The 144,179-nt window shown below is 43.8% G+C and overlaps 2 protein-coding genes across 4 annotated transcripts; one reads left to right on the top strand and one right to left on the bottom strand.

Annotated features, from left to right (window-relative positions):
- Positions 1–29,578: 29,578 nt before the first annotated feature.
- LOC147100064 (regulator of G protein signaling 7-binding protein-like) lies at positions 29,579–58,603 on the top strand. Its single transcript, XM_085968982.1, has 6 exons — positions 29,579–29,944; positions 30,459–30,621; positions 37,849–37,979; positions 45,729–45,888; positions 47,172–47,242; positions 58,022–58,603. Exons 1-6 carry the CDS (start codon positions 29,908–29,910, stop codon positions 58,105–58,107), a joined length of 648 nt encoding a protein of 215 aa, XP_085825108.1. The 5' UTR covers positions 29,579–29,907; the 3' UTR covers positions 58,108–58,603.
- A 6,540-nt stretch (positions 58,604–65,143) lies between these two features.
- secisbp2l (SECIS binding protein 2-like) lies at positions 65,144–143,886 on the bottom strand. Of its 3 annotated transcripts, XM_085968687.1 has the most exons (19): positions 143,639–143,885; positions 120,331–120,424; positions 106,974–107,146; positions 103,550–103,868; positions 101,808–101,925; positions 99,949–100,178; positions 98,707–98,731; positions 95,455–95,570; positions 91,823–91,981; positions 91,280–91,402; positions 90,844–91,011; positions 89,780–89,921; positions 88,224–88,393; positions 87,357–87,495; positions 84,655–84,817; positions 77,896–78,116; positions 77,651–77,805; positions 70,216–70,432; positions 65,144–69,351 (listed from the first exon to the last, which is right to left on the bottom strand). In XM_085968687.1, exons 3-19 carry the CDS (start codon positions 107,075–107,077, stop codon positions 68,717–68,719), a joined length of 3,204 nt encoding a protein of 1,067 aa, XP_085824813.1. In that variant the 5' UTR covers positions 107,078–107,146; positions 120,331–120,424; positions 143,639–143,885; the 3' UTR covers positions 65,144–68,716. The 3 variants fall into 3 exon arrangements, with proteins under 3 accessions (XP_085824813.1, XP_085824811.1, XP_085824812.1); XM_085968685.1 differs by lacking the exon at positions 120,331–120,424 and having other exon boundaries at positions 143,639–143,886; XM_085968686.1 differs by lacking the exon at positions 120,331–120,424 and having other exon boundaries at positions 89,780–89,918; positions 143,639–143,886.
- Positions 143,887–144,179: the final 293 nt, after the last annotated feature.

Raw genomic sequence — 144,179 nt, 5'->3', positions numbered from 1 at the left:
TTTTACATCTTGGCACTTGCAGTCTTTGCCAAGCATGGTTGCTAAACGAGGGCCGCAGTAATCTGGAGGACGTACAACAAGGTCGCGGCCCGTCGTGGGTTAGCAACCGGCACCTCACAGCGCTCAGCCCGGATCATAATTCGATGAGCCCGTGGCAGCTCCGATTAGCTTCCGAAGCCTACCCAGTCCCAGTTGATTGCGGACGGTCCAGCCACATGGTTATGGGGATTGTACTGCGGATGCCGGTAATGGGCGGGTCACTGCAACCAGTGCCGGTATACCGGGTTGATAACATTGGCGTCTTGAGGGACGGGGTGCATGTGTGGTATCATGGGGCCCACCGTTTGTTATAAAGTGGGAGCACGCCATGACCGGCGCTGACCTCAAGGGGTGCCAGAGCAGGGCCGCACACGTGATATTGTGTCCCCAGCACCTGAACACGTTCGATCGACCAGTGTGTGGGTTTGAATCGGAAAGTGCAGAGCCCATTAATTGCACCATGGAGGCGATGGCCCAGGGCCACTTTCCACCTCAGGTAGCATACGCAGGCGACAGGATGTACTGCGTCACGACAAGCGTGGACCGGTATCGGGTACACAACGACACTTGGTGCCCGGTCACCGATTCGACTTCCTGCTTCAAGCCCCACACAGAAGTTCAGGTGGCGCAAGAGCGCCTCCTTCCCATTTCAGAGCCATCCACAGTACACCTCGTGGTAAACAACACGGTACAGAATCTGCAGCAGTACATTACACGGTTCGGGTACAAGATACAGCCTCTGCCTGAACACCTCACAAAATTAATAAAAGCCGTTCAGCTGTCACAAAAACATTTTTACACGCTCGAACAGCGAAACCGGGACACAGGGGAGGAAATTAAAGGGATGATTTCCCCGCCCTGGTGGGATATTGGGCTAAATGTCGAGATCCCTCCGTGGATCCAGATATGTTCGCACGTTCTTGTAATTATACAGAGTTTGGTGGTACAGGTAGACTATCCCTTATCCGAAAACCTTGGGACCAGCTGTGTTTCGGTTTTCGGAAATTTTCGGATTTCAGAAGGTATTATTTCAGACTGGGAAACTCTGAGCATTAAATTAATTTGGTAATTAGTATTTGTATTTAATATAAATTTTAAAAGTTCAGGCTACCTCTTGCAACTGTTCCGTGTCTCATTCCCCTTCCTGCTTCCCTGTGCTGCCGCTCACAGTCTGTTTACAGCTCCCCCTGCTCCGTGTCTGAATTCCTTGACTTAGCGGGGGTCTGGGGCTCGACTGCCACCGCCAGTTGTGGGAAAGCCGGATATCGGCTGACTCCTACACTAAGCTGGCCCGCAAATCAGGTCAGAAAAGCATCGGCCGCGTCAGGTCATGTTTGGTGCCACTCGGGTTATGTCGTGCGCACGACTTACGCTCCACAAAAAACTTTCGGTTTTCAGAGGTTTTCGGTTTTCAGAAGTGCGGATAAAGGATAGTCTACCTGTATTGTACTTGTTACGGCTCTCCTGTAAAAAGCGAAGCAAGGCACTCCAAATCGTTGGCAGGCCCTGATTAAAGGGTAACCAGGAGTTTTGTTTTCTGTAAAAAGTTGTATAAGTATGTATTTGTGATTAAAGAACAGAAGCTGGGGATTTTAAAGGTAATGAACTGCTTGGTTGGGGCTCACGATGCTTCTACACAGTGGAAGAAGACAAGGATGTGTGGCGGAACCACTAGAGAATTACGGACAATTGTATATAATTCCTTTTACAGCAATGTAGTACAGCTGGGGGCTGCACCTTTAATGTATCTGTTAACTGTACTAGGGCTTCTTTCCTGTACTCCGCGTGATGACGTCATGCCGTCCGTCACGTGATCTCTCAACGGCGGGAAGAACGTGATGATGTCATGACGTCAGAGCTCAGAACCTTCTAGCAGTAGAGCTCGGAAACTTCTAGCAGTTGAGCTCGGAACCTTCTAGCAGTTGAACTCGGAACCTGCTAGCAGTTGAGCTCGGAACCTTCCAGCAGTTTCCAGAGAGGCTTTCAAGCAGACCAGACCTATTTGCATTGTATCCTACAGTTTCCTGTACAGCTTCGTTTGTTCATTAAATTTTATTGTTTTTGATTTTCTGAGTAGATCTCAATTCTTCGGCTAGGAACCCCAGTTCCTACATTGGTGACCCCGATTTCTTCGAACAACTTTCGTTGAAGTTACATCATGGACACGAACGCCGTCACCCTCAAACTGCCGCAATTTTGGGAGCAACAACCGGACGCGTGGTTTTTCCAGGCGGAACCCAATTTGCAATCCAGGGAGTAGCAGCGGATTCAACCCGTTATTACGTGGTCTCCGCCCTCGACAGCGCCACAGCCTCGCGGGTCGTCAGCCTCCTCGAGAGTCCACCGAACGATGGCAAGTACGAAGCTTTAAAAGCACGTTTACTGCAGATTTTCGGTCTGTCCAAGTCGGAGCGCGCTCGCAGACTTATCTCCATGCCCGGCCTCGGGGACTCAAAACCCTCAGAGCTCATGAGTCAAATGCTCACGCTTTTGGGCTTGGAATCGCAATGTTTTCTGTTCCGTGAGCTGTTTCTCTGTCAACTACCAGAGCCAGTACAGACGGCCTTGGCCAATTCCGTGATCACGGATTGTGCTGAACTCGCCGGGGAAGCGGATAAAATATTCACTGTCTCACAACAATCTTGTGCAGCCACGAGGCGCCCATCCCCCACAAGAGCGAATCCGACTCCTCCTCCTGCAGGCTGGTGTGCATACCACGCTCGTTTCGGCGCGAAGGCCAGAAATTGCCGTCCGCCCTGCAGTTTCTCACCAAAAAAAAAACCTACCTCAAACCAGCAGTTTCTGAGAAGATCAATAAGGCCTAAGGGACGCACCGGAGTTGCGATGGCCGTCAGGTCCGCAGGGAAACTCCTATACATTACAGACTCTCTGTCAGGGCGACGTTTTCTCTGTGATACTGGCTCCCAGTGCAGTATCCTACCAGCGTAGAAGCTAGATCTTCAATCCGGCAGTCAAGGTCCCCCCCTCGAGGCAGCCAATGGTGCGGCCATTCGCACGTTCGGAAAGCGTAGGGTCCAGTTGAGTTTTGGCGGCCAACGTTTTGTTTGGGAGTTCATCACAGCGAAAGACTCACAGGCCATCCTGGGGGCAGATTTCTTCTGCGCAAACAGGTTTCTCGTCGACGTCCGACACTGCCGGCTAATCAGTGCCTCCACTTTTCACTCGGTCCCCTGCCACCGAAGCACCACGATGTCTTGGTCAGTTGCCTGTGCAGTCCCATCTCCAAATGAGTTCTCTCGTCTTCTCAGTGAGTTCCCTGAGCTCACCAGGCCCACATTTTCTTCTTCAGTCGCGAGGCACGGTGTGGCGCACCACATTACCACGACAGGATCCCCCGTTTATGCGAGAGCTCGAAGGCTGGAACCCGGTAAACTCGCAGCCGCCAAGGCAGAGTTCCATATAATGGAACGCCTGGGTATTATTCGACGTTCGAATAGTCCTTGGTCCTCGCCATTACACATTGTTCCTAAGCCGGGCGGCGGATGGCGACCATGCGGCGACTACAGACGCCTGAATGAGGCTACCACACCGGATCGGTACCCAATTCCTCACATTCAGGATTTTTCGGCCCATCTGGCAGGGAATTCCATCTTTTCCAAAGTAGACCTCGTCCGAGGCTATCATCAAGTGCCCGTGCATCCTCAGGACGTCCCCAAAACTGCCATCATCACACCTTTCGGGCTCTTTGAGTTCCTTCGTATGCCGTTTGGGCTGAAGAATGCAGCACAAGCCTTCCAACGTCTCATGGATTCCGTGTTGCGCGATCTGCCGTTCATCTTCGTCTACCTAGACGACATCCTTATTGCCAGTAACAGCACGAAAGAACACATTACGCACTTGTGTACCCTTTTTTCTCGTCTCAGCCAACATGGCCTTATTATCAACCCGGCCAAGTGCCAGTTTGGGTTGCACAGCATTGATTTCCTGGGACACAGAATCACCTCAGAAGGCGCCGTCCCGCTGGCCACGAAGGTGGAAGCAGTCACCTCGTTCCCTCTTCCTCAGACCGTCAGGGCCCTCCAGGAATTTCTGGGAATGGTCAATTTTTATCATTGGTTCGTCCCCAAGGCGGCATTGTTGATGCAACCTTTGTACGAGGCCCTCAGAGGTAAATTGGGCAAAGACCCGATCGATTGGACACCCCAGATGGACCAGACTTTCCTCGACACTAAGAACGCTTTGGCTGCTGCGACCATGTTGGCACACCCCCTTCCGGGCGCAACCATTGCCCTTACCACCGACGCATCTGATTATGCCATCGGGGCAGTACAGGAGCAGTGGGTCGACGGCACATGGCAACCACTGGCTTTCTTCAGCCGCCAATTGCGGAAGAACGAACGCAAGTATAGTACTTTTGATAGGAAGTTGTTAGCATTGTTTCTGGCCATCCGCCATTTTCGCTTCCTACTGGAAGGACGCCCATTCATGGCTTTTGTAGACCACAAGCCACTTACTTTTGCGATGGCCAAGACAGCAGAACCATGGTCGGCACGGCAACAACGTCATCTTACATATATATCTGAATTTACAACCGATATACAACATGTCTCGGGCAAAGACAACGTGGTGGCGGATTGTCTCTCCCGCGCCCAGCTCCACGCAGTACACCTGGGAGTCGACTATGTTGGTTTGGCAAAAGAACAGAAGGCAGACCCTGATGTGCAGGCATACCGGACCGCACCTTCCAGCTTACAAGTGGCTGATGTCAGTTTCCAGGCCGCAGGGACCACACTCCTGTATGACATCTCGATGGGCGTCCCACGTCCAATTGTTCCAGTCGAATGGCGCAGGAGAATCTTCGACACTATCCACGGGTTGTCACACCCTGGCATGAGAGAGTCACAACGACTCATGGCAAAGAAATTCGTCTGGAAGGGCATGCATCTCGATGTCCGTGACTGGACCAATACCTGCGTGAGTTGCCAGAAGTCCAAGATACAACGCCATGTTAAGGCCCCAGTCGCCACTTTTCCAGTTCCGGAGCGTCGATTCGACCATGTGCACGTGGATCTGGTTGGTCCTCTCCCTTCCTCTCACGGGTACACTCACCTCTTCACCGTGGTAGACCGCACCACCAGGTGGCCAGAGGCAATTCCTTTGGTTGCCACCACAGCGGCAGACGTCTCCAGAACCTTCATCTCGTCGTGGGTAGCTCGGTTTGGGGTACTGGCTGACATCTCCTCTGACCGGGGGCCTCAATTTACCTCTGTGCTTTGGAACGCCATAGCTCAAGGTTTGGGCACCAAGCTTCATCGTACCACCGCCTACCATCCGCAGGCGAACGGTCTGTGTGAAAGATTCCACAGGTCCCTTAAAGCCGCACTGCGTGCTAGTCTCCGTGTGCCTAGTTGGGTGGACAGGCTCCCTTGGGTGCTGCTAGGTCTTCGCACGGCGCCTAAGGACAACCTGCATTCTTCTTCAGCAGAGCTGGTTTACGGCCAACCACTCAGAGTGCCTGGCGATTTTCTTCCTCCTCACACGGAACCCTGGTCCCCAGCTCAGCAGCTCGTCAGCCACCAGGAAGCGGCTAGGAATTTCATCCCAGTGCCTACATCGCATCATGACCTGCAGCGCTCCCATGTCCCGGTGGATCTTAAGAGCGCAGAATACGTGTTCATTCGGCAGGATGCTCGCAAAAACCCGCTCAAACCGCCTTACACAGGTCCGTTCCGTGTCATCTCGTCAGGTGGCAAGTCCTTCACAGTCGACGTCGTCGGTAAGCCTGACCACATCTCCATCGACCGGTTGAAACCGGCGCATCTGGATCTGAGCGAACCAGTCGTCACCGCTCAGCCGCCTCGTCGTGGTCGTCCACCGTCGACTGCCGGTCCAGTACAGCCACAGTCATCCGCCGAGTTGCCAGTGCCCGCCTCACCGGGTCGACCACAGCCGGCCTCTTCTTCTCCTCCGCCTGCGGCGTCATCCCAACCACAGCCAACGGCCAGTTCGTCTTCTAGCGCTCCGTTCCCGCTGCCGGGGTATCGCAGTCGGTTGGACAGACTCGTCAGACCTCCTTCTCGCCTTACCTTCTCTGTTAAAAGCAATTCTGGGGGGGGCGCATGTGGCAGAACCACCAGAGGATTACGGACAATTGTATATAATTCCTTTTACAGCATTGTAGTACAGCTGGGGGCTGCACCTTTAATGTATCTGTTAACTGTACTAGGGCTTCTTTCCTGTACTCCGCGTGATGACGTCATGCCGTCCGTCACGTGATCTCTCAACGGCGGGAAGAATGTGATGACGTGATGATGTCAGAGCTCGGAACCTTCTAGCAGTAGAGCTCGGAACCTTCTAGCAGTTGAGCTCGGAACCTGCTAGCAGTTGAGCTCGGAACCTGCTAGCAGTTGAGCTCGGAACCGTCTAGCAGTTTCCAGAAAGGCTTTCAAGCAGACCAGACCTATTTGCATTGTATCCTACAGTTTCCTGTACAGCTTCGTTTGTTCATTAAATTTTATTGTTTTTGATTTTCTGAGTCGATCTCAATTCTTCGGCTAGGAACCCCAGTTCCTACAGATGCCTGATATTCCAGTGGGGACACTGAAATATCAAAGGGGGCCTGTAAGCATCAGCACAGGCCCCAAGGTTTTTTTTGTATCAGACATTTTGTATGATTGTTACTGCTGATTGACCAGCAGCCTGTTTGGAGAAGATGGGAGGGCCCAGGTGTTTGTGATGGACAGGAGATTCCAGCCAGGCCGACAAGCTGATTACGGGAGAATGTCCGAGCAGACAGAGTTCTCTGGGAAACAATGGGCCCGGGGAGGTGACTCATACGGTAACGGGCAGAAGGTGGAGGGCCATTGTAAGTTAATGGGAAACCACTTAACCCAGGATCGAGTGAGAAGTGCGGCCATTAACACCAGCACCGAGATGGGATAGCCCCGAAAGGCGGGAAACCAGACAAAGAAGGGTGATTAAAAAGACATCACTGCAATACACAGACCTTAATGAACATTTAGGGTATAAGAGAAGGCAGCTTTGGCCATTCTCGCTCGCTCTCGCTTGCTCTCGCCTTCGCGTGCCCTCATCCCTGAACCAAGAACCGAGCACTCTGTCCGAGACGGAGAGAAGAAACCACCATGAGCGACAAGAGCCTCGCCTTGCTCTTCGACTGTAGGAATGAACCTCGAAACTGGGACTTGGATACTGTATCGGCGATATGGAACCAGGAGACACGCTCTACACGGGGAAGCAGCGAGCAAGAAAACGGACAATCGGGGTGAGCATTGTCCAAGCCCACACATTCTTAAGACCACCAGTACTGTGTGAGGGGGGTGTTGTGTCTCCCAACCAATCCAGAGTGGCTTAGTGGGGAGGTTCTGTGTGTATTATATAGTGTATGTTCCGGGGTTTGTGGGACAAGTCCATGTTATACTCTGTATAGCAACACAGTGTGATTTTAGGCTTCTTAATACGAGACAGGGGCCTGTTCGACGGGCCAAGTTGTATTGTTGTACTGTTTGTTTTACGCCACCAGGCATTTTACGTACTGGAGGCGGGTGTGTGTGTTAACCTTATTAAACACCGTACGGTTGAGTCCGAAAAGCTTGTCTGTGTCCCAATCCTGTTCACCGTAATTCCTGTCGTCTAGAACTAAGTAGGAGGGGTGATTCGAATCACCAAGGCAAACCACCTACACAGTGAATCTTCACCACTGCCCCTCCCTCCACCTCCCCAAATTACTAGCAGTATCCTTGCATATTGTATAATTTTATAATTAAAACATTGCTGATATATGTAGAGATAGTTGGTAAATTTAGTAAAGAAGCTTTTCTTAGGCTGTGACTAAATTTATTTCATTGTACTTAAATTAATTTGCACCTGCCAATAAACCTTATTTCAAAGTACCAGTGGTGCACATTGCTCAACATGTTTGTGACCTCAGTAACAATTGGTTTCTTTCTTGCTGAGGTACACTGTGAACAATTGAATACTGGTGGTGACAAGAACACTGCTGCTGCTGTAAGTGCAGCTGCTCTCCCAAGGCCTGCTGGTTCCACATCACTTTGGACGCCCTCTGTACAAAGTATGCCCAGAGAAATCATTTAAAGGGGCGCAGCCTTCATGAAAAAAATTGCAAGCCTATCTTTTTAAATTTGTTCACAAACACACAACACAATAATGTAAACTGCACCAAAGCACATCATCGTGTCACTTGTATATGATGCCATCCCGAGTTGACCTTCTCCCCCTTCAAATTTAAAAATTCTGCCAAATATCTTTACTTGAAAAGAACACCCCTTTAAGACTTTAGGATACAAAACACTCTCCACTTGCCTGGATGAGTGCAGCTCCAACAGCACTCAAGAAGCTCGACACCATCCAGGACAAATCAGCCCACTTGATTGGCACCCCATCCACCACCTTAAACATTCACTCCCTGCACCACCGGCGTACCGTGGCTGCAGTGTGTACCATCTACAAGATGCACTGCAGTAACTCGCCAAGGCTTCTTCGGCAGCACCTTCCAAACCCGCGACCTCTTCCACCTAGAAGGACAAGGGCAGCAGGCGCATGGGAACACCACCACCTCCAAGTTCCCCTCCAAGTCACATACCATCCTGACTTAGAAGTATATCGCCGATCCTTCATCGTCGCTGGGTCAAAATCCTGGAACACCCTAACAGCACTGTGGGAGTACCTTCACCGCACGGACTGCAGCGGTTCAAGAAGGCGGCTCACCACCACCTTCTCAAGGGCAATTGGGGATGGGCAATAAATGCTGGCCTTGCCAGCGACGCCCACATCCCAAATACGAATTTAAAAAAACACTGCATTTTAAGGTAGGGTTAGCCCATCATAGTCTAACAGAAAATGAAAATCACAATTTAAATTTAAATTGGACTATAGAACAGTGTTCCTCTAGATTCCTTTATGCCTGTATAGAATGAGAATGTATATTTTTTAAAAATGGGTCTCAAAATGTCGCAGAACCATTACAATACTTTGGGGATTTTGTCTGGGGATTAGCACACACTGATATGTCAAACTAGCCCAAGCTCATTAAAGCTGCTGCTGTTTTCTGCACAGCAGTATAGCGTAGAAAGTGTCAGTGTGAAGCATTGTGCTGGGGCTAATTATGCAATACTGACCAAACATTTCAGGGGTTTCGGAGTTTGTGTGATTCCCATCTGCTGTATGCCAGTCATGAAAATGCTTTTGAGCTGGTGGTGTTCTCCGCACACAGAATGGACGTTTGGGCTCAGGCAGGTTCCAGCACATTGGAAGTCAGAAAGTAACCAGTCAGCTTTCATGGTCACGAGGTTCACAACTATGGGGATTACTTTCAGCACTCCCTGTCACTTGAATTAATAGAGGAGGACCAGCTGGAGTAGGGAAGGGCCACCACAGATGTCAGCTGGCATGGATGCGCACTGTCCGCACCCACCACTGTGCCACCCATCGCATCTACAGGTACAGTTCCCTGCCAATAACTGAGGAGCACTGCTCTTGCAGGCTCAGGTTTGGTGGGGAGGCAGTTACAGAAGACCTCCAGCCAACCTCAAATGTAAGAATGGCACGGCCAGTGGCCATCAAACGGCCATGGCCCTCAAATTTTATGTATTTGGCTCCTCTCAGGCGAGGAGACATCAAGAGTATTAACCAAACTGAGGTCCATAAATGAAACATAGAAACATAGAAGATAGGAGCAGGAGTAGGCCATTCGGCCCCTCGAGACTGCTGCACCATTTAATGAGATCATGGCTGATCATCCAAACTCAGTACCCTGTCCCTGCCTTCTCCCCATATCCCTTGAACCCTTTAGCCTTAACAGATGACTGATGATTTATTCAGGAGGGAAAATACCTTTGTCTCCTTTTCCATCGACCAGCAACAGCAGCGTGACAAGGCTGCCCAATTTCCCCACGTTGCTGGATTTCTAAAAGTACACGGGTGATGAATAGCACCATGTGGCCGTCTGGATCTTTAGCCACGATGAAATGGCCTATGATGAGAAACGGGTTCTGCCCCATCAATATGCAGCTAATCAGTGATCAACAACACCATAGCATGCAGGTCAATGCCCTGCCCAGGCAGCACCTGCTTCAGGGGCTAATAACCCCCTTGCAGCAGCCATGAACAGAAGTAGCACACAGATACCACAAAGCCCATGCAATCACTTGAATCTTTATTGAGCTTGCTATTGGCAGCTTTAAGTAGCACTTCAGTTGTCTGGGCAGATTTTTTTTTTTATTTGGCCATTTTTTTATTCATTCTCGAGATGCGGGCATTACTGGCACGGCTGGGGTTTATTTCCCATCCCTAGTGGCCCTGAGAAAGTGGTGGTGGGCTGTCTTCTTGAACTTCTATAGTGGTTTAATACAGTGGAGTGCTTACTCAGCCACATCAGAGGGAAGTTAAGAGTCAACCACGCTGGTGTAGAGTCACATATAGGCCAGACTGGGTAAGAACAGCTGGCTTCCTTCCCTAAAGGATATTAGTGAACCAGTTGGGTTTATTTACGACAATCCGACAGCTTCATGGTCACTTTTACTGATACCAGGTTTTTATTTACAGACTTTAAAAAAAACAAACTCAAATTCTTAAACTGCTGCGATAGGATTTGAATATAGATTCTTTATACAGGCCATCGAGTTACTAGTCCAGTAACATAACCACTACGTTACCATATCTCACAGTAGAGCCCTCTAGGGTATCCAACAATATCATCATCTTCTTCATGCTTCATGACTTTGCCTCTCAAAGAGGTCTAACCATGGGAGAGGAAGAAGACAATCTAGAATCAAAACCAAAGCAGGTTGCATTCAACACCTCCCAGTCCTGTAACCTCTACCACTAATGTGAATAAGAACAGCAATATTGTGGGAACACCATCTCCTCCAAGTTTCCCTTCAAATCACACACCATTTTGACTTGTACATATGTTCCTTTGTAGCAGTCGGTGCAGACTCCATGGATTTTTAGATTATGAACATATACCCTTATTAAAAACTGGACAGGCTCTTTGCGGGGGGGGGGAAGCTGTGGAAAAACACTCAAGCTGAAGGTGGCTGACATAACCAGGTTGCGTTCGTATGGTAACGGACTGTCCTCAGGAACAATGGCCCAAGAGGCCCACTCCCAAGTCATGAATAACGAGGCTGACGACTCATTGTTTCTGGAGAAGATGAGCTTGTTAAGTTAAATCGGCTGGGAGAGCGAAACGAGATCTAAACCATCCAAACCTGGGAGGAGGCCTGGAAACCATTTCCCTGAGGCCATGTGTCCATTAAAACCACAGACAGCAGTCTGTGTATTGGAGGGGTATATCAGAGAGCCGTTTTGGATAGCTCTCTCTCTCTCTCTCTCCTGCCCTCCCCACAACGGAATGTCAAGCGGGGCTGAGCTTTGCTCTTCCAACCAAGACGGACTTCGACTCAGACTGGGACTCGCATGCCGCAAGGCCGGTATGGAACCAGGTAGCTGAGACGTACGTGAGGAAGCTGCCAGCAAGATCAAGGGCAATCTAGGTGAGCATTGCCAAGCCTGCACACCCACAAGATCACTTAGCTGTGTGAGGGGGTGCCTGTATGTTCCTACCAAACCAGAGGGGGTTTAGCGTTGGAAGGGTCCTGTGATAGTTTAGTTCACGGGACAGTGTTTTTAGGCCATGGTAAGTCAGCACGGCAGGGGCTTGTTGGACAAGTTAGGGTTGTACTGTTTTAAACTGTACTGTTGTGTTCACACCGCTCGTACTGTATGCGAGTGGAGTGGTTTTAACAACCTTAATAAACACTGTATGGGTGAGCCCGAAAATGCTGTCCGTGTTCCAATCTGTCCTCAGTAATCCCTATCATCCAGAACTTGTAGTAAGGGGGTTTGCAGGCTTGCTACGGGCAGGGCGAAACCACTTACAATAATTGGCGATTGTGGCAGGGCCTATAGGAAATTGGCCACCGCAGAAACCGGTTACAGAATTGGCGACCGCAGCAGGACATATAAGAAATTGGCCACCGCAGAAACCGGTTACACCTTCATCATTGCTTGGTCAAAATCCTGTAATCCTCTATCTAACACTATCATGGTTGCACCATCACCACAAAGACGGCAGTGGTTGAAGGATCATCACTACCCTCTCCGGGTAACTAAGCATGGGCAATAAATGCAGCCTTGCCAGTGTCACCCACATCTCGAAAACAAATAATAACACACACTGACCATGGGACGTTCTCTAGAAACACCAGTGCAACCATTAAGACTGGTGTGCCAAGTGCTCGTCTAAGACCATTTAGCTAAGTCTTGAACTGCCCTTTAAGGAGCTCATCTGTCCATATGTAACCAATAAAGTGGCTCAAATGACCTTCTACAGCTCTGCCCTCTGCAGTTCCTCAACCAACATCCGTGCCCATTGAATGCTATGCTACAACACTGGAGAAGAAACTTAGCCCATTACCTTTGGCTTTATTGGTTGCCTTCCCCTGATATAGGAAGAAAAAGTTCCAAAGTGCAATGGCTTTACGATCAATTAAACTCTTAGAAAAATGTTTACTTGTATTGAATCAATTAGGAACAACATAGAAACATAGAAGATAGGAGCAGGAGTAGGCCATTCGGCCCCTCGAGCCTGCTCCACCATTCAATGAGATCATGGCTGATCATCCAAATTCAGTACCCTGTCCCTGCCTTCTCCCCATATCCCTTGATCCCTTTAGCCTTAAGAAATATATCCAACTCCTTCTTGAATATATTTAACGAATTGGCCTGTACTGCCTTCTGTGGCAGAGAATTCCACAGGTTCACCACTCTGGGTGAAGAAATTCCTCCTCATCTCTGTCCTAAATGGCTTACCCCTTATCCTTAGACTGTGACCCCTGGTTCTGGACTCCCTGACCATCGGGAACATCCTTCCTGCATCTAGTCTGTCTAGTCTTGTTAGAATTTTATAAGTTTCGATGAGATCCCCTCTCATTCTTCTAAACTTCAGCGAGTACAAGCCCAATCGACCCAATCTCTCCTCATATGTCATTCCTGCCATCCCAGGTATCAGCCTGGTGAATCTTCGCTGCACTCCTTCCATGGCAAGAATGTCCTTCCTCAGATAAGGCGACCAAAACTGCACACAATACTCAAGATGTGGCCTCACCAAGGCCCTGTACAACTGCAGCAAGACATCTTTGTTCCTGTACTCAAACCCTCTCGCTACGAAGGCCAACATACCATTTGCCTTCTTAACCGCCTGCTGCACCTGCATGCTTACTTTCAGCGACTGGTGCACAAGGACGCCCAGGTCTCGTTGCACTTCCCCTTCTCCCAATCTATTGCCATTTAGATAATAATCTGCCTTCCTGTTTTTGACACCAAAGTGGATAACCTCGCATTTATCCACGTTATATTGCATCTGCCATGCTTCTGCCCAATCACCCAACCTGTCCAAATCATCCTTTAGTTTCTCGGCATCCTCCTCACAGCACACACGCCCACCCAGCTTTGTCTCATCTGCAAACTTGGAGATATTACATCTAGTTCCCTCGTCCAGATCATTAATATATATTGTGAATAGCTGGGGTCCAAGGACCGATCCCTGCAGTATCCCACTAGTCACTGCCTGCCACTCGGAAAAAGAGCCGTTTATTCCAACTCTTTGCTTTCTGTCTGCCAACCAGTTCTCTATCCAAGTCAATACCTTGCCCCCAATCCCATGTGCCTTAATTTTACATGCTAATCTCTTATGCGGGACCTTATCGAAAGCCTCTTGAAACTCCAAATACACCACATCCACTGGTTCTCCCTTATCTATTTTACCAGTAACATCCTCAAAAAATTCCAGTAGATTAGTCAAGCACAATTTACCTGGACTCTCTGGACACTGTGACCAGTTTATAATGATACTTTGGGGGCAAAATTCGGTTATGCCCCGTTTGGGGCCGGTAACCGAATTAGCGCCAGGCATTTAGCACCCATGGTGGACGTACCGCCCCGGCCGCCAAATTGGGCTTACCGTCCCGGTGAGGAAGCGGAGTACTATCTCCGGCGCTCCACTTCCTCTTTGGGGGGGGGGGGGTGTCTGGGGGGCAAAGCGCTGTAGCGCCGGAGCACTACGCAGCCGCTCCACGTAGCACTGATGCGTTTCAGCGCCCCTCCCCTTCCGTTAAAGGGGGGGTTGCTGCGCACTATGCAGGTCGCTTGATAACCTCCACTAGCCAGGGTGGCGTGGTGCCACAGCCATAGCCCAGCACCGAGGCTCAGTGCCGGACGGCGCGATGGCGGCCACGGACCTCGCTAAGGGCTGACCTGGAGGTCAGCCAAAATTAAAAATGTCACCGCGGGGCACAGCCGGAATGCCCCTTTAATTACAGCCCTGCCAGGCTTGTGCGGCCCGGTTCGCGACCCGCGAGGCTGTCGCTGACATTGCCCGCGGCAGCTTTACGGGGCAAAGCCGAATTTCTGCTGCGGGACGCTAAGGGGCCTCGGCGGGGTGCTAAGGCATCGCCCTTATTTCTTGGCAGGTGCTATTAGCGCCCCCACCTGGGCGATAAGCCCTTTGCGCCCCGCTAGCGCCCCCGGAGGTGCTAAAGGCGGGCGCAAAGGAGGCGAATTTCACCCCCTTTGTGTCATATATGGATGATATCAGTGAGTTTTACTGCGGTGCTTCCCCTTAATGATAGTGTGCTCTGTCCACGGTCAAACTCCAAACCTGTGCCATTTTTCAGAGAATGGCTGGCTTCAGAGTTTCAGTGGGAGTGTGTTAGATCTGGTGGCCCTGTACCTCCTTGTGCTGGGTCCTGATGCAGCCTTGTCTGCTGCTGCTGTGGCTGGCTGGCTCTTGGCATTTTCACTTCTACTGGCACTGGAGCAGGGATGCTGGATGGGCCTGCTGTGGCTCTCTGTAATCTCATCTTTTCTTCTTCCAGACATGGCCGAATTGAATCGCTGACTCAAGCTTCTCTCAGTCCAATCCCCTCACCTGTTGGAGCTGTGCAAGGCAACCTCCTGCAGATTGATGGCCAAGGTCTCCATAGCAACAGTCTGAGCATTCATGAGACATAGCACCTGTGCCACTGAAGACTCGACCTCAGAGGCTTGGCGTTGCCATGTGCTCCATGGTAGATCGGAGTGCAGACAGCTATTCATCCACAACTGCAGCTAGTGGACTCTTCCATACTCCTAGGCAGGCTTTGCAGAGTATTGCGCATGGGACGCAAGTAACACCCGTCCTTGATCCTGCTCCGACCGCCATCTCCTTTTACCCCGTGAGGTCACAAACGCTATGCCTTGCGGCTGAGTTCGATCTCATCTGTCACCGCCATTTGCTGCTCCTCACCCATGCATTGTGACTCACCTGGTGCTAGCTCCTCAAGCTGACTACATACATCCTGCAGGGTGTGTGTGACTGTGCCAAAGTAGGTGAGAGTGACGCAGGGTGCTTTGAGGTTTTGGCTTGTTCAGGACCACAGGCTATGCTGGCATTCTCTTCTCCCAGGTGTACAAATAGTGAAGCGGAACATATGTCAAAATGCAGCCTCCAAGAAATATCTTCAAACAGTACTTTCATTACATGTGATATTATTGTGGTTGAGTGTCTCACTAGGTGAATAGCGGGACAAGACTAGCCCTGAACCTGGGGGAGGGCTCTGGCTTCACCCTCCCTTCTCCCTCAATGCTCTCATGCCCTCTCATGGAAACCTTATTTCTGTGTTGATTTAGAACTGATTCACCCAATCAATTCAAGTGAGCTTGAATGACAGGTGGTCTGAGAAAGTAAAAACTACACAGGAAATAACAGAAAGTGCATGAATCAGGAAAGACTTTATCATATTGTGAAAAAAATCCGGTTTAACAAAGTCAAACATTGTTAGTTCTCATTGTTACTTGTGCAATCTTTAATTTACACAATGGAAGGCGACTGAGAAACTTTCACAGCACCGGGATGCCTGGATTAAACATAGAGGGGGAGAAATTGGGTTGAGGCGCCAAAGTGGCACCAAGTTCGCCTGGGTGCTGATTTTTGCGCAGCGTTCGGAGCATTAACGAATGTCAGAAATTCAGTTTCAGCGCCCCTAGAGGGAGACGGGGCGAGGCTCGAGGCGCTCCGCGTCCCTCTTGGGACGCTGAAACTGAATATCGCAGCGCAACATGCCGCAGCGCCACACACTGCGGCACGGCACACTGCGGTACTGCAGGCCTTCCTCCCATTGTTAAGGGGGAGGGGCCCGCAACAGCGCGATCCCCAATCGCGAGTGCCGGCAAAAGAGCCCGGCACTGAGGAGAAGTGCCGGGCTCTCGGGAAACAGCAATGCCGCGGGGGGGGGGGGGGTCAGGAGGCCGGGGACGGAGGTGCTGGCAGGCGGCCACCGAAACAGGCGGCCGCCCCGCACCTCCACCTTAACTTGCGCCACTGCCGGCACAGCAAGGCCCCGTGAACCGGGCGCGGGTAGCGAACGGCGCTACAGCGGCGTTCGCTACCAAATATCACGATCAGGGCGCTAATGGGGCGCTGCGCACACCGATGACATCATCGGTGGCGGCGCAGCGCAACAGCCTAACGCCACCATTAGCGCCCCCGCTGAATATCGCGGGAGGCACGGCCAGTGGCGCTACAGCCACTGACTGCCCTCTTTAGGCGCTAATAGGTGGCGCTACATACCCAATTTCTTCCCCAGAAAGTAGCGGCCCAATAAAGGGGATGTTTAATCTTGTGTCAAATATTAATGCATTCAGGTTCAAAGTGAAGTTTGATGATGGTTCAGAAAAACATTACTAATGTGAAAAAAACAGAATTATTTTGATAATAGAAGTTATTTCCAGAAGCTGTTTTTGATCTTGCCCGTTGATTACTCTCACTGAATAGTGTTATTACTTGTTACAGGTTAGGAGTTACATCAACACTCTCTGAATGGCTCACAGTGAGAGGTGTGAAGCAAGGATGTGATTCATTTCCTCCTCACACCGTCTAAATTAATTCATCTGCAGATTACCCTCGACAACAACCATCTTGTGTTTATGTTGGCATCTCATTGCAAATTCTCATCACCTGGCATGGAAGCAGTGCCACTTATATCCCACGGTATACAGGGAAAATAATGAGGAGAACATAACATTACAAAAATCAGATTTGCTTTTATGATGGCCCCACATTGTAATATATATCAGAGCAGCAAAGACAATAATGCGTTTTTTTTTCCAAAACAAAGGGGGCTTCTTGGATAAGCATCGCAGTAATGTTTGCACAAAGCTTAAAGTGTCAGATTTTTTACCAAGCTGTACAAAATAGGGTCTCAGCTGGACCTCTAATGGTTACCCAAACTGCTGCTGTTCATACCACTGCTCCCTACTTCGCAATTAAAGAAACAGCAGACTGTTGCACAGCATTCCAAGTGAGGGGGCAGGAAGCTTTTCCTTTGCAAATTATAATGTTAATGCTAGATAATGCATCAGTTAGAAAAAGGTTAAAGAGCAGAACATACCGAGGGGAGAAGTGAGCATTTGAAATGAGAAGGGTAACTGATAAAATTGATGTTAATAATTAGGGATTCAAAGAAAAGCACATGACCGTGAGAGCTCAAAGACATTATGCAGTAAATATCTTAGGGGCTATTCCACTAAAGAAGGTTCCGGAAAATTTAATTAAACTCACTCAGTGCACATAGTTCAGCAGCAAGTTATGCTGAACCTTTATAAAGTGCTGGTTAGGCCACAACTGGAGTATTGCGTCCAGTTCTGGTCACCACACTTTAGGAAGGATGTGAAGGCCCTTGAGAGGGTGCAGAGGAGATTTACCAGAATGGTTCCAGGGATGGGGAATCTTAGCTACAAGGACAGGTTGGAGAAGCTGGATTTGTTTTCATTAGAGCAAAGGAGGTTGAGGGGTGATTTGACAGAGGCGTAAAAGATTATGACGGGTTTGGGTAGGCTAGACGGGGAAAGGCTGTTCCCACTAGTTGATGGTACAAGGACTAGGGGACACAGATTTAAGGTTTTGGGCAAGAGATACAGGGGGGGTGTGAGGAAAAACTTTTTTATGCAGCGAGTGGTGATGACCTGGAATTTGCTGCTGACGGAAGTGGTGGAAGCGGAGACACTCAATGTTTTCAAGGGGAGACTGGATAGGCACTTGAGGGAAATAAACTTGCAGGGCTACGGGGATAGAGCGGGGGAATGGGACTGATTGGATTGCTCTACAGAGAGCTGGCACGGACTCGATGGGCCGAATGGCCTCCTTCTGTGCCGTTATGACTCTATGACAATTGCCTAATTTAAATCATATAAGTTGGATCTTTGCAGATTCTGGCAAGATCTGGAACTTAGATTAACTCTGAATCAGATATATTTTAAGACTGGAGAGATAGAGATCCATGAGATACACGCCAATCATTTGAGGAGCGAAAGGCTTCTACCCATTTCTTCGACTGTTTTTATTAGGGATGCTATTCTAAAATGGCTGAATGATTGGACATCAGTATCATAGCTCTGACAATATATGGATTGTTGAAAAATGCATACAAGAATTCAACCTTGCTTCTAGGATTTCGGAGTTTCAATCATAACAGATACAATGTCCTCTTTTTTTCCTCAACTAAGGTTTCCTTTCGACAGTAGTTAACAAGACCCTTGACTGTATCTGCCCCATTTCTTAGGCCTCTGCTTTCACTCCCTTGCTCTCCTTTCACGACGTGTGACAGTGTCCCTTCGTGTTTACCTTCCTCACCAGTATCCATATTTACCAGAGCATCTTCCAACACTTATGCTGCCTAGAATATGATCCCACCGCCAAGTATGTCTTCTCTTTTCCGCCCCCTCCCTTCTCTACTTCCTGAAGGGAGTATTCCCTCTGGGATACCCTTGTTCATTTCCCCACCTTCCTAACTTCCAGCTGCCCTTCCCTTGGCACTTTCACATGCAATCACAGCAAATACAATACCTCTTCCTGTCACCCATAGCTCAGTTGGTAGCATTCTCACCTCTGAGTCAAAAGGTTGTGAGACTTGAGCACAATAATCTAGGCTGACACTCCAGTGCAGCACTGAGGGAGTCCTGCACTGTCGGAGATGTCGCCTTTCAGATGAGATGTTAAACTGCTCTCTCAGGTAGACATAAAAGATCCCATGGTACTATTTCGAAGAAGAGTAGGGGAGTTATCCCTGGTGTCCGGGGGCCAATATTTATCCCTCAATCAACATCACTAAAACAGATTATCTGGTCATTGTCATATTCCTCTTTGTGGGAGCTTGCTGTGCGTTTCCTACATTACAACAGTAACTACACTTCAAAAGTACTTCATTGGCTGTAAAGTGCTTTGGGACTTCCTGAGGTCGTGAAAGGCGCTATATAAATGCAAGTCTTTCTTTCTTTTTTCTTTCATCACTGTCCAGACCTCCAAGCACTCCTTCCCTGTGAGACAGCAATTTATGTGCACCTCCTCCAAAGGAAGAAAAAAAGAACTTTCATTTGTGTAGCACCTTTCACAACCTCAGGACATCGCAAAATGTTTTACAGCCAATTAAGTACTTTTAAAGTGTAGTCACTGGTTATTGCAGGAAAACGCAGCAGCCAATTTACGCACAGCAAGGTCCCACAAACAGCAATTAGATAAATGGTCAGATAATCTGTTTCAGTGATGTTGATTGAGGTGAACTGCCCTGCTCTTCTTTGGATGGGGTCATGGGATCTTTTACGTCCACCTGATATCTCATGCAAAAAATGGCACCTTCAACAATGCATTGCGCTCTCAGTACTACAAGAATGTGTCAGCCTAGATTATGTACTCAGGTCTCTGGAGTGGGGCTTGAATCTATGAACTTCTGACTCAGATATGAGAGCGCTACTCACTGAGCCAAGGTTTACCTAATCAGGTACAGGAAACTTTCTGGTATCTGGCACGGACGGGACCGACGTGGTGCCGGTTCATCAACAATTCCGGATAACCGAACGCTATAGTAAAAGATACGGAGCTCAGAGCTCCGTATAAAGCAACAAACCCTGTTGCTTAGCTTCAAAACAATCGGCACAAGTTGTAAGCGTCTCTGTAGCTTAGCAACAGCTTCAGCTACACCCTTGCACAACAACAAATGGAGTAAAAAAAAGTAATAAAAGTTATCTGAACCGACTCCTGAATTTTGCCGGTGGATAGAGCGGTTATTTAGGGGCCGGTTAATCGAAAGTTTCCTGTATATTGTATTTGCTGTTCACGGTGTGGATTATTTTACCTCAGGGAGATCAAAAGCAGTTTAAGTGATTGTTTGTCAAATACCTCCTGTGTATTTCCAGAAAATTCTTTTTTATTTCAGATTTCTAGGTTATTTTTCTTTTTACAATGATGGAAATGTTGGTCAGAGCATTAAAGCTACTTTGGGGAGAATTAAAAATGTTTTTTGCAGATTCCAATGAAGGTTTATCACAGAAATAAATACATTATACCAGTGGATTGAAACATAAATTGAGTTTGTTATTGGGTGGTGGAGGGTAGAATGCAATTGACTTAGGCCATTTACACATTCTGAATCATTAGGTGGTGTGCTGCACAAATCTATAAGTCACACTCAAACCAGCCCTTATAATTCACCAACAGACTAGCATCAATATGATTCATGTACTACAAAAAAACAACTAGTAGATCTCCCATGGTGTTGCTCATGGTGAAGATACAGTGGTAGAGGATACAATGGAGCTACAGCATCAGCTAGTGGCCCCTCTGTGCAAGTGCAGCATCATTGGGAGTTGTTTACAAAGGAAATTTCCACTGGAACTGATTAATAAACATTTTCAAGATTAAATGTTGATATAAAAGGCATAACCAAAAATTGTCACAATAGGAAAATGAAGGTTGTGGACAGATAATGTGCACATAGGCTGATTTTCAATGGCTCGGATTTTGTGGTCATCAGTGAAGGAACGGCGCTTGCCGTTCACCTCGCTGACAGCTGCCCACAAATTTGTTGCAGACTTTAGAGCGCAGAGTTGCTATAATCCACTGTCTGTTTCAGCATGGCACCCTCTATAGGGAATATTTGGCATATGTGAGCAGCTCTTCAACCAATCAGATTGAAGAATCCTCACTGAGGCATGCAGAGTCCAAACCAGGAAGTATGAAGCAGGAAATAGAAATTAACTTGAAATTGTTTACAGAAATTGAAATAAAGATTGGGGAATACAGATGGGATTAAGGGAGCGAGATAAAAGAGATAGATAGGAAAAGTTAAAAAAATCTCAAGCACTAATTTTCTTCTGAGGGAATGAGATTCCACACTTGCAAAATTACATTTTCAGGGCCAGAGAGGTTGTTCAGCAGTAATTAGCACGCTGTTAAAAACTCACTTACTCCTGAATGCACCAGCCCAAACTTTTTCAGCTGTTTTTTAGTGTGGAACTAGTGGGAAAGTATCCAATTTCACGCTGTTGTAGTCATTTCAGTGCCGAGTCCATCAACGAGAGCTGCAACAGCGCACTCTGTGGAGGAGCGGGGTATCTCTGACAGCAACATCCGGATTTGCGTGTTTAACTGGGCATGTGTGGACACCAGAATTTGCTGTACAATTTACTCCTGTTACAACGGTGAGCGTTGTTAGCCTGACCGTTATTCTTATCGCAAAATCCGACCCATTATAATTCAGATCTGTCAGAATGTGTCATATAAAATCAGTGTGCGTACCATATATCATGTGCTGACTCTGATCAGTTTTGCCCATGCTGATGCATACCAATGTGTATAACAAATCTTCTCTGCATCATTATATGAGTGCATCATTCTGATTGGGCACATTACCATGGATGCAACATTGGCATGAAGGAAATATTTTTTCTCTTGCAATTGGCACAGGTCAAGATTTTCTGTGCATGGGTATGTGACAGTGGGATACAACAACAACATGCATTTATATAGCACCTTTAACATGCTAAAATATCCCAAGATGTTTCACAGGAGTGTTACCAAACAAAATTGGTCATCGAGCCACATAAAGAGGTATTTGGACAGATGATCAAAAGCTTGGTTGAGGAGGTAGGTTTTAAGGAGCATCTTAAAGGAGGAGTGCGAGGTAGAGAGGTGGAGAGGTTTAGAGCGGGAATTCCAGAGCTTAGGGCCTAGGCAGCCGAAGGCACGGCCACCAAGGGTGTAGTGATTAAAATCGAAAATACGCAAGAGGCCAGAACTGGAGGAGAGCTGAGATCTCGAAGGCTTGTAGGGCCAGAGGAGGCTACAGAGATAGGGAGGGGTGAGGCAATGGAGGCATTTGAAAAACAAGGACTTTAATTTTAAAATTGAGGCATTGCTGGACCGAGAGCCAATGTAGGTCAGTGAGCGCAAGGGTGATGTATGAACGGGACTTGGTGCAAGTTAGGACACGGGCAGTGGAGTTTTGGATGAACTCGAGTTTATGTAGGGTGGAAGATGGGACACTGGCCAGGAGAGCATTGGAATAGTCAAGTTTAGAAGTAACAACAACATGGATGAGGGTTTCAACAGCAGATCAGTTGAGGCACGGTCAGGCAATGTTACAAAGGTGAAAGTAGGTGTTCTTGGTGATGGAGCGGATATGTGGTCGGAAGCTCATCTCGGAGGCAAATAAGACATCAAGGTTGCGAACGGTCTGGGTCATCCTCAGGGAGAGGGATGGAGTTGGTGGCTAGGGAATGGAGTTTGTGGTGGGGACCGAAGACAGTGGCTTTAGTCTTCCCAATATTTAGTTGGAGGAAATTTCTGCTCATCCAGTACTGGATGTCGGACAAGCAATGTGATGAATCAGAGACAGTGAAGGGGTCGAGAGAGGTGGTGGTGAGGTAGAGTTGGGTGTTGTCAGCGTACATGTGGAATCTGACGTTGTGTTTTCGGATGTTGTCACCGAGGGGCAGCATATAGATGAGAAATAGGAGGGGGCCAAGGATAGATCCTTGGGGGGACTCCAGAGGTAACGGTGCGGGAGCGGGAAGAGAAGCCATTGTAGGAGATTCCCTGGCTACAACTCAATAGATAAGAATGGAACCAGGCGAGGGAAGTCCCACCAAGTTGGACGATGGAGGAAAGTTGTTGGAGGAGGATGGTGTGGTCAACCGTGTCAAAGGCTGCAGATAGATCGAGAAAGATGAGGAGGGATAGTTTATGACGGTCACAGTCACATAGGATGTCATTTGTGACTTTGATAAGGGCCTTTTTGGTACTGTGGCAGGGGCGGAAGCCAGTCTAGAGGGATTCAAACATAGAATTGCGGGAAAGAGGGCCACAGATTTGGGAGGCAACAACACATTCAAGGACTTTGGAAAGGAAAGGCAGATTGAAGATGGGGCAGTAATTTGCAAGGGCAGAGGGGTCAAGGGTGATTTTTTTGAGGAGAGGGACGAAGATGGCAGATTTGAAAGGGAGGGGGACAGTACCTGAGGAGAGAGTATCGCCAGGAAGGGAAGTTGAGTGGTCAACAGTTTGGTGGAAATAGGGTTGAGGGAGCAGGAGGTGGGTCTCATGGACAAGATGTTCTCGGAGAGGGCAGGATGGGAGATAAAAGAGAAACTGGAGAAAGATGTGAGTTCAGGGCTAGGGCAGGGCGGAACCTTAGAGGAAGTTTGACCCAGTGGGCAAGGGGAAGGGAGGAAGCAGCAGAGGCAACTGAATGGATGGACTCAATCTTTGTGACAAAGAAGTCCATGAGCTTCTTGCTCTTGTTGGAGTTGAGGGTGGAGGAGGCCGGGGAGAGGGGTTTAAGAAGACAGTTTGTCATGGAGAAGAGAAGCCAGGGGTTATCTTTGTATTCCGGGGTGAACGCTTTGGGCAGAGGAGAGCAGGACCCGATAGTGCTTTATGTGGTCCAGCCAGATTAGGCGATGAATAGTTAAATCAGTTGTGTCCCTTGGAGTTAAGGGAGAGGAGATGAGGGCCATACCAGGGGGAAATGAGCAGGTTGAGAGCGAGTGATGGGGACAAGGGCACCAAAGGCGGAGGTGAGGGTGTGATTGAGCAGATCAGTAGCTGCCCAGGATAAAAGAGTGCCACATGTGACTGAACATTCCAGCAACTGTTGCTGTTTCACCCAAGTGTATGAAACAGAATGGAAAAACTGACATGGGGGGCAAAGGATGACACTAGAGATGTAAACGAGAAAATTATATTGTCCTGTACTTCAAAAAACAGATAAATAAACATCCACTTCTACCATAAATTAATCACTGACTTACAACCCAAGGTAGTAATTATAAATGAACAGGAAGATAGCAAGATGTGCTTCTGTGCAATGTCTGTTACATCGCAGTTTACTTTGCACACCAGGAGCTCATGTCAGGAGGTGACTCATTAGTGAATACCTGAAGATTGCAGCTCCATTAATAAGTCAGCCTGAAATGCAAGAGCTGACTGCTGCAGACATCAGAGAGGCAAAAAATTAATATATACAGTTTGAATGCCGATGAAGAATATGAACACGGGACTTTATTCATGTTAATTCCAAACTTTACGAACCAATATTAGCAAATTTATTAGGGAAGATTTTATCAACAGTGCTTCAAACTACTTATACTGTACCGGGGGTGGGGAGGGGCGGTGTGTTCACAATAACAACATATTTCACACTTACTAGAATGTCAACATTCAGAGAACATACTGGGTGTCAGTTTTTGAGGTCGTTTGCCAAGGATAAGTCCTTGCTTGCAGCGAGACGCTTTTCAGTGTGCTAAGATATGACTATTTATTATGGTTTATAAACTGTTTATTATGCGCTTCTTGACTTGGTAGATGGAAATAATTTTAACTAACTTCTAATTCAGTTTCTTGACTTCCTGCCACTGCTCAGTTGAGGTATTGCATATCAGATTTTGAGGCGATCTCACCTGGATTGTATTGGCATAGAAACATATTGCACAGAAGGCGGCCATTCGGCCCATCGTGCCTGTGCCAGCTCTATCCAATTACCCCCACTCTCCTGGTCTTTCCCCATAGATCTGAAAATTTATTTTCAAGTATATATCCAATTCCCTTTTGAAAGTCACCATTTAACCTGCTTCCACCATCTTTTCAGACATCACAACAACTTGCTACATAAAAATATTTCTCCTCAGTCCCCCCCCCCCCCACCCCCAACCCCACTACACCTCGGATTTTTTGCCAATTACCTTAAATCTGTGTCCTCTGGTTACCGAGGACATTTTAAAAAATTCATTCATAGGATGTGGGCATCGCTGGCAATGCCAGCATTTATTGCCCATCCCTAATTGCCCTTGAGAGGGTGGTGCCATACTGCCATTTCAGAGGGCAGTTAAGAGTCAACCACGTTGCTGTGGGTCTGGAGTCACATATAGGCCAGACCGGGTAAGGTGGCAGATTTCCTTCCCTGAAGGACATTAGTGAACCAGATGGGTTTTTACGACCATCCAGCAGTTTCATGGTCACCATTACTGATACTAGTTTTTATTTTATTCCAGATTTAGTTACTTAACTGAATTAAAATTCCCCACCTGCCATGGTGGGATTTAGAACTCATGGGGGGGATTTTCCTAGACCTGGGGAGGCGGGACTGCCAGGAAAATGGCAGAATCTGGGAGCAGGTACCCATCCCGCTCCCAAGCCATCTTCCCGGGAGGCGGGTCCCCGACTTGCACAGGGACCCGTCTCCTCGAGGCGGGAAGGGGATTAGTGCCAATTAACTGCCTGTTAACAGGTAGTTAACAGGCAGTTTTTTGGCTTTTCCCTATTTTGAGCCTTAAAGTGTGGGCTTCCCGATGGCTTTGAACCTCACCAAGGTCAGCGAGGCGAGCAGTGGGTCTGCAGGGGTTGGAGGGGCCGAAATGTCCGCTGTGGAGGTGAGTGATGGGTGCAAGTGTGGAGAGGTAAGTGTGTGAGGTGAGTCTAAAGTGTTCTAAGAAGTTTACTTACCTTTGCTTCTTCCTGCAGGTTTCAACCCTTTAGGCTGCGGAGCTGCCTCATCTCAACGGCAGAGAATGCAGAATGCCTGCTGTATTCTTAAATGCAGCAGCCTTCTGCTTTCTGCTCAGGAGAGATTTCTAAGTGAGCCTGTGTCCAACGTCTCACCTTAGAAGACAGATTGTCAGCGTTTGACAGCTTCAGAGAGCTGTCAAACACTGACAATTCATCTGTCAAAAAATCTCGACAGATGAAACATCATTCGCTGATGTCCTCTGTCACCGGCTTTCCATTAATTGGCCGGCTAAGCCCACAGGGCGGGCTTAACAAGGCCAATCAATGGAAAATAGCATGGGTTGGCCAGACATCGCTGGAGGCGGGACTAAAACCCAGCATGCAGCAGTTCCGCCTCCAACACGTCTCCATTAATAAAATCCAGCCCCATGTCTCCGGATCATTAGTCCAGGCCTACTGGATTACTAGCCCAGTAACATTACCACTATGCTACCATACCCCATGTACATGTTCTGATACTAAAATGTGAAAAGTACCAAGTTACATAGAATAGATTTTTGGGGAACAGTGATTTAGACACTGGCCTTTAACTTCTTGGACCTAGGTTCAAATCCAGCCCAGGTTGATGAAATGGTAATCTTCGCTGTCTGCTGGCTGTAAGGTGCTATATGAAATGTGTTTGGACAGTCTTCGTACAGTGCACAATGGGCATGGGCTGACAACACAAATCTCCAGTTCAACAGTAAATGGCAAAGTCACTCAGATAGACCTGTTGTTGTCAGAAATGGAAAAAAAAGAGAGCACTGGTGCAGTAGAGGGTGCTCTTCTGAGGTAGGGGATATAACCATCTAAAGAGACTTACTGCCCAACAGTCCAAAGATGCAATTCAAGGACATAGGAACAAAACCTATAAACTGGATCGTGGGGAGTGGGGGGAGGGGGTGGGTGGTGATGTAAACAAGTAACTTCCCAGAACACCCACAACAAAGCAACAACCTGAATTTACACAACAGCTTCAATGCTAAGAAACATCCCGAGTTGTTTCACAAATAAGTTTAAGAAAAACAGACTCCGAGCCAGGAAGGGAGTGATTAAGAGGCGTGAATGAAAGGCTGGTTGAAGAGATGGGTTTTGAGGGTATTGTTAAAGGTGGAGAGAGAAGGAGAGGCAGAGAGATTTAAGGAGAAAGCTCCAAAGAATAGGCTTGAGATGGTTCAACATAGAAGAAACATAGAAAAATAGGAGCAGGAGTCGGCCATTCGGCCCTTTGAGCCTGCTCCGCCATTCAATATGATCATGGCTGATCCTCTATCTCAATACCATATTCCCCCTCTCTCCCCATACCCCTTGATGCCTTTTGTGTCTAGAAATCTATCTATCTTCTTCTTAAATATATTCATTGACTTGGCCTCCACAGCCTTCTGTGGTAGAGAATGCCACAGGTTCACCACTCTCTGAGTGAAGAAATTTCTCCTCATCTCAGTCCTAAATGTTCTACCCCTTATCCTGAGACTGTGACCCCTCGTTCTAGACCCTCCAGCCAGGGGAAACATCCTCCCTGCATCCAGACTGTCTAGCCCTGTCAGGATTTTATACGTTTCAATGAGATCCCCTCTCATTCTTCTAAACTCCAGTGAATACAGGCCTAGTCAACCCAATCTCTCCTCATACGAAAATCCTGCCATCCCAGGAATCAGTCTGGTGAACCTTTGCTGCACTCCCTCTATGGCACACAGACTTACCTAGTTTAAAATACTATACAGAATCTATTACAGCCATGAATGTACATTATGTGGGTCAATATCCAAAGACAAATCATTGTAATGTCAGTAATGTCTATCTGTACTATATATTTAATATAGATAGATATCCATAACTATCAATCCATAAATATCAATATCATATGATCCAGGAATGTCATCAGCTGTGTTGTTCTGGGAGTGAGGAGGGAAATCATCCAATGTGATACATACAACTCAAATTCGGAGAACCAGTACATTCTGTGCTCTTGAAGATGTGTCAATATAATTAACTACGACAAATAAGTCTGATAGCTCTCAACAATGCAATAATAGATTGGCCTCATGTTATTACATTCAGTTATATCAACCATTGGGCAAGTTCGGAGTCGAATGAGCCTACAGAGATGAGTTCACAATTTACAAACTCACCTGCAATTTTTGTTTCTATAATGTTCCTCACTTATAGAAAGTCATGGTGCAGGGTGCAGGAGAAACATGTTGAAGGAGGAGAAAAGGAAAACCAAAACACTGGATAAGAGAAGGACTTTGAGAAGGTATTAAAAAGCAGGGAGCAAGGCAGCAAGGTGGAGGGATTTAGTGAGGAAAATTGAAGAGGACAGGGGCGTTGTGGCTGAACAGCAATATTGGATTGGAGGAAGCAGGAAACAAGGAGTAAAGCAAAGGATGAGCGGGATCGTGGGGCTGGAGGAGATTGCTGAAGTAGGGTAGGGCAAGGACATGGAGGGGTTTGAGAACAAGGACAAGAATCTTGGAGTCAATTATCTGAGGCATATAGAGCCAGTGGCGCTTGGAAAGGACAGGGTGATGGAAGGGGGGGGGAAACTTGGCTGGGTGAAAATTAGAGGGGTGTATTCTGAATGAGTTGTCGTTTATTATATAATCTCTCAACATAGAACCTTTATCCTAGACTATCAAAGAAGTCCCAGATTGACTGTGTAGATTGTCACCCCCACCAGCATTATATTATACTTTCAACAAGGGCAGACGTCGATGATGAAGTCCAACACCGCCCTCAGTGTGCCAGTGCAGCCTTCAGTCGCCTGAGGAAGAGAGTGTTTGAAGACCAGGACCTCAAACCCGGCACTAAGCTCATGGTCTACAGAGCAGTAGTGATACCCGCCCTCCTGTATGCTTCAGAGACATGGACCATGTACAGCAGGCACCTCAAAGCTCTGGAGAGGTACCACCAACGCTGCCTCCGCAAAATACTACAAATCCATTGGCAGGATAGGCGCACCAACGTCAGTGTTCTCGCTCAGGCCAACATCCCCAGCATCGAAGCTTTGACCACGCTCGATCAGCTCTGATGGACATGTCACATTGTCTGCACTCCCGATACAAGACTCCCAAAACAAGCCATCTACTCGGAGCTCCAGCACGGCAAGAGAGCCCCAGGTGGGCAGAGGAAACGCTTCAAGGACACCCTCAAAGCCTCCTTGAAAAAGTGCAACATCCCCACCGACACCTGGGAATCCCTGGCCCAAGGCCGCACAAAGTGGAGGAGAAGCGTCCGGGAAGGCGCCGAACACCTCGAGTCTCTTCGCTGGGAGCAAGCGGAAGCCAAGTGCAGGCAGCGCAAGGAGCGCACGTCAGCTCAAGCACCCCACCCACCCGCCCCTTCAACCACCATCTGCCCCACCTGTGACAGAGACTGTAGGACCCGCATTGGACTCATCAGTCACCTGAGAACTCATTTTTAATGTGGAAGCAAGTCATCCTCGGTTCCGAGGGACTGCCTAAGAAGAAGAAGGATATTATAAAAGAAATTATTACACTTAAATTGTCCAACAGGATCAAAGAGCTTTCCAGATGCTTTCTGTACAGCATTGGGTGGGTAGCAGGAATGGGGGGGATATTTGGGGGAATGGATTTTTTTTCACTACAGGATAATGTCCCGTTAGCGAGGCACGGGCGGTGACAAACGCTGGCTGTTTGCTGTACTGGGATTCGCGGTGAAGATTGCTCCCATTCCAAGTAATTCACTCGGACTGGGCGCATGTTTCACAGGATCCGGCGCAACGTGAGCACCGCACTGTGGGCGAGGTGAAGAAGATGCGCTCCTCCGGCGCGCCTCATTAGACCCGGGCAGACGCCGGGCAATTGACACGACATCGGATTTCCCCATCGTCTCAACATTGAGTCAGGGTGCGTGGCGACCCGCGGGGACCGGCTGGCGTGGGGCTGCAATGTCCTGAATGGGACGCGGAAGGAGAAACGAGAAGGGACGGGTCTGATTTCTGGCTCTGAGCACTGGAATGAGAGAGCGGTGGCGGGCAGAAGCGGGGTGACATGACCAAAGGACAGCTCGAAGAATGTAACCTGGTAGGTTGGTCTTATTACTGGTCTTACTAAATCTGCTCATCGAACTCTATAAGATTCATTACTGCTCATTCATAATGTGGAGATGCCGGTGTTGGACTGGGGTGGACAAATGTAGGAAGTCACACAACACCAGGTTATAGTCCAACAGCTTTATTTGAAATCACAAGCTTTGGTGTTGTGTGACTTCCTACATTTGCTCATTCATATACCGACCAATTCAATTCAATTCAATTCAAATCACTTTATTGGCATGATGACAAGGTACATCTTATGTTGCCAAAGCATCGAAAAACATTCATGGTTGAACACAATCTAGCTGGAATAGTTCAACCCTCTCCCCATAAAAAAATTGGGAAGCGTTAAGTGTTTAAACATTCAATTGATTTCCTAAAATTAACCATTCGCTAACTCAGGAGTTTGGGATTGGACACCGACCAGGAATGTCCTTTTTTTGGATTGATCCGTGCAGATCCTCTTTCGGTTAACTCTTGATTCCTCTCCCCCTCCCCTGCAGGTAGTGCAGGAGTTCAATATCCAGGTGGCTCTCTTCAGAGAATTGGTCATCTCCATCGGCAACGGCCCCTGTGACTCCCCGGCCGTCCGCAAGGAGATCAGAAGCGTCAGGTCCAGCTGCAAAGCTCTCGCCAAAAGATCTGGGCAGGGCTGCTCGCCTCTGTACAGGTAAGCACAGTGCGAGCCCATCGTGTCGAGTGACTGAAGTCTGATAGCAAAATACTGCAGATGCTGGAAATCCGAAATAACAGCAGAAAATGCTGGAAAAACTCAGCAGGCCAGGCAACATCCGTGGAGAGAGAAATAGAGTCAACTCTATTTCTCTCCACGGATGATGCCTGGCCTGCTGAGTTTTTCCAGCATTTTCGACTGAAGTCTTACCCCCGAGATCTTCAGCAGTGCCGGGGGTGCCATGCCGTCTCCATTCCCCTTGTATGGCCAACACTCCACATCCCGAATCGTTTCCTTGTTGCACTTTACAAGACATTGCGATCCTGCTTCATAGGTTAGCTTTGATCATTCTGAGAGTGGAAGGTCCAATATAACACGTAGGATAAGTGTGGTGCTGCAGGAAGGTCACTAGATTCTGAGTCAATCCATAGAGAAGCGTGCACCCGAGCTCCAGGAGATGGGCACACAGGCTCATATCATTTTAGTTAAGGGTTTAGGTTCGAATGGGTTACGTTCTTGTTGTCTGAAGTTTTGCTCGGTGTGAAAATCATTTTTTTTGTGCCAAATTGGTCAAACGGTCAGACTTCTGCCTTCCAGGCACAAGCCATGATTTGCGAGTGAATTGCGTCACTCAGTGTCCTCAAAGCTCTTTTCGCCCAGCCAAGAAAAACATAGAAACATAGAAGATAGGAGCTGGAGTACGCCATTCAGCCCCTCGAGCCTGCTCCGCCATTCAATGAGATCATGGCTGATCATCCAAACTCAATACCCTGTCCTTGCCTTCTCCCCATATCCCTTGATCCCTGTAGCCTTAAGAAATATATCTAACTCCTTCTTGAATATATTTAATGAATTGAACTCCACTGCCTTCTGTGGTAGAGAATTCCATAGGTTCACCACTCTCTGGGTGAAGAAATTCCTCCTCATCTCTGTCTTAAATGGCTTATCTTTAGACTGTGACCCCTGGTTCTGGACTCCCCCACCATCAGGAACATCCTTCCTGCATCTAGTCTGTCTAGTCCTGTTAGAATTTTATAAGTTTCAACTTATAAAAGTTCAAAGTGTCACACACACCAGGTCGAAGGCTTCCCTATGCCTGGTGTTGTACTGTCACATACAGGAACCACACATTGGATTATATTAACTGAATGAGCTGGAGGCGATTTTGACTCTTTTGAATGCAGAAGTGATTGCTGTGTAATTTGTCTAAATATTGTATTTACTGCCAAAAGTACCCACGCCCTCATTCACTTGCACAGTGTTAGTGATTTTAGCATAAATTCTTCAGTAATAATTGTTGATGTGAAATGCCTGGCAGCCTCCAGTTATTGCAGGCGGCATTCTTGTGTACATCTCACTACAAATCAAATCAGAAGCGATATCCAAAGGCCATGGTGTACTGATGTTATTTCTAATGTTCTACCAAAGTCTTTGAGCAGACACAAGTGCTTTATAATCAACTGAGCCATGATGCCTCCAAAAGAGATTAGGAAAGTGTGACTGATATGTATTTTTGGTACATGAAAAGAATGAACTTGAATTTACATAGCGCCTGTCACGTCCTCGAGACGTCGCAACGTGCTTCACAGCCAATGAATTACTTTTGAAGTGTATTCACTGTTGTTTGTCAAGGTCCCACAAACCGCAAATGAGATGAATGACCAGTTAGTCTGTTTTGTTGGCATTGGGAAATTGAAACGTGGAAATGGCGCAGATTCTCAGTTTTTTGACATAGAGATGAATCCACTTGAGGTGAATGTCTAGACTTCTACAAAGAGCTCTGTTTAAGCAGATTAATAGAGGTATAATTCTTGACAGCAGCTCAATAAAATGCTTGAAGGAAAAACAGAGGAGCAGCAGAATCAATAGGACAAACCTGCACGGTAAAAAAAAAAAATCATGATTCCAACAATCTTAAGATTCAGTTATACCTGTACAACTAAACCTTCTATTTGTTAGCATTGTCAAATCCAACCAACACAAGACCATGCATTGGAACAGAATCACTAACACTGGATTCTCTGCCACAGCATCTGGCCTTGACGTGCCTCACCAAATTTAGACCAGTATAAGCATGCTGGAAAATGGGCCAACATTTGCGATCGGAGGCTTCCCGCCACCTGCAAAATTTCTACTAATTTACCTGGTGGCCCGGGAGATACGGAGGCTTGCGCTCCTGGGCCTCTCCGGGTACGCGCGGGCAAAGGCCCAAGTGTCCCAGGGGGCGCAGGCGGCCCTGAGATCACGTGGGCCGGCTCAACCAATAAAAAAAAGGAAATCCCCATTCATACTTATTGGAGTTCCGTACGTAAAGAACTCCAATAAGTATGAATGAGGAATCACTTAAAAAATGCACCAACACATGAAATAATTTTGTTTTTTAAATTACATATTTAAAATTAATTAATATGCCATTTAATTACATATTTTAAACAAAAATTTAATTTTTTGGAAAAAAATAAATGTTTTTACAGGGCTATAAATAAACTTACCTTATTGAAGAGTATTTTTTAAATTTATAAATGAGTGCTAAAATTTTATTTTTCTATTTTTTTAAATTCTTATGCTGGTTAAAGCAGGCCTTATGCCTGTTTTTACCAGGCGTAAGAATTTGACAGGCATTCAGTGGGCGGAAGTTGGGCAAATAGCGCAACTCTCCACCCGCGAAGGCCCTTTTCCCGGGGATGCAGAGGATCTGCCAAGAAGATTCTTGACAGATCGCAAGATCCGGGTTTTAGCGCACGCGCTTCGCATGCCTAAACCCGGAACTTGCGCGGCCCCCTACGGGCGCGTACACACCTCGTACGCACCCGTGGGGGTCACAAAATACGGCCCAATAGCTCCACAAAAGCGAAATACTGCGGATGCTGGAAATCTGAAATAAAAAACAGAAAATGCTGGAAATACTCAGCAGGTCAGGCAGCATCTGTGGAGAGAGAAACAGAGTTAACCTTTCAGGTCGATGACCTTTCAAACTGAAGTTCTGTTTAAAAAAGCATTTGCTACAATTTTTCCTATCCTGCTACTAACATCTCTGCAGTCATGACCGGCAAACGACTGTCCCCTATCACTGAAACAATGCTAATCTCTATAAACTACAGACCTCAGCTGAAACATCCATCTGTAAACATTAGGTTATCCCATAATTTCACAGTCACTCAGTACTATAAACAAGACCTGAAACAGAGGGGTTACTTTTCTCCACCCTACCTATATGTTGCTTCCAAAGCTTATTCCAAAGGGGAACAGTACTTTGTGTGGGGGTGGGGGCAGGAGAAGCAGTGGATTAGTGCTTTCATTAGTAATAACTAGCCGCGCCTCTAGCCAAGCTGTTCCACAACAACACTGGCATCTACCCGACAATGTGGAAAATAGTTCAGGTATGTCCACAAAAAGCAGGACAATTCCAATCCAGCCAATTACCACCCCATCAATCTACTCTCAATCATCAGCAAAGTGATGGAAGGTGTCATCAACTGTGCTATCAAGTGGCACTTACTCACCAATAACCCGCTCACCAGTGCTCAGTTTGGGTTCCGCCAGGACCACTCAGCTCCAGACCTCATTACGGCCTTGGTCCAAACATGGACAAAACAACTGAACTCCAGCGGTGAGGTGAGAGTGATTGCCCTTGACATCAAGGCAGCAATTGACCGAGTGTGGCATCAAGGAGCCTTAGTATAATTGAAGTCAATGGAAATCAAGGAGAAAACTCTCCACTGGCTGAAGTCATAGCTAGCACAAAGGAAGATGGTTGTGGTTGTTGGAGGTCAATCATCTCAGGATATTGCTGCAGGAGTTCCTCAGGGAAGTGTCCTAGGTCCAACCATCTTCAGCTGCTTCATCAATGACCTTATTTCCACTATAAGGTCAGAAGTGGGGATGTTCGCTCATGATTGCACAGTGTTCAGTTCCATTCACAACTCCTCAAATAATGAAGCAGTCCACGCCCGCATGCAGCAAGACCTGGACAATATTCAGGCTTGGGTTGCTAAGTGGCAAGTAACATTCGCGCCACTCAAGTGTCAGGCAATGACTATCTCCAACAAGTGAGAGTCTAACCACCACCCCTTGACATTCAACGGCATTACCATCATCGAATCCTCCACTATCAACATCCTGGGGGTCACCATTGACCAGAAACTTAACTGGACCAGCCACATAAATACTGTGGCTACAAGAGCAGGTCAGAGGCAGGGTATTCTGTGGTGCGTGTCTCACCTCCTGATCCCCCAAAGCCTTACCACTACAGGAGTATGATGGAATACTCTCCACTTGCTTGGATGAGTGCAGCTCCAACAACACTCAAGAAGCACGACACCATCCAAGACAACGAAGCCCACTTGATTGGCACCCCATCCACCACCTTAAACATTCACTCCCTCCACTACCGGCGTACCGTGGCTGCAGTGTATACCATCTACAAGATGCACTGCAGCAACTCACCAAGGCTTCTTCGACAGCACCTCCCAAACCCGCGACCTCTACCACCTAGAAGGACAAGCGCAGCAGGCGCATGGGAACACCACCACCTCCAAGTTCCCCTCCAAGTTACACACCATCCTGATTTGGAAATATATCGCTGTTCCTTCATAGTTGCTGGGTCAAAATCCCGGAACTCCCTCCCCAAAGCACTGTGGGAGTACCTTCACCACACGGACTGCAGCGGTTCAAGAAGGTGGCTCACCACCACCTTCTCGAGGGCAATTAGGGATGGGTAATAAATGCTGGCCTTGTCAGCGACGCCCACATCCCAGGAACAAATATTTTTTTTAAATTCCTCTGTAATGGTTTGGGTTAAAAAATCAAGTGTCCTTTCTCCACTTCCAAGTCCTGTGTGGTAATGTACCCAAATGCATAGTCATAATGAGGTGGATGGGTGTCCCTTCAATCTTTGGAGCATGAGTTATTTATCCCCTTTCTCTTCTGATCTAAATCCTGGAATTATCCCTGACGTCCTCCCCAACTGGTTGCACCTCTTATATTTAGCTTTAACCATCTTTCAGCATATGCCTTCTATGTACCATCAAAGCCAAACACAGCCTTAAAAAAAAAGCACGCACCTCTTGTCCACTGATAGTGGAAACACTGCAATCAACACGCCATTGATTCTGAAGAGAGATCTTCAGTACATAAAGTAAAAAGTAGTACAAAAAGTGGACCAATAAATATGAGTGATTCTAAATTTGGTAATGATCTTTTTAAAAATTCAGGACAGCTTATCTCAATAAGATACCATCAAAGAGCAATAAATATTTTGAGTATATAAAATATAATACAAATACAGCCAATATTAATTATATAACACTTTTTATTTACTGCTAGCAAGGTTTGTATAAATTATTTTGATACAAATTATGACTTAAAAAATAAGCCTCATATTGATTCACAGACAGGCACTGGAACTTAAAGAAGATCTTCTTTTTGCTAGAAAGACCCATTAGACCTGCAAAAACTGGGAATTGCCCATACTGTACAATGGCAATTGGTTAGCCAGTTAGATTGACTGATTAGCCAATTTTAGAAAGAAGGTGTGCAACAACAAAGGGAAATTATAAATAGAACTGTTGCAAGGATGCACGGTGGTGTTAATTTGCTAATTAGCTAATATGTTAGAATAGGGAAAGGTAGGAAACAAGGCAAAGCAATGAATGTCACCGAGACATGAAGGTAAGCTCTTGTCCCAAGGGTGTTACTATGGAAGCGAGCAAATCGTACACAATTAAAACCGCATTTTCCAAATAAACATAAAATAGTTTGAAAAATAATAATGGATTATAAACAAGACCTGAAAGATCTCCTTTTTAAAACAGCACCGTATATTTATATAAAGCTGACCTGGAGGAATGTCTCTGAGCACTTTGCTAGGTGGCGAAATGGACACTGAGCAGGAAGTAAAGGAAGAGGTGGTGGGGTGCAGAGACGGAATGCATGGTCAATGAGATAGGTATTGTGGAGCCAGTCAATTCCACAAAATATACATTTAAACTACAGTAGTGCCCTTATGGATGGAAGCCCATATTAGTTTTGACACTGCCAAAGTCTTGTTTTATAATCGCAAGATACGACTTTTCTCACAATCTTGGCCTAATTTTACCCAGGAATAAAGGAAGTGGTGGCTGAGGACCTAATTGATTCCACTTGTCACTGCTGTGTCTCAATTTTATATTTCTGTTGCCATCGCCAATGAACTTTCACAAAGCTGCACGTTACACCACAGGTCTGGTGGCACAATGAAGAAACTATCCTAACCTAGTTTCAATGTAATTTTTTTAAATATTGAGGATATGTAAAGACTCTTATCCTAACCCATGTTCACAATGGCCTTGTGTTTTTTTCCATGTAGAAACTGTCAGAGGCAATAGCTTGCCACCCATTTTCTCCAGTACGAAAATCATTAAAAATGGGATTGTCTTATAGATGACCCAGCAGCTGCACTACTATATTGAAGTGATCTACATAAAATACACAGGGACAATTTTCGACTGCTGGCCATCCTGATTCTTGCCTGAAAATCAGACAATGGCCAAGGAAAATTGACACCTTAGGCCCGTCTGATGGGCAGCAAGCAATCCCACCCAAAACAGGCGGGAGGCTGTTTACATACGCAAATCGGAGTCCTGCGCTGGTAGTAGGGCCCAGATTGTATTTTCATGTACAAATGGACGGCGTATTCACGCTCCTCCCGTCCCCACAAAAATCTTCCAGGCTTCGGCTGGCCTATTCTTGCGTCGCCACCACCCCCCAACGGGCCTGACCTGCTGGCCTATTCTGTGTAGAAGTCAGACAATTTTCACCCTTCCAAAAATCAGCATGCTGCAGTGAAACGCCCGTTTGATGCTCGCAGCTCATCGGCTTGATTCCACCGAGACCCAAACCTAAAAAGGGCTGCGGACCTCCTGGCCTTGGCTTTGGATAAGTGCCACGGCCACCACGCTCCATTTGCGTCCCTTTTGGCTGCAGGTTGAAAATTCCCCCCCCCCCCCCCCTCCCCTTTTATGCTGCGGATCAAAAGGAAGCAGTTGGTATCTGTGCTGATATATGTCCACGCCCTGTATATGTAGAAAATCAAGTTTCTGCATTTCTATTTTAGCAATTATCACTAAAATATTTATGTACAATACATATTGTTTGAAAAACATTTTCGGGGGGGAGGGAAACATACAAAAAAAAGCATTTTTGATTTAATGGTTCCTGATTATTTTTGTGCTGAAATTTCTATAGCCTTGAAGATGAAGATTTGCAGCCTGGTATCTGCAGACTTCATATACTGTTTTATGGCTGTTTGAAGATGTTTATAACTGAAATGCTTAAATCAGCATACTTAATGGAATCTTTTCAACTTCGAAAATCAGGTACTTCTGAATTTATTGACATTACCACAAATAGAAAATCTGATGTCATGCTTTTTTTTAAAAACAATTTGGGAATTGATTGTGAAGAACTGAATATGTACAGAAAAATATTTAACTGCCATTTGGAAACATAGACTTTTATATGCTAGAAAAACATGATTGTCTTAGCAAAGGTACACTACTAGCTAAATCATTGCACCTTGGGATAAGGAGAGCAACTGACTATCTGTATTTATTCTGTTATTCGTATCAGCATGCAGACCAAGAGTATCAGACCACAACTTATAACAATAACACAAAAAACAACTTGTACTTATATAGCGCCTTTAACATAGTAAAATGTCCCAAGGCGCTTCACAGGAGTATTAGAAGACAAAAATTTGACACCGAGCCACATAAGGATAAATTAGGGCAGGTGACCAAAAGCTTGATCAAAGAGGTAGATTTTAAGGAACGTCTTAAAGGAGGAAAGAGAGGTAGAGAGGCGGAGAGGTTTAGGGAGGGAATTCCAGAGCTTAGGGCCTAGGCAGCATAAGGCACGGCCACCAATGGTTGAGCGATTATAATCAGGGATGCACAAGAGGGCAGAATTAGAGGAGCGCAGAAATCTCAGAAGGTTGTGGGACTGGAGGAGATTACAGAGATAGGGAGGGGCGAAGCCATGGAGGGATTTGAAAACAAGGGTGAATTTTAAAATCGAGACATTGCTTAACTGGGAGCCAATGTAGGTCAGCGAGCACAGGGGTGATGGGTGAACGGGACTTGGTGCAAGTTAGGACACGGGTAGCCGTGTCCATTAAAAGAAGGAAAATATTACAGAAATTTTGGACTCTCTATGAAATATTCTGACAGTGGAACCCTCCTCAGATCCAAAGAAAGAATTAATTTCAACTGGGATTGGATCCAATCAGATTGCAGTAGACTTGATAAAATAGTTGATGCAGAATCTGCCATTAGATGTTGCCATTTCAGTTTGTAAAGTGTACATAGCATCACAGTGTATAGAATAGAGCATCTTCATGAGATGCCAGACATCTAGTAGCAGATAGGGTTACTGCACCAATATTATCAATTCACTTTATCAAAGAATGTATTTGCATTCATGAAAAGTATTCTGATTTGATTTAACAAGTTATTGCAACATGGGAAGAAATTTAATTTTTAATTACTACCAATTAAAATACTGAACCAAAATATTAAGCAATATTTGATCTTAGAAAAATAATCATAACTACGATACTTTATTTGACAGTAAGTGGAAATAATTTTACACCTAGAACTTTGTAATCTTGAGCAAAATTTGGTTCATGAGTTGAATTTATTTATTTTGGGTACATGAAGTGGCATAACAGGAAACAGGAAGGCGGTGGGGCGGTGGGGTGGTGGTGTGGGGATTGATGGCTGTAAAGATATTTAATGAATTTGACGCTGGTGGTTGGTGGGAGCACAGAACAACTGAGAGAAGTTCCACTAATGGACAAGCTAGAGATTTTTCAGTTTACTGCTTCACTTGTGATATTAAACATTAGTGACACGTCTACGTGCAGTGGTCAATTCCAATAATTACATGGTACAGGAAAGAATTGCAGAGGCAGAGAAAGTACAGTGTAACTCCTCACAACCTCTATATCATGCCAACTTTGTAGATTTATACAGCATGATGAGCTGCAGCTGTAGAAGCTATTGTGTTTCTGGTGTAAAGACTCTTGTTAGTGTTGCTTTGGTCACAGCCTTACAGATAACTGACAATGCAGCCACATCTCACTGATATTCCATAGGCTGAGTTTTGACATGGGGTTGCAAGGCCATCTCTGTAAAATCCATGGTCCACATGGGCTTTGGACTATATCGTGTCCAAATGAAAAAGCTGGGTTTTCTCTGCAACATGCAACATGTGATTACAGCATTCGTCACTGGATGGATATAAACTTTCCAGAACACTAATGTTGCCAGTGTTGACAAGTTAAATTGAATCTATCCTTCTACTAGCTTTCTCAAACATTTCCACTATTTGTTAGTTTCGGTGTTATTCGGACATGATTACAAAGCCAAGTAACTGAATCTTTGTGACTGAAGACACCCAAATGTACTTATTGGCAAATAGTTCACACTCAAGCATCTTGCCCAACTATTGACTTGATCTTGTTCTTACTAACTATTGAACGTAGCACATCATTTGTCTATCTACCCTCCAATTTTGTTGATATTTACTTGCAATGATTTAATCACAGCTCACCTTTAATTTGGAGAATTAACCAACCTGCGGAGGATGGCGTCAGCAGCAAATATTATTTCCAATGCCATTCACAAGGTCATTGACGAAGAAAAGAAATAGAATGAGGAAATAACAACAGAAAACGCTGGAAAAACCCAGCAGGCCAGGGCAGCATCTGTGGAGAGAGAAACGGAGTTAAACTCTTGTTTCTCTCTCCACGGATGTTGCCTGACCTGCTGAGTTTTTCCAGCATTTTCTGTTGTTATTTCGGATTTCCAGCGTCTGCAGTATTTTGCTATCGAAATAAAATGAAGACCGTGATGGATTTCTATATAAGCGCTGTGATAAGATCCTGGATATCCATTTATGTGATTGCTTATATCTGGTGACCACAATCTTTTCCCACAGGGAGATATGCTTCCCCATCTAACAACGAATTCAATTATTTGTACAGCATCTTTCATTCAGATGGCTAAAGCCAATTCCAGTGCACAGCTGGTTAGTTGCAGCACTGAAAGTGATTTTTATGGTCTCAACCACAAGCATTTTTACTTAACTGCTACTTGGGATACAAGTTCCAGGTAATAACCTCCTAATTAAGTACTTTAGAATTAGTTCTGCCAAAGAGCCAAACCTTATGCTTGATATTCCTTTCCAGATATCAATCATAGGCTGCTTCGATGCAGAAAAGTTGGTGTACATATTTTCCAACTGGTGTCTTGTTGAGTTCCTGCAGGTGATTTGGGAATCTAGCTAATGATAGATGTTCGATAGCAAAATACTGCGGATGCTGGAAATCCGAAATAACAACAGAAAATGCTGGAAAAACTCAGCAGGCCAGGCAGCATCCGTGGAGAGAGAAACAGAGTCAATGTTTCAGGTCGCAACCCTTCATCAGGACTGATGAAGGGTTTCAACCTGAAACGTTGACTCTATTTCTCTCTCCACGGATGTTGCCTGGCCTGCTGAGTTTTTCCAGCATTTTCTGTTGTTATTTACTGTTAGATGTTATTGGGCATTGTCTCCAGGTGGAGATGAAATCACCTGGGTGAGACCAGTAGAGAAGTCACCAAAGGAGAGTGTGCCAAGGTTTTCTTTTCATTTCGTTGTTCAGTTTAAACATTTGTACACCGCCATGCAGTTTCTTTGTTAGTTGGAGGTATTTGATAGATTACATGATGCTAGCAATCAGCCCAGGGATGTTATTGGCAAGCGGCCCATGATCATATCATCTGTCCAATTGCAGAGTTTATTTTATGGCATACGGCACTTCGAGGAGACAAATTCATTTACAAAATGGTTTGAAGCAGGAAAGTAATATGTTGCGAGTGAAGCTCATTACAATGAAATGAAAAAATAAACCAAATTCCTTCAATATGTATTGAATAAGAATATTCGCTTGCAAAGGAGAAAGCACTGCAATACATTTCTTACTGTAATTATTAGAATTGGACTTATTGCCTGGGGTTAAAATTAGCCTTTTGAACATGCTCCAGTCTTTTTTATACCTGTTTTAATACCATTTCTCTATCTGAATAGGAAGAGCACCTAATTACCCAGATATGTACAGGCAGCCCACTTTTGTGCAAAGCTGATTCAGACTTCAGCTCTTTAAACTTCCCAGGTTGGGAGAACTGGAATAGGCTGCGCTGACTGGCAGATTTAGACCAATGAAGGAGCAGCCTTTTTGCACCAATCAAGACACCATCCAGGTCAAAGCAGCCCGCTTGATTGACACCCCATCCACCACTTTAAACATTCAGGGGGAAAAGATTTGGTTGCTTTGCAAAGCAACTAGCGCCCGGGCGCAGCGCCGCCATCGCCTCCCTCGAAATTCAGCGGGAGGTTAGCGGTGGCAGTAACCGTTAGTGCCCCGTGGCGCTGTGCCACCAGCGATGATGTCATCACCATGTGCAGCGCCCCAGCCGCGATCTTCAGTAGCACCCCCTGACTTACCACCGGATACTATGTCCGACGGGGTCAGGGGAGCCTACCTGCTGCGCTATTTAAAGGCAAGGTGCCGGGCGGCCATTTTTGTTGCTGGCCGCCTGCCAGTACCTGCCTCTGTTCCTGTTCCCGACCTTCTGACCTGCCTCCCCAAACCCCCCGCGGAATGCCGGCTGCACTCCATGAGCCCGACACTTCTCTTGAGTGCCGGGCTCTTTTGCCGGCACTCCGATCCCCGGTGGTCCAACTGGGCCCCGGGTCACGCTGCGCAAGGCCCCTCCCCTTTAAGAAGGGGAGGAAGGCCTGCAATACCACGGCACGTAGCGCCATGATATTCCCTTGCAGCGTCCCAAGAGGGAGGCGGGGCGCTTCCAGTAGTGCCCCACCTCCCTCTTGGGGCGCTACCACTCAATTTTGGCCCCGGCGAAGTTAGAGCCCCAAAAGGGGTGGGACTCAATTTCTCCCCCTCACTCCCTCCACCACCGGCAAACCGTGGCTGCAGTGCGTACCATCTACAAGATGCACTGCAGCAACTCGCCAAGGCTTCTTCTGCAGCACCTCCCAAACCCGCGACCTCTTCCACCTAGAAGGACAAGGGCAGCAGGCGCATGGGAACACCACCACCTCCAAGTTCCCCTCCAAGTCACACACCATCCTGACTTAGAAGTATATTGCCGATCCTTCATCGTCGCTGGGTCACAATCCTGGAACTCCCTCCCTAACAGCACTGTGGGAGTACCTTCTTCTTCTCTTCTTAGGCAGTCCCTCGGAACCGAGGATGACTTGCTTCCACATTAAAAACGAGTTCGCAGGTGACTGATTAGTCCAATGCGGGACCTGCAGTCTCTGTCACAGGTGGGGCAGACGGTGGTTGAAGGGGCGGGTGGGTGGGGTGCTTGGGTTGACGTGCGCTCCTTGTGCTGCCTGTGCTTGGCTTCCGCTTGCTCCCGGCGAGCACCTTCACCACACGGACTGCAGTGGTTCAAGAAGGCAGCTCACCACCACCTTCTCAAGGGCAATTAGGGATGGGCAATAAATGCTGGCCTTGCCAGCAACACCCAGATCCCATGAACGAATAAAAAAAAAAGCAATCAAGGCCTGGGAAGTTTAGAGAGCTGGGGCTTCCAAGGATTTTTGGTGTATGTGGGCCTTGGATATTTTGTGTCTGAGGACTTGCATTTTTTTTTATTATGTAGGGAGGTTTTTTTGTGTGTGGGGCTATTTAGATTTTCTGTGTATGGAGAATGCTGGTTCTCGTATTATCGTATGTGGCCCACTCATAGCTATGGACACGTTTTGAACTCTCAGCTGCAAAAAGCTGGGCATCCTTGATGTATAGCACTGCTCCACAGGAAGTTCCACCTGACTCCACCTGACATTCACCACAAGTGTATAAAACGAGTAGAAGTCTGCAGTCTGCAATAATGGTCCAAATTTATAAATGAACAGTACCCAACTGTGTAAATTATTTGACAGTTATTGAGAAGCTGATAGTGGATGTATTGACATTGAGGGAAAAAATTCAACCCAAAAATGCAGGCTTGGAGCAAACATCTCACAGGAAGGCAACAGCCCAAATTTAGACATGCCTATTGAATGGCATAAATGGGAATTAAAGGGGATGGAATGATTCAGGTTTCATAAGAACATAAGAAATAGGAGCAGGAGTAGGCCATTCGGCCCTTTGAGCCTGCTCTGGCATTCAATAAGATCATGGCTGATCTTCTACCTCATCTCAACTTTCCCGCCCGATCCCCATATCCCCTGTTGCCCTTAGTATCCAAAAATCTATCGAGCTCTGTCTTGAATATACTCACCGACTGAGCCTCCACAGCCCTCTGGGGTAGAGAATTCCAAAGATTCACCACCCTCTGAGTGAAGAAATTTCTCCTCATCTCAGTCCTAAATGGCCGACTCCTTGTTCTGACCCCTGGTTCTAGACTCCCTAAGCAAAGGGAAACATCCTCCCTGCATCTACCCTGTCAAGCCCTGTAAGAATTTTATATGTTTCAGTGAGATCACCTCTCATTCTTCTAAACTCTAAGGAATATAGGCCGAGTCTACCCAATCTTTGATTTCATAACCAAAAAGTCAAGAAAGAATAGAGAGTGAGGAATAATTGTTAGAAAGAGACAGCTAGACAGCAGCTTCGTGATATATTTAGAACAGAAGTCTGCCTGTATGTTGAAAAAAAATGATAGAGTTTTGGTTTTACGAAACTCATATTTCCTAATTACTGCTGATTGGAGCAGCTGTTCGTCCCCACTGGGCCCTGAATTACTGAACCACAACAGAATCGAGGGAATAAAGTAGGACATGATGTGAAAATGGCCAGAACTGAAAGGAATTATTGTAAGTTGGTGAAGCACATTATTTTGGAAAACGAGAACCGACCGGGAATAAGATATTGAGATAAAGAGAAAACCTAGCATGGGAAAGGCATGACTGAAAGAACTCCTTAAATGGGACATGAAACAGTCAGAGGTTGTGGCCATAGCCACAATGTGTCAGGTTTAAGTTAATTCAATTTAAAATCCTGTGTATACACAAACATCATATTTACTGAAAAATGAATAGGTTACTTTTTGACCTTATGTGAGTCTGACCAAGTACCTATTAAATCTTAAAGGTTGTGGGCAGAGTCCAAGGTTGCAGGGTGAGCTCAGTGATATACAGGTAGGAGGGGATCATTATCCCTTGTCAAGAAATTACACTTTAACCACTGCCGCAATCATCCTCACCCAGGATTGGAAAAGGTGGAATGATTGAACAGATCAATCAATGATCTTGGAAATAATGGTAGAGCCATGATAAGTACAGCTCACACATTCAGACTGATGAATGCTTACACCCACAACACACACTCACATATATATACATTCAACTTTATTGTCATTGTACAATGCACAAGTACATGAACAACGAAATGTGATCTTGCAAGCTCCCATGAGTCCTGTACAAATAACATTAACATTAAACGTAAATAGCACCATCCTGGGAGAAGCAAAGCTGCTGCGTCTGTGCACGCTGCCATTCCATTTCCACCATTCCTCCTGTCCAACAATCTTCAGCCCAACACCCGGGCCTGCTCACCAACCGCCCCTCCTGGGGCTCCTTCCATGACCTTCTGCACCTGGTCTTCCCTGATGGTCACCCCTCCAGGTACTAACCAGGCCTGGCTCTAGCTTAGCTTCCAAGCCTTTGCCAGTGACCTTGTCCCTAGTCCCAGGAACAGGGCTTATATATACATACATGCACACACACACACACACTCACATATATATACATATATATACACACACTCACATATATATATATACATATACACCCACACACACACTCACATATATACATACATATATATATACATATACACGCACACACCAATTACTGCTAGGAAAATACAGTTAGATATAGTGACTAAATAAACGTTTAAGTGATATCAATGGAGAAGAAAACCAAAATGAGTAAGTGAAGAAATTAATTGGAAAATGGTTCAAAAACATCTCAATTAAGAACAAGAATACAAAATAATACTTGATTTTTTTTTTAAACCTGTAATTCTTAAAAGTATTTTTCCACTTCAGAACAAACTATTTGTCCTGTTCCTGGAATCTCATATGAAGGAGAAGAAGAACATTCACAGGCCCCATTCCTAGAAGATGTCACCTGCTCATCATCTTCACAAGAGCTGGACTTGTTGGGATGCCACTTCGATGCAGCAATGGAAACAGAATCTACAGAAAGGTAAACTCTTTGGGCTTTAGTTTTACAAAGATGTGACAATAATTTATATATCTAGCAATATTCATTATTTTTCATACAGGAACAGATGAGTACAGCAAAATGAGAATTTAAAATCATACATCAGAAAATGCTGAAAATCTGGAAATAGCACCAGGTTAACTTTTAGGGTCAACCCATCATCAAAACTTTCTTGGTTAGGACTAGAGTCCCTTTCTGGGCTAAACAAAACTAAGAGAGGGTGAGACAATAACAGATGGAGATCGTGAGGACAGATATGATAACTGTTTTCACAAAAAGTAAGCAAATGAGTTCAATAGCCAGTGAATAATTTTTTTTTAATGCAGGAACGAGATTTCTAAAATGCAGGTCAGGGCACTATATAGAATTCGACTCAGTCAGGCCTGTGAAAAGCCATTCAAAAGGCAATAGGTGAGTCAAATGGCTCCCAATTGAAGGGAATGGGAGAGTCTCGCAGGGAACAGCTTTGGGAACAGCTAGGGGCCGAAGTTGTTAAAGTCAATATTGAGATCAGAGGACTGCAGAAAGGCAGGAGGAAGATGAGGCACCTTTCTTTGTGTTTTTGTAGAGCTTGTTGGGAGTAGTTAAGACAGAAAGGTCAAACTGAGGTGGCCAGGGGGACTGAATTGATGAATTGCAGGGTGGTTAAGAGCAATGTTCCCTCTAATTTTTTTTGGGTGCACAGTCCCTTTAACTGCCTGCGCGGCTCATTCAAATTTTCACACTGCGTGGTTTCTTCAATGCAAATGCCAGCGAGCAGCCTGCGCGGGACCTCCAGACCACTGTGAGGCCATGCAGCTTAGCGGGAACATTGGTCAAAAGCATGCTTAGATATGTGGCCCTGTATTCAGCCATTCTGTGTAAGGTTTCCCCAGTGTAGAATGAGCATGTAACAAATAGCTTTTGAGGAGTTAATAGTGTGTGCGTTAAAAGCTGATACCTGTCTTCACAGACACTGTACTTTATATCAGCAAAATTTAATCATGACATTTAGGAATATCACGATTTATTCTATGAATGGATCCAGAGGATCAAACTACCCGAGTGAAAAACAGGGATTCTAATTCACATGTCCAAATCATTTAACTGTTTCGGAATTAATTTAATAGTTTATTATGGGTTTATTAGTAATCAGACACCCATTCAAACACAGTACCTTGCCTGTAGTTGTGTAACGAGCCCATATCTTGTGAGCGCTGTATTATAAAAAATCACTTTAAATAACAAACATTTACGCACTTCCTTGTACTTGTTGCTTATTTCAGTGACATTCAGGAAATGAGGTACCTTCTGAGAAATCTCAGGGAATCAATCCCACAATATCTGAAAATACAGGGTATGTATTTGACATACAAGTGACTTTTATAAGTGTAAACATGAAAAAGAAACTGTACTGCATGTTTGAAAAGTTCCTTTGGAACAATACGCTCAATTTATATTTGCGCAGCATCTAAAAGGTGTTCAGATCTACACAGAGGCAAAGGATAATGCTTATATAACCTTGAAATGCTTACATTCCCATTAAAGCACAACTCTTAATAATAGTGATCAGACTATAACAGCAGCTTTAGGAAGACAGGATACATGAATTAGGTGGCACAGTGGATTATAACACCTTTGGCCCTGGGTTTGAATCTAATGATAATAAAGATGCATCTCATTATAGTGGTCTAAAATGAAATTTGAGATTTGGGAATCTCAACCTGGTTCATAGGGGTTGCAAGTTCACAACACAAAACAAAAGATAATTTGTCACTGTTTGGCCATAAGGATGACTGGTGGGAGACACAGGAAAGCTACAATGGTGCAATAGGATCTAGATTTTCACACTGGGCTCCTCGGCACTCAGAGGGCCCATGAAAGAATTCTGGAGAGTCCTGAGGTCATTAGATTGCTGAACTTTTCTGCATTTGTTAACTTACTAACATTTTTGTTGTGATATGCTAATAAAGCTTGATTTCCACAATGAAAGAGCAGGGTATCTGACGCTCTGTTTTGGAAGTTAGGACACTGTGGCTCTGGGAGTGGATCTAAGGCCGGAATTTTACCGGTGCTCAGATTGCATGTTTGGAGGCAGGTCCGCTGTCAAAAATCACAAAGATTGACAGCGGGCCAGTATCCTGCTGTAAACCCGCCTCCTTGTCAGTTTCCCAAGTGTCGGGTCTGTCATCCCTGAACAGGCCCGACACCAAGCGGCGGGTCAACCAGTTAAAAGCTTGTTAAAAGGTAGTTCAGCACCATTTTCCCGTGTACTTAGCATTTTACCAGGTTTTTAACGAGGTTCCCAGAGAGCGGGTTTCACGTCAGGTAAGTATGTCGGCTTCTCAATGACTCTCCATTGCTGTGAATGGGTGACAGCTGCAAAAGTGGTATAAAACCTACCATTTCACACCTGTTCATTTCCCAATCAGAGAAGCTGGAGCATTAATGATTTGGAACCCACTTTTGAACTGTATGCAGTTTGGAAGTGTTTGGAGTAAACCCTCTATCCACTGTCACCTCTTTGGGGCAACCTCTCTCACCATTGACAGATCGCTTCTGTCATCTCAACTTCAGCTGCCATCTATTCCAGCAGCATTGGTGCCCTTGAAACAATCTCACCTGGGTCCTCAGAATCCCACCACGATCAGCCCCAACATCAACATTACCAGGCACAACAACAACAACACCAACCTTCGCAATCACCTGATGCTGCACAAGGAAACAGGGCATCAGCACCCGACCACATTGCTGCCCGGGACGCCAGCGATGGCCTCACCATGGCCACATTTACTTTACTTGATGCTGCACACCCTGGTTGCCACATAGCATCCCTACAATGCCCAAGCCATTCCTTTCACACTCATCACCATTGCGGGGGGTACCATTATGTCTCACCATTTACTGTAACTCATAAAGCCACTTCCAAAGGTGCACACAAATCTGTCCAAGAAAGCAAAGTGTTGAAAATAAAGATTTCAATGTTTGACACCACATTAACAGAAACATCACATGAACACTGGCTAAAACACACAAGTGCCTACCCTTGTGTGTTGTTAGTTGATATGATTGGACTAGGATGAGGGTGAGTGTGAGGGGTGGCTAGTGAGATGGGGAAGTGATAATGTAGATAGAGAGGGATGGGTGGAGGTGCAAGGTAAGTTGGTGTGAGTAAGGATGTGCAGGAATAGGGTAGGGAAGGCAGTGTGATGGGGATGTGATGAGTGGCACAGCAGGATGAGGTTGAATGTGGATTTGCAGTAACATTTTGTGATCTACTGAGATCATTGAAAGGTTTGCGCCACTGCAGCCTGGTCCTCCTTGTGACATCCCTGTTTGTGTCCTCCTGTACAATGTGCAACCAGGCTGCTTTGGTGTCCTGGGGAGGTCTCTTCCACCCATTGGAAGGGAAGAGAACCTCCCTGCGAGCTGTGACTCCCTCCATAAGCATATGGAGGGAGTCAGGGGAGAGCCTGGGTGCAGCCGTGCACCTTTGTGCAGTGCTTGTCGGTGTTTGCAGCACCTCAATGCTGTAGAACACTGACAGCACAACTGTCAAGGTCAATTTGGACATGGCCATTTTAAGGAAACCAGCTGATGACCCGTCATCAAATGACGTCATCAGACCCGCTTCCTTTGAATTGGCCGGGAACCTCGCAGGGCGGGCTTAACAAGCCCTATTGACGTAAAATTCTTCTCGCAGAGCGGGATGGAATCGGGAGCGGAGTAGGGCGGGCTTAACAAGCCCTATTGACGTAAAATTCTTCTCGCAGAGCGGGATGGAATCGGGAGCGGAGTCGCCGCACTTTGCCCGCCTCGGTAGGCAAAATCGTGGCCTAAGAGTGGGAGAAACAGAAATGGAGGAGGAACAATAAACGTGAATGAGGAGAGAGAGAGAGAAAAGAGAAATGTAGGAGAATATATCCCCAGGAGCGCATCAACATTTTACCTGAATGCAAATCAGGAATTCTGATTCACAGATACTCAGAAGTATGTCAATATTTGCAGGGGTTCTTCTGCACAGTAAAGCTTAAGGCCTGAAAATTTGATTGCTTTGCACCTCCTGTTAGCGGGCGCTAACGGGGGGCGCAAAGCAACTAGCGCCTGGATGCGGCGCCGCCAACGCCTCCCGCGAAATTCTGCGGGAGGTTAGCGGGGGTGGTAACCGTTAGCACCCCGCGGCGCTGCGCTGCCGGCGATGACATCATCGCCATGCGCAGCGCGCCCGCCCGCGATCTTTGGTAGCGCCCCCTGACTTACCGCCGGACGCTATGTCCAACGGGGTCAGGGGGGCCTACCTGCGGCCGAGGCGGCGCTAATTACAGGGAAGGTGCCGGGCGGCCATTTTTGTTGCTGCCCCCTCTGCCGTCCCCGTCCTCCTCTGAAGCCCCCCGTGGAGTGCCGGCTGTGTTCCGTGAGCCCGGCACTTCTCTTGAGTGCCGGGCTCTTTTGCCGGCACCCTGATCCCTGGTGGCCCAGCTGGGCCCCGGGTCACGATGCGCAAGGCCCCTCCCCTTTAAGAAGGGGAGGAACACGCTGCGGCACGTAGCGCTGCGATATTCACTCGCAGCGCCCCAAGAGGGAGGCGGGGCGCTTCCAGTAGCACCCCGCTTCCCTCTTGGGGCGCTACTGATGAATCTCGGCCACGGGGGCGCTAATTTTTTCAGGGCGCCCCAAAAGGGGCACGACTCAATTTTTCCCCCTAAAACTTTACAATAAATTTAAACAAAATTTTCTGATTCAATGACTTACTACTTTGGTTTTCCTTCCTCTCCTTTTTTCCCTTCCTTTCCTTCTCCTCGTTTCTCTCTCTCTCCTCCTCTACTTGTGTCTCTCACTTGTGTCGCTTTCCCCCACTTTTTCACCTCGCTTATATTTCTCCTCCACTTTTGCCTGTCTCTCTGTTTTCACTTTCCCATCTGACTCTGGGTGCAAAAGTTGTAGAAGTGTTCCATTTCTCAGCAGCAATACATCTCGCCTTGATGAGCACAAAACTATCTCCCCACTTAAATTAAATGCAAGTTCAATTAAAATGCAAATTTTACACTGTTTCCATTGATGTGAAATGATCTGCACAGTTATATCTGCTTAAAATGACTAATGTTAAGAGATTTGAATGATAAGTGGGATAGAAAGCAACATACCAGTTCTATTAAATGGCTATCACTTACGTGTATACTTTGCAGAACAGTTGTATTTTTGAATCCAAACAGACGACATATGTCAGAACTCAACAATACAATATTTGAGCACCTAAAGACTCAAACTACAGAATTTCTGAGTGATAAAGCGAGGAGGGAAAGTATGCTGGACAAAGTAACAACTGTATAAAAATCATCATTCTGACGTTTAGAACTTAATTTTCTTTTGATTTTTTTGTTTTGTTTCTCGAAGTGTTTTTAAATAATCACCATATTTCACAGGTAAACTTTTAACATAAACAGTGAAGTGCTAATTACCATCATTAGTTAGGTAGAATATATTATTTTTCTATATTGAGTACATGGAGCGGAATTATGATATCTACAAATGGTATGTTGGCCTTCATTGCAAGAGGATTTGAGTACAGGAGCAAGGATGTTTTACTACAGTTGTACAGGGCCTTGGTGAGACCACACCTGGAGTAGTGTGTGCAGTTTTGGTCTCCTTACCTAAGAAAGGATATACTTGCCATAGAGGGAGTGCAGCGAAGGTTCACCAGACTGATTCCTGGGATGGCAGGACTGTCGTATGAGGAGAGATTGGGTCGACTAGACCTGTAATCACTGGAGTTTAGAAGAATGAGAGGGGATCTCATTGAAATGTATAAAATTCTGACAAGGCTAGACAGACTGGATGCAGGGAGGATGTTTTCCCTGGCTGGGGGGGTCTAGAACGAGGGGTCACAGTCTCAGGATAAGGGGTAGAACATTTAGGACTGAGATGAGGAGAAATCTCTTCACTCAGAGGGTGGTGAACCTGTGGAATTCTCTACCACAGAAGGCTGTGGAGGCCAAGTCAATGAATATATTTAAGAAGGAGATAGATAGATTTCTAGACACAAAAGGCATCAAGAGATATGGGGAGAGAGCGGGAATACAGTACTGTATTGAGATAGAGGATCAGCCATGATCATATTGAATGGCGGAGCAGGCTCAAAGGGCCGAATGGCCGACTCCTGCTCCTATTTTTCTATGTTTCTTCTATGTTGAACCATCTCAAGCCTATTCTTTGGAGCTCTCTCCTTAAATCTCTCTGCCTCTCCTTCTCTCTCCACCTTTAATGATACCCTCAAAACCCATCTCTTCAACCAGCCTTTCATTCACGCCTCTTAATCACTCCCTTCCTGGCTCGGAGTCTGTTTTTCTTAAACTTATTTGTGAAACAACTCGGGATGTTTCTTAGCATTGAAGCTGTTGTGTAAATTCAGGTTGTTGCTTTGTTGTGGGTGTTCTGGGAAGTTACTTGTTTACATCACCACCCACCCCCTCCCCACGATCCAGTTTATAGGTTTTGTTCCTATGTCCTTGAATTGCATCTTTGGACTGTTGGGCAGTAAGTCTCTTTAGATGGTTATATCCCCTACCTCAGAAGAGCACCCTCTACTGCACCAGTGCTCTCATTTTTTTCCATTTCCGACAACAACAGGTCTATCTGAGTGACTTTGCCATTTACTGTTGAACTGGAGATTTGTGTTGTCAGCCCATGCTCATTACGCACTGTACGAAGACTGTCCAAACTCATTTCATATAGCATACGGTATTGTGATAGAGGATCAGCTATGATCATATTGAATGGCGGAGCAGGCTCAAAGGGCCGAATTGCCGACTCCTGCTCCTATTTTTCTATGTTTCTACTTCCTACACTGTCCTCTACAATCTATTCCTGTTAAATATATAAGATCAAGTGTACAGTACAGGCGTAGTTACGTGTAACCATTAGCTCATTACATCACACAATACTTGTAATTTAAAGGTGATTTCTCTCTTTTTTTGTATCACTATTCCTTTTAAAAAAAGGCTGCAGGGTTTTGTAGGTAGATATTTTTCAATGATATAAATTCAAGAACTACAGCAGGGTAGCAGAGGAGACTTACCAGAATAATACTAGGGATGAAGGAATTGAGTTATATGGAGAGACTGGAGAAGGTGGGATTGTTCTCCTTAGAGCAGAGAAGATTAATAGAGTCATAGAGATAGAGATTAAGGGGAGATTTGATAGAGCAAGTTATGATGACCTGGAATGCACTCCCTGAACAGGTGGTGGAAGCAAATTCAGTAGTAACTTTCAAAAGGGAATTGGATATGTACTTGAAAAGGAGAAATTTGCACAGCTATGGGCAAAGAACAGGGGAATGGGACTAATTGGGGAGCTCTTTCAAAGAGCCGGCACAGACTCAATAGGCCGAATGGCCTCTTTCTGTGCTGCATGATTCTATGAACACAAAACCTACACCAAAAAGCTGCAATGCTGAAAATTTGCAAGCTGGCATTTGGCTGTGCTGTCCAATCACGAGATTACACTGATAATCAAAGACATGGTTGTCTTACTTTTTAAATTAAAAAAAAAATTCATTGATGGGATGTGGGCGTCGCTGGCAAGGCCAGCATTTATTGCCGATCCCTAGTTGCCCTTGAGAAGGTGGTGGTGAGCCGCCTTCCTGAACCGCTGCAGTCCGTGTGGTGAAGGTACTCCCACAGTGCTGTTAGGGAGGGAGTTCCAGGATTGTGACCCAGCGATGATGAAGGATCGGCCGATATACTTCCAAGTCAGGATGGTGTGTGACTTGGAGGGGAACTTGGAGGTGGTGGTGTTCCCATGCACCTGCTGCCCTTGTCCTTCTAGATGGAAGATTTCGCGGGTTTGGGAGGTGCTGCCGAAGAAGCCTTGGCAAGTTGCTGCAATGCATCTTGTAGATGGTACACACTGCAGCCACGGTACGCCAGTGGTGGAGGGAGTGAATGTTTAAGGTGGTGGATGGGGTGCCAATCAAGCAGGCTTCTTTGTCCTGGATGGTGTCGAGCCTCTTGAGTGTTGTTAGAGCTACACTCATCCAGGCAAGTGGAGAGTATTCCATCACACTCCTTAATTGTGCCTTGTGGAAAGGCTTTGGGGAGTCAGGTGGTGAGACACTCGCCGCAGAATACCCAGCCTCTGACCTGCTCATGTTGCCACAGTATTTATGTGGCTGGTCCAGTTAAGTTTCTGGTCAATGGTGACCCCCAGGATGTTGATAGTGGGGGATTTGGCGATGGTAATGTTGTTGAATGTCAAGGGGCAGTGGTTTGACTCTCGCTTGTTGGAGATAGTCATTGTCTGGCACTTGTGTGGCACGAATGTTGCTCAGAAAGCTGCAGTACAACCAAACCATGCGGCCAGGTGGAGAGTACTAAAGTGAATGTTTAAGATGGTTGATTGCAGCATTGGCGCGTCTAACAGATATTTAAGCAAGTATGGGGCAGGGAAAGGGGGGAGGGGAGGAAAGAACAAAGGAATAGTCTGTGATAGGATGGAAGGCAGGAGAGATTGAAAGACATAAGGGATGATGGTGCAAGGCAAAAAGAGATGGTAATGGGACAAGTTAAGAAACTAAAGATGACTCTAGATGAGGTGTAAATGACACTAGCAGAATCACCATTAGCTGCCATGTGAGAGAGAAAATAAAACACGGGGGCTGAGGTTATGGTCTGAAATTGTTGAACTCGATGTTGAGTCCAGAAGGTTGTACAGTGCCTAATCGAAAGATGAGGTGCTGTTCCTCGAGCTTACGTTGAGCTTCATTGGAACAGTGCAAGAGGCCGAGGACGGAGAGGTCAGAGTGGGAGTGGAGCGGAGAATTAAAGTGACAGGCGACCGGACGCTCAGGGTCATCCTTACGGACTGAACGGAGGTGTTCCGCAAAGCGGTCACCCAATCTGCGTTTGGTCTCCCCAATGTAGAGGAGACTGCATTGAGAGCAGCTAATACAGTATACTGAATTGCAAGAAGTACAAGTAAATCGCTGTTTCACCTTGAAGGAGTGTTTGGGGCCCTGGACAGTGGGAAGGAAGGAGTTGAAAGGGCAGGTGTTGCATCTCCTGCGCTTGCACGGGAAGGTACCATGGGAAGGGGAAGGCGTGTTGGAGGTGATAAAGGAGTGGACCAGGGTGTCGCAGAGGGAACGGTCCCTTTGGAATGCTAAAAGGGAAGGGGAAGATATGTTTGGTGGTGGGATCATGCTGGAGATGGCGGAGGATGATCCGTTGAATGTGGAGGTTGGTTAGGTGAAAGGTGAGGACAAGGGCAACCATATCATGGTTCTGGGAGGGAGGGGAAGGGGTGAGAGTAGAAGTACGGGAAATGGAACGGACACAGTCGAGGGCCATGTCAACCACGGTAGAGGGGAATCCTTGGTTGAGGAAAAAGGAAGACATATCGGAGGCATTAATATGGAAGGTGGCATTGCTAGAATAGATGCGGCGGAGACGGACAAACTGGGAGAATGGAATAGAGTCCTTACAGGGAGCGGGGTGGGAGGAAGTGTAGTCCAGGTAGCTGTGGGTGTCTGTGGGCTTATAGTGGATGTTTGTCGATAGCCTATCCCCAGAAATGAGACAGAGAAGTCAAGGAAGGGAAGGATCAGAGATGGACCATGTGAAGGTGAGGGAAGGGTGAAAATTGGAAGCAAAGTGTATGAAATTTTCTAGTTCTGGGCAAGAGCAGAAAATGGCACCAATACAGTCATCAATGTACCGGAAAAAGAGGTGAGGGAGGAGACCTGAGTGGGGCTGGAACAAAGAATGTTCCGCATATCCCACAAAAAGGCAGGCATAGCTAGGGCCCGTGCGGATCCCCATAGCAACACCTTTAATTTGGAGGAAGTGAGTGGAGTCAAAGGAGAAGTTGTTCAATGTGAGAACAAGTTCAGCCAGGCGGAGGAGGGTGGTGGTGGATGGGGACTGGTTGGGCCTCTGTTCAAGGTAGAAGCGGAGCGCCCTCAGGCCATCCTGGAGGGGGATGGAGGTGTAGAGGGATTGTACGTCCATGGTGAAAAGGAGGAGGTTGGGGCCAGGAAACTGGAAACTGTTAAAGTGGCGGAGGGCATCGGAAGAGTCGCGAAAGTAGGTGGGAAAAGACTGGACAAGGGGGAGAAAAAATAGAGTTGAGATAGGAAGAGATAAGTTCCGTGGGACAAGAACAGGCTGAAACAATGGCAGCCCTGTTTGTGGATCTTGGGAAGGAGGTAGAAGCGGGCTGTGTGGGGTTGGGGGACTATGAGGTTGACAGCCATGGAAGGAAGATCTCCCGCGGTGATGAGGTCAGTGACAGTCTTGGAAACAATGGCTTGATGCTTAGTAGTGGGGTTATGGTCCAGGGGGAGGTAGGAGGAGGTGTCAAAGAGTTGGCGTTCAGCCTCCGCATGGTAGAATACAGCACCTCTAGGTGGCAGTGTTGTATAGGCTGAGCTTTGTAGTTCCATAAATACCTGTTTCTTAATTTTTTTTATTTGTTTATGGGATGTGGGCGTCGCTGGCAAGGCCAGCATTTATTGCCCATCCCTAATTGCCCTTGAGAAGGTCGTGGTGAGCCACCTTCTTGAACTGCTACAGTCCGTGTGGTGAAGGTACTCCCACAGTACTGTTAGGTAGGGAGTTCCAGGATTCTGACCCAGCGATGATGAAGGATCGACGATATACTTCTAAGTTAGGATGGTGTGTGACTTGGAGGAGAACTTGGAGGTGGTGGTGTTCCCATGCGCCTGCTGCCCTTGTCCTTCTAGGTGGAAGAGGCCGCGGGTTTGGGAAGCGCTGCCGAAGAAGCCTTGGCGAGTTGCTGCAGTGCATCTTGTAGATGGTACACACTGCAGCCACGGTACGCCGGTGGTGGAGGGAAGTGAATGTTTAAGGTAGTGGATGGGGTACCAATCAAGCAGGCTGCTTTGTCCTGGATGGTGTCGAGCTTCTTGAGTGTTGTTGGAGCAGCACTCATCCAGGCAAGTGGAGAGTATTCCATCACACTCCTTACGTGTGCCTTGTAGATGGTGGAAAGGCTTTGGGGAGTCAGGAGGTGAGACACTCGCCATAGACTACCTAGCTTCTGACCTGCTCTTGTTGGCACAGTATTTACATGGTTGGTCTTAAGTTTCTGGTCAATAGTGACCCCCAGGATGTTGATGGTGAGGGATTTGGTGATGGTAATGCCATTGAATGTCAAGGGGTGGTGGTTGGACTCTTGCTTGTTGGAATATGCCTTAAGCTATCAATCTGAAAAGTGCTTGGAATGCCAATTTCTCTGAGATTTATACATTATGCATGTTAGCCCTAAGCTAATTACTGTCCTCAAATGGGTGGGTACATTTCTGATGACTATCTTGACAGATTCCTTTGTACCTGTTAAGTGAGACAGTCCATTTGAGGGCTGCAGATTCTTAATTCCAGCCATATGAATATTCCCAATGGGGTGTGGTTGGTGGGGAGGGGAGGGGGAAAAACACAGCACAATACCTATTTTATCCTGTGTGAACATGTAAGCAATACTGCTAAATATTACTCATTAGTGTCACGATTTGCCCCAAATAATGGAACAAAGGTAACAAAATAACTTACTCTTTTTAATAATATGGAGCAATACTGCAGTCACCACAGGAAATAAAATGGCATGGAAAGAATTTAAATTAATAAACAACAGGTTCTTGGCAATTAGGCACTGCATCAGTTCACTTTCTGTACATCCCTTTGCCTTTAGCAGCCTACATCAGGCAGGTGATATGGTCCCATGACGCTGCAATGCTGCCTGGTACAATACAACCATGAGGAAATGTACAAAAGTGGCCTAAAATCAATTCTGGAGATCCTATCACCTAATGGCACAATGCATTGAAGCATCAAATGGATTTCTCCATAGCAGTAATTGTGTCCAATACTGAAATGAAGTATTCCAGATTCCTTATATTATCCAAGTGTAGATGATGAACTAATATCTCGGAAGGGTTTCATGTAGGCTGACATGTTTTTGAAACACACACGTGCACAGTTCCACTCAGCTATACACCTGGCTGGATTATCTGAAAGCCTCTTAAATCACTCACTGAAAACACTTGCTACTGGTGCTTAATCATTTTTAAACTCTTAGTAAAACCAAGATTTATTCCTGATTGTGTATTTTTTTTTCCACACAGATGAAACCTGCTTGTTGACCCCATCTCCCACACGTCCAAAAATTCAGAAGAGGAGAAAGTGTGGGCTATGTTGTATAAAGAAATGAAACCATTTGTTGTGCCCATCAATTCTTACTAACAAAGTCAAAGTAGAAGAGAATTGGAATCATCCAGCCGATGTTTAAATTTGTTGAATATATTTCATTATGTAACTTTAAATGAACCAAGTGCAATATCTAAGAAACTGCTTTAGCAACTTTGATAGGTAGAGTAGTGTAGAAAGGTTACCAACAGTATAGAAATGGATTATATTGTAACACCACTCATGCATTTATTTCTGATTGTTAAAATGCTATAATATTGCTATTTAGTGATGTGCTAGCTCCTTCTGTGGCTTGCTGTTTTTACAAAAGACTCTCTCCCCTGTGTTGAGATATGAAATGTAAAAGCGTTCATTTTCTTACTGAGTGAGGACTAAACCTGAATAACAAAGCTGCAATACAACAGAGCCATATGGTTGGTGGGGTGTGGTTAAATAAAGTTTATTCTGGGCGAAGAAGCTACAAAAACAAGTATGAAAAAATAAATTGCACGTGTCAATAATTCCTTCAAGTGAGTTTTTTTGGGGGTGAATGGACAGTGTACATTTTAACAACATCTAAAAAGATTGCAACATCATCTAAAAGATTGTAAGTTTTAAGAAAGCATGTGAAGAACAGAGCAAGTACTTTACTCCTCGACTAGTTATAGAGCACTCATTCAGAAATGTTATATGCACTGAAGCCAGGGCTCACATGACTTTCTCCCAATCTCGTATTGCTTAAAAGCCCCAGACCCGTTTCCAACTCTCTTCGATGGAGACAATTTGTAAATCAGTGTAATGAGCGCACAGCAAAGCAAAATAAAAAGTTAAAATTAAACCATGTCCAAAGACTCCAAATCACACAGAAATAAGAGGTAAAGAGGGTGAGATAAATTTCAAGAGTGAGAAAATAGCAAAGATAACATTCTCATTTATTCACCACATACCTTTGACTACATTACCACAGTGACAAAGATGGGCGTGGACAATCCTGGTTTAATATTAAGAGGTGCCTTAATCATTGGTGCACAACACTATTTAAAACACGACACCAACAAGGCCAAACTGAAAAGAATACCTCTACTGCAAAAATGCAATTTTTTGATTTCACACACAAGCTATCCTCAAGTCTAGTCTAAGTGGCAAATCACATTTGGGCCAAAGAGTGGAAAACTTTGGGCTGAGGGCCTGTTTCCATTAGAAGGTAGATTGAGTGTCCAAACTCACTGAAAGAAAGTCTCTTTATATAAAATCAGACTGAGCTGGATTCAAAGCCGTGTCCCAAAAATGAAAGAACAAGCTAACCCACGGTTTGAACTTTCCCTTCAACACCTTGTAACAAAAATATAAATACCCATTTAGAAATACATTAATGATGTGGCTACATTAGGTCAAATTCATCCCCCACCAACAACATCCTGGGGGGTCACCATTGACCAGAAACTTAACTGGATCAGTCACATAAATATTGTGGCTACAAGAGCAAGTCAGAGGTTGGGTATTCGGCAATGAGCGACTCACCTTCTGACTGCCCAAAGCCTTTCCACCACCTACAAGGCACAAGCAAAAAGTGTGATGGAATACTCTCCACTTGCCTGGATGAGTGCAGCTCCAACAACACAAGAACGACAGCATCCAAGACAAAGCAGCCCGCTTGATTGGCACTCCCTCCACCACCGGCGTATCGTGGCTGCAGTTTGTACCATCTACAGGATGCACTGCAGCACCTCCCAAACCCGCAACCTCCATCACCTAGAAGGACAAGGACAGCAGATGCATGGGAACACTAACCACCTCCAAGTTCCCCTCCAAGTCACACACCGTCCTGACTTGGAAATATATCGCCGATCCTTCGTCGTCACGGTCAATATCCTGGAAATCCCTCCCGAACAGCACTGTGGGAGCACCTTCACCACATGGACTTCATGAAGCGGTTCAAGGCAGCGACTCACCACCACCTTCTTGAGGGCAATTAGAGATGGGCAATAAATGCTGGCCTTGGTAGCGATGCCCATAGCCCATGAATAAATTTTCTAAAAAAAATCTCATGCTATTGGGTGTATCCGATAAAATGCACCTATGCAGCAAAATCGGTTTAAAATTTTGTGGACTACGATGGCGGAAAGAATTTTGGTATAATTTCAACATGGCCTAATTTAAGTGTTGAAATAGCCACTACTGAGCACCACAAGCCCTTATGACTCAATATAGCTAAAGGCCAGGAGTGTGAAAATACCTCTACTGCACAAAGCATTAATACAGGTCAATAAAATTATAGATTGAAACATTTATCAAAACAAGATTAAGATTCCACAATAGTGTTAGGAATCAGACAAAATGTGTTTTCTTCCTGATGCCAACAGTGGAAGGTTGCATAAACATTGCTGGGGCTTTGTTTGAGGTTCAGATAACAACTTGTGTAAATAAAGCAAGACTTGGAATACCAACTTATGGTTGTAAAGCAATCATAGAAACATAGAAGATAGGAGCAGGAGGAGGCCATTCGGCCCCTCGAGCCCACTCCGCCATTCAATGAGATCATGGCTGATCATCCAAATTCAGTACCCTGTCCCTGCCTTCTCCCCATATCCCTTGATCCCTTTAGCCTGAAGAAATACATCTAACTCCTTCTTGAATATATTTAATGAATTGGCCTCAACTGCCTTCTGTGGTAGAGAATTCCACAGGTTCACCGCTCTCTGGGTGAAGAAATTCCTCATCTCAGTCCTAAATGGCTTACCCCTTTAGACTGTGGCCCCTGGTTCTGGACTCCCCCGCCATCAGGAACATCCTTCCTGCATCTAGTCTGTCTAATCCTGTTAGAATTTTATAAGTTTCAATGAGATCCCCTCATTCTTCTAAACTCCAGCGAGTATAAGCCCAACCAACCAAATCTCGCCTCATACGTCATTCCTGCCATCCCAGGTATCAGTCTGGTGAATCTTCGCTGCGCTCCATGGCAAGAACATCCTTCCTCAGATAAGGCGACCAAAACTGCACACAATACTCAAGGTGTGGTCTCACCAAGGCCCTGTACAACTGCAGCAAGACATCCTTGTTCCTGTACCAGACATCTTAGAACAAGTCTCTTCCCCTTGGTGTTATATCTTTTTAACATGAAAGTTTTTTTTAGTATATCCACCCACGGAAGAAAGATATCTTTCACTTAACAGATATTAGGCAATCCTTCTGAGTAACAATGAGTCACACAACCCAACTCACGATTAGATACTGAAGCTCTGCACGTACAACTGGTGAAACCAAGATACAAGGGGCAATATATCTCATTTTATGGGACGCACCATCTGATTTATGTATAATCTTGTCATTGTAAATCTTCTCAGCAGAGATTAATATGTGAGAGACATCAGAAAGTTGAACAGAGTTGCTTACAGATTTGAGAAAACTGGAAATAAATGCTAAAACTCAACATTTCACCATTTTTGCAGGTAGTGTACTTGGAAGCGACAAAAACTAGAGGTACGATAGCAAAATACTGCAGATGTTGGAAATCCGAAATAACAACAGAAAATGCTGGAAAAACTCAGCAAGTCAGGCAACATCCGTGGAGAGAAATTTGAGTTGACGTTTCGGGTTTGACCCTTCTTCAAAACTAGAGGTAAGCTGTTGAACTACAGAGCCGCTGAAACAGAACTACAACGGCCTGCTGATTTATGATGCTCAGGTTCATAGAAACATAGAGATAGGAACAGGAGTAGGCCATTCGGCCCTTCGAGCCTGCTCCGCCATTCAATGAGATCATGGCTGATCTTCGTCTGAGACTCAATTTGGCCATGTCAACTGTAGTTTTTTGGATTAAGGCGTTGAGGAAATTGTTTGTCATTTAGTTAATTTACATTGTTCCTTGCCTTAACAGTTGTATTTATATTAACAGCTCCTTTCTTCAATGCAATTTAGAAAATTTGTCAGTCTTTCTTTTATGGCATCTAGATAATTGCTTAGATTCTTTGATGCCTATTTGCAGAGTTGTGCTTGTTTCGTACTGTGTTTCATCAAATTGCTGAATTAAATATCCACAGCGCATCATTTTTATTTAGTAAGCATAAAAAGGAGGCATCTAGACTATTTGTATTTTGTGCATCAGTAACTCACTTCTGAATCATAATCTAACCTGAGTATGCAAAATAGATGAGAGATGTAGTGGAAAAACGGAGAATTTACATTTCCGTTTAGGCTATTGCTCCCGCATTACTTAAGTATAGGCAGTCCAAGAATGTTAATTCTTCTTGAGCATGCAATAGAATTCCATGGGTGTGTAGTGGCTTATGGAAATAGTCACATAGAAGCCATTAACTTCATAATAGTGGTACATTATTTTATTAAAATGGTTATATTTGTCATTTTCCCTTATATTGTCAAATTGGCTCTCCACACTTGGTCAGTTGTTTTTTTTTTGGAGGGGGTGGGGGAGGGAGCGGCAGAGAAGATAGAGAGTGGGGTGAGAATGAAGGTAAGGTAGGATAGGGAAATATAGTAATTCAACAGCTAGCCCACCTAACGAGGTGAATACTTAAAAGACTTGGGCGAGGTCTCCATCCTAAATGCACAAATCAAGAGTAATTTGCATGCAATCGATAGGATTATGTTTTTATGTAAAATGTTGCACACGTCAACTTCATGTAAGGATTAACAGAAAACGCTGGAAAAGCTCAGCAGGCCAGGGCAGCATCCGTGGAGAGAGAAACAGAGTTAACGTTTCAGGTCAATGACCTTTTGTCAGAACTGGAAAAAAACTTTTTCCCCCCCCCCCCCCCAGTTCTGACGAAAGGTCTTCGACCTGAAACATTAACTCTGGTTTCTCTCACCACGGATGCTGCCCTGGCCTGCTGTGTTCTTCCAGTGTTTTCTGTTGTTATTTCGGTTTCCAGCATCTGCAGTATTTTGCCATCATGTAAGGATTAGTTTGGGTTTACCGTTGATGTTCCCTGCTGTCATATAACCCGATACTCACCATCAAGACTCACACATGAATGGCTACTTATGCAAAATAATTGAGGGGGATTAGTGCTGAGGAACCATACCCCAGCAAGGAATCGGGAGAGAAAATTGACAAAAAGCCAAGAATGTCTGTTTATATTGGTAAGAAGTCACAACACCAGGTTATAGTCCAACAGCTTTATTTGAAATCACAAGCTCTCGGAGCGCTGCTCCTTCTTCACCTGAAGGAGCAGCGCTCCGAAAGCTTGTGATTTCAAATAAAGCTGTTGGACTATAACCTGGTGTTGTGTGACTTCTTACATTTGTCCACCCCAGTCCAACTCCGGCATCTCCACACCATGTTTATATTGGAGCACATCAGGATGTAAAACAAAAAATGAAAACCACCACATGCATCAGGGACAACTATCTCATCTTGCAACCATTCCCTTTATATTGTTGAATGCTATCAACAATAGTTTCTGCAAAGTCCTTTGGCTTCTTGGTTGAAGCCAAAGTTATCATAGAACAGGGAGACTGAGACAAAATGAAAAAAAAGTTAAAATTATCTGCATGAAAAAAACTTTAATTTTTGTTTTTTAACTAGTTTGCAGGAACTGTTCTTTCACATATGTTCTAATTAAATTTGGTAAATGTGATCACAGTTGTGGTTCTGGATCTAAACATACATGTGCGTAACAAAGGGTTCTGATAAAATACCCATGTTATCATTTTTACTAGTGATTATAATAGTGGCTGATTCAGTTAATTATCAAAAATAAAGTAGTAAGTCAAGATACAATACTGGTGCATTATTTCCAACATAAAAAGGGATGGCAATGTATAACAATGTACTAGATAATAGTTTAGAACAGAAGAAATAGGAGTAGGCCATTCGAGCATACTCCGCCATTCAGCAAGATCATGCGGAGCTTCTACCTCAACTCCACCTTCCTGCCCGCTCCCCAGATCACTTGATTCCCTTAATATCCAAAAAACTATCCTTCTTGGTCTATAATATACTCACATGACTGATCATCCACAGCTCTCTAGGGTAGAGAAGTCCAAAGATTCACAACCCTTTGAGTGAAGAAATGTCTCATCTCAGTCCTAAATGGCCGACCCCTTATTCTGAGACTGACCTCTAGTTCTAGACTCCCCAGCCAGGGGAAACATTCTCCCAGCATCTACTGGGTCAAGCCCTGTAAGAAATTTATGTTTCCATTCTTCTAAATTCTAGGGAATATAGGCGGTCTCCTCAATCTCTCCTCATAGGACAATTCTCCATCCCAAGAATCAGTTTGGTGAACCTTTGTTGCACTCCCTCTAAGGCAAGTGTATCCTTCCTTAGGTAAGGAGACTAAGACTGTACACAGTGCTTCAGGTGTGGTCTCACCAAGGCCCTATATAACTGCAGTAAGACTTCTTTACTCTTATACTCCAAGAATGGTATAACTGTACTTACTTACCATGATTCTTCAGTATTACAGTACAATGCTTCAGCATTACTCCAAATTTGTTTACCTACTAAGTTATATAAAAGATTTATTGTCCTATGAGGACTGATCGAGTAGACTTGGCCTATATTCTCTAGAGTTTAGAAGAGTGAGGTGTGATCTCATTGAAACATACAAAATTCTTACAGGACTTGACCGGGTAGATGCAGGGAGGATGTTTCCCCTGGCTGGGGAGTCTAGAGCTAGGGGTCACAGTCTCAGAATAAGGGGTCGGCCATTTAGGACTGAGATGAGGAGAAATGTCTTCATTCAGAGCTTGGTGAATCTTTGAAATTCTCTAGCCCAGACGGCTGTGGAGGCTCAGTCGTCGAGTATATTCAAGACAGAGCTCGATAGATTTTTGAATATTAAGGGAATCAAGGGATATGGGGATAGTTCAGGAAAGTGGAGATGCGGTAGAAGATCAGCCATGATCTCATTGAATGGCGGAGCAGGCTCGAAGGGCCAAATGGCCAACTCCTGCTCCTATTTCTTATGTCCTTATTTGTACAGCCAAGTAAAAGTTGTGGAACCAAAGTAGTTCAGAGTTAATCTTAGACATCTGAACCCCTCTTTCAATGCTGAGAGCACAAATAAAACTAATAATGAATTACACAATGCAAGAAAAACTTTTTATATAATCTGCACAATTTATTAGTTACAGAAGGGAAAGTTTACTGATATTTACATAGTGCAAAGTATACCTTTTTAATTACTGAATTATATACATTACAATGCGATGAAATATGCTCGTCATTTCAAGCACAAAACACATCACCCTTCATAACTAATTTTCAAATCCTCACTTTGCATCTGCTTTTCTGTTATGAATCAGATTTTAAAAGAACTTATGAGACAACAAAATACAAAGATATTAATTGTATTTCTGATTCTAATACACAGCAAGAGGCACATTACTGAATGGTAACCACCTCAGTTTTCTCTGTCCCTTAGAAGGAAGCAGAATCGCATGACTTAGTTTACAGGATTGATTAGACAAGTATGGTTAACATTTCCATACAGTACAATTTATTTTCAGGTCACTTCTCTCAGTTGCACAAGTTTGCAATTCCTTTTGCACCAAGCATTAGAAGCCTAATAAATTCTATACTCACTGGGATGCAAACCCTCCTGGGAATGTGACCAAACAGAAATGTTTGTCTCACAATCCTTTGCTATTCAAAACAAGAGCATCAATGTAGCTGGAAAAAAACCTGGTTCCTATTATTGTAACTGGGATATGAGGAGGATCCACCAGGTTATCCACACACTGTTAGTACTGTATAAATTGCAGGTAACAGCTGCCTGAAATTTAAATTAGATGTTATTTTTTTTTTAAAGTTAGCTTTATAACCACCACCACCACCTTGATGGAATATACTTTCTCCCTTTTGAACAATGTAGGATTAAAACTTGTTCAGGGCATCTGCTTAGATTAGAAAGGAGTCAAATTACTGAAGAACTAAGGTAAGAATCATTTTGAAAGTTTATTTTGCATAATATTAGTTCTTTATCAGTAAGAATTAAATACTGGTGATTGTTCAAAAGCCTCCACCATTTTGTATACCAATAGTTCTATTTTCAGTATAAATTTACAAATGCAATAACTATTTCAAACAAAAAAATGATAAAGGAAGTCTCCTCTACAAAGGTTAAAATTATTTTCTTAAAAGTCTTAATAGCACCAGATGTTGCTATAGATCAAGTTCTACACCACCTACAGGTGCTACCATGAAATATCAACTTCCAAGCACAACAAATAATACATTACTGTGGAATCAGCAAACCATCTACAAAAACGTCGCCATACTTTCACCCATCATTTTCATGAAGCAACAAAGTTTTCATAGTGAAAATGGTTTCTTCTTTGCATAAGTGAGTGGCTGAAAGATCCACCAATCAAGGGTTCCGTGCCATTTTGAATGAGATGCATCATTCAATCCAATTTGGTTTCCATCATAAGCCATTGGAAAAGTGAGCTCAGACAGACGTGCAACTTATTAGTGTTGCCCATTTTTAACAGAACACTTGTAGGGACCATTTTTTACATTAGACAAAAAAACCCACATTTGAAAGGTCAATAAAGAAAACCTACACTTAATATACATTTAAACCCTGAAACATAAAACTCTAATAGTAATAAATGTAAGCATAATTTTTTTTTTTTTTTTTTTTTTTTACACTCAGTACTGCAACTAGCAGAATTTTTACTTAGTAAATATTCAGGCAGAGCTGAAGATCAGATCTTAAATTTTTAATGACATTAAAACTATGTTGCCCCCTTCCTTTCATGTGTATTTTATGATGGTATAATGCATCCTGTGGATTTATCGAAACTGCTGCAATCAATTCAATGTAAAAGAAATTTGCACAATGATCATGATGCAATTAAAAAGTCACAGGTATGATTTGCCCAATCAAGTGTATATGAATTCTGCTCAATAAATTTCAGCTTAAATGGATCTAGGCTACTCATTTATAACTTTGAATGCAAGGTCAATTTCCAAATGACACAGACGTATCTTATTACCTCAATTACTAGTTTCACAAAGATGTTCCATGGAGTATATTACTTATTTACTGCTGTCATAGCTACCTTAAGTGACAGCACCACAGGTACAGTATATAACTATACAAGTCAAGAGTTCCAAAATTGAAGTTTTGTAGAAAAAACACCTAACTTGCATCTTTGGGAATTGCAAGCCTCATCAGATTAAAAAGGACCCATTAGTTGATTAACTATATAATCACTATGGTCACACTATGTTTCTGTAAACCTGTGTAGCACAATGCTGTTGAGGAAAATAGTAAAATAAAATTGCTTGTTCATCTCAGTTAAAATTAATATTTTCTAGTACTGTCCCATGCATGCACAAGGACATACTTATATATTTAATAAATATATAAATGTTTCACATTGTTTCAGGTTAAAACCCCAAATTATTTTTTTCAGGTGGATGGAAGGAAGAAAATAGGAATATAGAACTTAAGAGTAACATCAGTTTACCCATTTGATCAACTTTCTAAATACAAGTCAGATCTACACATGCGTAACCCTGACATAAGCGAATTCCAGGTAATGTCCATCAGGTCCCAGTAATGCTCTTTTTACAGCCAGTAATGGTAGATAGTTTTATTATATACAAGTCTGGTTACATGCATCTTAATCAGTTTCAATCTATTGCACATAACTGGATACCACTGGATTTTGAAGCTGACAAGTAGATCTCTTAAAAACACCATCATTGCTTTTTAAATTTCATAGACAGAACTTTTTAAATCAGTCAAATTAAATTCTGCTATAAAACTACAGCCACTTAGAGACTGAATTTCTTGTAAACAAAACTGCTGGCTTTTTTTCCAAATCAACAATTTTTACATTTTCTCCAAAGATTCAGAAAGGACTTTCATAAACCATCTAGAAAAACATTTATTTTATGATTCACAAATACACCAAAAAATTTGGGTCAATGGAGGACAGATTTTGAGATGAGACAAAACTTGCGAACATGTGATTTTATGAGTTCCCTCTACAACTACTGACTTGGATCATAAATCAGTGAAAGAGTGAGATGACAAGGTTAGAAACAGCAGGTTCTTAAATTAATTGTTCCTAGACGTGTTTAAGTGTTCCTGAGGTCGTTGATGTATTGTTTTGTTTACAGTAACCCTCTAGGTAGGCTCGAATGATTGCTCACAAAAAAGCTTTGTACAGTTAGCTGTTTAATATTATATGCTATGAAATTTGATTAAAAACAGCCAGACGGTTTCTGAATCACTTCTCTTTACAAGCAAAATTTGAATATTGATCAAATTAAATGTTAATATAAATGGTAAGTTAATAGGAGAAATGTATTTTCAAAGACCAAAATAAATTCAAACTGTGCAAGAGGAGAAAAAAATCCAACAAAGGATACCAAATTCATTAAAGACAAAACTTCCAATTATTTTGTGGCTTGTACCTATGGCTTTCAAGTCTGCACATCAATGGTTTTGCTACAGACTTGGAAAAATATATACTAAACCAGATATTTAACCCATTTCAACAAAAGAGTAACCTTAAATGGGGGTCACACAATGCTTTTAACAGTTGCTTGTGTTTCAATGAAAAACTGACAAAACGATTTTTGCAATCCCACGAGTCTACCTAAAAATAAATTGTGCTCGGTGAAAGAGCTGCTGGTCTGGGGTCTAGAATTATTAGTAGATTTGGCTCTCTGATACTGCAGGTTGAGACACTTCACTCTCATTAGTCGCATCTATCTGCTCCACTGTATCCAGCTCTTCAATGTCACTTTGCCCATCGCGATCTTCCTCTGTACTATCAATATTTTTGCTAAGCTGTAACGTTTCCAGTGTTTTTTGTGCTTCTGATACCCAATCATCAATTCTGCTGCTAAATGTTACCACTATGGCAACAGGCTCAGGGACATAATCTTCCTCTTCCTCCTCTTCATCATCATCATCATCATCATCTTCCTCCTCCTCAAGCATGTCTGGTACAAGAGTGCTGGTGGTGCTGATCATGGAGGAATTGAGAACATCCCTGCAGCTACCGTCAAGTGATCCTGTCTCAGTGCTCTGCTGCGAGGCCCATTCTAACATATCGTCAGTTTTTCCTTCTTCCTTGTCGGAACCAGAGGATTTTGCTGCATGGGTTGTCTGGCCCACAGAAGAGCTAGTGGTTATTCCCAAGGTAGGTTTGTTGGCACTGCCTGTGACTGCTGGTAAACTAGTAGTCTTCTCCAGAACAGTGGTCACACTTGGTGTGGGTTTCTCACTCTCAGAACATTCAGGTGCATCAGAGGCCTCTACCATATTTCGCCAGTTTGTTTCTAAATAAAAAGGCATTTTAAGATTATGAATTGATATTTGAGTTACATAAAAGAGTGTAAAATTGCAAGACAGCCTCTAAATTCTTGGCCACAGTAGCATTCTTGAACTCGTTTCAGTTCAATTCTCAAAGAATGTGGATCTTTACATGATATATCACAGAAATGACTATCAAGACAATTAATGAGGCATTTTCACTATACAGAATTTTCTTTTAAATATTATGCACCACACAATACAAGGAAGCCCAATTCTCAGGACAAAAATCTTAGTGAATCCAAATTGCCAATCCTTGTGGCCAATAAAGATCCCACGGCACTAACAGAGATAAACCAGAAGCCTGGTAAATATTCCCAGATGATACCCACTACTTTAATGTTTTCCCTATAGCCCAATGTAAAGAAGTGCAATCAAACAAATACATGGATATGCTGGTGAATGAATCTGTACAAATTTTACCATTATCCAAATTCAACCATACATTACAATCACTATTTTACACGTCACATTTGGGAAAACAAGCTACAATATAGATTTGTTCTGAGAAAATTCAAACATAACTTATTTTATATTTAAAAAATTACAAATTCAAGTCTCAAACATGTACTACAACAATAAGACTTTAAAAAAACAAGACAAATCACACTTGCTAATGAAGGCATTTAGCATTTTTCAGCATAGTTATTTAATGCCTTTGCAAATTTGGGATCTTAACATTTAATCAGTTGTGTCTGCATATTACATAAATCAATTATTGTTAAATATGATCAGACGTGCATTACACAATTAAAAATTTTTTATTTTTTATTTTTTTTTAAAGTATTTATACTTTGGTGGCAAAAGTGATCTGAAAATTGATTGCTTACCATATTCCTTTTCATTCACTTCAGAAATGGGTTCGGATATCACACTGCAGAATGAAATTGCACTTGCTGCAGAAGGGTTGCGAGAATGGCCCATGTGCGGTATCTTTCTGGTGTGCTTCAAGGCTTCCTCAGCTTGTTCTTGCTCCAAAGCGGTCACCATATCACGGTAAGCCTTACGAGCCTCCTCAGTTAATGCAACCAGCTTATTAAACAAGCTCTAAATATGGAAATTCAACAAGTCTTTATTTGAAGTTACATTACCTATCTGGAAAAGTCTTGAACATAAGAACATAAAAATTAGGAGCAGGAGTCGGCCATATGGCCCCTCGAGCCTGCTCCGCCATTCAATAAGATCATGGCTGATCTTTGACCTCAACTCCACTTTCCTGCCTTATCCCCATATCCCTCAATTCCTCTGGAGTCCAAAAATCTATCCATCTCAGCCTTGAATATACTCAATGACTGAGCAGTCACAGTACTTTGGGGCAGAGAATTCCAAAGATTCACAACCCTCTGAGTGAAGAAATTCCTCCTCATCTCAGTCTTAAAGGCCAGCCCCTTATTCTGAGACTGTGTCCCCTAGTTCTAGACTCTCCAGCCAGGGGAAACAATCTCTCAGCATCTACCCTGTCAATCCCCCTCAGAATCTTATATGTTTCAGTAAGATCCCCTCTCATTCTTCTAAACTCCAGAGAGCATATTCTTCAAAAAGGAGCCTGCACATACTGCAGTAAGCCAGGTTGATAAAGGGAAAATCATGAAGGACATAGTTCATTTAAGATACTTTGACAGCCAATGATCCTTCCTTTCCATAACACATAAAGCCAACTTCCCTGGACTGATAAGGGAGAGGGTGATGGAGGCGTTTAGTAAGGGAATTGCAGAGTGTGGGGCCTGGGTGTCTGAAGATATAACATTCCATAGTCTGACAAGGGAGGGATGCACAAGAGGCCAATCAGGAGGAATGGAAGGCTTTGGGGATGTGTAGGGGGGAGGGAGGGGAAAGAGGGGTTAAGGGCTAGAGGAGGTTTCAGAGATAGGGAAGGACAAAGGCATGAAGGGAATTAAACACTATGATGAGAATTTTAAATTGGAGGTGTTGGAAGACCAGGAGTCAATGTAGGGCAGCAAAGACAGTAGTGATGGATGAGCGGGTCTTGGTGCGGGATAGATTACAGACTGCAGATTTATGGATGAGGTGACGTATAGATAGCGTGGGGAATGGAAGGCTGGCTAGGAGAGCATTGGAATAGTCGAGTCCAGAGGTGACAAAGGTATGGATGAAGAGTTTCAGAAAAACATGGGCTAAGGCAGGAGTGGAGGCAGGTGATGTTAGGGTAATGGCTTTGGTCTTTCCAATCTTTAAGTGGAGGAAATTGTGGCTCATCCAAAACTGTTTGCTGGCCAAGCAGCCCGACATCAGAGGTAGGATTTTCGGGCAGGTCGAGTTGTAGTGGGTGATAATTTCTGCAATTCATAACATTACCAGAAGGTTAGCCATTTTCCAATGTTCCAAATTTAAGAATAAAAGGTCAGAAACATCATCCTGAGAATTACTGGTCTATCAGCTTGAAGTTAAATGAAAAACATTAGTATATTAAAAAAGTATTTCAGCACACAAAAATAAAGGCTGTCATTCCGAGCTAATAAGAGGTTTATAAAATAAAGGTCATTCAAACAAATGTGAATTATTTTGAAGATTTAAGGATTTGGTTGGATGAGAGTGATAAGATAGATATGAAAAAAATATCCAATAAGGTGTCTCTCAACTTTCTTGAAGCTAAAGTCAAAGCTCTTGGGATAAAGGAAGTAATAAACTGAACAACAAATTGGCTAAATAATAGGAAACTAAAGAATAGCAAGAAATGTTGGGAGCTCAAATTGGACAACTGTGACCTGTGGAATATGTTAGGAGTCAGTTCTACGACCTCTGCTGTTCACAATGATTTATATGCTACATTATTAACCCTTCCAACACTCCAATGAAAATCTGTTCCTGTGGCACTCACTCAATACTGCAGGTAAGTTAGATTATCAGCCTTTTCATGCCTCTAAATGTTGCCCTGAAAGAGATGTCAAAGCTCAACTAGGTGACTCCAATGACATGGGCAGGTCAAACTTTAACATTGAGTCTCCTGACTAATTATGAAGTCAACCTCTGGAACTGGCTTTTAGCCAAATTGGGCACCAATTATTTTATTTTTTTACGTTGACATTTAGTTTGCACAAAAAATCAAGAAATTATTTTGTTGATATTTAAATTAAAACTATTGAGCTAAATCCCTTCCAATCACCGTTACAATTCAATAATAGCCAAACGTAGTGGAATTCAGTTTTAATGCTTGTAGTGTTCATTAGGCTGTAGATCAAATCTTACTTTCCAAAATATTTTCCCATTTCTGCTGGGGGTTTTCCCCCCCACTTGTTTATAATGATCCATAGCCCTTTGGTTGCAGGATCAAATCAGGTGACCTTCTTTGATGTTTCACAGACAGAAAAACAATTTACAGCTAGTTGAGCACAATTCGGCTGAGGTTAAAGAATTCAACAACTTGTGGGAATGCCAATTAGAACTGTACTGACTTGCCTTGCCGGTAAGATTATCTCGTCTGATTTGTGTGGAGTGAAGTGTTTTTTCTCTCATTTCTGATCATACTTTGCACAGTATTACTTACTGATTCAAATGTCTGGCACAGCTCGCTCTGCACTTTACCCAAAGGATTAAATTTTGAGGGCATTGAGATAATGTCAAAAACTTGATAATCCCACAGTCCATACTGTTTAGTCTGATATATAATTTAAAGAAAGGCATAATCTTGAATAACTGGCTGATCAATCCAAACCCAGACATGACGGTAAAGAGACAGATGTTAAGTACACAATGCTTGCTGGACACAGCTCATTCATACTTTAGAAAAGTGTTTTTTATTTCATGCCTAATGGGTTTGTCTTGTATTTAGTTTTTGTAGCATTCTACTGCTGTTCCCCAGTAAATAAAATCTGTTCCATTTGACTGTCCTGTGATGAAATATTCCATTCATCACTGCCTGTGACTGTGGTTGGTTTCAGGTTCCCCCTTACCATTGTATTGCCTGTGACTGTGGTTGGTTTCAGGTTTCTCCTCACCATTGTATTGTGTATTGGAATGTATGGAATGTGTTGTGTGTAGGGCTCCGCCCATACCTGGCCTCTATGTAAGCCAGCTCAGTCTGGCCTCACAGCCAGTACTGCAGACCTCCAGGGAAGATACCTCTCTCCACTGCGTGTTATCTTCTAAGTTAATAAAAGCCTTGTTTTGTTTCGCTAACATTGAGTCTCGGGATTATTGAGGCACATCAATTTTATTAACTTATTTTTCAACACAATGGATCAACTCCTGAAACCCGAACGTTTGGATTTGGATCAGCATGCTCCGGACGCATCAGCACGCTTCGGACACTGGTTTATGTGTATGGAATTCTTCCTGGACAATTCCGCAGCCGTCAAAGACGCTACAGACGCTGCGAGTATGAAACTCGGAATTCTGCGGAATTGGGTAAGCCACCGGGTTTACCCCCTCATCCAAGACGCCGACACGTACCTGGCCGCCTGCGACATCTTAAAGGCGCATTACCAGCAGCCTACGAATGAGGTGTATGCTAGGCATCTGCTCGCCACTCGCGCACAGCGACCTGGGGAATCGGTGGAGGAGTTCCAAGGCACCCTGAAAATGCTTGGCAAAGACTGCAAGTGCCGAGATGTAAAAGCTGCAGTGTACACCGACGAGCTTGTTCGCGATGCCTTTATCACAGGCCTCAGCTCCACTTACATCCGGCAAAGACTGCTGGAAAAAACGGGATTGGACCTGAAACAGGCTGCGGACACCGCGCGATCCCTGGATGTGGCCCAGAGAAACTCGGACGCCTACTCTTCAGCCCGCGCCGTCCACGCCGCCACGCGTGCACCAAGGGCGCCGCACTTTGGGAAGGTGTGCAGAGGGAACCCCGCTGGAAAACCAAAACCCGCCACCGCCGCTTGTGCGCCGTGGGAGCGGCCATCTTGGACGCCATCTTGCCCGACCTCGTGGGGTCCGCCATCTTGTGAACAGACAGCGCGGACGCCATCTTGTCTCAATCAGGGCCCTACAGTGGCATCGGTCACAGTGGACCAGACCAGGCCCCACCCGCTATCCAAATCAATGGTGGACATCGAGGTAAACGGGTGCGGGGTTAAATGTTTAATTGACAGTGGAAGCACGGAGAGTTTTATCCACCCGGAACTGGCACGACAACTCTCCCTAAAGGTGGTCCCTACTCGGGGTACCATCTCTATGGCTGATAAAACCCAGACATCGACCATTCTGGGTTACTGCACAGTACAATTGTCCGTTAACGGGACTGTATACGATAATTTTAAAGTATTAATCATGAAGAATCTATGCGCGAGCGTGATCTTGGGCCTGGATTTCCAGTGCAACCACCAAAGCATCACGCTCAAGTACGGTGGGTCCCAGCTGCCCCTCACAGTGTGCGGCCTGGCTACCCTGAAGGTAAAGCCGCCTTCGCTATTCGCGAACCTTACCCCTAACTGCCGGCCAATAGCGACCAAAAGCAGGAGGTACAGCTGGGAGGACAGGCGGTTTATCGCGACCGAGGTAGACAGGCTCCTGAAAGAGCGCATTATTGAATGCAGCAATAGCCCGTGGCGCGCCCAAGTGGTGGTGGTAAGGGGTAGCGAGAAGAAACGGATGGTGATCGACTATAGCCAAACGATCAACAGGTACACCCAACTAGACGCCTACCCGCTACCCCGCATATCAGAAATGGTGAACCAAATCGCCCAATACCGGGTGTTCTCCACCATCGACCTCAAGTCAGCGTACCACCAGCTCCCTATCAGACCAGAGGACCGCCCGTACACCACCTTCGAGGCGAACGGACGCCTCTACCAATTCCTCAGAGTCCCCTTTGGGGTGACGAATGGGGTCTCGGTCTTCCAGAGGGAGATGGATCGCATGGTCGATGACCACCACTTGCAGGCAACCTTCCCCTACCTCGACAACGTCACCATCTGCGGTCACAACCAGCAGGATCACGACTCGAACCTCGAGAGGTTCCTGGAAACCGCACAAAAACTCAACCTCACCTACAACGAGGACAAGTGCGTTTTCAACACCACGCGCCTCTGCATACTAGGCAGCGTGGTGGAGAATGGGGAAATCGGACCAGACCTCGACCGATTGCGCCCCCTACGGGAGCTGCCCCTGCCCAACACTCCCAAAGCCCTGAAAAGGTGCCTGGGGTTATTTTCTTATTATTCCCAATGGGTCCCCAACTACTCCGACAAAGCCCGCCCCCTCTTGAAAGCATCCTCTTTTCCGCTCTCTGCTGAGGCCCACGCCGCCTTCAAAAGCATTAAGCAGGATATTGAGCGGGCCACGCTACAGGCAGTGGACGAGAACACTCCATTTCAAGTGGAAAGTGATGCGTTTGACTTTGCCTTGGCGGCCACCCTCAACCAGGCGGGGCGGCCCGTAGCTTTCTTCTCGAGGACCCTCCAAGGGCCCGAGATCAGACACTCCTCCGTGGAAAAGGAGGCCCAAGCCATCGTGGAGGCAGTGCGCCACTACCTAGCTGGCAAACGCTTCACCCTACTTACCGACCAGCGGTCGGTAGCGTTTATGTTCAATAATAAACAGAGGGGGAAGATCAAAAATGATAAGATTCTTAGGTGGCGGATCGAGCTCTCCACCTTCGAGTATGACATCATTTACCGGCCAGGGGCCCTTAACGAATCCCCAGATGCCCTCTCACGAGGGATGTGTGCCAGCGCCACCGGGGATCGGCTACAGACCCTCCACAACGACCTCTGCCACCCAGGGGTCACGCGGCTGTTCCACTTCGTAAAGTCCCGCAACTTACCCTACTCGATTGAGGAAGTTCGGTCTCTGACCAGGAACTGCCGCACTTACGCTGAGTGCAAGCCTCGGTTCTACCACCCTGATAGAGCCCATTTAATCAAAGCTACACGGCCCTTTGAGCGGCTCAGCTTAGATTTCAAGGGCCCCCTCCCGTCCGTCGACCGCAATGTTTACTTCCTGAACATTGTGGACGAATACTCCCGGTTCCCATTCGCCTTCCCCTGCCCAGACATGACCAGCGCCACGGTCATTAAATGCCTCAACAGCCTGTTCTGCCTGTTCGGTATGCCGAGCTACATCCACACGGATAGGGGGGCGTCCTTCATGAGTGAAGAGCTACGCCAGTACATGCTGTCCAGGGGTATCGCCACGAGCCGTACCACCAGCTACAACCCCCGGGGTAACGGTCAAGTGGAGCGAGAGAACGGGACAGTATGGAAAGCAGTCACTCTAGCTCTAAGGACCAAGGGCCTCCCTATCTCCCGCTGGCAGGAAGTCCTCTCAGATGTGCTCCATTCGATACGGTCGCTATTGTGTACTGCCACTAATGCCACGCCTCATGAACGAATGTTTAGCTTCCCCCGGAAATCCACCTCAGGCGTATCCATGCCGTCATGGCTCTCCACCCCGGGTCCGGTATTCGTGCGAAGGCATGTGAGGGGCCATAAGACGGACCCTCTCGTGGAGCCAGTGCACCTACTCCACGCCAACCCCCAATACGCGTATGTCCGGCACGCCGACGGAAGGGAGGACACCGTGTCAATAAAAGACGTCGCCCCAGCCGGTAACGACAACAACCACGGCAATAGCAGCAACAACGACCACAGCAACTCTTACCCACCCACTACTCTTTCATCACCCCCGGAAGAACATCGACCAACGGCACCCCCACCAACTACCCCTTCACCAACCCTGGCGGCACCCCCGGCAGAGACCCAGGAGGCCACCGGGGACACCCAGCCGACACCCGCGACACCACAACAGCCACGTCGGTCGCAGAGGACTACCAAACCCCCGAACAGACTAAATCTATAGAAGGGGTGAATGTGATGAAATATTCCATTCATCACTGCCTGTGACTGTGGTTGGTTTCAGGTTCCCCCTTACCATTGTATTGCCTGTGACTGTGGTTGGTTTCAGGTTTCTCCTCACCATTGTATTGTGTATTGGAATGTATGGAATGTGTTGTGTGTAGGGCTCCGCCCATACCTGGCCTCTATGTAAGCCAGCTCAGTCTGGCCTCACAGCCAGTACTGCAGACCTCCAGGGAAGATACCTCTCTCCACTGCGTGTTATCTTCTAAGTTAATAAAAGCCTTGTTTTGTTTCGCTAACATCGAGTCTCGGGATTATTGAGGCACATCATGCCCAATTAGCAAAAGTGTACTGCTACATGGATCCACATGTGGTAATCAACTGGATGTAATTACTAAGCAAAGGGCTGCCTCAGTCAATCATTAGAACTGAATTCCACTGTATAGCTTTTTTGCACCAACATTAAAATGGCAGCAGCATAGTTGAAAATCCCAAAACATACCTCAGCACCACTGTAGTTGAAGATCCCCACAACACTTACAGGAACAAGTTTATTCACACAACGACCAAGAGCTTTACGCCCAAGAGCAAAAACAAAAGGAATTTCTTGCTCCCGAGCCATGGCAATCACATTGTACAAAGCTTCATCTAGTCCACCTGAGGGAAAGAGTGAAATAAGGATGAATCAGATAAAAAATATTTCAGCATTGCATGCCTACAATACCTTAAGAAAATACTGCCCTGTACCTTTTGACTGAATTTTCTCACAGTTTGGAGAGATGATCACACATTTAATCTTTTTTAATTTCATATGCTTGGTCACTTCACGCAAACCCATGACAAGTCTTCTCTTCATTTTGGCTTTGATTGGATCTTTCTGGTAAATTCGTTCTTGAAAGCGAACCAGTTCTTGCAACAACAGTGTCACACATTCATCAATATCTTTACTGAGCACTTGGTTACAGTATCTGGTCAGGGGAAAAAATTAAAGACATGAAAACAAAAAAAAACTGTTTAGAAACTACGGTGGTAATAACAAAATTACCTCGCAAAAAACAATTGAGAGATTGTTCTAATGACTTAAATTTGTTCATTCTGCAATGTTAACGTTAGAGATATTTCAATTTGTGGGACATTCACAAACAATTGAACTTCTAGGAGTCTGTATCAGCACATATTCTTTGGAATTAGTTGTCAATTTAATTGTGTGAGAGAAATCTTTTGATGTTTTAACAGCCATTAATAGCCCTTCCTTGCCATTAACTATTTATGCTCTCATTATAAATTACTAATCAAAGGACTGGGTTTTTTGATGAAAAAAACCACAAAACATCTTCATTCCATCCTATTATACTCGTCTCCTGGCTGAAACGTTTCCATGGCAAGTAAAATGTTCCTTCTATCTAATCATTCCTATGAAACAAACACTGCACAAAGTATTTGAAAAGAAAACTGCCTGAGCCCAATTATTCTTAAGTTATCTTTCCCATTAACCAAATGCTCATCAACTAAATGAGGCTGAATATTAATTGGCAGTTTGTAGCCAAATGTCCCAGTTTAACTTCATCAAGCAGTAAAATATCTGAAGATTTTCTGATCGCAGAATGAGCAGGCGACCATGGTTATAGTTCATTCACATGCTCCCAAATGCTCTGTCTATATATATATTTTTTACATATATTTGTGGACCTCTGTTCAGCCTGGGGGTGGCAGCAAACTTTCCAAAATCAGCTCTTTTCTACATTCGAAATTTAAAGATGGCTCATTTGAAAGTTTGAAAATTTGGCAGCATGCTGCTTTAAGCTATACTGCAGCTTAAGTGCAGAACTGGATATCAATTCATGGTGATCTCATGATTGATGCTAAACTGCCTATTTCTAAGAAAGTGGAAGCATTATATTTTATGCTTCACATAGAATGTTTACAGCACGAAAGGCGGCCATTCGGCCAGTCGAGCCCGTGCCGACTCTGTTAGTCCCACCCTTTCCCCGTAGCCCTGCAATTTTTTTTCCTTCAGGTACTTATCCAACTCCCTTTTGAAAGACAAGATTGAGTCTGCCTCCACCACCCTTTCAGGCAGTGCATTCCAGATCTTAACTGCTCACTGCGTAAAAAGTTTTTTCTTACGTCGCCTTTGGTTCTTTTACCAATCATCTTAAATCTGTCTCCTCTGGTTCTCGACCCTTCTGCCAATGGGAACAGTTTCTCTCTATCTACTCTGTCCAGACGCCTCATGATTTTGAACACTTCTATCAAATCTCCTCTCAATCTTCACTGCTCCAAGGAGAACAACCCCAGCCTCTCCAGTCTATCAAAGTAACTGAAGTCTCATTCCTGGAATCATTCTCGTAAATCTTTTCTGCACCCTCTCTAAGGCCTTCACATCCTTCCTAAAGTGTGGTGCCCAGAATTGGACACAGTACTGCAGTTGGGGCCAAACCAGTGTTTTATACAGGTTCATCGTAATTTCCACACTTTTCTCCTCTATACAGGAAACTTTCGATTTACCGGCACCTAAATAACCGGAAATCTCAGTTAACTGGCAAAATTCAGGAGTAGGTTCAGGTAAGTTTTATTACTTGCCTTCCTCTATCTGTTGCTGTGCAAGGGTGTGGCTGCAGCTGTTGCTAAGCTACAGAGACGCTTGGAACCTGTGGTCATTGTTCTGAACCTGTTGCTAAGCAACAGGGTTTGTTGCTTTATACGGAGCTCTCGGCTCCGTATCTTTTACTATAGCTTTCGGTTATCCGGAATTTTTTATAAACCGGCACCACGTTGGTCCCAGATAAAAAAAAGTTTCCTGTACCTCTATTTATGAAGTCCAGGATCTCATAAGCCTTTTTAAGTGCTTTCTCAAATGATTTGTGCACACATACCTCCAGGTCTCTGTTCGTCCATCCCCTTTAGGATTGTACCATTTAGTTTATATGTCTTCTCCTCATTCTTTCTAACAAAATGTATCACTTCACACTTTTCATCTGCCACATGTCCACCCATTTCACCAGCTATGTCTTCCTGAAGTCTATCACTCTCCTCCTCACTGTTGACTATACTTCCAAGTTTTGTCTCATCAGCAAATTCTGAAATTGTGCCCTGTACACCCACGTCCAAGTCATTAATATATATAAAGAAAAGCAGTGGTCCTAGAACCGACCCCTGGGGAACACCACTGTATACCTTCCTCCAGTCCGAAAAACAACTGTTCACCACTACCCTCTGTTTCCTGTCACTTAGCCAATTTCGTATCCATGCTGCCACTGTCTTTTATTCCATAGGTTTCAACTTTGCTGGCAAGCCTATTATGTGGCACTTTGTCGAACGCCTTTTGGAAATCCATGTACACTACATCAACTGCATTACCCTCATCAACCCTCTCTGTTACCTCATCAACAAACTCGATCAAGTTGGTTAAACACGATTTGCCTTTAACAAATCAGTGCTGGCTTTCTTTAATTAATCCACACCTATCCAAGTAACTGTTAATTTTGTCACTGATTACCATTTCTAAAAGCTTCCCCACTACTGAGGTTAAACTGATTGGCCTGTAGTTGCCCCTTTACACACTTTTTTGAACAATGGTGTAACATTTGCAATTCTCCAGTCCTCTGGTACCACCACTGTATCTATGGAGGATTGGAATATTATGGCCAGTACCTCTGCAATTTCCACCCTCAATTCCCTCAGCATCCTAGGATGCATCCCATCCGCTCCTGGTGATTTATCTACTTTTCAAGCACAGCCATCCTTTCTAATACCTCTATCAATTTTTATCCTATCTGTAGGGTGCAAATGATTGCACCATACCAATGTCAAATGTCCAGTATAACTAGGATAAGAGTACTTGCAGCACTTACCCAATGATGAGAAACTGTCACTGATGGTAAAGAAAAAAAGTCACAAAACCGGACTTAATCATTTTGATTTTTTCCAATAGATTAAGCCCCCATAGATTGAAGTACTGTATCTTGTTAGAGCACCAGTAAGACGTACAGACACCACAATCTCAAAACCATAATCTAAGATGGCATCAACTATCTGCAATGACTATGGATCAACAGAAAAAAACACATATTGAACCACATTGTGCAGGATTGCACTGTACACGTACACAGCATAGCAACAGCTGCCAAGAATGTAGCCAGTCAGGTACCGAGACTGCAACCACAATCTGGACAGTACATTTGTTTATTCAGACTGTCACCCCCCAAGCCAGCTGACCATCACTTCTGGGGATAGTGGAAAGCATGTTTTGTGTTTTTTCTTTCAATTTTTTTCTGCTCCATTCCCAAACCCATTGATTTCTTGCTGATGGATGTTTCCAAGAATTCGGGGCACCCTCTGCTACCTTGCCCTAGCACTATAAAACATGGTTCACTCTTGGTACAATGCTGTCCCCTTTCAGCATGTTGAATGCCAGTACTAATCTAGAAAACCATTGTTTTCGCTCCCCACCACAAACTCCATTCCCTAGCCACTGACTCCATCCCTCTCCCCAACATCTGTGAGGCTGAACCACACTGTTCACAACCTTGGTGTCATATTTGACCCTGAAATGAGCTTCCGACCACATATCCGCAACATAAGACCGCCTACTTCCACCTCCGTAACATCGCCCTTCTCCGCCCTTGCCTCAGCTCATCTGCTGCTGAAACCCTCATCCATGCCTTTGTTACCTCTAGACATGACTAATCCAACGCACTCCTGGCTGGCCTCCCATATTCCACCCTACGTAAGCTTGAGGTCATCCAAAACTCAGCTGCCCATGTCCTAACTCACACCAAGTCCTGTTCGCCCATCACCCCTGTGCGCACTGACCTACATTGGCTCCAAGTTAAGCAGCGCCTCAATTTCAAAATTCTCATCCTTGTTTTCAAATCCCTCCATGGCCTCGCCCCTCCCTATCTCTGTAATCTCTTTCAGCCCCACAACCGCCCCCCACTCCGAGATATCTGCACTCCTCTAATTCTGCCCTCTTGAGCATCCCTGATTAAATTGCTCAACCTTTGGTGGCCGTGCCTTCTGTTGCCTAGGTCCTAAGCTCTGGAATTCCCTCCCTGAACCTCTCTGCCTCGCTACCTCTCTTTCCTCCTTTAAGACGCTCCTTAAAACCTACCTCTTTGACCAAGCTTTTGGTCACCTGCCCTAGTTTATCCTTATGTGGATCGGTGTCAATTCTTTTGTCTTAAAATACTCCTGTGAAGTGCCTTGGGACATTTTACTATGTTAAAGGTGCTATATAAATACAAGTATTTGTGGTTGTTATTCAATTTGTAAGAATTTTTTTTCATATAATTTTTTTTTTTTATAGTTTTAAAAATTCTGTAGCTCGGAGAAAATGTTTTTCAATCCAATACCAGTGCTTGGCACTATGCTCCTCCCTTCAGTTAGATATGTGAAAACAAAATGGCTTAAAATATGCCCATTTTATGACTGAACCCATTGTTTGGTGAAAAATCACTTGGATTTGATTACAATCTATTTTGAAGTTTTCCCCCCCCCCCCCCCCCCTCCATTATTCAAAACTTTACAGTCACATTTATTTGTACACTAGTGTGCAACCAACGGTATCAAAAATACTCCATGTAGAAGTTTATATTCCTTCTCAAAACTGGTGGCAAGTTGGCAAGCTGTACATCAACAAAAAAAGTGGATAAACAATGTTTTAAATCAAAATCCTTCCTTCCCTCCTCGAATGGCTAGTCAGGAAATTAAAACCAATATTAACATACATTCAAAAATGTAGCAAAGGGTCTCAGCCCTCACTTTACAGTTACTTAAGCAATAGCACGTAGCTTAAAAGTCTAATGATTTTAGTTTTTAACAGCAACAGGCAGATTTATACAGAATCTTTAGGCTACTGAAACAAAAATCTTTTGTAAATACACACACACACATCTTAGTGCTATGATTTTGCATATCATCAATATATAAAATTTTTAAATGCCATTCTTTGCAGTTGCTAAATGAAATGTATCCTATCAAAGAAGTTAGGCATTCAAGATATGAAAGGGGGTGGAAAGTTAAAAAACTCTTTAACCTAGTGCTTAAATGTAGAACAATTCAGTCCTACAAATCGCAATAATTTGCTAGAAGAAAACTTAAAGTACATAATGGAATGTACCAAGATTATTTTCATAAATGTTGTGTTTGTAGCACCATTTTAACTCTTTCCTATTAGGTCAATTTGGTCAGCTAATTTGTATTGAAAATGTAGGAGTTTAATGTCAATCTTCAAATTACATTTAATTCTCCATCTTCATACAATTACATTTCAGAGTTTTAAATAAAAGACTAGGGCCTAGAAATTCAGTGGGCTGCGCCACCAGTTAGCGCCCAAAGAGGGCACTTAGTGGGTTTAGCGCCACTGGCCATGCCTCCCGCGAAATTTAGTGGGGCGCTAATGGCGGCGTTAGCCGGTAGCACTGCACCACCACCGATGAAGTCATCGGTGTGCGCAGCGCTCTGCTACCGCCCCGATCGCCAAATTTGGTAGCGCCCCCCGCTGTAACGCCGGTCGCAATTTGCGACCGGTTCAGGGGGGCCTACCTGCGGTGGTAGAGGCGCTGAGGTGCGGCCATTTTTTTTGCTGGCTGCCTGCCAGCACCTCTTCACGCAGCCGTCCCCGGCCTCCTGAGCACCCCCCCCCCCGGGCAGTGCCGGCTGCCTCCCAAGAGCCCGGCACTTCTCCTCAGTGCCGGGCTCTTTTGCCGGCACTCGCGATCTCAGATCGCGCTGCAGCAGGCCCCTCCCCTTTAAGAAGGGGAGGAAGGCCTGCAGTACCACAGCGCGCTGTGCCGCAGCGTGTGGTGCTGCGATTTTCAGTTGCAGCGCCCCAAGACGGATGCGGGGCGCCTCAAGTAGCGCCGCGCTTCCGTTTGGGGCGCTCAAACTGAATTTCCGGCGGGCGGGCGCTCGCGACTCCTTCTGGGGCGGTACTTCCGGCGCCCTGGCGAGACGCCACCGAATTTCTAGGCCTAGTTTTCAGTCAGATAGTATTAGTATATGCTATTGAATTGTTCCATAATCCCTCAGTATCAAACAGAATTAGCTATATACATCTATATAATAGAGGCAGTCTGGAAGCAGACATTTTAGACAGAACTCATCCCACCTTACATAGCATTACAAATTGTGAACACTGTTCTCAGCCCAGTGCTTCTATTCAACGTGGCTGGATTAAGATGGCTGGGAGCAGTACCATTCACAACATCTGCTGCCAGACTGCTTCTAGCCAGCAGTTCTAATGCAAAAAGCAACTGGGAAACATCAGCAATACAGATATCGCCCTATAGAACATTTAGGATTGCAAGGCAATTTAAAAGAACAAGCCTCCCCCTTACCTGACACTTTTTAAGATGAAACTGAATCAAAACAGCAAGATTTTCAATAAAGCTTTATATCCCAACTGAAGATTTTTACTTTCCCCTCATTACTAAAAAAGCAAAGTTGTCACAAAATGTCAACTGAGAAAGAGACAGCTTTTATAAATTCTCCTAAAAAGCTTACTCTCTGAAGCGCCTGCTATGAATTTTTGTGATGGTCGAAGAAGCCATTGGGCTGCCGACTCCTGAGCTGACTGGGGACCCTTGTGAAACTGGCGTCATACTGTATGGAGAATTCTGGCTTGCAGGAGACAGAGATGTGTCACTGGGAACGCTCAATCCAATGTCTGAAAATAAGAAAACAGTTACTTTGCTCCATATTTTTCATTGCGGCTATTTCATTCATCGTGAACATCTGTTCATTTCAGCAATAACATCTGCTGTTATGTTAAAATTACCTACTGAACGCATGGTCGTCTTCAATCTTTTGAGATGTTCAACCTCCATATACACCCGCCTGAGGCTTGCAAGGAGGTGCAACAAAATAAACGAGAAACATTCCCTTGAAAGCACTTAGCAGCTATTTTGGTTGTCATCTTCCCCACTTCATTATACTCAGTTTCATTCTGGATTACACCCTCAGTTAGTTGACCACAGAAGTCAGCAGATGACTCACGTGATAAAATAAGCAATACAACATAAAACTTAATAATAGCTCAAGCAGCAGGAGGGGAAGTGAAGGGCGATTTGGGCTAAAGTTCAGCGTATTAACCTCTTTTCAAAGAATGAGGACGACCATCTCTACAGCAAAAAACCCAGCATTCTCTCTCTTTGGTTCAATCTCTAAATACAATACCAAAGCAGTTTAGAAACTGGCAATAGAGCTTTGAATACTTAAAACATTCAGACTTAACTTGGAGCAGTGCATTTCCAAAGCAACAGTCTTCCTCAGATGTCAGATTAAGACATCATGCTTGATGGAAGCATACCTTACAGATACACATTAGCCATGAAGTAACCACAATAGAAGCCAAAAAGCTGTAACCTTTTCAAACTGTTATTTCCTGGGAGGATAGAATTTGTTAATCTGGATTTAGTGACAGATTTGCCTAAAGTGCATCTTTTATTCCTCCTCAGACTGGTCTTCGACAGCCAAGCTTTCAAATAGAGACACCAAACTTAAATGTGGCATATTTGACCACTCACCAATAATGTATGCAAAAGAAAGTTGATTGATGCTAAAGGTCCAAGTAACAGGGTGCTTTGGTTAGTACTTGGGTACTAGAATAAACTAGGATTTCCTGATCCAATCTTGGAAATAATCATGGATACAAAGAAAATACACAGAGGAATCATTTGCTTCAGGAGATAGGCACGACTGTGAGGTTTTGAGGACACCAATGTCAGATCTGCTTGGTGTTGAGATATAAAGTCCATCCTTGTTTAGGACCCTCGAGAATTATGCAGTCTAACTAGACCTTTATTGATTTCTTGCAGATTTGCTCTTTGATGAATAGGAGTAAATACACTACTTGCAACTTAAGCTTATTAATGTGTGGTCAGTTATGCCCTCACCCTATAAAGAAAAGTACTGGCCATTAAGGGAGTACTGAGACTGTAACCACAATCTGGACAGTACATTTGTTTATTCAGACTACCACCCCCAAAGCCAGCTGACCATCATTTCTTGGGATACCAGAAAGCATGTTTCTTGTTATTTTTTCCCCAATTTCTTTCTGCTCCATTCCTAAACTCATTGATTTCTTGGTGAGGGACGTTTCCAAGGATTCTGGGCACCCTCTGCTACCTTGCCCTAGTGGTCATTCAACAAGTGTGAGCATCAACAGTGTCAGCTATTTAACAGTGATGGGCATCACAGCTGAACCTGATCCTTAGCCTATGTCCACAGACAAACACTTTCAGTTGGATAGTAATTAAACAAGAACACTGGCCAGTCCTTTTCCCTCTAACTTGGAAGCTGAAGCCCACTGAAGTTCCCCTATTGTTGCCCCATTTGATACTAGTTAACTCACCATAGACCAGGGACTGAACCTGGGACCTTCCTGGATTTTTTGGGGAAAAATTAGAAACTACAGCTAGAACCCAGAACAGAGTCTTATATATATAGATTTGCATCACAGTGGGGAAAGGCCACCTTACGGAAATGGTTGCATATTCTGGCAATCAACTGTTTGTGAAGGTAGGACAAATAATAATGTGAATTATGTTCATTTTAATAATGGAGTGAAGAAATGGCACACATTGCTGTCACTATGAAAATCAGAAAATAGTATGTCTTTAAAGCCTAGACAGATAATTAAGATTTTTTTTAAAACTTACATTTTGTGCTCATTTAAAATACTGAAATCCAACACTAACTCTTAAAAATTTTAAAGGGAAAGACTAAAATTTAAATGGTGTGGTAGCAGCTAAAACAAAATATGCCTCACATCCAGATCAGTTGAAGGCCATCACAGATATGCAGCATTTAGCCAAGTCCAGCATGACTTGTAAATAAGTTTCTCAGTTGTCAGCTGGGCTGCTGGACAGAACACTTTACTATGCGAGGCGTTTTACTTTGAGGGCTTTTTCAAGAGAAAAAAAGTGACATTACTCAACTACCTAATTTGCTATTGGCTAGTCATGAAGCCTCAGTGAAAGCAGCCATTAAACAGCTCACAATTCAGTGTGTTCCACCCATATATTTTCAAAAGATTAGTCAGTCTCTATCATATACAAAAACAAAATTGTGAAAGGCATTCAAACAGCAGTCAAAATGTCAATAGTACATAGAAACATGCCAATGTCATTCGTAAGCTAGAAATATAAAAAAAGTGTCCAAATGCTGGTGTAAATAAAATATTAATTACCCCCCCGCGGACTTGCCTTCCTGAGAAACCACTTCCTGGGTTACAGTCTGCTCCTCCGGAAAACTCAGTTGTACATCACCTTGCTCCTCTGATCCCACAATTGTTGACTCTATTGAAAATCTATTTTTCTTTTCTTCTCTTTCCTTCAGGATAATCTGTATGCAAGGGGAGGGAGAAAAAAGCTTTAATCTACCGATTGAACAGTAACTGGGGTACAGTATCATAATTTCCCCATCTCAGAATATCAATAGGACAGGCTAAAACAAAATTTACTTCTCGTGCAACGATCTCAACACTTAATTCACCTTTCAAATCCCTCCCACATCAGTTGTAGTCTTCTCTGCTGATTTCTTGCCTCAACACTTTCCATTTAGTTAGAGGGACAAAGGATGGCCAATGCTTTGCTAGAAGCTACAGCTCACAGCTGAAGAATGGAGTTTGTCTCATTTTTTTCCTTCTCCCCACCTCCCCCATGAAGATGGATCACTTAGTTACTATAAGCCATCCCAACAAAATAGACTAATTGGAAATATCCATGTTCAAATGTCACTAAAGTATACAGTTGGTCTGTGTATAATTGATTCAACTAATTTCCACTCCAATACAACTGTTCTTCGTCAACACAAGTATTTGTCTTTCATTTTTTACAGCTGAATTCCATTAACAGCAAACATTCTTAGGTGGAACTGAAACTGTTGACAGAAGTTTATAAACTCATTTTTCATCCTCAAGTTCATGATATACCATGAGAAGATTGAAAATCTGTTGTAGTTATCCTCTATTCTACTAAAAACACTGGGCATTTTCTTAGACCAGATATACACACACATCTTTAGAGTGATAATTTTCTCAACGTGCAGCAGCTACTCAACCAAGTTTTCACCTTTTTAAGTGCAGTTGGACGTTTTGCTTTTGGAATCTCCCTTTCCTTTCCTCTCTTCATCCTTGGGGCACCAGAATCCAATGGATTATGAAACCCAATAAACTGCTGACTTTTATGTAAAGTTTTCATGCTCCCACAGTCTTTGACAGAAAAAAGAGTAGTTGTACCAACTGGAAAAGGAACAAGAAAATCTCGATTAGTAAAATATTTAAATCACAAGGGCCAGCCGAACATACTGCAAAAGTGGCTTCAGAGATTTAATCAAAAGAACAATTTCTGCAAAAAGACCACAAGAAATTAAATACGAGATGGCATACAGAAAATATGAACTTCAAACTGTGGAACTTGGGATACTTAGTGATGCGATCGGTTAGCATATGTACCTTTTAAAAAAAATAAGAAACCTGGGCTTGAATCCAGTCCAGATAGACAGAATGAAAGACTCATCTTTCTGCTAGTTGCAATGGTCCTATATATCATTTCAGGAGTCAACCCAGTTCCATAGCACAAAGAAAGCACACAATTCAGCGCAAAATGATATTAGAAGAGATTGGCACTGGTTTGACGACAACAACAACTTGTATTTATATAGCGCCTTTAACGTAGTAAAACGTCCCAAGGCGCTTCACAGGAGCATTTTAAGACAAAAAAAAAACCTCATTTGACAGTAATGCAGGTGCTTTACTGTGGCGGGGGCCAAAGAACATTACTGGGGGTTTATTCTGCAGACCAGACCTGGGTGTGTCACGTCAACAGTGCTTGCCAAAAGTGGGGAAATGTTCCATTCCCTAACTGGCATCTCACATTGAGTCATACAAAAATATTAAAAATTACAGAACAACTTGCCCCATTTATCTTTTAGCACAGATAAAATGACATAGTATTACATAGAATTAAAAATGTCAGGCTTTTCTTTACAACTTTTCAAAATAACCATTGCACAGCGCAAAAAAATGTATCAACAGTACTGTAACAAGTAATTTAAAAATATACACAGTGATTCAGATTAGTCAAGAAAAATGAAGCCCCATACTGGCTGGTTCAGTAATACAGGTACACCATTCTGTCAGTCAATCAACAGAAATAGTTTACGTACAAGAGAAGTATCCAATAAGAGGAAAATCAGGACTGTAAAGCAGACACATGAGGCAATGTGTTCCTTACAGGGAGGAATAGATACATTATACACACTCATTCTCACACACCTCCGAACAGGTGGCATTAAGAAGTACAAAAGCATGCGAGGAAAGGTGCCCTGCATTTTTTTGTATGGCAGGTATTTGGGGGGTGGGGGAGGAGAAGGAAGGGAAGGGAAAACAAACGAAAAAGTGAAGTGTGGTAGAGAAAACAAAACTGAAGAAATCGGCGAGGAGAAAAATAATTTCAAATTTCAAATGAAAGGACCAGCCCACTATTTCCCTGTGCATCCACTTTGATGAATCCATTAACATGGTTTGTAAATACTTTCCAACTTTAATTACAGAAACATTACAGGGATAAAATTGTCTGAGAAAACAAACTTAAACTCCCAAGTACAACAGCGGAATTTACCATACCAGAATATGATAGCGGTTTTGTGTTAGTCAGTTGCCTTGCTTTCATGGCTTGTTGCTGTTTCTCTAGTGCAGCCAACATGTCACCAAGATCCAGTTGCACAGGGGCTTTACTCTTCCTCCCTGCTGCCTTATTCAGAGCCTCCTTGGGAAAATACAAAACATAACGAGACCAAGCACAAAGCCATTGTACAATACACTCTAAACAACTGTTTCTTAATACATTGCTCTACATTTTACAGCAGATAAAAGGGCTTGTATTATTATAATACTGCACAACCTGAACTTAGTCCCATCACAATACATTAATAGTTTATAACCACAAAGCTGTATTATGTGGAGCAGCAAGTTATAGAGCACATATACCAGAAACGCTGTTTACGGAGGTCACGGACCATCATCAAAGATCCTACCCACCCCAGCCACAGTCTGTTCACCCTCCTGCCATCTGGGAGACGCTACAGATGCATTCGCACCCGAACGACCAGATTTAGGAACAGCTTCTTTCCCAGGGCTGTCATCCTACTGAACTCCACAAATAAACTCTAAAGCCTGCACATCTGCCAATGCACTTTATTATGGTTATGGTTATGTTTATGTTAATGTATTACAAGCCAAATGAATGTTGAATGTTTAAATGTCTTAATCTAAATGTACACTCTCAGGAGCCGCAAGCCTACATTTCGGTGTACTGCACTTGTGCACTAACAATGACAATAAAGTTGATTATTATTATTTAGGGCTAAAGTTTATTCCTTTCCATTGTAGGAAGAAGGAACACAGGTGAGCATCTGAGGTACTACCACAAAAAGTTAAAGCCATTAAATTCTTAACAAAATTTAAGTATAGCCAATCAAACTTGCATCACTTGCCCTTGCCCTGCTGAATAACAAACCAAGCATTACATTATTTTAGAAGCTTACAGATACCAAAATTCACCCAAACTAAGTAAATTAGAAACTACATACCCATGCTAATAATGTTAACTCATCATATGGTTTGCCTGTTGCATCATTTCTAATATCCAAAACAGGGAGAAAAAGAGGAATTTCTAAAAATAAACTGACCTGGAGTTTTTTCTGCTCCATGCTAATCTCTGAATACTCCTGGGCAGTAGCAAGAGCTGCAGCCAATGCTTTTTTCCTTTGACTTTTAGCACGTTTTGGAATAGCTGTGGTTATTGGAATAGGTGTCTGCACTATATTGATTGGAGAAGTTTCTGACAGATCGCCCAGCTAAATAAACGCATAAAGAAAAACTACTGGTGAAAATAATTAACACTAGAAGATTCTTTATCCTTATTCATCTACCTTATAGAATAAAAAGCAATTTCTTTAAATAACAAACATTTGAAGGTAAAACCAGATTATATTTTGAGTTATCGTCTACAAAATGACACACATTTCTGTCCCAAATTTTATTTTTAGTGAAAACACACAAATTTTTTAACGTTAACATTTTGCTGAACGTACATGTATAAATGAGGTCCAATACAACACTCACCCCCAGTTGTTTTTTAGTGAGTTGACAAATGGAAGAATTTTTATTCTGAGCATTATCATGGCCTACAGCTTTGCTCTTAGAAACCCCAGCTCCAATAATCAATTCTGGAAACTCACTGTCATCCTGTATATAACAAAGAGATTTATACACTGTTGAAATGCCAGAACATAAGACACTTCCAAATTTTTCTATATATTTACAGGTTACCGAAGGCTGTCTTCGAACAACATCAGTAATCAACTGTCAGACACCTGGTATTTATACAAAGTTAGTGAACTGGACATTGTTTTGACAATGGTAGGTTCATTTGATGTGGTACTACACAATATAAAACCTTCACAGCAAATCAAATGACAATATTTGTGTACAACAGAGCAGACCCAGGATTCTGAAGATGTGAATTTAATACAACAGTATACCTCTGGTTTCAACTGTGCATGAAAACAGTCTTCTTCAAAAGATAATAGAAGTAGCAACAACCTAAGATGCAACTGACATGATCATTAAACATTTTATAATGTGATTATATGAAACACTGAATACCTCAAAATATAAGGAATCAGGCTTTTGATCAGCTCCAGTCATCCGTCCACTGACATACTGTACTGTTTCAGAAGACTGTCCAGAAGTCCAATCACGATTCTTCTGCTGGCTTGGCATTCTCTCTGAAGGCGAACTCTGCATCCTCCCTCTGAAGCTATCCTGCACATCGAAAAGATTGTGCAATAAAAACTGATCAGTTTGTAAATGACCCAGATTTTCCTGGAAACTTGCGGCATAGTAATAGTGCATTTATGGTGTAAGCCATTATTCAAACACAGATTTTCCAGGAAATTATGGCGTAAATAACTTGTGCCATGCCAAAATTTTCTGGGCCATTTGTGCTGCTCTGCTGTTACCACCACCAAAACAGCATTTACAGGAAACTTTGAGATATCCGGCACCGATGGGACCGAGCTGTTGCCGTCCCATCAAAACTGCCGGACAAACCAGCGTTAATGTTAAAACATACGGAAGCTTTTGAGCTCCGTATCTAGCAACAAATCCTAACAGCTTCTAAACAGTCGGCCGTAGCTTGCAAGTGTCTCTGTAGCTAAGCAACAGCTTTAGCTAGACCTTGCAGAGCCTGACTGGTGGAAAAAAAAGCAACGAAAAGAAAAAAAACTTACTGAACCGACTCCTGAATTTTGCCGGTGGCTCGAGCATTCCGGACAGTTAACCTCCGGATAAACCAAAGTTTCCTGTAAGTTAATTTTCAAAGCTCCGTCCTCCATTAAAATCCAATGATGGTCGAGCCTTTCCTGAATGGACACCTGTTTTCTCGCTGCTGCCACTTAGCCTTGAAAATAATGACGCTGGTGACCTGGCAGTGACCTGCTTGCTCCAAGATCAGTATGTAAAATGGAGAACCATCCATTTACACTCATAAGAGACCTATTTGTAGAATTATCTCCAGCACCTTGCCAAATGTTAGAATTATAGTTTGATTGACTGCATGATTATTTACTGTACATAAAGCCCGTTGAAGTCCTTGAATTTGATCTCACAATAAATTAAAACTTAAATCTCAACAAAGTTCCCAGAAATAAAGAGTCGAAATTTGATTGAACTGGACACTATCCCGAACCATGCATCCGTAAGGAAACAACGCTGGCAGAGGAACATTCTAATAGGTTTTCAATATTTTATTTGAAGAAAATAACTTGTGCATTGCTTTGAGGTGACAATGAATTGTAGCAGATAAAACTGTAGAGACATTAGTCACGTTAGCCTAGTAAATAGCTATGATCATAACTTGTCTAGTTAATGGTCATTTATCACAGATTACAGGATCTGAAAGATCTTCATAGGACAGTCAACTCCTAACTAAAATTTATGAAGCACAATCATGCAGTATAATGCAACTGACAGCAACTTTTGCTAGTTTCATCACCTTTTATTTTCCAGTTAAAGCTTCATCAAATTCACATATGGTGATTTAAAATTCTATCAACAACACGGATTGACATGGAGATCAAAAGGGCGAAGTGGGGACACTTTGATTTGGTCACAGTTTTACATAAAACTAAAAAGACTTAGTACAGTCACTGACTGAATTGCAGTAATTTTGGTCATTGGCTGCCGCTGCTTCTGATTCACCACCATGTTCACCGCAGTGCATTCCATTTAGAAATTCAGAAAAACATGGAGGAAGCTATCGACAGTGGGATTGGCAAACTAGACCATGAATTTTACTGTGTACGCCACTGATCGTGCAGTTGCCGGAAAATCTGGGCCATTGATTAAGGCGCACCAAGGCAGCACGACACAGTGACAGAACACAGCATACCAGGATTTTATGCCCCAAAATAACAGGACACGGTTTGCATAAGTAATTTCCTACAGGTTCAACTCTTGATTTTGACTGGGGCCACACACAAGGCAATACATATGTTCCTCCGCAGCGAAGAAAAACTGGAGTTGGGGGGGGGGGTTGAGGAGAAGAGGAAAGAGAGGGGGGCAGGGGATGAGAAAGGAAGTTGCACCAGCCTTTTGTGCAACAGTGGCAATGATACGTTCGCAAGAGAGCAGCATGTCTGCTTGCCAGTCTTCTCAGTCAGAAAATGGTACACCTTACAAAGAGAGTCTAAAAGGTGAGCATGGAGAACTTATGTTTTAATAGATAAATGGCATTCCGTTTAACCAGGTTACTGACAGATCAACATTTGGTTTACAGAAAGTGAAACCAGTGACTGAAACCCTTACCAAGTAATGCAAAATATACAATGCCTCGAGAAATTTCATATTCGCTCTTTCAAATGCAAAGATTTTAAATAGCAACAGAAAATGCTGGAAATAGCCTAGAGTTTCTGATTGGATCAGAAAACCTAGGCTAGCAGTTTACCAGCATTATGCTAATGAAGCTGTTGTGCCTCCAGCATTTTCTGTTTATAGTTCAGATTTCCAGCATTTGCACCTTCTTCATTTGTGAAAGTTTTTATCCTCATCTTACCCATTAAATCAGAAAAATGCAGAAAGATAAATGAATGCAAATTTCAATTTATATAAACAGAGCAAAATTCTTGATCGAGATAAGGGACCAAATGTAATGTAGCCAAGTTTGCGGAGGATACAAAGGTGGGTGGGAAAGCAAGTTGTGCAGAGGACTCAAAGAATCTGCAAAGCGATATAGACAGGCTAAGTGAGTGGGTAAACATTTGGCAGATGGAGTATAATGTGGGAAAGTGCGAGGTTATCCACTTTGGCAGGAAAAATAAAAAAGCAAACTATTATTTAAATAGAGAGAGATTACAAAATGCTACAGTTCAGAGGGACCTGGGGGTCCTTGTGCCTGAAACACAATTAGCATGCAGGTACAGCAAGTAATCAAAAAGGCAAATGGAGTGTTGGCCTTTATTGCAAGGGGGTTGGAGTATAAAAGCAGGGAAGTCCTGCTACAACTGTACAGGGTATTGGCGAGACCACACCTGGAGTACTACGTACAGTTTTGGTCTCCTTATTTAAGGAAGGATATACTTGCATTGGAGGCAGTTCAGAGACGATTCACACGGTTGAATCCGGAGAGGAGGGGGTTGGCTTATGAAGAAAGGTTGAGCAGGTTGGGCCAATACTCATTGGAATTTAGGAGAATGAGAGGTGATATTGAAACATATAAGATACTGAGGGGGGCTCAACAAGGTAGATGCAGAGAGGATGTTTCCCCTTGTGGGGAAACCTAGAACTCAGGGGCATAGTTTCAGAATAAAGGGCTGCCCTTTCAGAACTGAGATGAGGAGGAATTTCTTCTCTGAGGGTCGTAAATCTGTGGAATTCTCTGCCCCAGAGAGCCGTGGAGGTTGGGTCATTAACTACATTTAATGTGGTGATAGACAGATTTTTGCAAAATAACGGAGTGAAGGGTTATGGGCAGCGGCCATGATCTTACTGAATGGTGGAGCAGGCTCGAGGGGCCAAGTGGCCGATTTCTGCTCCTATTTCTTATGTTATGAGTCACTTGAAACAATTTTCTTGTGACATAGCGCTGGAGATTTTCAGTTGTTCGCAGTAGCACCAGTGAGAGTACAGGAATGGATTTAGCATATTAAACTGGAAGACAAGCAACTTTCTAGATTTTAAAACAATTTAACGTAAAATAGTCCCAATTCAAAACTATCATTGCAAGTTTATACACATACCTGTGTGTTTCGTAAATCTGCTGGCCTGCCACCTCGACCACAAGAAAATGTCTGGATTCTGTCCATTCCAAATCTCTGTGGTGCTTGGGAAGCTATATTCGCCCAGCTGGGGCCTCCTGACAAAGAGACCATTCCACCTCTATTAATAACTATAGCTAACACTTTACAAATAAAAGGATGAACTTATATTAAAAGCATACTATTAAATGTGTAGAATCACTTGATGTAAACTTTCATAATCAGCAGTCAGGTCATCTACCTGCATGACTAACTTTATTAAATGAATAATTACTAATTTACACTTACAGGTAAAAGAAATTCAATTTTAGGTTATAAAATTTGAAGATTCTAACTTAATTTTACATGTAATTTTACATAAATAAATCATAAAATATAGATAACTTATTGGACTGCTACGATAGATGTAACTGCCAAAAACTGAAAAAAAACTAAATCTCAATCTGACTATAATGCAACATCTCTCCAAACATTCCTTTCTTAATAAATGAAATTGAATATGGACAAATGTAAAGTACTGCCCACATGAAGAAAAAATGTGTAATGTGTATTCCATGAACGGCACTGAAACAACCAAGGACGAAGTACGACACTCAGCAGGTCCAACCGAAGCAGAGCAGTAATCAACAAAGAGCCATTCAATTATAAAATCAACTGGTTCAAGGTGGCGGTTCACCAACACCTTCTCAAGGCAGCTCGGGATGAGCAATAAATGCGGCCTTGCCAGTGTTACCTACACTCCAAGAACAATTTGTTTTAAATCAGAGGAAGTCATGCACTGTTCGGACCACACCTTAAGTAATGTGTCCAGTTCTGGTCGCATAGACACAAGGGTGTCATTCAAGCATTCAATGTGGTTTAAAAAGGACCTTCTCTGAAGATTCAAGTGTTAGCTATGGCTCAGTGGTAGCACTCTCGCTTCAGGGTCAGAAGGTTGTAAGTTCAAGCCCCACTCCAGAGCCAAGCACAATCTAGGCTGACACTTCGACGCTCCCCCAGTACTACACTGGAGGTGCTGTCTATCTGACTAGATGGTAAACCGAGGCACTGTCTGCCCTCTCAGGTGGACTATTCGAAGAACTGGGATGTTCTCCTGGTGTCCTGGCCAACATTTATCTCTCAACCAATACCGCCAGAAAATAGATTATCTGTCCATTGATTCTATTAATGTTTGTGGGACCTTGCCGTGCGCATTTGCCGAACATAATAACTACTCTTCAAAAGTACTTCATTGGCTGTGAGGTGCTTTGGAACATCCCGAGGTCATGAAACCTGTTATATAAATACAAGTTCTTCCTTTTTTACCAATTAGAAAACATGGAAGAAATATGAGCATTTCAGCATCCAAAGCTAGGTGACAGATGATCTTACAAGAGGCACACAAGGTAGAAAATAGTATCGATAAGGTAGATCGTAAAATTAAATAAAACTAAATTCTAAGAGTATCACAAAAAGACAAGATTCAAACTAGATGCAGGCAAATTTAGGTCTGATCAACACATGGAAGAGAGTTCCAGGTACAGGAGTGGAAGTGAAAGCCCTAGAACTCAACACCAGTGCTCATATTCCTTAAAGAGTCTTTGCTGAACTCTGGACAGAACTTTTACAATATTTTTTTGTAGCTAGTGTCTTCACTTAATTCCCTCCTTCTCTTGGAATGCTTGTGCTTCGAGCTACTACTCTCCAAAGTCCTACTGATAACATGGAGAACTGAACAATGTTATCCTTTGTTGCAAGATCATGTTCAATCATTTCCAACTTTTCCACTAAGCCCTCTTGAATACTTGAACATGCCACCTGTTACAGAAAGTCGTGTGATGTGAGGCCATATCACTGATACCAGCAAGAGACGGTCACTAGTGTAACACCCGACAATAAACCAACACAATCAAAGGTGGCTAGCATGATCTTGATTGATGCTGACTGACCTGATCAAATTGTGTCTCAAACCAAAAGAATTTTAAATCACAAAAAAAAATGTACATTGAAACCACAGAATGGACACCAAGATCTGTGGGACAGATTCAAACGAAAAACTTAAAATATCTAAGCTTTAAACTTTAAAACATCTCAACTGTAGACTGCAAAACAAATTAGAACTATTTCCTTGAGTGGATTGCTGTCAATGGGAGGCAAAGAAATAAAGGAGGAAACGGAGAATGATATATGTATGGCACAGGCAGGGTGTGAAGATAAGTTGTTAATCAAGTCTTAAAAGGGATGGTCCTGTATTTTTTGAGGAATGTCCGGTTTATTTGTGTGACTGATATAAAAAAAAATCCATTTAGCAGCCTTGACTTTCATATAACAGTAAAAGATAATGCATACCTTTAGGCTGAAGAAATTTGTAATCTTCCTTATATAACTTGAATTACATAGAAACAGGCCACGAGACCCAACAGGTCTATGCCAATGTTTATACTCCACACAAACCTCCTCTCCCTCTAATTAGCTCTTCCTACCCTGACCCCGTATTCTCTTCTTCCTCATATATATATCTCTCAAGCCAACAACGTGTATTTATATAGCGCCTTTAATGCAGTAAAACGTCCCAAGGCGTTGCACAGGAGTAGTTAAGACAAAAAAAATTGACATCGATCCACATAAGGATAAATTAGGGCAGGTGGCCAAAAGCTTGGTCAAAGAGGTAGGTTTTAAAGGAGAGTCTTAAAGGAGGAAAGAGGTAGAGAGGCAGAGAGGTTTAGGCAGGGAATTCCAGAGCTTAGGGCCTAGGCAACAGAAGGCACGGCCACCAGTGGTTGAGCGATTATAATCAGGGATGCTCAAAGAGGGCAGAATTAGAGGAGCGCAGATATCTCGGGGGGGGGGGGTTGTGGGGCTGAAGGAGATTACAGAGATAGGGAGGGACAAGGCCAAGGAGGGATTTGAAAACAAGGATGAGAGTTTTGAAATCGAGGCGTTGCTTAATCGGGAGCCAATGTAGGTCAGTGAGCACAGGGGTGATGGGTGAATGGGACTTGGTGCAAGTTAGATCACGGGCAGCCGAGTTTTGGATCACCTCAAGTTTACGTAGGGTAGAATGCGGGAGGCCAGCCAGGAGTGCGTTGGAATAGTCAAGTCTAGAGGTAACAAAGGCATGGATAAGGGTTTCAGCAGTGGATGAGCTGAGGTAAGGGCAGAGACAGGTGATGTTTTGTGCTTCAACCACTCCCAGTGACTTCCATATTCTCACCACTGCTGTGAAAATGTTATTACACAAATATTGTTAATTACCTGTGATCCCAGTTAAATTTTCTACCTGAAATAAAAAACAAACAACAATTTAACCAAACTCTATATGTCTTTAGTCACAATATTCCATTAGCTAGCAACTATAATTTTAAAATGAGCATAAATTAACAATTACCACAGAATATTTGAACGGAACACAAGCCAGGTTTTACTATCTGGATTTTGTCCGTTTTATTCAGACTATTTAAATACAAGAGGTTTCTCCTGAACGCAGTGAAATACAAGTCTAGTTTTCAATGGCTGGATGAAAGTATGAATATTTGCAACATTAATTTATTTTACAATGTGAAAGAAAAAGTGCTTTCCTTAAAGTTTGAAAATTTAAACTTTGATTAATGCACTAAATAACTCTGAGGTGGGTTTCAGTTTTATGATTTTTATGCTACTCAGAATAAAGGGAACATTTCTTGTGTTATACAATCAGAATAGTACAGCACAGAAGGAAGCCATTCGGCCCATCAAGTCTATGCAACATTGAGTCTACGTGCAACAAATCTGTAAACTAGTTCTTTGTGAACTGATCTTAGATTTCATTGCACAATGCACAGCGGAAGTCTTTGCCATGATTGGTTCAGAGGGAAGTCAGCTCTTTGGTACAGCAATCTCATCCTTTCTGGATACGAACCTGATCATGCCATTGCAGTTTTAAAGCCCATGTGAACAGGCAGGACCTCTGTTTAATGTCATTGGAAGGACAGCCCTGCTAACAATGTACATTCCCTCACAGGATGCAAAAGCACATCTTCTGACCTAGAGAGGAGTGTGTTACCAACTCAAACAAGCCAACACTTTTGAACCCAATTATAAAACTATAAGAATGCGCTATGAGTTTACTGATTATTTTTTCTCTCAATCTTGGACTGTTTTCTTCAAGAAACTTTTGACAGCCTTTCAGATTAAAGTTTAATGGCAGTTTATCGGATAAGGCAGTTCCATTCAACGCTTTTACCAATTAAACCATCTACTCTTCCTTTTAAACATTTAGCATTTATTTTATTGTAAATCCATAATGGAATTATAGCTACTAGTCACGCTGGGTTATATATTACCAAATAGAAACAGTCTCAAGCTACATCATAATAGGAATTCCCTAAATAATTATTTAAATTGCAGACATTTTAAACCATAAAGACTACGTTTCAATCTATTATCAGCACTTTCTATTCTGGCACATTTCAATATCACAGTTTATTTTGATTACATTAACTATGTAAATTTACATACTTTAGCATTACTGCATTCTGTACTCCTTGTGGGAGCTGATGTGGTCTGACTGTGACTGTGCTTGGGACTGCAGTAGCCACTATCACTGTCAATGTCAGCTTCACTGGCTCCTTGTTCACTCGAAGATTCAGCAGCAGGGTGAGATGCTCTTCTTCTCCTGACTTTCGATTTCCATAGCAAAGGGCTGGCCCTCTCCGAGAGCGATTTATTAGCTACATCTCCAGCAAAGTCTTTAAATGGCAAGACAATCATATTTACAATTAAAAGGTACAAATTATGGCAAAGCTTCACATCTTATACATTTTAGTACCATCCATTTAATCTATACATGCTACAATTTCAGATTACGAAAACAAAACCACGCTTTGGGAAAGATAACAGCGCATTAGTCATAATGTAGTATCAACAACCAGGTCTGCTCAAAAAATAAAATACTTCTGTTGAGACTTCCACAATAAAGGTGTTAAAATACTTCCTCATTAACTATCTTGAGTAACTGAAGATGTTGATCAGAGTTTCATAACTAGGAAGTTGTTAATGTGCAAAACTGCAAACAGTACTTCATTTATTTAATGACTTATAAAAATCTCGAGTTGGCATTCGAGCAACAGGATGAATTTACGGCATTACGTCCGAAATCCAGGATGATAATGTAACCAAATATTATAAAGGTACAACATCCCGAATCCGGCAACCTCGGGACCGAGGCAGAGTCAGTTTTCGGGTTTTTCCGGACTTCGGAACGTGTTTCTGATGTCCGAAGTCTGGAAACGCCCGAGCCCAGGTTGTGGTATTTCCGGACTTCGGACATCAGAAACACGTGCCGAGTCCGGAAATGCCTGGGCCCAGGTTGCGCTATTTCTGGTTTTTGGTAAGCCTCCCTCAGGGTGCCCGGATTCCGGAACATTTTACAGATTCTGGAGCCCTGCCACCAATCGTCCCGGAGTCCAGATTCCAGAACTCCGGATTTGGGACGCTCAACCTGTATAAATTCATATATATAGTGTAACAATTACTACCAGAATGCACCCAAGGCAGATAAAAGAACAAGTGTGGCAGGTTCTGCAAGTGGATTTGGGTATGTCATTTGCAGTAACTAGCTTGCCAAGTGTAATTTAACAATTTCAAAAACTACGTTCGACATATTTTGGATATTTTGAATTGCTAAAGGCCTTTCCCCATTTAAAAAAAATTACAGTGTGTGATCCTCCAACCCCATTCACCATTGCATCTGTACTTGAACAGTAGGGAACATGGGTGACTGCCTCACGTTTTCCTTTTTCTGTGGGAAGTTGCAAACGCTGATCTGATTCCATCCCCAACAGCACAGCTTGTATTGGAGCTCACAGCCCAGGGAATCTAGGAGACAAATCCATTTCCTGCCACTCTACAAGGTACTCAAGCAGCACTTAGTTGTTAACATTTTTGTAGCCCCTCCAAACTAAAGAACTCAACAATACAACAAATTCTGTCCTTTCTCTTCTGCCTGCCTTCCTTGTTCCTGTACCGCAAGCATTAAAAAATTGCAACTGAACAGAATAGTTGGTCTAAATCCCAGTCAGTTTTAAATCAGTCAGGCAACAATGAAATGCTAGTTTGGGATTTTTCAGTGCCAAAAGCTCACTGCCATTGAGACAAAGATGTTTTAATACTGGCAAGGTAAATGCGGAAATACAAAGTAATTTTTACTTCTAAATAAAACCTTTAGCATATTTGTTATTTTATTATTAGGGTTCAGGACAACCAAATCTGAAGAACATTTCTTTATTTGGTACAATTTGATCAGAATCTGGTATTCTAGAAATGAAAGATTTTTCTAAATTAAACTTTAGAATGAATATCACTATCAGATGTCTCACCTGTTTGCTGACTGGCATCCACTAGCAATACAATCTTTGATCTATTTTCAGGACCGGAGGCACTGCTTTCCTTCTGAACAGCCACGCTCCTCACCGGAGGCCTGCTGGTTCTCAAAATCTGCACAAATACAAGAAATGTGACACATTATTCAAGTAAAATATAGCAATTGGTATTTGTGTAAATAGGAAGTGAACAATTAGCTACCCCAAAGTCTCAGCAAGTTTACCCAGCGAGTAGCTGAATTACACAGATTAGGAAGGCCCTGGGTTCAATCCTAAATCCTTGCAGGGTTAGGTGATCTCTGATGGATCAGCAGTAGGGTGCTACAAGTGACCTTAGTGCTCCTCAGTTAGGGAGGAAAAAAAATTGGCTGGGGATCCAAACCACGATTCTTATCCAGCTATTCTTGCTCAAAGTGTAGCTATGTGGAACATCTGGTTCAGACTTGGCTTTGTGATGCCCCCATAGTTGCCTAGACTACAGTCATCACAGAGGGTTACACACAATTAAAGGGTATTTGGGCAGGTACTGGAGGCTGCCTAGCACTAGTGGAATCATTGTTGCAAGCAGTCTATGTCTTCAGAAGGAATGAAAGGAGAGAAATGTGGTAGAAATTTTTTTTTTTTTTTTTTAAATATAAAGTGTTCACAAAATCACTAGAACTTCTGTTACATTAGCATACTGCAAAGTTAGTTGGCAACCAACTCAAATTAATATGCAAGACACTTTTTTTCTGGTAATCTTATGTCCACCTCTTCCATATTCTATGAATGTAATTATAGAAGCTACGAGTATCACTGCTCAATCAACCCATCAGGAGAAACTAGCTACACACGAGGAAAGGAACCCTGCCAGTTTTACTGCTCAATCAAAGCTTAAACTACTACACCAAGATTCTAGCAGTGAGAGACAAACGAGTGGCATGAGCAGACTTCCAAGATAATTACATGCATTGGACTTGTTTGTTTATGTGCCAGAAGGAAACTACTTTTCAACCAAAATGAAGCAATGTTGATAGATCATCTTAATGAAGATAGCTAGCATTACTGCTCATCTTAGTAGGGCAGGAATACCAGATACATGTGTCGGTCATGGCTGCCTACTTGTTGAGTCAAATTGAGTCGAGCCCAATATTAACTGGGTCACCACAAACCTATAAATTTGACAATTGATTTTACCAGAAACATTAGATTTGGCACCAGCGTTCTGGGTTAGGGAAGAGAGAACAAAAAGCCCAGTTCTCCTGCTCCTGCTCATTATCCAGTGAACCCTGCTGGAAGACGGTGAGAACATTTGGTGACTTCCATGCATAATTTAATAGCCTTCTGACCATCATCTAGGCTTATACACAAATAATGGTCACTTGGGCGAGGTATCTGAGGGTATGTAGTGCCTAGTATTGGTGCGCAACATTTTCCAGGAAGGAAGGACCGGGAAAGAGAAGAAAAATTATTTTTAAAAACTAAGATCTTTGTTAAATCTATCCCAACCTAGATCATGCATGGTATACAAAACAAACTGGGTTTACTTCAGATATAGTTGTACTGCTGTAAAGGAGCCATTAGTAACAAAACTGTTCAACTCATTGCCTCATTCCAAGTCTTTTGACAGAGACCCCCACAGGCTTTAGAATAAAACCAAAAGACTTATTTTTTATTGCAGCGAGGGAGATTGGGGGGGGGGGGGGGCATTAAACTTCAGTACATAAGTATCAAGAGCAAACAGAGCTTCAAATCCTTACCTTTTGCACTGGTCCTCGGTTGACTCTGCTTCTCTGAGCTGCAGCTTGGCAGACTTGTCCGGCAGAAACAGGTCTTTCACTACATTCAGACACTGCATTCACCACATTGGCTGGTTGGAAGGGTGCAGTGTATGGTGTAGGAAAAGGAGAATAAAAGCCCACCATTGGTGTGCACGGTGCTGGCATGAGCTGGTAGTAAGCATAATCTGTAGAAACAGGAGGCTGTGGGGTTGGTAATATGGGATAGGCAAGGTATGGCCCTGTTGAGTTTGGATTTGCTTGCTGCCATCGAATATCCCCGTTATATAGAGGCAACTGCCTGTAATAAGATAAAGAAAAAATAGTAAATTTATCAAATTTTAAAAACGATTACATAGGACATACAGCACAGAAACAGGCCATTCGGCTCAACCACTCCATGCTGGTGTTTATGCTCCACTCAAGCCTCTTCCCGTCTTTCCTCATCTAAATCTATCAGCACAACCCTCTATTCCCTTCTCCCTCATATGCTTGTCCAGCCTCCCCTTAAATGCGTCTATACTATTCGCTTCAACCACTCCTGTGGTGGCGAGTTCCACATTCTCACCACTCTTTGGGTAAAGACGTTTCTTCTGAATTCCCTATTGGATTTCTTGGTGACTATCTTATATTGATGGACTTTAGTTATGCTCTTCCCCACAAGTGGAAACATTCTCTCTGCATCCACTCTATCAAAACCTTTCAGAATTTTAAAGGCCTCTATTAGGTTACCCCTCAGCCTTCTCTTTTCAAGAGAAAAGAGGCTCAGCCGGTTCATGCTTTCCCGATAGATATACTATACATACATAAGCTGCAGCATATCTGGTCAGACTCTTTTTCAATACTACTCGATCTCCCACGGCACTGTTGCAGTGAGTTGGAAGGTATGCAGTTTTCTATCGAGGCCATTAGGCAGAGACATCAATCATCCCTCCTGGCCCCAGCAGAACCCACATTTCATTCTTGCAAGGTTTCTCTCCTCTGCCTTATTCTTTTCCCTTCCCCAAAAACAGGGTGCCTTCACTTTCAGCTTGTCTACATGTTTTCTTTACACTCCCCATAAAGGTAAAATGGTCAATTGCTGCACTTCATCGGTCAGGCCCACATGCTGCATGAACTGAACACGTTGTTGCACATGTTGGTAATGCCAGTCAAATATTTGAGTGACTCCAATTTTGCTCATCTCCACCAATTCTTTGCTACGCTAACTGCTCCATCACTTGTTGCTGTTCTTCCAGGATCAACTCACACTTAGTGTGCTAGCCAGACGTGATAGCCATTTTCAGATGTTCCTCTGCCACCAAGGTTGCTGCACTGACCAGCACTGCAGGAACCTCCACAAGATTCATGATCCTACCAGTAATCTATAGCCTGTTTCCCTTCATTCAGTAATAAATGCAACACCCAAGTGCCTCCTTCCTCCACAGCAGCATGCATATATTTGGACAGTATTTGACCATAATTACTTGGTGACTATATTAGCACAGCCAGTGTGAGACATGGGGGAGAAAAATTCAGTTGTTTGCGCCTCCCGTTAGCACCTTAAGGGGCACAAAGCAACTAGCGCCCGGGCGCGGCAATGTTTGCGCCGCTCGTGAAATTAACTAGACATTTTGCGGTGGCGCTAAACATTACCGCCATGATCTCCTGCGCCGGCAGATCGTGATGTCAGTCGAGTGCGCAACGCCCCATTAGCGCCCCAGACCGGATATTGAATGGCGCCCCCTGCCTTACCGCCTGCCGCTAGCAACGACAGGTTGAAGGGAGCGTTTTGCAGTCAGAAAGGGACAAGGGGAGCGCTATTTAAAGGCGACCACTTCCTGCCATTTTTTGTCGGTGACATTTTTGCACCACACATTCTGAGAGACTCTTCTGGAGAGATTCAACGCTGTGTGAAGGAGTTTTGAGTACTGAGCAGCACTTTGCAGGTTTATTTTGATTTGCCCTTCCTTGCTTCGCCAGCGCTCTGAGGTAGCGCCTCGCTCCTCGGCCTTTGCGCCTTAAGACAGGTGTGAAGCGCCTGATTTAGCGCTCCAATCACCTCCGGGGGCGATAAAAGCCAAGTTTGCTGTCGGAGGCGATAATTAGCACCAGGCGCTAATCTTTGCGCACGGCCGATAATGGCGCCCCAAACAGGGCGATACAGAATTTTTCCACATTGGATTGCCGATAAGGCTCCAGGGAATTGGTGCCACACTGTTCCCTGGCAACAGCCTCTTCTGGTGTCAGGCGCGTCACCTCCTGGTCTGTCACATTTATATCTGTGTTTCAGGCAGGGATGTTGGAAATGACCATTTTCCCATCAGTATTTTTTTTCACACCAAAGATGCCACTAAAATTAAGGTACAACAAAAATAATCTCTTAAAACTAAAGTGGCTAACAGGTTGAAGTAAAGATTAATCGGTTTCCATAAAAACATAAGGGCGTCACGGTTGCTGATACAACATGGCAAAAATCAAAAATCAAGAGTACAGGTGCAGTCGAGGTTTAAAAATAATGCACGATGAATACACTGGGGTACACTTTTGTTTGTCATAAGTCTACTGCGAAGAGCAAGTAGCGCTCTGCCTACCCGTTGGCGCCAAGCTGGTACAGTGAGTACGACCATTAAATATTTATGTATATCCAATGGTTGTATTTAAAATATCAACAAATCATTTGCCAATTTTTTTTTTTTTTTTTTAAAGTGTACATTTAAAACAGTTTAAAAGCAAACTACAAACAAAAGATAAGGGATACATTTAAGAACAATAATGTTGGTCATGAAAGGCCAGGCCAACAAGCCACCTCTTATATTACCCTATTGTAATTTGTTATTTTACACAGCCAATGGAACCACAGCTGCGTGGTGGCTCCTGGGAATTGTAGCCTCAGTGGGGAATGCCCATCAGAACAATGCATCTACTGGATCTACGGGCTGCTGTCAGGTCTCTGAATGTCAGGAGTCAAATCATGGCTTGCGCAGGTGTTGCAGCCACAGCCTTGTGACAATTCCTGGGATTGTGACACTTCATCTTTGCTCAACCCTGCCTTAGCTTCAAACAGACTGGTGCGCTTCTCTTTGCTCACAAAAACAGAAAGCGGGCAGGTACTAGTATTTTCTGATGTTTTACCTTTTGGGAGGATCAGTGGTGAAAAAGTGATTTATGATCAGAGTGTGATCTTGTACTTAGATTCACGCAAACACATCCTTTCAGCTAGCTTCGACTATAACAGTCTCTTACTGGAGCCTATGCATTCCAGCTGTTATCCAAGGTTTATCACAAGGTTTACTGTATGATGTACCACAATTAACTGAAATAGGAATATTGCTGAAAAATGGACTTTAAAACTTGAGCATATGGTTAACAGCTCTTGCTAAAATTATGCACAGGTAGACATGTTGGCTCTTGTACCTCTACTCACCTATTAGCTTGATTTTCTTGTACAAAGGGGTAACAGGTTATCAAGTAGCTAGGAATAGGAGGAGCTTCGACACCACTACCATTTCCATCATTAGGAAGAGCCATAGGAACAAGTGTCTCCGTACCCTTCTTCTGGGGTATAAATGGCTCGACCTCTGCTGAAAGTTGGATATCCTGAATAAAATGATGAGGAAGCCCATTACTCTTAAAATAAATCAGCAGCAAAAATTTCACAAAAAGATACATACACAAATTGAGTTTATTCCACAAAAATGCAGGCTTGAAGATCCCACGCTCTCATAGCAGCCTTCAGATCAAGGTCAACAGTGGGAAGAAAACACAAAGGGTGGTATTCAACCTATATTCTATATAGGCACGTTAACTATACCAATCCACAAGATTAGTATGGCTTAAAAAAACTTTTGAAAATTGTGTATTCATTCATAGTTAATATAATTAAGGGTTGTGCTTAATATTGCTCAAGGAAAATGCAACATTAGAATACAGTTTTGCAAAAAAGAAAAGTTTTGTACACCAAATAATCCAAGTTATTTCATTGCTGTCTCAGATCCGATTTCCATTCCCATAAGTTAAGTGAACATGCAAGCAATAAATCATCCTGGCTCACTTGCAGCTTAAGAGTAGAAATAAACTGTAGGTCATATTCCATTAATCGATTTCTGATTTTTAAAATAAACAGATAGGCATCTTACATGTACAGAAATCCATCACCACACTGAAAAATCTCTGAATCAAGCTACTAAGATATCTACTCATACAGAATTTCTATTTGCTCAATAAAAAGCACATACATTCTCTTCATAGGAACACACCACACTTAACCAGCTCAAGAGAGCTTAGGGGCTCCAAGTGGGTGCAGGAGTGCCACCATGTACAAAGTACTGGCCTCCAGTGATGCATCTACCCTTCAAAGTGCCATAAGCAAGCCAGACTGACTGGTCAATTATCAACAGGGCCCTGGCGTACTCTAGACCTGCTTGATTCACTTACCAGATTACCAAGCCTGCCATGGAAGTTTGACTTAATTCTGAATTTCCATCTCATTTCAACCCCCAAAAAATCCTGCTTCTCTTCTTCCCCTCTGCTCCCCCAGATGATGGTCACTAGTTGGTTAAGACAACCAAAAAGCATGGTTTGAAGCATCGCTATATGGACAGCAGGTACCAGGAGTACCTCAAGTGACATAGCGAGCAGTACAACTGACCAGAAAGTATGAGTGCATGCTCCTGACCACAGCATGAACACAAATCATACTTCATGTAATGGTACCATCATTTGGAGATGCAGAGCTTTAGCAGCAGCTACTTGCCTCTCTGAAACTTCTCATGGTAGGTAGCGAGTACTGAATATATGAGCACATGTTCTAATCTGGTAACATCTTCCAGCACTAGTTATCCCAAGCTTTCAGCATAGTGGAAGGACATAGGTAAGAGACTTTGTGCTGTGCCATTACCTGGATGCGCTAGATGTCGAAGTCCGATAGTGCATACCACCAACTGCTTAATCCAGGCTCGTGAGGCTGAATCCCCCTCCAAGGTAGCGATAAGCCAGAGCCCTTCCTCCCCCCAGTGCCTGCCCTGTTACTACAAATCCACCACAAATTGTTTAGACCTCACATCCAGTTCCTTTCCCAAATGGTCCTATTGAGATCAAAAGCTCACCCTACAAGGAATGATGTGTCCAATTTCTGTAAAGACATCTTCAGGATCATTCCAACACAGCCTAGAGAGAGCTGCTGGGCCTCTCCTAACAGACTGGAAAAGGCACACTGGGGACATTAACTAAAACAGCTGTCACTTTTCACTTCCAAATGTAAAATAGATATTACCTTTTACATCTTTGAATTCAAAGTTTAATTTTTGAGCAGTAAGCAACAGCATCAATATAAAACCATTGATATATTGAACTTAATATCTTAAGAAGTTTTATTCACTTGCATAATTATATAGTACTTAAAATAGTTTTTTTTAAAGTCTTTAGCTATTCCAGTTAAGTGTGGGTGTGAAATACTGCACAGTGCAAGTCTATTCTGAGACCAAAGCTCCTTTGTGATAAAATTGACACTATAGAAATTTTAGTTCCAGCATAATTTGGTCCCCATTATGTCACCAGACGTTCCAGTTCAGCTGAAAAACGATGACTTACAACAATTAGCTTTCCTCTACAGTGGAGATCTCAATTTCAGTTGTTCAGTATGGCAAGGCAGGTGGAGAGGGACAAAAAAGATGCTTTAAGTGCCAGAGACAATTCTGACTTGGTAGGTCAGAGCATATGGTGTCGTATCTGTCTGGTCACCCTCTGTTGGTGCTTCTTTCCTCCTTTTTGAACTTCTCCCTCTTTCCTTTCAGGAGCAGAAGATGGGTAGCGTGGTGTGGTTGCCACATTCTCACCCACCCCTATTCACTCCTCCTTCGTTCCACCCTTATTGCCTTCCCTACACTTTACCCTTGCACATCCTCTGATTTTTGAATCCTCCCCTCTACCTCCTCCATTCATTCTTCACCCGCTCAGCCCCAATCACCATCCCTCCACTGTCCCCTACTCCCACCCCCATTGGCCTCAATCCTATTTCCTCTTTTGGTTGAAGCCTCTATTCTCCCTTCAAATCAGGCTGACGCCCTCATCGCCTCCTCTCTCCTCCATCTTTCGGATGAGACGTTAAACAGAGGCATCGTCTGGCCTCTCAGGTGGACGTAAAAGATCCCATGGCACTATTTCGAAGAGCAGGGGAGTTAGCCACGGTGTCCTGGCCAATATTTATCCCTCAATCAACATCACTAAAACAGATTATCTGGTCATTATCACACTGCTGTCTGCAGGAGCTTGCTGTGCGCAAATTGGCTGCCGCGTTTCCTACATAACAGTGACTACACTTCAAAAGTACTTCATTGGCTGTACATCCTGAGGCCATGAAAGGCGCTATATAAATGCAAGTCTTTCTTTCTGGCCTTGTATTTGCGCCTCTGCCTGACCCCCAACCTCCCATCAGCCAGAACCCCTACACCACCAGTAGGCTGGTCCTCTATGTCTCCCTCTTTGCCTGACTTTCACATCACTACTATCCCCTCCCCTCCATTAGGCTGAGTGCAAAGGCAGTTTAAAACATTAAAATTATAGTCCTGCAACTAGAACATAGTGTAACGAGTGCCTTCAAAAAATTGCTAGTTTCCAAGCTGCTGTTGGGAAACGGACGATAAAACTGTTGAATCAAACAAAAATGAGAGGCACACAGATGGGACTGCATGTGGTACAGATATAGCGGCCCGATTGACAGGTGCGTCAGCAGCTACAAAGAGGAAGCCAGGTGACCTCATGCCTGATGGACGGGTGGGTCGGCCGCTGCAATGGGAAAGCTGGGCAGCAGCTAGGCGATGGGTGACTGGGCAGGAAGTAGGCACCAAGTCTAATGATCAGGGCAGGCAGCCCGAGTCCCAAGCTTTGTGACAGGAATGGACAGGGCAGTGAAGGGAGCTGGAAGAAAGTAAAATTTAAATAAACTTTAAAAAAGTCACAATATAAATAAACCTTGCCTGGTGGCAAATCAAAAGTTTAATAAATGTGAAAGAAAAACGCTGCAATGCTACCGAGAACAATGGGGATTGGAGGAGCAGCAGCATATTGCACTGGAAGGACTGAAAGGTTAACATAATGGCAAGTGTACATACTCTATAGCTAAAATGCCCAAGCATGACCAAATTGTGAAACAGGAAATAGGTGACAAACTGTAAGTATGTGTTAGCTGCAAGACGTAATATATAGATAGAGGCTTATAAACTGCAACCGTTTGTACTTCACAACATAGTTTTTTTTGTGGTGGTTTTGAAACCCCAAATTATTTACTTTGGTTACTAGGTAAATCTAAACATGGTGGAAAAGCTCAAAAGATGTACATTTCTGTCCCGTTTACCATAAAGTTCATTAAGCACCCAGTGCCCAAACAATCTGCTAAACTCAAAATATACACCACTGTTTTCAGTAGTTACCCAAATAGATTTCTAAAATCAACTGATCGATAATATAAATTCATGTTAAGTACTAAAATACTAATATTTGAAAAACAGACCGAGTAACTAACAAATTTTCTTCAAGTCTTGCGCACTCTTAAATCGCAAAACGAAATTCCGCCTCTTAAGCTTCCAACCATAACATGCACAACCTCGTCAACCCACACACTGCATAGCCACTTAATTTCAATATCCAAAACAATGGTTAAATACCTAGTTTCAAAACACACACACACTTTACTAGACAGTAAAACAGAACCACAGTTGTAATCTTTCCATATTAAAGTGTTTTTTGATTTATGACTACACAAAAAACCTGGAAAATGTCAATACTGTGTAGGAACAAAAGGAAATATTGGGACAAACTTAGCAGGCTACATATATAGTTTTGTATTTAAACTGAACAAGATAGCAACAATTACAACGGAAGTATAGCACTGGACAAAAAGGAACATTTAAAGCCTAGTGCATGTGGCCATACATCTCCCCAAACTGATCAAAAGAGATGGTTATCAACTCTAACTTGGGCAATAGAAATTTTCTGCTGAACTTCGAACTTCTGCCGTCATTTTCAATTTTTTTTCTATCCAGAATTGCATAACTGCCCAATCCTAAAAGATGAAACAAATTAAACCCAACTGACTTTCATTCATTTACTTTCTAGTACCCAGCAGAAATGTTCTTCCATATTTGCACAAGCTGTGGAAAACACTGAGGAGCTGCCCAATGAAATCTTCTATGTGAAGGTGGAACCGAGTGGTACAGTGGATAAGACAGTGGGCTTTTACCCGAGTTTTATGTTCAAATATGGACTGATGGAACAAAAACCTCTGCCTGCTGCCTGTTAAGATTCCTAGGGCTAGATTTTCAGTTGATAGCGCCAGCAGTTAGCGCCTTAAGAGAAGTGATTTTCGGGCGCTATGCGTGTAGCGCCCGTGCGCAGCGCAGTTTGCGTCCCGCCCCAAATTAAGTTGCCCGTTAGCGCCGGCGCAAAGTTTAGCGCCCGCCCGGATGCGCGCGCAGAAAATGACGTCACATCCTCGTGCAACGCCCTTTGTGCGCCCCGATTCCAAACTTCAGTCGGACCGCCCCATTGTGTGGCTGGCGGCCGGAGCGTTTGGAAAAAGGAACGCAACACAACCAGCGCGGGCCCCGGGGGGCGCAAATTAAAGGGGACGTGCTCTCCAGTATAAAGGCCAGCCTTTTTTCAGAAAACACTCTTGTGCAACGCATTTCTGGAGACACAACAAGGAGGATAGCTAACTGGTTTCAAGCAGCAAGAGCTCAGGTATTTTTGGACTCAGGCCAGAGCGCTGCAAGTGGCCTTTTGGAAATTTGAGTGTTTGCCAGGATTTGATGGGGGTTGCATGGGGTGCCAACGCGGAGCTGCAGCTCCATGTCCGTAGGGCTCGCAGACGCATTGTGAGAGGGGCAGCCCTGGCTAGAGGCAGAGGGGGCTACAGGCGTCGGCCACGTAGGCCTTACCCAGTCAGGCTATACCGCCAGCAGCGCTCCTACCTAAACATGAGTGCCGCGCGATGTGTTAAAAGGCTCCGATTCCGAAAGGAGGTGATTGCAGAGATCTGCGGCCAAAGCTCAGGTGCAGGACGTCTCTGTCGGTGGAAGTGAAGGTGACGGTGGCATTGAACTTCTATGCCACCGGCTCCTTCCAATACGCTGCTGGGGACATAGCAAACATCTCCCAGTACGGCGCGCATCGCTGCATCCGCCAGGTGACCGAAGCACTGTTCAGAAGGAGAAGCCAATTCATCTCCTTCCCCATGGCCCTGGAGAGCCAGCATCAGCGCGCATTGGGATTTTCCAGACTCGGGGAATTCCCCTTGGTGCAGGGCGCCATTGACTGTACGCATGTGGCTTTGCGGGCCCCTCTGGAGCATGGCGAGCAGTATCGCAACAGGAAGGGCTACCATTCTCTGAATGTGCAGCTGGTCTGTGACCACAAGCAGCGCATCATGGCAATCAATGCCAGCTTCCCAGGCAGCAGCCACGATGCCTTTATCCTGCGGCAGAGTACTGTGCATGACATGTTCCAGGCACAGCCTCCCCCAAGAGGATGGCTACTCAGGGACAAAGGCTATCCTTTGTGCACCTGGCTCATGACCCCGCTCCGCGCGCCCAGGACCGCTGCTGAAGAGGCCTACAACGAGAGCCATCAAACCACCCGCAACATCATCGAGCTAACTATTGGGGTCCTCAAGCAGCGGTTCCGCTGCCTTGATCGCTCCGGAGGAGCTCTCCAGTATTCGCCGGACCGGGTCTCCCAATTTGTGGTGGTTTGCTGCATGCTACACAACCTGGCTATCCGCAGGACTCAGGCACTGCCACCTGACGTTGGACCAGCACCTCAGGAGGAGGAGCATGAGGAGGAGGAGGAGCAGGAGTACATTCCCAGGAGGGAGCGACCAGGGCCAAGGGCCGCACGACGCCACCTTATTACACGGTACTTCTAAGCCCCCCGTCAGGGAATGGCCAGGGGCCATGAGGGAAGATGAATGCAGGCGCTCCGCAAGCCCTCAGCCGGCGAAGCCGACAAACACTAAGAAGAACAACCATGGAGACTGCATGAATAAAGATAATTTTTTATTACACAAAAATGAAAAGCCCTTCCCACATGAATCCCCAAAAACAATAAACGGGCCCCACAAAAAGCCCAACAAACGACTCACTCCCACAAACTGGGGAGGAGTCACTCCACCTTTCTTCAAACCGGGCCTCAACGTCGGCCTAACGCAAAAAATAAGCCCTCCAACAACACAACCATGGGCAAAATAAAGATGGCCACCGCCATATAAAAGGAAAGCTGGCCACACCCTCTACTGAGTGGCCCGCGAGGGCGAGACCTTGCCCAGCCTTTTGCCTCCCCTGCCCGGCCTGCTGCTCCTTCGCAAGCTCTGCCCAGTGGCTGCTGCGAGGCTGGGGGGAAGGTGCCTGAGGCTCAGATGCCCTTCCGCCAGATGCCGCTGGGGGGCGGCCTACACGGCGTTTGGGCCTCGAGGGGCCGTCTGCTGAGTGGCGCACCTGAGCCTGGCCACCATCAGCTGCAGCCGCTTGCCCTTGACGCCCCAGTGGGGGAATGGCGGCGACGGATGGCGCAATGTGGGCCAGCTGGCGTCTGGGATGCGCTGGCTGGTGCTGTGGCTCGGTGGCACTCGGCCGGGCCCGCACTGCAGGATCCGCAACAATCAGCCGAGGGGCGGCTTGCTGGGATGGTCCAGCGCGGCGGCTGCCCTGGCGATGCCTGCCTGAGACAGTGCGTGTGGCAGCAGTGAGTGCCCCTGTTGTCCTGGTGTGTGCGCGCATCACATCCGCCAGGGTCTTGACGGCATCAGTCAGCATGCGGCCAGTTGCTGCCCCGAACTCGCGCACACTGGTCGCCAGCGACTCGATGGCCTCAGGCATGCGCCCCACCACACTCATGAGCTCCGTGTGGCGCCGGTCCGAATCCTCGGCCATCTTATCCAGCTTCCACACCTCCTCCGAGGTGAAGGTGTCCGGACTGGAGTCGCTACTCTCCCGCTGGGGAGGAGGGGGCCGAACTAAGGGACCCTTGCCACGTTGGTGGCGGCGGGTGTGCCGATCAGCAGCACTCCCCTCTGATCCTTCCCCCCTTTGGGGGGGAAGGCCGCGGGCCACGCGCACGGCTCCTGGGTGGCTGGACGCCACTGGTCCCAGAAGCTGCATTGCCCTGCGACAGTTCCTCCAGGCACTCGTCCAGTGAGGAGGTGTCAAGCATTTCCTCCTCTCCTGCGGGACGTGACTGTTCCCCCGATGGTCCGGCTTGCTCCTCCTCCTCCTCCTGCTCGGAGGTGCTGTCACTGGCAGCTTCAGGGTCCTGGTCGTCACCAGCTGAAAGCAGGAATGCACAAGAGTAGCTTCAGAGTGAGGAGACGGCGTCAGCGAGGGAGTTAGGACTGGTGGCATTCAGCGCATTGGTGGGACAGTGGCAAAGGAGGTAGCTCGGATGGGCCAGTGCGACGCGAGAGGGCCAAAAGGCGAGGTCCTTACCATTGCCGGGCAGTGGAGGGTCGGATACTCCGCACGCTGTGGGGACGATCACACGCGCTCCTCCAGCCGAGTGAGCTTCTGCAGCTTGGCGCGGCCACCCCTGGCACGGGCCTGGCGATTAAAGGCTACTTTAGCCTGCAAGAGAAAGGACGGGCTGTAAGTGCGCAGTGTAGCCCTGATGTAGTGTGCACAGCCTCCCATGGTGGAATAGCTTGGCCAGAGTGAAGCCCTGATGTAGTGTGCACAGCCTCCCATGGTGGAATAGCTTGGCCAAAGTGTAGAGTGCCGAATGGCCATTTGATGCTCATGACTGTGCCAATGCTGCTGGCTGAGGGCTGGCCAATAGGACTTTCAGCTCCCTTTGCCCATCATGTCAGGTGTACATGCAAGAATGAGGAGGAGACTGGAAAGGCTACTCACCTTGACAATCCTGGTCAGGTCGTTGTATTTTTTACGACATTGTTTGTGGGTCCTGGGGGCATCGCCGGTGAACGTCACCCTCTGGGCGATCTGCTTCCAGGCTTTGGTGTAGTCGTGGTGGGTTGGATTCCTCCCACTCTCTGGGAACAAGATCTTGCGCCTCACCTCCAGAGCTGTGACCATTATGTCCAGATCACCCTCTGAGAAGCGCAGGGCACGATGACGGGCCTTCTCTGGCGTTGCCATGACTCCCTGGGGCTGAGCAGCAGTGTTGAGGCCTCTTTGCAAGGCTGCAGTGTGCAGGGCGTGGCAGCAGACCAATTCGTCCCTTCCCCCTTTAAGAGCTGGTCGGCGCCACGGGGTCTGCTGTCAGTCCAAAAATGACCGCACCCGCGCTGTGCCCCGCCTGGGCGCTATCCCTCTGGACCGCCAGCTTAGCGCCTAAAGATAGTAGTGGAACGCCTCTTTTAGCGCTCCACCAACCTCTTAGGGCGAAGCCACTGAATTCCCGGCAACGGGGCGCTACTTTGGGGCGGGCGCTAACTTCGGGCGGGCGCTAAGGTTAGCGCCCCAAAACTGCCTATACTGAAAATCTAGCCCCTAGTGCCTAAAGCACTAAACTGTCGATAATTTGGCACTGATTGGCAATCTCACTCACAGAATGGCTGGTGCGGCTTGGGAAAAAAAAAAAAAAATCACACTGACATAGTAAGGGGCACTCATCGGCATTTGAGGCTGAGGCACACATTGTTGATGCAGAGTGAAGTAAGGTGCGCGGTATCTGACCTGGACGCCTGAAATGTTCAATTTCCCAGCACCAACAACATTTTTTAAATGTTCCATGGGGACCAGGTTTGGTAACAATTAATTTAAAAGATAATGATGTTATGTCACAATTAGATTGATGGCTTCGTCAGTAAAATATGGATGCTAATAAAACTGATTCTATAAAAGTACAAATTGGGATGTAGCTAGTTCCCAACTTGGAGAAGAGTCATTAATTGAGTTTAATTCTGTGTGGTAATAGAAATCTGATGTTGAGAATATAGTACAAATGGGCTCAGGTTACAATTTAAGATTGGTTTCCATAATATAATTACAATTGTATCACCTGTAATTTAATATTTATAGGTCCAATACTGAGCTATGCATGGTCTGAACTTGGTTACTTATTCAGCTTAAAAAAAGATATACTTGGCTGAACATTTAATTTTACAAAACTGTCCAAGCAGTCGGTGCTCTTAAAAAGGCTTCAAGTCATGACTGTCAAGGCAAACATGACACTACACCATAGTAATTTACAGCAAAGTAGGTGGCAATTTGGCCCATTCCATCTGTGCTGGGTCTTTGCGACAGCAATCCAAAGCTAATCCCCCCTCCCCATAGCCACGTATCTTCCTCTGCTTCAAATGCTTATCTACTTTCCCCTTAAAAGATGCATTCATCTCTGCCTCAACTGTTCCCTGTGGCACAGCATTCAATGCTCTGACAACTCAATGCATAAAAGACATTTCTCCTAAACCTCCTCTCCTCGCAACCTTTTTTAAAAAATTAATAAAGTTGCACCACCGACTTCGCAACCAGACAAAAAACAGTAATTCTCTATTCAATCTATCAAAACCTTTCATAATTTTAAAAACTGTTATGTTCCTCTTGGCCTTCTGTGTTTGTGTAAATAGTCCCAATACACAATGCCTTTCTGCGTCTATAGCTTTTCATTCCTATATAGTGATAAGGTATTACTCAAAAATATTTATTTATAGAAACAGAGTAAGAAATGCGATTATCTGCTATAAGCGGCTATATTTGCAAGCAAGACAGCAGAAATTTATCAAGACTGACTCAGATAATGTTTTTAACAAGGAGACAAATAAAGACAAGATCCCAATCAAGAAGCACATTGCAGATTGCGTAGGTTACATTTTCAGTACATCTCTAAATAAACAGCAAGTTTACTTTAACGTTACTGAATTAACAAACGCGTTAACAAGTTTGACATTAGGATCCTACCGGCTGGGATATTGAACACCCAACTGAAATTTAGCAAAATCCACAGAATGGCAAATGCATAGGGTGCTTTTTGTCTTTTTTTTTTAAGTTGCATGGGGGAAAGCAAGTTCAAAGGTAGCTTTGTGGTTATATTGGTCTAGCAAACCAGAGACTGCAATTTCAAATCCCACAAGTTATGAAACAGAGTTCAATAAAGCAGTAATTTGTGGGCTAGCACTAAAAAAAGACAAAAGCTACCAGATTGTTGTAAAAACCCAACTGGAAGGGAAACTCCATCCTTGCAACATCTGGCCTAAACATGACTTCAGTCCCACAATACAAGAAACTCTCGATTTACCGGCACCTAAATAACCGGAAATCTCTGTTAACCGGCAAAATTCAGGAGTAGGTTCAGGTAAGTTTTACTTCATATTAGTGGCCGTTCCTGGATCTGTGGCTGTGTAACAGGGGTTCCTGCACTTGTTGCCATGCAACAGGGACGCCTGGAGCTGTGGCCGTGTACAGGGCTCTCGTACCTTTTACTATACCTCTCTGTAATCCGGACTTTTTGATAAACCGGCACCACGCCGGTCCTGGATAAAAGAGTTTCCTGTACGTGGTTGATTCTTAATGCCCTCTGAAATGGCCTCGTAAGCCTCTCGAGGACTGCAGAGGTTCAAGGAGAAGACCCACCAGCTTCTTAGGGAAACCAATGATAGGTTATAAATGCAGTCTTGCCAGTGTTGCCTACTTCCCGAGAACAAAGTTAAAAAGCTGATTACAAGTGTAAGATGATGAAAGAATCTCTTGGATGTTCTAGCGGAACAACTACAATCAATTCTTGTTGCATCGCTGCATCATCTGTAACAAAAGGGCATTCAAGGGAAACATCAAATGGTGGGCAGCAGCTGCCAAAGAGTGGGGGGATCAATGATGGATTACAGAAAGAAAACAGATCGCCAAACATCATCTTTATGGGGATTATTTAATTATGGGCTGAAAGACACAAGACTTAGGGAAATTATTTTGTAGAAATGTGCAACTTCCATATGGGTTAGCCATGCACTATGCAAAATGGAACCCAGGACAACTTAACAGTGTAGTCCATCAGCCGTTCAACTTGGGCCATCACCAAAGTGCTGCTTAACAATCCGCTCTAACCATTTTTAATCTTACCTACTCCCTGCAGAACTGGAATTGATCCAATTCCCTTCTGAATATATTTCACATCGGTATTTACTACATTAAATAGCAATCTACTACATAAATGGACGATTCCGTGGAGAACATCAGTGTATTACAATTTCTAAGGAATATTACATTTTCACAAATGTACTTTTTTCCCCCCCAATTTTCCATTCTCTTTTTAATTCAAGAAATAAATAGGCTTGTATTTGAAAAATAGTGTGTGTTCCTGACCAACCGGACTGAAATCTTACCGATCTGGGATTTTAAAAAAAAGATATTGGTCCGGAATTTCCGTCAGCGGCAAAGCGACAGCGCTCACCAAGAAAGCTGCCCACAAAGATCTAGCAATCTCTGTGGCGTCAAGTTCAGCTGCCCTGACCTTTGAATCTGGTGCCAAATCAAGCGAATCCTAAGCGCCTAGCAACAGTGATGTCATCAAGCTGGCTAAACAGTCAATCACATTGAAGAATTCTCACAGACAGCAAACCAGGAAGTAAATTGCACAGATTCTAATTAACTTTTTATAAATTTTACAGAGAGCGAAATAAAGATTAGGATATACACATATGATTAAGGTAGAAGTTGAAATATCAAAAGTTTTTTAAAAATTTTAAACTTGTAACTATTAATCATATTAATGGAAAATTTTACTATTCCACAAATAAAATGAGTTTTTCAGGGCCAGAATTGTTGTTCAGCAGTCAATACGCCATTAAAAACCCAGTTACACCTCTTCCAACAGGGCTTAAAGTTTTTGGGGCTTTTTAACAGCGATATTCCATCGCAAAGTTTTCGGCCTTGTGTGATTTCAACTGATTGCCGGCTCTGCGGAGTTCCACAGCACAACCTGTGGTGGAGTAGGGAATGACTGATTGCCACTTCAGGATTCCCGCGTTTATCTCAAGTTGCTGTCAATTTCAGAGGGGTAATGATAGCGAACACTGACAGTTCCATCGTCATTACCACCGCAAAATCCGGGCCATTACCGTCAGTTTAAAGTTTTATAGAAGTGGCAACATTTGGTGATTGACAACTGGTGTACAGTTCTATAGGAACCATCACAACCAATAATACTGCAATCTTGAGAACAGAAAATGCAGAAAAATTACAAGTCTACCACATAATGGTTCTACTACTGCTGCACAGTGCAGAATGTACTCTCTATAATTAAGCTAAAATGTTTGACACTACCATTACAGCAGAAATTTACAATGATTTCATAAAATATGGGTGTTTGAGGCGTAGGTAACTTAGTACATTTCAAGTGGAAGAATCCTACAGTTCAGGAAGCCACTACATTAGAGCCAGAAGTTCTGCAGCAAAAGTTTACAATGAACAGCCATCAAGTACAGATTGTTACAGCAAAAACTTCAAATTGACAAGTTACATTACAATATTACACATAGAACAAAAAATAAGTTTTAAATAAAAATGATTTCCTGCAGTCAAGCTATCATTGCAGCACAGTTTTTATTTTACAAAAATACAACTGAATACATCAGGGCGATTAACGTGACAGCACATGCTATGAACGAATTATATACTTCCCAGCTAATGTGAAATACACAAACGGTGATCTTTCATTAGCTACAAATGCAGCCAAATTCTTATTGTATTTTTTCCACACACGTCTATTGCTTAGTAAATAGTAAACCGAATACAAGGAAAGAGATCAGTGGCATAGTCTAGGGGAACTAAATCATCCTTTACCTGTAATTTACAAAACAATCCTTCCAGCTTCCTATTATCAAGTTGGCTAATTCACTATATATTAGCACATGTTGGCACACTGGATTACTAGTTTCTGTAAATAAAACAAAACAAAACATTAGTGTTTTCTGATACTGTAGTTTTGCCCTGTTACAAAGTAATCTGTAATTTAAAGTTTCTTCAAAACTGCACTCATTGTTTTTAGTACTGGTTTCCCTGATACACCAATAACCTTGCTTTGGAATCCTGTCAATTATGAATATTCGTATCACACATATCTCTTGGAAAATGTTTTACATTTCATGGAGATGTCACATGTAAGAATGGGGCAATGTAAACTGCACCAAAATCCACACCTTAATTTCGTTTCCAATTTGAAGTTAGCATTGCTAGCTCAACTTACTGTATATTTTATTCTATTAACCATAGATTTTCAAACTGGAATCACAAACTCTAGAGAATCAATGAGGGAATCTCAGGTGATTCCCAAGCCAGTCAGATTTCTGTCTTGAGAAATGTGCATTTTCTTTTGTGTCGATTGACTTTCTAGAATGTTATTTCTATTGCAGTATCCTAAAACATTTTCTGCAACGCTGGCATAGTTTTCCTTTGGGTAGCTGACATTGTCTATTAGAAATTAGGATAGAGGTCCTGAAGTGAATCAATATTTGCAGGGAGTCCTCCACAAAGAAAAGTTTGAAAGTCACTGGCATAAACAATGAAGAACTGAATGCTGGACACTTTGTAGCCCTCAAGTATTCACACGGACTTTATTAACTTCAGAATAAGAGCAGAGGAGCTTTCCCGGTCCAGGTCAACATCATTAAAAACAAATTAACTGATTATTTTTTTAATTGATGCTTGTGGGATCAAGCTGTATGAAAATTTGCTGCCCTATCTGCCTTACCCGGGTGGGGGTCTGGGAAATAGCGTGGACCCATTCATTTTCTCTTCCCGAGTCAGCCTTAGCTCAGTGGTAGCACTCTCGCTACTGAGTCACAAGATCATGGGTTCAAACCCTAACAGAGATTTGAACCCATAATCTAGGTTGACACTCCAGTGCAGTGCTGAGGGAGTGCTACACACTCTCAGGTGCTGTAATTCAGATGAGACATTAAACCGAGGCCCCATCTGCCCTTTCAGGTGGACATAAAAGATCCCATGGCACTCTGCGAAGAGGAGCGGGGGAGTTTGCCTGGTATCTTGGTCAATATGTATCTCAGCCAACACAACTGAAACAGAATATCTGGTTATTTTTCTCATTGCTGTTTGTGCAACCTTGCTGTGCGCAAAGCGGTTGTCGCATTTCTCTACATTACAACAGTGACTACACTTCAATGGCTATAAAACGCTTTGGGACATCCTGATGTCACAAAAAGGAGCTATACAAATGCAAGTTCTTTTCATTCTTCATTCAGTGATCGACAATCCATGTTCTGCTTGTATGTTCTGTTTTAATTTCATGTCTGTTACATCTTCTGCTTTTCCCCCCTCTTTATTTCTCATGCTTTTGTGTACATGGACCTTGTGTACATGTCTTTTCACTCACCCTGTTTACTATGAGCACATTCTACAGGTCTGTATTATATTTTATTTTATATAACCTGTTTCTATTCAGCAGTTTGCAGATTATTTAACATTAACTCACTCGGTGAAGGGTGTATCTGTTGCTGCTTCTCACCCCCTCTTTCCTCTCTTTTTTCCCAACCTGCTTAAAATACCAGTTTATCTCTGAGCACTCAGTCTTGATAAAGAGTACATACCTGAACCATCATAACTGGTCTTTTCCCTTTATAAATGCTGATTGATCATTGTATTTTCAACATTTTCTGTTTTTATTTCAGATTTGCAGCTTTTTGTTTTTATTTTACTGGTAAGAGCATACTGTAATAAATAAACAATGGTATACACTCAAGAACCCATTCACAACTTCAATTATCCCATTATACCATGGATAAGATAATTTTAGTCACCTTTTATATCATGACTCAAAACAAAGAACATCAATATGAAATAGAAACAGAAAATGTTGTCATTGCACAGATTAGTCAGCATATAAATTCAAATACAGGAAACTTTCGATTTACCGGCACCTAAATAACCGGAAATCTCAGTTAACCGGCAAAATTCAGGAGTAGGTTCAGGTAAGTTGTACTTCATATTGTACTTGCCTTCCTCAATCTGTTGCTGTGCAAGGGTGTGGCTGCAGCTGTTGCTAAGCTACAGAGACGCTTGGAACTTGTGGCCACTGTTCTGAACCTGTTGCTAAGCAACAGGGTTTGTTGCTTTATACGGAGCTCTCAGCTCTCCGTATCTTTTACTATAGCTCTCGGTTATCCGGAATTTTTGATGAACCGGCACCACGTCGGTCCCGTATAAAAAAAAAAGTTTCCTGTACAAGTTAATGTTTCAGGTGAGGCTGTTCGGAAATGGCATGGAGAGAGTGGGAAAACCCCTGAAAGGACAGGCCAATACAAAAATGGAGGAACAGCAACAGGTAGGGGTCAAAGACTGAGCCATGCCAACAGCTATTACACTGATGCAGCTTGATTCGGAGTTAGAAAGTTAGGGGTTCATGCCCTTATTCCAGATCTTGAGCTCACAATCTAGGTTGAAACAGTACAGCGCTGAAACCTTTGTACACTGGGACTGCTGCATTCTCAAAGGTTCTGCACTTCAAATGAGGCATTAAATGGAGGTCCTATCAGCCTGGTCTGGTAGTTCAAAAGGACATGGCCCGGAATTTGCGGTCAGTGGTGAAGCAAAGGCGTTCATCACTGGCCCCGAAGTAAGCTTCACACAAACATCCGCGATCTGTGTCGAGAAGTTTGGGCTTTCTGACGCATAATTCAAATCAATGGAGTATAGTGAGAATCCCATCGTGCGAGCTGCTGTGACATCAACACGCTGTCTAAGCAACCAGTCAAAACACAGAATTCTCAGACAGCAAACCAGAAGTCGGCAAGCTCTTAAAAATGTTAGAGAGCAAAACAAAGATGGGGCTCTTGGATGGCAAAAAGGCAAACCTGAAATAAAGATGAACAAACTTTCTAAAAAAAAAATGTTTTATTTAAAAGTTAAAAGTTTCTTTAAATTTTTTTTTATATATAAATTGAAATGGATAAATTTGACACTGCTCAAAATTAAAATTAGTTTTTCAGGGCCATAACCTTTGTTTAGCAGTCAATATGCTGTTAAAACCCCGGTTACACCCAATCCCTTTGGGTCTAACTTTTAATGGGGTATTCAACTACGTAACTACCGCAGAAAAGAAGTTTATCATCAGTTTCCATGAGTTGAGAGATTTCACCGATTGTCCGTTCTGCGGCCGGGGCACAGCGCAGCCTGTGGAGGAGCAGTGAATGACAGACCGCAACTTCAGGATTTCCGCATTAGGCTGCGCATGTGCTAAATGCTGAAGTTGCAGTCAGCTTCAAAAGCAAAATAACGGCAAACACTGCCAGTTCGCCGTCATCAGGACAGCAAATTCCAGGCTATTGTGTGAGAAACACTTTGGGGTACGTCAAAGTGGCTTAATAAGGCACTATATAAATGCAAGTTCCATCTTTTTAATGGCTTTAATACCATGTAGAACTTGCAAAATGTGTAGAGGTTACTCCTGTTTTGAAGGATGGAAGAGAGTGTAGGGAAGGACAGAGAACCTACTAAAATCTACTATCCAACAATCTATTCAAGATGTTCTAACTTAAAAAAACTTTGCATAACATGGTTTTTAGGTCAACAACAGAAACCTCAATCTTTCAGCAATAATTAAAACTAATGAGAACCCCATTAACATCTGGATAACTGGCCATCAGCATGCATGCACAGGAAGTAGGTAATTTTAAAAAATTCAATTAAAGAGCATCACTAAGAGAAGCTTACTGAGATTCATGCTCACTCAGGTGGCAGGTGTGCCACCAACTGAGCCACTTGTAGCAAAGGTAGTATCAGGCTCGAAAGGTGAAATATCTTCAAGCGAAGAACATTTTAAATTATTAGTGAAATTAAAAGAAAATTGGTATGATGTCTCAATTTAACAATGCTAATTTTAAAACACAATTTGTAATACTTTACATATTCGCCATTTTTACTAGAAAATTTCAGAGTAACCTTTTGTAAGCTACTGGTGAAAGAAAAACATACATTTTTAATTTTGTAACAAAGCAAATTTGTGAAATGTCCTATTCAATGCTTCTTTGTAGATTTTTATAGTCACAAAAACAACAGATACTTGAACAACTAGAAGGAACTTCAAACAATGTGAAACTGTGAGCACAGCTTAACCTGTTTAAAATATTTTTGCATATTACAGTGCTCATTGTGTTTTATGTACCTCTTGGACCTAATTGCTCGAGACATATCAAGGGGTATGGGGAGAGAGCAGGAATATGGTATTGAGATAGAGGATCAGCCATGATCATATTGAATGGCGGAGCAGGTTCTTATTTTTCTATGTTTCTAATGTGTCGGTAATGTTCAGCATCTTTTACTTTAAAATTAACATGAGCTAACAAAAGTATCTTGCTCAAACAAGGTCAAGAGGGAAGGAAAGCAACTTTTCCATCAGTTTCTGCCAAGCTTATCAGGAGCTGTACAATAGCAGACAAAGATTGATACTTTCACTACAGTGAAAACCATTTCACCAGAAGATATTTGAAGTATCTTTCACACTTACAAAAATTAAAACATCAAAATATTTAACTAATATTTTCTACCACATTTACAATACAGAACGTATGTTCTACTGCAATCTAATGAATGCGGCATTCAGCCCACTAGTGAGTAGGATCTACACAACTCTGTTGGCCATGTGTTACTTTGCTATTTCTCACTCCCCACCATGGAATAAATTCCATGTTTAATGGAATACCACTTGCCTCCCACATGCTGCAAGTTCAGAAAATTTCAAACTCTTGGATTCTTTAGAATAAATTAATCTCCATCAGCGTTTAAGGATCAAATGCGATCCCCACAAAAGGCTGAACCAAAAATGGTGGAAGACATTTAAAATAAGTTTCTGTTCATCTTTAGAAGGCAAGAACTAAAATTTCAATTATTGTGTAATCAAAGATCTAGTTTTAAAACTAAAGAAATAGGTAACAAACAGTACAGATACAACATACTTGAATGAAAACACTTGGACATTATGTTCAGTCATCAAAATTCATGTACAAAACATAAAATTCTAATACGTTAAAAAAAAAACATACATAAAATATTGCAACCTTACATACCAACTGCTGAAACCATTTCAGCAGGAGTCACTATTACCTGTATATGCTGAACTTTATAGAAGATTCTCAAGCATTCGTTTTACAGCACCAGTTTTGATGCCAAAACAACAAACTTAAAAGGCGTCATTGTACTGGAAGATTTTAAAACACTGAAGTCATTTGCAGATGCACAGAACAACAAAAAATATATAAAAAGAAAATGAACACAATTGGTGAAGACAGGCCTGTTCATTCCATGAAAATTCCTTTAAGTAATGTTTATTAATGGGCATATTGTTAAAGAAAGGCATGCTTGTGCCACACTGAAATGGTCATTGTAGGACCTATGGGGATGGCGGGACAAATCAGATACAGGGGCACAAGAGTGCAATGATGGACCAAGCACCATCATAAAACAACAGTGCGTTTGGTTCTCAGCAACTGCGAGAACAAAGCAGGAAGAAATGCTGCACCAGCAGCGGGTGGGTGACGCAATGTTGAGCCTTGCTTACTTAACATAATGTAAAGGAATTTACTCAAGGGTGTAGGTGGTCAAATTGGTCGGTTGCCAAGGTACAATAACACTCTGTTCATTACAAAAGCCACAGCAAAGCATGTAGTTGAATTCCCATTGCCTATGCATGGCAACATGAATATGATCTGTGGAATCATAGAAATTTATGGCACAGGAGGCCATTCGGCCCATCGTGTCTGTGCTGGCTGAAAAGGAGCTCTCCAGCCTAATCCCACTTTCCAGCTCTTGGTCCGTAGCCCTGTGGGTTACGGCACTTCAAGTGCATATCCAAGTACTTTTTAAATGTGATGAAGGTTTCTGTCTCTCCCACCCTTTCAGGCAGTGAGTTCCAGACCGCCACCACCCTCTGGGTGAAAAAAGTCCTCAACTCCCCTCTAATCCTTCTACCAATTGCTTTAAATCTATGCCCCCTGGTTATTGACCTCTCTAAGGGAAATAGGTCCTTCCTATCCACGCCCCTCAGTTTTATACACTAGCTGTATGCTCTCTCCACCAATAAAACATCCATCCAATAAGAACCGTGCACATATCAAAACCATTTCACTGTTACTTTAGGTCATAAATAAAATATATTAGCAGAGGTATTTGAACTGTGAAACTTTTACGTTTTCTAAGAGCTTTGCTGTAACAAACTTAACTACTTTGCCGCTTTAAATAAAAGTTCAGAATAAATCCTAAAGATGCTCAAATGAGTCATGCAGGCCCCAAGAATAGCAGAGTTGGTGTGGTGACCAACTGAGAAAGGTCCTCAACATTAGCAAAGATATTTGAACTATGAAACTTTCACGTTTTCTAGCCTTAATAAACAACTTAGTTGTAACACATGAACAAACTTTATGGCTGTAAATAAAAGTTCCAAATAAATTATGAAGATGCTCAGAAGTGAGGCATGCAAGACAGAAAGTGGTTAACTTTACAGATGTGTGGATGAAATGGCTTGACCGTAGTCCTGAATTCTTTCAACCTGCTGATACAATGCCACTGCCCTGCCCAAACTTTAGGTTCCTCGACCTCCTGCTCGGGTGTCCATTATTGCCCTCAGCCCTCTTTCTGTATGATATGAGAGCTACAGAAATGAAAGTTGCTGTATTATTTACATTTATAGCTTAAATGTACATGTCAAAATTAAGCATATTGTATAGATGTGATGTACATTAAAGTCAGCTGTACATAATTTTAAAATTAGCAGTCAAGTGGCAATTTCTATTGGCAGGCATACAAATTACATTAGATTAAAACCCTGTGGATTTCACTTACATCCATACTTTATGATAACGGTTGTGTTAACCTTGAACTTGGCAAGGAAACAGCGATTTCTAATATTTGTACATTGAGACACTGCCGGTGGGGTCATTACACACGGTTGCAAAAAGTCACCACTTTTAATTCTTTCATAAGCAAGTCAGATTGTGTGTTACAGTAAAAGTGAAACCTTAATCTTTAACAGAAAACAAAACATCTTTGCACAAGACCCACAGTAGTAAGTTGAAATCGAGACCTTTACATTGATGTACACAACAGAAACAGGAGATGTGTTAGGGGCACCACAGTTACTTGTAAAATCTCAATAAAGAATGCAGGTTTGATTTCCCAGTGCTCGATCTGTGCTGCATGGAGAAGGAAAAAGCCACAGCATCTTCCTGCACGCTGCGGAGGTTGGGAAAATGTTGACAGAAATATTATGACCAGCAGCCTACAAAGAGGGCACTGGCAAAGATCTGGATAGATCAATAAGATCGCATTCCCTCTTGGCAGCAGAGGTGTGGGACTTAACAATAGACAGGAAGGTAGCCAAGGATGCATGCTCTTCATTAGACGGTATATCCCCTCAACAACAAACACTGACATTCATGTTCAAAAATGTAATTACAAAAAGTACACCAAAAATTTAACATTTTTGGATAAGTAACCTTTTAAATAAGACTCAAAAAATGTTCTGGAGGATCCCTTATTGGCTTCAAAGGCAAGTCTGTCCTGCAGTTATGTACTTCCCTACCCCACCATATATAAGAACATAGAACATAAGAAATAGGAGCAGGAATAGGCCACTTGGCCCCTCGAGCCTGCTCCGCCATTCAATAAGATCATGGCTGATCTTGGGCTCAAAGCCACTTCCCTGCCCGCTCCCCATAACCCTTCACTCCCTTATCTTGCAAAAATCTGTCTATCTCCACCTTAAATATATTCACTGACTCAGCCTCCACAGCTCTCTGGGGCAGAGAATTCCACAGATTTACAACCCTCAGAAGAAATTCCTCCTCATCTCAGGGCGACCCTTTATTCTGAAACTATGCCCCCGCGTTCTAGATTTCCCCACGAGGGGAAACATCCTCTCTGCATCTACCTTGTCGAGCCCCCTCAGAATCTTATATATGTTTCAATAAGATCACCTCTCATTCTTCTAAATTCCAAAGAGTATAGGCCCAGCCTGCTCAACCTTTCCTCATAAGTCAACACCCTCATCTCTGGAATTAACCTGTGAATCGTCTCTGAACTGCCTCCAATGCAAGTATGCACAGGTTTCAATTGTTAAATTCCTGCACCATTAATTTTCCATACAAATAATTAAGGTGGCTGTCTCGGTGGCTAAATTGGTAAATGTGAAGCAGAGCCAGAGAGACCAATTTCATCCCTGCTCTGTGCTGAGTTAGCTCAATGAAAACAGCAAATGGCACTACAATTAGCCTCAGCTAAGAGTTTTTTTTAATTAATTTATTTATTTTTAATGACTTTTAGAAAGGGTTCTTCCTAAGAAAGAAATAAAAAAGAACAAATTTGCCTTTATAGAACACCTCATGATTTTGAAACATACCAAAACGTTTCACAACCAATTAAGTACTTTTGAAATTGTGGTTATTGTTGTAAAGTAGGAAAACACAGCAGCCGATCTTCACACAGTAAGGTCCAACAGCAATGAGATAAATAGCCAGAAAGTCTGTTTTAGTGATGTCGGTTGAGGACCACCTTCTCCTTTCCTAGTTTTTACTGAGGGAGCGGTGAAGAAAGCAACATCAGAGGCAAGGAGCATTTACAGGTAAGTTTTTTTTTTAAATCATAGATTATGCAGCTAACTTTTCTTCAGAGATATAGTACTAGGGTCATAAAGCAGTCACATGCCAGAAATGGCTTGCAGACTGTTTACTGAACTTTCCAGCTACACCATCACTTATAATATACTGTACAGACACATTCATGCATTTACAAACAGGTATGTTCTGCCAACTGAAATAGAGCCTTCTAAAATTACAGTGCATACAACACCTCTACACTTTGTATATTACTGAAATAAATTTACTGAGTGCATCACGCTCAATAGACTACAATAGTGTGTCCTGGGGCAGTCCCTGCCCAGGATAATTCATTTTCTTTAAAAACACACATATGCACAGTTGTTTTGAAGTCAAGTACTGTAGGAAAACTCTTTTACATCCAATTGTTCATTTTGATCCCTACAAATGTACACTGCTAAATTCATCTTGTTTGTTCAATTTCCCAGAAAAGGAAGTATTTTATATTGCTATCAAGTGGCATAACAGACACTGCCAGAAGTGTAACAAGGACTGGCCTGATTATTGCTAGAGCACAAAAGGACTTGCAGATATTGCACTAAGAGCATTAACAGGCAGTGACGCACTTAATTTAATCTCATCAGGCATACCCCAGCAGCCCTGGTTGAGCAAGTGATCGTTAACTCTCAATTTCTGCAAATAAGATAAAGCAGTTTGGGCAGCAATACCATCATGAAGGCAACTCCACAGGAGGAGAAGCAATGTGTGTATATTCAAAATCATGATGCACTTTCCACAAACAAAACTAAAATATTTACAAACAAATCACTCCTTTCAGTGTTGGTAAAAGTGCCACTGTACCATCCTCGCAATTTGAATCACGACTGCGTGTCATTTAAAACAATGTTATCCAATGTTAGCTGGTAACCACGTGGCCAATTGGAAATTTAGATTTGGCTAATTGCATTTCTGATCAGTAAATTAAAAAAACTCTGTCGTTAGGCATGTGATCTCAATACTCCTATGTGGATTCTGTATGCATGAGTAATTTAAGCTTTTTTTGTGCGTTCATTGGTAAAATGGCAAGACAAAAAGCAGAGTGTTTTTTGATCGTTGAGAGTGCTTCACTTTCTTGGTTACTGAACAATGTTAGATGTTTGTTCAGTAAATATATACATGAAATACAATTACCTGTATTGAGAGTGCATGCAAGATGTATTTTACTAAAATTAGTGCATGTGACTAAAACTGTCGCCATAGTCACACCTGTATTGAGTCAGCGATTTCAATTGGACACTTGATTTAAAAAACTGAAAATATATTTCAATGTACAGAAACATATCCCGACATACCCGACTACAATATACGGCACAGAAACAGGCCATTTGGCCCAACCAATTCAGTTAATTAAATAAATCTGGAATAAAAAGCTAGTATTATTAATGATGACCATGAAACTACCGGATTGTCGTAAAAACCCAACTGGTTCCCCAATGTCCTTTAGGGAAGGAAATCTGCCGTCCTTACCCGGTCTGGCCGCTATGTGACTCCAGACCCACAGCAATGTGGTTGACTCTTAACTGCCCCTCTGAAATGACCTAGCAAACCACTCAGTTGTCAAGAAGGCCGCTCACCACCACCTTCGCAAGGGTAATTGGGGGTGGGCAATAAATGCTGGCTTTGTCAGCGACGCCCACATCCCGTGAATTTTTTAAAAAAATCTTTGGGGCTATTTGGTAGCTACAACAGGAGAATTCCCAACTTGGGAGACTGAAGCTTAGTTACCAGGGCTGGAGTGATTCACATTTTTTCCCTTGCATGAGAGTTGTACAACGTGGTCAGGTTGACTGAGATGGGGGTCCCTCCCTGCATTGTTCAAGCATACTTCTCTTGGTGGATCAACCAAGGAGTGGCAATAAATAGCATCAGCGAGGATGTCTGCAGGGGATTTGCCAATCTCCAAATAAAAGGACAGAATGGACTGAGGCTTTAAATCGGGATTTTTTTTAAGCAACAAGTTTTAAATTGGTGCTCAACAGTAGATTTTACTGAATAAAAATGTTGTTACCTCTTAAAACTAGGTACAGTATTATATAACCAGCTTTCATGACCAGTACAGAGAAATTAAATCAATCTGGCTCAAGCCCACCCTTTCATGATCGGATGGGAAGCACACAGCAATCTTATTTTCTAGGCTGTAGACGAGAACATTACGCAATATGATCTGTGATCTCTGCTCACAAGACTAACAGATTCTCAGTTATGTATTTTCAAGTGGTGGATGAAGCCTTGCTTCTGGAATATTATCGTGGTGACCAGACTCTATTCGCTCAATGATGTCGTTATGTCGCTAAGCAAGTCTGCAAGAGTCTTCAACTGTTAAAGATACAAGTGCAAGGATCACATTTCTCTTTGCCATGTAGAAGTGTTGTGCTGTCTGGAAATGTTATTTCTAACTATAGAAATTGGACCAAATCAAAATCTTCTCTGGTGAGAAATGCATATGCATTTTTTTTGGTGGTTGGGGGGGGGGGGGAAGCGTGAGGAAACGAGGGGGGAGGAGAGTAAAAAATCGTGTATTTTATTAATTACTCAACAAATTTAGCACGAGGGAAAGAATACACACTTCTAATGACATCCTGCATCAAACCTTCCAGCTCAACTTGAGCACAGTACCAACCTAGAGCAAATAGGGTTTTAGCTTGTGTTTTTAAACTTGAAATTAATTTTTAAAGTAAAAAGTACACAAGTAAAAATTGAGAAAAAGATTACATTTTGTGGGTGGAAAGTTAGGAATTTCAGCTTTACAAATTAACTTTTGCAGTTATTTAATTTCTGTTACCGGTTTTATAGTTATTTTTAATACTGCAATTTTAAACAAAACACAAAAATAAAACTTGTACAAATAAACATTTTCTTTTATTTAAAGTGAACAGTTACTGTTCAAACCTTGTATTTTATTTTGAAGAGATGCCCCTTATAATAGGGTATGGGAACCCTGGTAGTCTTGGGAGCATTGCCTTTGAATTAGATCAAGCCAGTGTAACAGACCACTTGGACAGAAGGGCCAAGGATATGTCAATCTGCCAAAATTGAGGAGACAGGGCAGATTCCATGGAAAAAAAACCCAGAAATTCCAGTGAAGCAGGATGGGGTCCCGGGTAGGGGGGACAAAACCGCACCAGACCCAACCTCACATACGGCTAAAGAGAACACCAAATCTTGCAAGATCACAACAATCTGAAGGTTTCTGTGAATTCTAGATTGGGAATGCCTCGCAAAACTAATTAGGATTAGGGGAGCACGGCAAATGAATAGAAATTGGTTTAACACTGAAAATACAAGCATCAAGACTAAAGCTCCTTCTACTATCCCGTACAATACAATATCAGATACAAGAATTTAGCTTGGAGTATCATCTCTTTATACCATGTGTGGGGATGTGACAACTATTTCTACATTATACAAATAGTCTCCATCCAACAAAGAATGTGGGGCTTCCAATTCTAAATCTGAGTTACATGGACATTCTAGTTTCTCTGTGCATCTAGCTTATTGAATTCCTTTATCATTTTAAACACCTCGATCAGATCACCCGTCAACCTTTTAAACTCAATGCAATACAAGCCACATTTATGCAACTTGTTTTCAATTTAATCCTTTAAGCCTGGTCATCATTCTGGTGAATCTGCACTGTATCCCCTCCAAGGGCAATAGATCTTTCCTGAGGTTCGGTGCCCAGAACTGAACACAGTACACCAGGTGCAGTCCGACCAAGGCACTGTACACCTGAAGCATCATTTCCTCCCCTTTGTTTTCCAGCCCCCTTGAGAAAAAGACCAACATTCCATGAGCATTTTTGATTAATCTTTGCACCTAGCTTTGAGTTTGTGTATGCAGACACCTAAATCCCTTTGCTCTCCACAGTTCCTAGCCTCTCGCAAATAAGAAAATATTCTAAATTTGTCCCAGTCATAGCCAAGTGGATGACCTCACACTTCCCCACATTGAACTCCATCCGCTATAGTTTTGTGTACTCACTTAGTCTGCAAGTCCCTTTTCTAACTTCCTGCTGCTGGCTACACACCTTACTGCACCTCCTAACTTAGTGTCATCTGCAAACTTTTATACAACTCTCTACTCCTTCAAAGTAATTAATATATATACAATGAAAGGATGAGCCCCCAGTACAGATCCCCGAGGAAGACTGCTTGTCATATCCCAATCAGAGAACATTCCCTTTATCCTTACTCTGTCTCCTACCTCCCAACCCATGTCACAAGGTTACCTCCAATTCTGCGTGCACTTATTTTTTCTAATCACTTGCGTGGAACGTTATCGAATGCCTTCTGCAAGTCCAATATATACACTCTCCTGTCCACCATGCTAGTTACCTCTTCAAAAAATTTAACTAGATTAGTCAGACACACTCTACCCGTCGCAAATCCATGCTGACTCTGATCAGCTGATACTAGCCCGAGTGCTCAGTCACTCTGTCTATGATAGATTTCAGTAACTTCCCCACAGTTGGTGTTAAATTGACAGATCTGTAGTTACTTGGTTTCTCCTCCTCTCACTACTTAAATAATGGAGTAACATTTGCAATTTTCCAATCCAAATGCTCAAGTCCGGAATCCAGAGAACTTTCGAAAAAATGACCAATGCATCAGTCATTTCCTTGCCCTATCTTCCACAGCTAATCTTTCAAAGCAGAAAAGAGATGCAAAGCTGCAGAACATTTACCGCCTCAAGCCTGTTCCACAATTCAAATGAGATCATGGCTGATCCTGTATTCCAACTCCATCCACCCGCCTTGGCTCCATATCCCTGAATACCCCTGGCTAGTAAAAAATCGATCTCAGATTTAAAATTATTAATTGAGCCAGCATCTACTGCATTTTGTGGGAGCGTTCCAAACTACTACCACCCTTTGTGTGAATAAGTGTTTCCTAACTTCTCTCCTGAATGGCCTGGCTCGGATGTCCCTTGTCCTAGACTCCCCCACCAGTAGAAAAAGTTTCTCTATCTACCCAATCAATTCCTTTCAAAATCCTAAAAACCTCAATCGAATCACCCCTTAACCTTCTATATTCCAGGGAATACAAGCCTAGTTCATGTAACCTCTCCTCATAATCTAACCCTTGGAGCCCTGGTCACATTCTGGTGAATCTGCGCTGCACTCCTTCCAAGGCCAATATATCCTGTCCAAGGTGCGGTGCCCAGAACTGTACATGGTACTCCAGATGTGGTCTAACCAGGGCTTTGTACAGCTGCAGCAAAACATCCTCCCCTTTAAATTGTAGCCCTCTAGATATAAATGCTAACATTCCATTAGCCTTTTTGATTATTTTTTGTACCTGACTACTACATTTTAGTAATAACAGAAAATGCTGGAAAAACTCAGCGACATCCGTGGAGAGAAATTAGAATTGACGTTTCGGGTCGAACCCTTTTTCAAAACTGGAAAGGAAATGAAATAGATTGAAAGGCAGGGCTGGGGAGGGAACAAAAGAAGTGAATAGACATTAAGAGGTATTCAAAACGAGACAAGATGGTGGTAGGACTAGTAAAGAGACAAAAGACAGCTCAGATTAGGTGTGAAATGTACTGGCAGAATGAGAGACAGCTGCCATGTAAAAAAAAAGAGGAAGGGGGGGGGGGGGGGGGGGAAGAGAGGGAAAACCCAAAACAAAGGGGTGGGAAAAAAATTAAGTAAAAATGTGATGGGGGCCGAGGTTATGATCTGAAATTGTTGAACTACATTTTAGTGATCAGTGTACATGGACTCCCAAATTTCATTGGACCTCCACTGTTCCTAGCTTCTCACCATTTAAAAAAATATTCCGATCTTTCCTTTCTGGTCCAAAATGAATGACCTCACACCAATGTGTTCTTTAAGCTACGTGGCTGTGCAGTGCCCTGGGGATCCACCACAGCCGGTGAGCTGGCTTTTAAATTGAAGAAACTGCACATGCGCGGAATTCTGAATGGACCACGCGGCCCTAAAAAATTACAGGGATCACTGCCTCACACTTACCCGTGTTGAAATCCACCTGCCGCAGTTTTCCCCACTCACTTAATCTATCAATGTCTCTGCAATTTTATGCTCCTGTCTCCGCTACTTACTATGCCACCAATCTTTGTGCCATCAGCAAACTTGGATATATGGCTCTCTATTGCTTTATCCAAGTCATTAATAAATATAGTAAATAGTTGAGACCCCAGTATAGATCCTTGTGGGGTACCACTAACCTCTTCCTTCCAATTTGAGTACATATCCATTATCCCTACTCTGACATCTACCACCTAACCAATCTCCTAACTAGGTCAATAATTTGCCTCAATTCCATGAGCTTTTATTTTAAGCTAAGTCTCTTATGTGGAACTTTAATGGAGTTACAACTGCAATTTTCCAATCTAAAAAGGGACAATTCCTGAAATCGAGAGCGCCTTTAAAGATTAGGGCTAAACCATCTGCCATTTCCTTTAAAACCCTGGGGTGGAAACCATCAGGTCCTGGGGATTTGGCAGTCTTTAGTGCCATTATTTTGCCTAATACTGTTTGCTTGCTTACGTTAACTTTAGTGAGTTCCAGTCCTTGATTCAATGGGGCAGAATTTGCGGTCGGCATGACGGTGTACTTTCAGAGTATGCCATCATACCGCCTTTGAAATTGACCGCAAGTTTGGGATTTTCGCATGCACTAAATCCCGATCTGGCAATCTGTCAAGTTCCGACTTGACAGATAAGCGCTGCGACTGTGAAATCCTTATTGCTAGTGCAAAGTTGGGCTAATTGCCCACCAAAACTGCCCAGCAATTATACAGGAAAATTTTACGGCTGGTGCAAACAGGCACAGGAGCCTGTTTGCACAGTGAAAAGGGAGGGGGGGGATATGCAGCAGCTTGAAATATACACACTTGTCGTGATAAAAAAATTCTTCAAAATAAATATCTATATCCACCTAACTATCTCCAGATCCCAACACAACTCACGGAGAATAATAGGCAAAGGGTGAAAACAATCTACCAAAAATGAGACTCTGATTTATTTATTACTATAATAACTGGGGTGAGTGAGAGACTGATTTATTTATTTATTTATTAATATAAATAACTGGAGTGAGTGAGACTAAAAAATCACGACTGGGCATCGGAGATTACTGTTTCCGGATTGGCACACCGCTACACGTGATCCCAGGTACGCTTATGCATACGATGCGTCCCTGGGACCCGTAGGCCACTACGTGCGCTGCATTCAACTCCGCAGCGAAACAACGCAAGTTTTCAAATGGGTCCTCACACCAGGTAAGTGCAGATTTCTTTCGGAGGCCGGCGGTGTACTCCTTAGTTACGCTGTCGACTGCAATTTCAGGGCCATATTAGTTCCCCTGAAATGTCAGATATATTATCCTCTTCCTCTACTGTGAACTCGTAAAAATCAACATTTCATTGTGCAGTACACACATTTGCTGCATATATGACAAATAAAATTGAATTGAATTGAAGACTGACACAAAGTAATTATTCAACAAGTCTGCCATTTCCTTATTTTCATTTGCAGCATTAACCACATCGGTTTTTAAAGGGCACACATTACCCTTCACTGCACTTTTTTCTAATATAATTGTAAAAACTGTTAATCTTCCCTCGCTATGGTTGTTTTATTTGGTAAATAGAGCTCCTGCCCTTTAGGAGTATATACTGGTCCTGTATTAAACTAAATTATTTTTTGTACACTTCCCACTGTTCAACTGTAGTTTTACCCAATAACAGTTTCAACCAGCTTGCTGTCGTCAGTCTCATCCTGTTAAAGTTAGCCTTACCAAAATCTAGAATCTTAGTCACTGTGTTAAGTTTCTCCTTTTCAAACCCAACATTGGATTTGAGCATATTATGATCACCGTTCAATAAATGTTCCTTTACTACAATATTAGATTATTTACCAAGTCTGGATCATTACTAAATGTAGTATGGCCTGCCCACTTGTTAGTTTTCTGGAGCAATATGCTCTAGAACCATCTTGAATGCACTCAAGAAATTCACTACCTTTCTGACTTGAGCTACTCTTACCAATCTGTATGAAACATAGAAGGTAGGAGCAGGAGTAGGCCATTCGGCCCCTCGAGCCTGCTCCGCCATTCAATGTGATCATGGCTGATCATCCAAATTCAGTACCCGGTCCCTGCTTTCTCCCCATACCCCTTGATCCCTTTAGCCTTAAGAAATATATCTAACTCCTTCTTGAATATATTTAATGAATTGGCCTCTACTGCCTTCTGTGGTAGAGAATACCACATGTTCACCACTCTCTGGGTGAAGAAATTCCTCATTTCTGTCCTAAATGGCCTACCCCTTATCCTTAGACTGTGACCCCTGGTTCTGGACTCCCCGACCATCAGGAACATCCTTCCTGCATCTAGTCTGGCCAGTCCTGTCAGAATTTTAAAAGTTTCAATGAGATCCCCTCTCATTCTTCTAAACTCCAGCGAGTACAAGCCCAATCGCTCCTCATACGTCATTCCTGCCATCCCAGGTTATCAGCCTGGTGAATCTTTGCTGAACTCCTTCAATGGCAAGAACATCCTTCCTCAGAGAAGGCGACCAAAACTGCACACAATACTCAAGATGTGGTCTCACCAAGGCCCTGTACAACTGGAGCAAGACATCCTTGTTCCTGTACTCAAACCCTCTCGCTACGAAGGCCAACAAGGAAAAGTAGTCTCCCATTAAAACTCAGCTTTTGCTACAAGTCTCTGTAATCTCTGAATGGATACAGTCTGCCACTTCATTGCTGCTGCCAGGAGGCCAGTAGACAACTCCCATTACACTTTTAAGTCCTCTCTTATTCCTTAATTCTAACCATTGAGTCACCACTGATTGCTTTCCCTTACCTATATCCTCCCTTTCTCTGATAGATTGCAAATGTAGGTCAGTAAATAGTGGGTGAAGTTCAAGCAAGACTGGTTGCACGTGGCAGTTTTTAAACAAGTTCACGTTAGTAGAGATTGAAATACTGACAAGTAGGAATTGATCAATGTCAAAAGAATCGCTAAGAGTTTTGTTGCCAGTGGGCAGATGCATGTAATGTTATGAAGCTGGAAGCAAGTTGTTTTGGTGATGGATAGGATATAGCATTTCAAACTCAACTCTGGATCAAACAATAAGCTGAGGTTTCGTACAGTCGGGTTCAGCCCAAGTGAACAGCCAGGGAAGTAGATAGGATCCACGGCAAGGAGAACAGGTGCCAAAAGCAATGGCTGTGGTCTTTCCAGTATTCAGTTGGGGGGAAATTCTGGTTCATTGACCATAGAGATGTTCTGTGGAACTACAGAGAGATAGAGCTAGGTGTTGTTTACAGCATAAATGGAAGGTGACCCCCTTGCCTATGAGAAACAATCAAAGATCAGCATATAGATGAGGAAGTCAAAGCGGCTAAGAATGGATCCTTGTGCACGCCAAAAGGTAACTATGTAGGGTCAAGAGGAGGAGCTATTGCTGGAGATGCACTGGCTGCGTGGGCATCAGCAGGAGTGGAATCATGCAAGGGCAATGTCAACTATGGACAAGAAGTTGTGCAGGAGCATAGCCTGATTAACTGTATCAAACACCATGGACAGATTGAGTAGGACATGGAGGAACAATGTGTGCAGTCATGAAGGATATCAGCCATGGCTTTGACCTGGGCAGTGCTGGTGCTGTGAGCAGAGTCAGTCATCGACACAGCCAAGTAAATTTCTCATAATTTAAGAGATCAAACCAGAAGTGCCACCACTGGACAAGTTACCTTGCCTGTGGCACCAGCCGTTCAATTGCACCCAGATGAGATCACTTATCTGCAGCACTCTAAAAGGTCAATACTGTCACTTAGCCTCTGTTGCAACACTCATATTTACAACTTGAAAATTAATCCAGAAACTATAGGAAACACCCATACTATAATATGTAGTTTGGACTATGTATGAAAACTATTTCAAAGGGTTATTACATTACTATATTTAGCATTACAATTTGCCATGTCACTATCTATAATCATGTTCCATTCTCCATTTAGCATTGCTTGCTGCTTTAACAAGTATATTTACAACTATGGGCCATTTCAATTTAGTTTGTCAAAGTACTGCTTTTTGTACCAATGTAAAATGACTGTACAATATTCTACTTACTATTTCATTATTCAGTTTAAAAATGCATAGTATTTTATTTGCGATTTGACCAGATGTGTCTCTGGTCACCACACATAAAAGTAGTTTGATAAAATAAACAGAATGTAAAAGGTCAGAGTAGAGACTATTAACAAAAACTAGACAAGAACAATCAAAATTCCAATCTATAAATAAGGAATACAGATATACTATGTAATCATAATAGTTGCTACACAAAATTTTAAACCAAAAAATATATTGGACAATAGTGGCAACCAGTTTTTAGGTCTAGGGTGCAGCCCAGGTGCTTAATTCGTACATCAGGACTCAAGCTGGTTCCAACTCAAGAGTCCAAGCAGAAACGCTGAATTCAAAGCATTTATTGCTTCAAACAAACATTACATTATTAGAGTCATAGAGTTATACAGCACAGAGAGAGGCCCTTCGGCCCATCGCGTCCGCGCCGGCCATCAAGCCCTGTCTATTCTAATCCCATTTTCCAGCACTTGGCCCGTAGCCTTGTATGCTATGGCATTTCAAGTGCTCCTCTAAATGCTTCTTGAATGTTGTGAGGGTTCCTGCCTCTACCACCCTTTCAGGCAGTGAGTTCCAGATTCCAACCACCCTCTGGGTGAAAAAGTTTTTCCTCAAATCCCCTCTAAACCTCCTGCCCCTTACCTTTAATCTATGCCCCTCTTGCTAGTTGTACAGGGCCTTGGTGAGACCGCACCTTGAGTATTGTGTGCAGTTTTGGTCACCATACCCGAGGAAGGACGTTCTTGCCATGGAGGGAGTGCAGCGAAGATTCACCAGGCTGATACCTGGGATGGCAGGAATGACGTATGAGGAGAGATTGTGTCGATTGGGCTTATACTCACTGGAGTTTAGAAGATTGAGAGGGGATCTCATCGAAACCTATAAAATTCTGTCAGGTCTGGACAGACTAGATGCAGCAAGGATGTTTCTGATGGCCGGGGAGTCCAGAACCAGGGGTCATAGTCTAAGGATAAGGGGTAAGCCATTTAGGACTGAAATGAGGAGGAATTTCTTCACCCAGAGAGTGATGAACCTGTGGAATTCTCTGCCACAGAGGGCGGTGGAGGCCAGTTCATTAAATATATTCAAGAAAGAGTTGGATATGTTTCTTGAGGCTGAAGGGATCAAGGGATATGGGGAAAAGGCAGGGACAGGGTACTGAATTTGGATGATCAGCCATTATCACATTGAATGGCGGAGCAGGCTCGAAGGGCCGAATGGCCTACTCCTGCTCCTATCTTCTATGTTTCTATGTTATTGACCCTTCTACTAAGGGGAAAAGTTCCTTTCTATCCACCCTATCTATGCCCCTCATAATTTTGTATACCTCAATCAGGTCCCCCCTCAGCCTTCTCTGCTCCAAGGAAAACAACCCCAGCCTCTCTTCATAGCTGAAGCACTCCAGCCCAGGTAACATCCTGGTAAATCTCCTCTGCACCCTCTCCAAAGCAATCACATCCTTCCTATAGTGTGGCGACCAGAACTGCACACAGTACTCCAGCTGTGGCCTTACCAGTGTTTTGTACAGCTCCATCATAACCTCCCTGCTCTTATATTCTATGCCTCGGCTAATGAAGGCAAGTATCCCATATGCCTTTTTAACCACCTTATCCACCTGTTCTGCTGCCTTCAGGGATCTATGTACATGCACACCAAGGTCCCTCTGATCCTCTGTCTTTCCTAGGGTCTTACCATTCATTGTGTATTCCCTTGCCTTGTTAGTCCATCCAAAATGCATCACCTCACACTTTTCAGGGTTAAATTCCATTTGCCACTGTTCCGCCCATCTGACCAACCCATCTATATCATCCTGTAGCCTGAGGCTTCCCGCCTCGCTATTTACCACCCCACCAATTTTCGTGTCATCTGCTAACTTACTGATCATACCTTTTACATTCACATCCAAATCATTAATGTAGACCACAAACAGCAAGGGACCCAGCACCGATCCCTGCGGTACCCCACTGGACACAGGCTTCCAGTCACAAAAACAACCTTCCACCATCACCCTCTGCCTTCTGCCACTAAGCCAGTTTTGGATCCAATGTGCCAAGGCACCCTGGATCCCATGGGCTCTTACCTTCCTGACCAGTCTCCTATGCGGGACTTTATCAAAAGCCTTACTGAAATCCATGTAAACCACATCCACTGCACTACCCTCATCCACACACCTAGTCACCCCCTCGAAAAATTCAATCAAATTGGTCAGACATGATCTTCCCTTGACAAAGCTACGCTGGCTATCCCTAATTAATCCCTGCCTCTCCAAGTGGAGACCAATTCTGTCCCTCAGAATTTTTTCCAATAATTTCCCTACCACTGATGTTAGGCTCACTGGCCTGTAATTCCCTGGTTTATCCCTACTACCCTTCTTGAATAATGGTACTATGTTAGCTGTTCTCCAGTCCTCTGGCACATCCCGTGGCCAGAGAGGTTCTGAAAATTTGTGTCAGAGCCCCTGCAATCTCCTCCTTTGCCTCACATAGTAGCCTGGGATACACCTCATCCGGGCCTGGGGATTTATCCACTTTTAAGCCTGCTAAAACCGCTAGTACCTCCTCCCTCTCGATGCTAATATGTTCAAGTATATCACAGTCCCCCTGCCTGATTTCTATGTCCACATCGTCCTTCTCCATAGTGAACACAGATGCAAAAAATTCATTTAAAACCCCACCTACATCTTCTGGCTCTACACACAGATTGCCACTTTGGTCCCTAATGGGCCCTACTCTTTCCCTAGTTATCCTCTTGCCCTTAATATACTTATAAAACACCTTAGGATTTTCCTTTATTTTGCTCGCCAGTGTTATTTCATGGCCCCTCCTCGCTCTCCTAATTTCTTTTTTAAGTATCCCCCTGCACTTTTTATACTCCTCTAGGGCTTCCTCTGTCTTTAGTCCTTTGTATCTGCCAAAAGCCCCCCTTTTTTTCCTAATCCATTCTCGTATATCCCTTGACATCCAAAGTTCCCTGGGCTTGTTGGTCCCACCCTTGACCTTTACGGGAACATGTTGCCATTGTACTCTCTCAATTTCAGTAGAATTAGTATGTGAATTCAATGTCTCTGCTGCATTAACTTGGATACAAGCCCAGCGTTTACTCAAGAATAACTTCAACGCTAGCTAATTAACTCCATATTTATTTATTTTTAAAACACAAAACCCTAACCTGAAAGATATGGCAAGGAGTTAAAATCTCCCAATTCTAACAAGATACACTACATAGAGGTTGTTTTTAACATTTTAATCTGGGACAGTCAATTGTGTAAGCAGCTCTTCTATAGTACTGAGATACTGAGTAATAAAGTGGTTGAATACCAACACAGAAATTAGGTGACTCGACCAGAGGTACCAATTTTTTTATTGAATCTCAAGTGTGCTTTTTCACATTCTCAGATTAAACAATTGAAAATTCAGATTTTTACCAGCAAACAGGCAAGAGTTTCGATTAGAATAACATTTACAATTTAAGTTACATAGTGAAATATATTCCACTACAAAATAGCTTCATTATATCAAGAACTTTAATCAGGTTCCACCACATTACAATGCAAAATAGTTTTAATTCTTTATTTACTCACTTATTTCCTTATGCTCTAACCTCCTGCAGCACCAGTTATGCCACATTCCTAGCCAGAATGCTACTGATAAAATAGCCTAAGATAACAAGTTTATCATTCATGACAGGTACATAGGATTAGATGCTGTAAGGGGAAAAACTAATACTATAACTCAGCTGGACAGTGACAAGAGAATTTACAAAACAGTTCTATTTTTGTTGCATCTGAAACAGAAAATATACCAGACAAGTGACTTTCCTGATTGCTTGTCCATGAGACAAGTGTCTTTTCTCAATTATTACAATTTAGATTCTTGTGGATTGCACTTGCCCTAGTTTTTTTTTTATAAAAAAGAACTGTAGCATACTGTATAGCGATTAAAGCCCAATAAGGTACAAATTGAGTGATATTTTTAAATGTCCTTTTGCATGTTGCGTTTTGCAAAAATCCTATTAACATTTCTTAACGAGAAACAAAAGAGTGATGGTTTATTAAAAAAAAAGTAGGGGAAGAATCTAAGCGACAGATGAGCAAACTTCTTACTAAAGTCCGCCACAAAAGTACAAACAAGGCATCAGCCAGGCGAACCTGCCCGCAGGCGGCTTGTGAATCCAGTCGCCCGCGGGGTTGGGAGCCGGTTGCTGTGGGACCTCAGATCGTGGTGAAATTTTCCACTCAGGGCCGCTACAAGGCCCGGCCTCCTCCCCAACACAAACAAAACAAGTCCGCCCGATAACAAACCAACGTCGCCTCTTCTTTCTCCCCTCGCCCGAGATATAAACACACACACACGCCGATTAATGGGTTTACCTTCGCCGATTCGCTCTTCTCCATCCCCGCTCCGCTGCCAGAGGCTGCGGCTGCTGCTGCTCCTGCTCCTGCTGCTGCTACCGCTACCCCCACCCCCGGCGCCCCGTGAGTGTCAGGCGCTGTCAGACGGAGCCGCTCGCCGCTGGCAGGCCGAGTGCGGGCTTCATGTTGTCGGGCGGGGTTCGACTCCGTCCGCCTCGCGCAAACTCAGCTCGCCCTCGCCCCCGCCGCTCGCGCAAGCTCAGCTCGGCCCCGCCCTCCGCCGCTCGCGCAAGCTCAGCTCGGCCCCGCCCTCCGCCGCTCGCGCAAGCTCAGCTCGGCCCCGCCCCCCGCCGCTCGAGCCGTCACTCTGGCCCCTACCCCGCCCCCCCTTCGCATCACCAGCAGACGGCGAGCCGCGCCGATCAATATGCGCGACCGTCCTCTTCCCCTCGAAACCGAATCCGTCGCTGACAAAAGGCAGCGCGCGACCTGCTACACGTCAACAGAGGGTGGAACCCGGAAGTGTCTTTGTGCGTCCGCCCGCGTCAAAGATTAGGCG

This window comes from Somniosus microcephalus, chromosome 27 (genome assembly GCF_052327205.1).
Source record: "Somniosus microcephalus isolate GS21.2 chromosome 27, FLI_Smic_1.0, whole genome shotgun sequence".
Taxonomy (NCBI): domain Eukaryota; kingdom Metazoa; phylum Chordata; class Chondrichthyes; order Squaliformes; family Somniosidae; genus Somniosus; species Somniosus microcephalus.
Note: the sequence above shows the minus strand (reverse complement) of the source record. Positions and strands in the feature narration are given on the sequence as shown.

Bases quoted from the DNA above. Each gene is read 5' to 3' on its own strand.
- LOC147100064 (XM_085968982.1), top strand. From the start codon at position 29,908: ATGACCAAAGGACAGCTCGAAGAATGTAACCTGGTAG. The intron at 29,945-30,458 runs GTTGGTCTTATT...CCCTGCAGGTAG, and splicing joins CGAAGAATGTAACCTGGTAG to TGCAGGAGTTCAATATCCAG. The intron at 45,889-47,171 runs GTAAACTCTTTG...TGCTTATTTCAG, and splicing joins GAAACAGAATCTACAGAAAG to TGACATTCAGGAAATGAGGT.
- secisbp2l (XM_085968685.1), bottom strand. From the start codon at position 143,662: ATGGAGAAGAGCGAATCGGCGAAG. The intron at 107,147-143,638 runs GTAAACCCATTA...CATTTTATTCAG, and splicing joins AGAAGAGCGAATCGGCGAAG to GATATCCAACTTTCAGCAGA. The intron at 95,571-98,706 runs GTAATTAACAAT...TCTCTTTGTCAG, and splicing joins AAATTTAACTGGGATCACAG to GAGGCCCCAGCTGGGCGAAT.